This window comes from Peromyscus californicus, unplaced genomic scaffold, assembly GCF_007827085.1.
Source record: "Peromyscus californicus insignis strain IS unplaced genomic scaffold, ASM782708v3 Scaffold_8__1_contigs__length_139910024, whole genome shotgun sequence".
In the NCBI taxonomy this organism is placed as follows: domain Eukaryota; kingdom Metazoa; phylum Chordata; class Mammalia; order Rodentia; family Cricetidae; genus Peromyscus; species Peromyscus californicus.
Genome location: NW_026294606.1, coordinates 79,772,732 through 79,916,910, shown reverse-complemented (window position 1 = coordinate 79,916,910; position 144,179 = coordinate 79,772,732). Strand labels below are relative to the sequence as shown.

Below are 144,179 nucleotides of genomic sequence, written 5' to 3'. Positions count from 1 at the left end.
ACCGGGGTCTTGGGGTGCGGGGTGGTTGTCTAGGAGCCTGCAGGGTTTGTTGCGCTAGAAAGAAGAGCAGTGTGGAGAAAAGGAAAGCAACAGACTGAGGAATGCAAAGGAACGCCACAGTGGGATAATGAGCGGGAGAAAGAGGAGAAACAAGCCACAGCTGCAGAGAAAGCGCAGCTTCAGACTGGGACAGTGCGGGAAGGGAAACTCAGCCTGCTCTGGAGCACACAGCTGAGCTTAGGCTGGGTGGGAGAGGCCTGGCTCCCTCCCTTCACTGCCTTCCTCCCCTTCTCCTTGAGAAATCTCTGTCACACGAATTCTAATTGTTCTTAATAATAAAAACCTGGAGTCAGATACCAGGGTAAATGCTGAAAGATCAGAGAAGTAAAGGAGCAGCCACCGTCACCTCTTACCTCTCTGAATCCTCCTGCCAAAAAAGGGGCCAAGCTCCTGTCTCTGCCCGACTTATATTTCTCTCTCTGCCCAGTCATATCACTTCCTGTCTCTTGTCTGTACAGACCTCCAGACCTCTATGGTTAACTAATGGCTGGCTCCACCCTCTGGTCTTCAGGCAAGTTTGATTTGTTAGAGCACAAAGAAAATATCACCACGGGTCTCACCCAAACACCACCAAGCTCTCCCAGAACAGTTTCTCCTAGCAGCTCTTAGCACTTTTTGTAACAGTTGCGAAGTTCCAGGGAGAGGAGTTTGGGGGTGGAATGAGGAAATGTGTGTGTGTGTGTGTGTGTGTGTGTGTGTGTGTGTGTGTGCAGGAAGCAATCCTGTAGAAGTCACTTCTCTTATAGGGTACTGCTTTCCTAATCTACCTACATTCCAGGATCCACCTTCACTTAGACCACTAATAATGTAACAATTCAGTACTGGTAAGGCGGGTCACCACCCCACCTGAATCTCATCTCTGGAATGATGGGTCCTCCACCCCCAACTTCACTGACTTGGCCCTCCTCCTCCTCCTCACAGGTTCACTGTTTTGCTTCCTCTCAGAGCACAGCTTGAGACCTCCTTCCTGTCTTCTACCCTGAGGGAGTTCCTATGTACATCCTATGTATATCCCTGCCAGTTGCTTCTCTTAGGAAAATGGAAGAGCTTGCTGCTGAGGAGAGAGAGAGAGAGAGAGAGAGAGAGAGAGAGAGAGAGAGAGAGAGAGAGAGAGAGAGAGAGAGAGAGAGAGAGAGAGAGCATTCACAGACTAAAATGGAAAGTCCTGGACCAGAGATGTTTCTCAGGGCTGCCTCATTGGCTTTCCCTCCACAACAGACATCTTGTTGCAAGAACACTCCAGATCCTGGCTTTGACCAACTGTGGTCCTGAGGTAAATGAGACCCCTGTGAGATATCCCTTGTCTCAGTGTTGCCTCACATGCTCTCCACAGCTCATGGCTTCCTAACAACTCGTCAATCCAAGGATCAAAGGCTTGTTGAGGTATGGCTGCTCCTGAACCTGAAAATTCTACAAAGTTGAATAACAAAGTGTTGTTGTGCCGACAGTCATGTTTGCAAACTTCCTTAAAGTGGAAAATCTGAGTGAGTTTTCACTCGGGGGTTCCCAGCTTCTGGATTCTATTCAGGTGGTCCATAGTCCCAAGTCTATAATCTGGCCATCTGCACATAGAACAATCCCTCAGTTGATGGTGAAGATGCAGCCTCCTGATCCATATGCCCAACACCCAGATGGTAGTAACTGAATCTGCAAGATAAATAGCTGAATTTTAATGTCCCAGAAGATTCTGCTACTAACTAAACTTTGAAAATCACTATACAATGTAAACTGACTTTTTCATACTACAAATAACATCTGCAGTTTGGATTTTGGTAATGAAACACAATTATTTAAACACAGGACAGTGACAGAGGTAGATGTTTCCTTACATTTGAAATTTCTTCATAGCCATTTGCTTTTGGTCTCTCCCTGAGCCTTGACCTTAATCATGAATGTACACTGTCAACACAAAATTTTTCTAAGGAGTATTAGGAAAATCTATTAGAGTAAAATAAGAAAATACATTCATGAATACAGAACAGAGTAGACAGCTGAAGTCATCCTCTAATTTGACCAGGAGCAACTCCACCTAGCAGTTCGATCATACCAGGAAGCAGGAAGCAGGGAGAAGGGGCTTGTGACCCTTCTCTCTTTCCTTTTAAGAGGTCACATACAATAGAAAGAAGCACCAAATCCCTCGGGGCCTATAGCCCAAGGTCATGGGTGGAGCAAATACCAATACATTTCCTCTTTTTGTCTAAATAAGAAGGTTCCAAACCTAATGCAAACTATATACAATAAGAATGATTATAAGTATTGTCTAGGAAAAACAAAGGGTAATAACATAAACAAAAATGGAACTACAACCAACAAGAACAACATCAAACAAAAAACACATGCTCAATGTCCAGAAATATCCAGATCATAGGTAAATGGCAAATTACTGAGATTATTCTAATAGCTGTCCTATCCTGAAGAATCTAACTCTAGTTTCTAAAATATTCTTAGCTAAGATATGAGAGGATTTTAACTGTATCTAGTCTTCAACTCCATCAAAGACCTGAGAAGGAACATATTAATACCTGAGAAAACAGAAAATGCAAGCAAGCAATTTCTGAAATTCTTGCAAGAGTAGACAGAGACAGCTGGCAGCATGGACAGTCACCTAAAGTTTCCCAGCATCATTGGGGCACTCAATTTGGCTACAGGCCTAGAGAATCTGATGGACCATTTTCAGAAGCAGGAATTTTGAAAGACCATCTTACCCTGTCTTGGCAAAGTTCAGTAGTCACTTTTCCTTGCATCCTGCTCATCCAGAAAGGACAGCATTCATACTTTCAGCAGTCAAGATATGGGCAGTTCTTTCTCCAGTAGTCCATTTTGTGCCAAAAAGAAGACAAATTTCCAAACAGAAATGTCTAAGAAGCCCAGCATTCTCTCGGGATCAGATCAGTGCTGGCAGGAGCAATCGTCAACACAAATTTTTAATTTGCACAAATATGATCACACTGTCTGCAGCCTTCCTATTGGTTTCTTTGTTTAGCAGTTTTGAGGCCTCCCCTACAGTGATGCATGTGTAGTAAACAGTTTGCTTCTTTTTGCAGCTGTTACTTCACTCGGGAGATGAGAACTAATTCAGAGTCCCATAGTTGGAAAAGTGCTGAAAGCGGGGGACATTGGAATACTAGCTTTAGATGGAATGCCTTCATCAAAACTCTCCCTTCAGGGCTCAGGGAGCTATGTGAAGAGGAGGCAGAATGATTGTAAGAGCCAGTGGGAACGGAAGACACCAAGTAACCAGGCCCTTCTAGATGAACAGAACTGACACATATATGAAGTCACATGCACAGAACTTACACAAGTCCAAGCTGCATAGGGTCCTAGCACTGAGAGGCGAAGTGACACAAGCTGCCATCCCTAATCCAGAAGCTGTCTCCAAATGAACTGCTCTTAAAGGAAACATGAGTTTTCTCTGATGAAGGTTCATTAGATATACAAACCACTCTTAAGGACAAGCCTCCGGCCCAGTATTCGATGGCCAACACAAAATGAACTCATTGATACTTTTAGAGGGTTTTGTCTCATAATGCTTTGTTTGGTTTTTTGTTTGTTTGATTTTGGTTTTTGCTTTTCCTTTTTAACCTTGAAGATCTCTTGCTTATATATTATGGTTTCCCAATTTTGTATTTTTATTGGTTTATGTGTGTGCATGTGTGCATCTCTCTGTGTGTATGTGTTTCTTATGCTTTTTCTTTGTTGTTGTTCATTTTTTTCTATTTGTTTACTTGTTTTTTCTTTACTCTGGTTTGCTTTTACTTGCTTGTTTGTTTTCTAAAGAGAGAGAAAAGGCATGGAGTGGGGAGGATTGGGAAGGACATTGCGGGGGGGGGGGGGGGGGATGTGATGAGAATATATTGTATAAAAATTACTTTCAATAAAAAAAAAGGTAAGTTGAGAACGGTTCCCTTATTGTCTGATCTTTAAATACCAGAGGTAGTGCTGCCATTATTTATTTCTGTAAGCACTGATCTTCTTAATGCAATGTTTTGAAAATTTGTCATCCTCCAAAACTCACACTAAAATGTAATTGCCAAGGCAGTGATGTTGGGAGGTGAGGTCTGTAAAGATGAAGGTACATTGTGGAGGAAGCTTCATCAGACAAGCTGGATGCTCTTCTGAAAAGGCTTTCAGGAGTAGGAGGCCTCTTGGTCTTCTTCATTCCCCCAGACATGGCAGCAGCTGAGCCTATTGTGGAAATAGACAGAGCCTTTCACCACCAGGCTGCCTGCACCTGGACAGGAACCCCCCAGTGGCCAGAACTGTAAGAAGTACATATCTACTCCTTTCATCTTGCTACATAAAACATATTTCCTTTCTTTCAAATCACACTGTAATCTTATGGAAGATGATAAGTGATAAGAATATTTTAAATTTTAAAGAACACTGTGTAGCCAAAGATGTATTTGGAGCCCCTCAAATCTGTATAACATTCGAGTTACTGTTTGTTATAATATGGCTACCTAGTGTCCCAGATAAGAGAAGGAGTGTAATGATGGAAACACCCCCAGAGTCTTTGTGTTGGGGATGTAATTCTCAATGCAGCGGTGCTGGGGGGTAGGCTATTCCAAGGAACTCATTCCTGAGGGCTATGTTCTCCTATGTGGATTAACATAGTTACAGCTAGGGGATGTTCACTGTTGTGGAAGTGAGTTTGTTATGAAGGGGAGCTCAGTTATTTGCAGCTCTCATGCTCTCTTGGGTCTCTCATTGTGTGGTGCTTTCTGCCATGGTATGAAACAGGAAGACGGTCCTCAGCAGATGCAGGCTTTCCAGCCTCCAGGACAGTTGAGGCAAATTAATCCTTTTGCATTGTGAATTAACCAGCTGACTACAGCCTATAATAGCAGTACAAACAGAGTAAGACAAGAGGGAAATGACATCAAATATCTATTTACTGTAACTACTTTGTAGAGCTGGTGTAATCTGTGTCATTATTAAAAAGAGGTGGCCTTTGAGACCCCAGCCATTTAATTACTCTGTTTTCTATTCTTCCTTGTGATCTTCGGATTTGTTAGATTTTTCTACATAAAATGCCTTTAAACTTAGTGTCTCTTAGCAACAATTGTTTACTCAGTTCAGAATTCTACAGAGGAGCAGTTTCAAATTGTTTCTTCTGGGCTGTTTCTCTAGTCTCATCTGGCATGGGAAGATGTTGGTTGAGACATGATGTTTCTGCTTTGTGTGATTTCATCCCCCCCCTAAACTAGACTTTGTATGGTGTATGGGCAAGAAGAAGTATTCCAGACTTTTCTAGCCTTAGTTCCAATGGATCCACCATCATTTCTGCTCAGGTCTGCACATCCACTGAAATGAATCATACGTCTGACACAGATTCAGGAGGTGAAGAAACCGATTGCTCTTTTGATGGGAAGATCTGCAGTTTCAATTGCCAGCATTTGACTCTAGGGAGAAGGGAGGGTCGTGGCTGTTCACTTTATACTGCCCCGTCTTCAGTTGCCTTTCCCTAAGAGTCTGAAGGACTTTCCTTGTAGTTTTGAGTCACATCATTTCTGAGACCATCATTAACTCGGATCCTTCTTTGGGCTTAGGAGTCCTTCAAACCCCTCAACTTCGGGGCTTTTCAGTTGTCACCAGAGCCCTTCTTTTGGGGACCCTATTGGTACTTGCTGCTTCACCATTCCCTGGACTCCGTCCACCACCTTGAGCACTGACCTAGGAAGCAGGAGACACAGACATTCCGTAGTTCTCCCTAATCTCAATAATCTTGCTCTCATCACCTCATTATTAGGGGCTCTTGTTTTCAGTGTCATTGATGCTTCTGGTCCATTGGTCCTGCTTCTTATTCATAGTCTTCTGCTTCTTTCCAACCTGTATCACTTAGAGATGCAGTTAGGTGGGTCATTCTCCTGATTCTATCCCCAACACTTTTCAAAATGAAATATCTAGAATTTTGTAGTTCAGGTCCTATTCCTTAAAGAGATGTGTCCCTCATCCCCCTCAAAGACTAGCCTAGACTGATTCTCATGGTGGCTGGGATGGAAAGATTCAAGACTTTTACTGCCAAGATTCCAAACTGAGTCATGGCCATTCCCAAGCCCAGTGCCTAGCAGAACACTAGAGATGAACTGAGGCCTGCTTCCATTGAGCTTCCATTGAGGTGGGCTGCACAGGTGGAACCCTGGCCTGCTGTCCTCTTGCCATGGCTACCTCTGCCATGGAGGTTGCTGTTGTCTAAGGAATATGGAACCCTTACAAGCGCCCTTTACTTATTGTGATGTTTTAGCTCAGGCCAGGACCTTAGTAGCAAAGTTAGGAAAGGCTAAACATACTTACAAAGGGAATGTTTTTAAAAGGAACTTTCAAAATTAGTTTTGACAAATCAACTTAAACTATTCTAAGAAAATTTGAGAGTTACAACTTCACCCCCCTAAGCCTCCTGCCGTGTTGGTGGCTCTTCACCATCTAGAATGAGCTAGACAATCAAAGTAAATCCTTACATCCCTCCTTTGCCAACAGCCACCTTTAGCTTCTTAGAGACATGAACAATATCCTAACAACCTATAAGAAGCTATGAGCATGAATGCATTTCCATTCACTGAGGCTTCCATTCACTGAGGCCAGGTGGTAAAATGTATCAATTGTCTAGAGGGACAAAATGAGTATCCGTGCTAGTTCAGTCATAAATGGGTGTGTCAACATCTTCTGACTGACAAAACTTTCTAATTTTACATGTGTAAAACCCTGTAGAGAACTGTGGTGGTTTGAAAGAAAATGTCCCCCAAAGGGAATGGCACTATTAGCAGCTGTGGCCTTGTTGAAGAAAGTATGGTCTTGTTGGAGGAAATATGTCACCGTGGAGGCGGGCTTTGAGATCTTTTTCTCAAGCGTCACTCAGTGTTATTACAGTTGACTTCCTGTTGCCTAGAAGATGCAGCACTCTCAACTCCAGCACCCCGTCTACCTGCACGCTGCCATGCTCCCCTTCACGATCTTAATGGACTGAACCTCTGAAACTGTAAGCAAGCCACCCGCAATTAACCGTTTCCCTTAAAAGAGTTGCCATGGTCATGGTGTCTTTTCACAGCAATGGAAAACCCTAACTAAGAAGGGAATGCTCTTCCTTTGCATTCTTTCTCATCATAACTGCCACAGAGAGTTCTTTTCTCTTTGGAAAAGAAGTCTGCTGTGTCCTTTATCTCAGAGTTCATAATTTTAGTATTGCTATGAACAAATAAATCTATGATACAGGAGAACAGTAGGCTGGCAAACATGAGTCCTGTGTGGGTCCCAGACCTAATAAACTCTGCGCACAGTCTCAACTCACAGCTTCCAGCTCCTTCTTCTTCTTTATTGTCTTCTCTTCCTCTACCACAGTGACAGATCCAGGACAGCCATGCATCACCTTTTCTTTTTGTTTTTTAAGATTTTTTTTAAATTTTTACTTAGATTTTAAATATGTTTTTAATTGAAGTAGAATTATATCATCTCCCTTTCCTCCCCCCACCCCCTCTCAGCTACCTAATCAAAGAAAAGAAGGCTATCAGCTTAAGAATGTCATGGGGGTACACGGGAGGCGTGCTTCATTTCTTAAAACACACGCTTTTCTTGCTTTGGGCTGCCTGTATTAGCTGTACCCCTACATATTAAATTCCAAAACAGAATTTAAAAAAAAAGGGGGGCTCAGTTGGCATCTACCATGCAAGCATTAGGTACTGAGTTAGGATTTTCAACACCCATGCAACAGCTAAACATGGCAGCACACCTTTAAACCCAGGACAGGGTAGGAAAGGGATGATGGCAAGTAGGTCTCTGGAGATCACTGGCCACTCAGCCTATCCAATCATTGAGCTCCAAGTTAAGTGAGAGGCCATCTTAACAACTGAGCTAGAAAACACCCACTAGAGAACCCTTAGAAGGTGGAGGAAGCACATTACCAGGGGTGAGTTGGAGAGTTTATAGGCTGCCCCGCTTCCAGTCACTCCCTGCCCCCTTTGTGTGATTGAGAAGTGACCTCTCAGCTTTCTGCTTAGGCTGCCTGCGGCCAGGCTTCTTCCCCAGCCACGGTGGAATTTCCTGGAGCCTGAAGTGCCATTCTAATTAGTCTTAACAATAAAACCCAGAGTCAGATATTAGGATAAAAGCTGAAAGATCAGAGAATCAGAGCAGCCACTAGAAACTTCTTACCTCTATGAATCCTCAGACTGAAAGTGGGGAGGTGGGCAAGATCCTATTTCCACCCGCCTTATATTCCTGTTTCTACCTCCCTAGTGCTGGGATTAAAGACATGCACCACCACTGCCTGGCCTCTGTGATTAATTAGTGGCTAGCTCTACCCTCTGATCTCTAGGCAAGCTTATTTCTCAGAACACAAACTATCATACAATTGGAGCCCAAAGAAACTCACTGTTCCTTAAGTTGACTTTGTGTTATGGTATTTATCCCAGCAAAAAAAAAAAAAAGTAGCTAATACAATCTCTCTTTTTGTCATGCTAGTTAAGAGTGCAAGTCAACCATTGTATCAAACTAGTTGTGTGCTCCTGATTAGCATAAATACTGTCTCTTTGTTTTGTCTCACCTGGCAAGTGGGAAAACTAATGACAGCTGTCTGCTATGTTTGTGTATGAGAGGTCCCCAAAAAATTCAAATATTGAAAGCTTGGCCCCTCCCAATCAGGTGGATCAAATACTGAGAGGTGACAGGATTATGAGGTCTCAGACCTAATCAACGCATTACTCTATTGATGGTTTCCTCACTTCAAGGTTATTGTGATGTGGTGGGAGTTGGGGCCTTGTTGTCAGATGACTATTGAATAGATGGATTTGCTATCATATCATTGCTCCTCCCCTTCATCTAAGAGAAAGAGACGAGAGAAACATTCAGAAAAATAAAATGGGAATGCCTAGAGTAACAGCTTTGCTTTATTGCCCATTCTTCTTTCCTTGATTTCACCACTGAGGATTGAGTTATGATTTATCATAGGGTGGATCCCAAGAGAGAAACCCAGTGTTGGAAATGGAAGGAGGGTGGAGGGAGAGCTCAAGGTCCAAGTCTCAAATAAGGGTGATGGAAGGCAGGAAGGTGAGAGGCTGACAGTGTCCCAGTTACAAAGACCTCCAAACTGGTAGGTGACATACTGTAACAGTCCAGCTTCGAGAAATTACTGGAAAGGTTGGAAACTTTACAGGGTAGATCAATGATTGGCATGTTTGCAATGACAATATTATACTGCTTTTCAAGATTTAATGATATTGAAATTGCTGTTCCATGTCATTTAAAACGTGCCAAAGCCAATATTCTCATTCTCTCTCTCTCTCTCTCTCTCTCTCTCTCTCTCTCTCTCTCTATATATATATATATATATATATATATATATATATATATAATATATATATATATATATATATATATATATATATATATATATATATATATATATATATATATATATCAACCTCTCTCTCTCCCTTCCCTCTCTCTTTCTCTTTCTGTCCTTCTCTACCTCTTCCCTTCCTTACTCTATTCTTATGTTCTTAAATTTAAAAGTCTTGAAGTGGACTACAGTTGATCGTAGTTGGCTTGCGTCATCACCTGGCTTCTACTGCCACCAAGTGTCCAGAAGTAATCATGCCTTTAAGGGAAACAAACGACCACCAGTGAAGCTCATACTTATTGAAGAGTTGTTTGTGATGAGTTTTTATATTTTGTGACTAAAGAGGCTTCACACCAAACACCATTCATTCATTTCATACTCTTTGTAGAACTAAGTACTCTTACAAGTATTGTATACCTCTAGTATTAGAGAGACTGTTTAAGGTCAGCCATCTTTTTCATGTGTAATACTCTGATTGTGAACAGTATTTCAGGAGGGCTGAAGGGACACCAACCACATCGTCCTTTGCCAATACCCTGATTTCCACTGTTGGAACTGCCAGTGATCAGCATGTTGAATTAAGCAGGGTTTACCCAAAAAGTTCCAGATTTGGAACCCAGATGACATTTATGTGGTGCTAGCATTTGTAGGTTCTTGAATTCTAAAATATCTTGAGGAAATGTTTCCTTCCTGTAACACAAATACCATGACACCTCTACCAGAATTCTTTCTTCAGTTCCCCACACAGAACAGTGCCTCCCTTCTTTGACAATTGTGCCCCTGCTTCAATGCCAGGTTCAAAAATTCCCTCACACCACTTTTTTAAGCATGTATTTATACATCTACACTTAGATTATCTTTTGTGCTTTTGCCACACAATGTATTTTCTACTTGACAACATGTGTCAACTTGATCATGTCCACAAAGTTCTTACTGTGTAGATGACAGTTTTCTTCTTTTTCTGTCACGTTCTCTCAAATTATATTGACTGGGAATAATCTGAAAAATTAGTTAAACCTGAACTAAAAGTATAGTTTTGGAAACATTTTTGGCAATCTGACATTACTAAATATTCTTACTACATTTTACAAAAGTGAATAATCATTCATTATGACTAGTATGAAAAGCACTAAATTATCTAAGCCAGGTTTGTTGGTACCTATCTATCTCTAATCCCAGCACTGGGTAAACTGAGAAAGGAACATGGATTCAAGCCAGCCCAAGCTCCGTATAAGATCATATCCCCAGCCACCCCCAGATCTTTAGGTTATACTGAAGATAATAAGTAAATTTGAAGATGGGAGTGGAAATATTTGTGGTAGAGAAAACATGTTCTGTGAAATAATAGTAGAAATATCCCAAGATTCAAGGAAATATATGGGCAGGCTGGTAGAAAAGACATTTAGAATTACAACAGTCATGTCTGGAAAAGAACCTCACTACATCACATTATAATCAAAAAAATCCCCCCCTTTTTTTTCTTGAAGCAGGGTTTTCACATGGAGCTGTGGCTGAACTGGTCCTCACTATGTAAACCAAACTGGCCTTGAACTCACAGAGATCCATGTATTTGTGCCTCCTGCCCAGTAGAGGGATTAGAGGTGTATGCCACCACACCTGACCACACAGTAAATATAACTTTAATGCCTGTCACTAAAGTGAAAATGCCAAGAATCCAGAACCAGAAGTACCTTAGAGAGAAGGTTCAAGAGAGAAGTACCAGCTCTCATGCCCTCATCCCCATTCCTGCAGCAGATCACTTGCAGGGCCTGTCTTCACCATCTGCCTTCATTCCCTGGGGACTCTACAGATATTCTTAGCAGACCTAGGCTTCCTCCCTCACCCTATCCCCTGACATCAGCCAACAATACCCAGAGGCCCTCTCTACCTGGGAACACACTGGCCACACCAACCTGAAAATCAGATAAGTACATTTCACTCTCCTTGTCCTCCATTTCCAATTCTCCAATCTCATCCCCAGCCCTGTAGCAGACCATCTGCAGAAGCCTGTCTTCTCTTGATACTTCCACTCCCTGGGGACTCCATAGAACCTCATGGTAGACCTAGTGTTCCTCCCTCCTGTGGACCCTCTCACCTCCCCCAGCTTATCCTCATTCTTTTTTATCATCTCCCAATACCTAGAAAGGCATTCTACACAGGAACCCAGACACAATCTCTATTATACAACCCACACCCACACATTTTTCCAAGGTCCAAAGAGAGCAACAGAAACCAAGGAATGGGACACCCACACAACAAAGTAAAGACCAGATAATATAATCACCTAGAATTACAACAATCCCCAAAACAGATGCTTGGATACCAGTTTAAAAACACAATCAAATATAGACAGAACAATATTTCTCCACCAGAACACACCAACTCTACTACAGTAGCCCCTGAGAAATGCAATGTCACTGAAGCACAAGACAAAGACTTGAAAATAGCTAGTATGAATAAGTTCAAGGACCTTAAAAAGGATATAAGAAAACAAACAAACAGTGGAATGAAATGAAGAAAAATGTTCAAGACATGAAAGTAGAAATAGAATCACTAAAGAAAACCCAAAATGAAATAAAACTGGAAATGAAAATTTCAGAAAGTTCAATAAAATCCTCAGCAGTAAGCCTCACCAACAGAGTACAAATGAGGGAAGAGAGTCTCAGGCATTGAAGACAAGATTGAACAAATGGATACCCTAATCAAAGAAAATATTGAGTCTAAAAAAGCACCCAGGCATAAAACATCAAGGAAATCTGGGATACTGTGAAAAGATCAAATCTAAGAAGAGTGGGACTAGAGGAAGGAGAAGAAACCAAGGACAAACTCACAAAAAATACTTTCAACAAAACCATAGACGAAAAATTCCATAACCTAAATAAGAAGGTACCAATCAAGATGCAATAAGTATACAGAACACCAAATAGACTGGACTAGAAAAGAAATTCCCCACAACATATAATAATCAAAGCACTAAATCTACCAAGCACAGAAAGTACATTAAAGTCTGCAAAGAAAAAAGACCAAAAAACATGGAAAGGCAGACCCGTTAGAATAACACTTAACTCTCAGTGGAGACATGTTGAGATAATCTTTTTTTACACTGTGAAGATGTGTCTCTGTTTTACTTCATCTGCCTAAGGTACCTCTTAATTGTTTTAATAAAAGCTGAACAGCCAATAGCTAGGCAGAAGAGGGTAGATGGGACTTCTGGGCAGAGACAGGAACTCTGTAAAAGAATCTGAGGTATGGGAGATTCACCAGCCAGACTCAGGGAATGTCAGACATATAGTACTGAGGAGAGGTACTGAGCCACATGGCAGAATATAGAATACTATAAACAGGTTAATTTAAGTTTTAAGAGCTAGTTGAGAATAAGGCCAAGCTTTCATAATTTATAAAAAGTCTCCATGTCATTATTGGGGAGCTAGAAGTCCAAAGAAAGACCTCTTATATTTGGCACCCAACATGGGGCATGTAGATCCAAACATCATAGGGCCCCAGAAAGCTAAGAAAAGTTCCGAAAAAGGAGCTGGATGTGGTTTCCTAGAAACTGCAGTCTCTTAGGCTCCAGGCTGGTGCTCACAGGTGTGAGGCTTAACTCTAACAGACATGGGGGCATGGAGCCTGTCACCAGTGCTAAGCAGAGCCACAGGAGGAGCCTACACACACACAGGGGTGGCCTGGCCCTTTAAGGCTTGGCTCACATAGTCAGAAAAGGATTGCAGGTATTCAGAAAGTCAGATCCAGATGGAGAAAACCTCTGAACAGGTACAGTATGCTTGGAAATGTGCATAGGTGCTGAAGAAAGAAAAGAAAATGGCTATAGACAGGTACAGAGAAAAATAATTCGAAAATAATAAAGTTAAGTCTTTAATTAAATAGTAAAATAATATAAAAAGAACAAGCCACTTAAGGATGGGAAATATCATAACACAGGATGTTTGGACCCTATGTGGTATTTTATTAACTTTAAATTTTTTAAATGCTAATAAGTAAAAAACAACAGCTGCTGAGAGACACTGGAAAAAACTGCTGAATTAAACCAGTCTATATATTTTAAGGATGTCTTAACTTCAGAATGGAAGTCAGGAATGGGTTGTGTTGAAAGAAAGGTTATGCCTTTCTTTCCACAGGAAATGAAAAGCTGGATTCTTTCAAAATTAATAAATATCAGACTTGACTGGGGAAAACCTCCTGAAAAATCTTGGCTGCAAACATGAAGGAACAAACCAAGAAAAACTACAAAACAGGTGACATATATGTTGATCCTTCTACATGGGAACAGCTCTGAGACTGGATGAGACATGATAAATCTTGTTGGCTATAGAGTCCTCATGACTTATTATTACATGCCATCCTTTCATATGGCATGGGTAGAGATTTATATTACACTTTGGCTCTGCAGTCCAAATGGACTTATAAAGTTGACAGATGACCTTCACCTGCTCAAACATAAAACAACAACAAAAATCATCTTTAACTGACTTGAGCACACTGTACATTCCATACTTGTGTTAATGCAGATATGTATGTTTTCAGTTTATATTTTCAGAACAAGGGGACCAGACACCGATAAAAATGAGTGGCCCAGATTTTCCAGCCTCTCAGAGTGCCTCTGTTGCAGTTTCCTCAGAGTTCTGCATCCAGGACAACTTTAAAGCAGTTAAATAAAGTGGTCCAGCCTCACAGACTACTCTAGCCAGGACTTCACTTAAGCCCTGCACTTTTCTGTCACACAGAGCCTGGACAACACATGATACAGCTAGCTCTCCCAGCACTTGACCATTACCCCATTTCTCAGGATCCCCTAGAGATGCTGTGGCCCCCAACTACTAGCTCCTTAGGGGTAAGGCCTCATAAGCCCTTCCCAGATCCCAGCTGGAATGTTGACTCCTTTCATCTTGTACAAACAACCAGCTCCCCTGGGAGTTCCCGAGTACAGCCACCATTCTTCTCCAGGAGACAGCTTTCACAGCAATCCTGTCCAGCCTTCAGCTTTTGCATTCCTTCCAACTCCATCTTCTCTGATGTTCCATGAGTTTGGGGTGGGAGATTGATATGGATGTCCTATATAATAAATGACAGACCAACTAGTAACCAGACTTAGCCCTTAACACTTGCTGAAAGCTACACCATTTGAATATTAGTTCCTATGAAGAAACACACATTGGACTTCTTTTATTATGATTATTATTCACTTTTTATTATTTTAAATACATTTTTATTAAAATATGATTATATCACTTCCTTTTCCCCTTTCCTTCCTTCTACCCTCCCATATCACACATCTTTTTCTTTATTATTGTTTACACATATATGTGTGTATGTGTACAGATATATAAATGCAACCTGCCCAGTCTGTTTTGTTGTTTGTGTGGATTCAGTTTTAGGGTATCCAATTAGGGTGCTTTTCCCTGGGAGAGGCAATTCCAAACTGTAATCTAAATAGCTATCTTTATATCCATAAACAAACACTATTCCCATCATTAATCAGAGAAGTGTCTCTTTACAGTGAACAGCAAGGGACACAGAGATGAATAATTACTCAAGATATTTAGAATAAACTATAGTTTAATGCTCAGCTGTAAACATTTATACCATCACCTCTTGGTTTCAGAAAACATTACAAGGGGGTGAAAGGACTAGAAAACTGGAACACAGAGGGAAGGGATGAAAACTGCTAGGAGTAACCAAGTTTACCTGAAATAGACATTGCACACATGATCTCAAAGCAGCTGTGGTTATTTGTATATCTTGAATAAGACCTCCTGGGTCTCACTGGGACTTGTGAGGATTCCAGATGATGCCACACATGATCAGACATCTAGGTCTATATGACACTATCCACCTGCACACCTCCAGGCTCATACTGGGAACCACAGAGGCTCTGATCCCATGTGAGATCACAGCCCCACAACATGCAACACCAATGCTCATGCCCAGTCTACACATACAGAAACCTGATGAAAGATTAGAGCTACTCAGATCAGAAGCAACACAAAACTGTGCTCCCAGCACCTAAATACCCCATGGGTCCCTTTCCTGGGGTCAGAAGCTGTGTTCCCCCTTGGAAAATGAGGATCACCTCAGCTATTTTACTTATGAGTTAACCAAACTATAAACATCATGTAGCTAGGCCAAGAACAGCTATGCTAAGAAAACATCAATCATTTATCCTGTCATTCAGGTGTACCCAGAAGGACACAACTTCAAAATAATTCTAGTGTGCAAGTCCCAGTGCAGACCACAAGGAATAAAAAGAAGCAAGCTAGTTTGTCTTCTCCAAACTTACCAGTCTCTAGTAATGACCACTAATAGGACCCACTTAGACAAATAATCCAAAAGTGCATTTATAAATATGTTCAAAGCATTCAAAGAGGGGACAGTGATATGACTCAATGGGTAAAAACATTTGCCATACATGCTAATGTGTTGTAGAATATTTTGTAAGGTGTGTTGCTTTCGTTTATGTTGCATTTGTTTAACTCTGTGCAACTGTGTTACTGTGCCTGTCTACAACACCTGATGGTCTAATTAAAAAACTGAACAGCCAATAGCAAGGCAGGAGAAAGGATAGGTGGGGCTGGCAGGCAGAGAGACTATATAGAAGAAGAAATCTGGGAAAGAAAAGAAATGGCCAGTGAAGGAGGAGGATTCCAGGGGTCAGCCACCCAGCTGCAGAGCAAGCCACAGAATAAGAAATAATGAAAGGCATACAGAAATAGAGAAAGATAAAAGCCCAGAGGCAAAAGATAAATGGGATAATTTAAGTTAAGGAAAGCTGGCTAGCAACAAGCCAAGCAAAGGCCAGGGGTTTATAATTAAGAATAAGCCCCCATGTGTGTTTTATTTGGGAGCTGGGTGGCAGGCCCTCCAAAAGAACAAAAACACACAACAACACTCATGACCTGAGTTCTATCCTCAGAACCATGCTAGAAGAAGAGAACTGACTCCCCAGTGTCCTCTGATACCCACATGACCACACATGCACATATGGAAACAGGGAGACATACCATATACAAACATACAAATACACCATATTTAAAATAACAACAGCAAAAGGGATTTAAAGAGGACATGGATAAACTCTTGAATGAACTTAAAAAGGATAGGAATAAACTTCTGAATGAATTCTTAGAGAACATACACAAAACAGCTTAAGGAAATAAGGAAATTAAGATACAAAAATAGAATTAGATAAAGAGATAAAAAACTGAAGAAAAACCAAACTGAAACAGAACTAGAAATGAAAATTTCAATACATCAAATAAAGAGCTCTGTGTTACATGAGGACCACGTATCAGATCTTAAAGATAAGGTAGAACAATATTGGATTCATAGAGCACAGAAGAAGAACTTCATGACAAAGGCATAGAAAATATTTTCAATAAAATAAAAGGTGCAAGTCTAGGGAAGAAGATGCCTATCCAGGTACAAGAGACACAGAGAACACCAAATAGACATGACAGCAAATTCCCCACGTCGTATGACAGTCAGAACATTGACTATATAGAACAAAGACAGCATGGTGAAAGCTGTGAGGGAGAAGGGCTGAGCCCCACACAGAGCTGGGCCTGCCAAAATAGCAGCCGTTTCATGGAAACTCAAAAACCCAGAAGGATTTAGAAAGATGCATTACAAGTTCTGAAAGTCTATAGCTGCCAGCCCAGACTATGATACACTGCAAAACTATCTACCATAACCCAAGGAAACAGCAAAACCTTTAGTGACAAAAACCCCTAAAGGGATTTCTGACTAATAAGCTAGTTCTACAAAGGGTGCTGAAAGGAATACATGGGATTGAAGAGGAAAAACCACACCCAAAAGTCTACAAGAGAAAAAACACCACCAGGACAACTGTTAAGCTAAAACTTACTAAGGCCAAACACTGCAAAATCAGCAAATGACAGGAAATACTAGATATCTTTAAACAGTAACTCTAAGTATTAATGATCTCAAATCACCATTTGAAAACACAAACTACCAGATTGGACAAACCAACCAAACAACCAACCAAAGATCCCTTTGGGCCAGTATTGCAATGAATAACACATCGAGGGGTGGATCAGAAAACAGAACCCCCTTTGTCGTTGCTCCCAAGAAACACATCTCTCCATCAAAAACAGACAGTATCTTAGGGTCAAAGTATAGACAAACGTATTCCAAGAAAATGGAGCCAGAAAACAAGTGGGGGGGGCACTACCCTAATATCTGGCAAAACGGACTTCAAACTAAAGCTTGTCAAAACAGATGAAAGTGGCCAGTTCGTGCTAATAAAGGGAACAATTCATCAAGAGAGCCTTACAATTCTAAACATATGTGATCCCAACTGAATAAAAGCTAGAAGTCAACAACAAGAGAAACCACACAAAATATACTGACTCATGAAGGTTAAACAATATATTACTAAATGATGAATAGGTTATTGAAAGAAATCAAGAAGGAAATAAAATGAGTTTAGAATTGAGTGAAAATAAAAACACAACATACCAAACTATGGGATACAATGAAGGCAATTCCAAGTGGGACACTTAAAGGTCTAAATGTGAACAATAAAAAAAAAGAGAGATCTCAAATAACTTAAGGATGCATCTCATGGTTTTATAAAAAAAAAAAAAAATAAGAACAACAACAGAAAACAGAAAACAAACAAAAAAAAACCAAACAGTAGACAGTAATAATTGAGTTTAGGACATAAATCAATAAAATAGAAATGAAGAAAACCCAAAGAATGAATGAAGAGTGGGGTCTTTAGGGAAAAAAAAGATAACCAAGACTGCAAACCCCTAGTCAAATTAACCAAGAGACAGAAAGCCCAAATTAATTAGAGATAAAAGGAAGACAACAGATAACAATGAAACCCAAAAAATCATAACAACCCTTAAAAATAATAGTTCTACCTAAATGGAAAATCTGAGAGAAACTGATATATTTCTATATGCATATGATATACCAAGCTTAAATCAAAATGAGAAAAATGATTTAAACAGACCTACAGCAGGCAATAAAGCTGACACAGGAATATTCTCCCAACTAAAACAGCCCAGTACAGACTGGTTCATTGCAGAATTCTACCAAACATTTAAAGAACTAAAATAAAGGCTTCTTGGGCTGGAGAGGTGGCTCAGAAGTTAAGAGCACTGGCTGCTCTTCCAGAGATCCTGAGTTCAATTTCCAGCAGCCACATGGTGGCTCACAATGATCTAAAATGAGATCTGGTGCCCTCTTCTGGTGTATAGGCATACATGCAGGGAGAACACTATATACATAACAAATAAACAAATCTTTTTTTTAAAAAAAAAAAAGAATGCTTCTTTAATTATCCTGTATTTCAGAAAAGGAAGGAGCGCCTCTAGTCTTTCTCTGAAAAGACAGCATTAAACTGACATCAAAACCAGATAAAAATAAATAAAATGAGGACGCTTATAACCAATCCCACTGATAAACACAGATGCAAAAATTGTCAATGAAGTACTTGGAAACTAAATTCACAAACACATGAAAAAGATCACTCACCATGATCATGCTGGTTTTATCCTAATGATGCTGAGATGGATCATCAGACACAAATCAATGAATGAAATAAATCATAGAAATGGACTTAAAGTCAGAAATCACACGATTATCTCAAAAGATCCCAAAAAAAGCCTCTGGGAAATCCAACAACATTCCTCCCTTCATAATGTTGTGTTGTTTGAATCCACTGAAAAAGACCAAAGACTTAGACTCCATCCAAATTTAAATTAAATGCATTTATTCTTACTGCTAGCAAAGGGACAGCAGCCTCAGAGCCAAATAGCATGCCCTGCCAGAGGGGCTAAAGGAAGGACTTGTGAAGGTGATAGCAAAGGTGGACAATACAATTATCTGTAGAATCCACAGCTGGACAAGAAACTTGTTCGACTCCCCTCACTTGTTTCTCTTTTCCATGACATAATAATAACAAGATCACTCTATCCAAGTCCCTCAACAAAAAGTGAGTTTGCAAAAGCAAAAGGCCAGTGGTCAAATACCTCACAGCAGGATCACCATTATCCTATTCTTATCTGTCTTGAGGCACTAGGATCTCACTGGCATTCCAGGGCAAAAGTCAACAGCCCTTAAGGGATGCCTGGTCCCATATCAAGTTTCTTTAGCCATCGCAGGGGAGTTATATGTAAATAACTCAGGTTATTATTATTACACAGGTCTGAGCACTCTGGGGGAAGTGTCTCTAATGACTGGGGTAGAGCAGGCAGTAACACAGTGCCATCAGGTTAGAGCACAATAATAAAAACCCAAAGAGACTGGAGATGGAGAAAGCATACCACAACGTAATAAAAGCTGTGTGTGTGTGTGCACATGCACGTAGGTGTGTGTCTGTGTGAAACACACAGCCAATGCCACATTAAATGGATTAAAATTAAATGCAATTCCACTAAAATGAAACAAATATGTCCACCTTCTGCACTCTAAATGGAGAAGGGAATACAAGGGGTGCAAATAGGACAGAGTCAAAATATCTCTATTTGCAAATGATGATTCTATACAAGAGACTATGAACACTCTAGCAAAAAAACTCCCTAGAACTAACAAGCACATTCAGCAAAGTGGGAAAATAAGAATTAACATTTAAAAATCAGTAGAGATCCTGCACACCAACGACAAACGTGAGGCAGAGGTTGTGGGAAAGGTACACAGAACTAAGGATGTATAGAAAGACATGGGACAGTATAAACAAAAAATGTAATTTAAAAAATAGTTTGAGCAGAGGTTCACAATGGGTTCATAATGCTGATCCCAGAAAGCATGTCTTTAAGTGAAAACTCCAGTACAAGGTAATGCATAACTGCCTATGTGTTGCTAGTGAGCTCAGAGAAGATTCTAACATAATACAGGGTATTGTTATTGCTCTTGGCACCTCCTGGAAGAGTAAGATCCTACTGCTGGAGACAGCACACACTTCGGTTGTAGGCTGTGGGGAAATCCAGGCGGAACTGAGAGGGAAGCTTCCTCCCTGATGGCTGGCATACCTCATCCCTGGAAGGTGCTCTGCAGGCTGCTGATGGAGAAGTCATCAAAGCACTTCCCTAGCAGCAGACCCTGTTAGAGCACTGATCTCCCACGTCACTGGTGCAGTAGTGGGAACACTGTTTAGTGGAGAACCAACAACTTTCTGGTTGGATTGGAGGCCTGCTCCGTGGGAGGGAATACACTCCTCACACTGTCAACTTGTCAAAAGCCTAGAGGGAGGGAGGTCATGGAAGCTGTAGGGATGCTGTTACCAATGTTTAGCTGACTGGACACGTAAACTGATTTTTACATGCTTACGTTTATACCCACAGACCGGTGTGCCTCTCAGACGGAGGCAGAGAACCCTCTTACAGCAGAAGTGAAAGGTCAAAGCAGAGAATCCTAAGCTAAATAAGTTCTTAGAAAAAGGAACTGCTGAGTGCTCAGCCTTAAATAGGCCATCTTCAATCATCTGGAGGCTCAGGAAACATGATGGAACTGGGAAGCAGAAGGAGCAAACACCATTGGACAAAGAGGAGCACTATAAGATGTTGCCCAAGACTGGGACACACACTGGTCAGGAAAGAGCTGGACTAACTGGGAGAAAGAAAGGGGTCCATAGGTGTGACAGGGGCCATACGAGAAGGCAAGAGGGGGAGGAATGTGATCACAACATATTGTATACAAATAAGAAACGGTCCACAAGAAAACGGCAAGAGAGGAGGCCTCCAGACGGCTCAGCAGGTAAAGGTGCTTGCTGCCAAACCTGACAACCTGAGCTGGATCGCTAGGACTCACAGAGTAGGAAAGAACACACTCCCCTAATGTGTCCTCCAACCTCCACATACAAGCACACATAAATCAGAGCAATAAAAAAATTAGAAAAAGATAAAAAAAATTAATGCTACTGAATTTAACCAGCACTAAATTTTTAAAAGAATAAAAATAAATATGTTTCAAATTAGGCATGTTTTTTCCTCTCTTCTGGTAGAGGTCAGGGTTTGAACTGCAAGTTATTTGCCTGTTTGGCTTAAAAAATGGAGGGTGGAAGAATATGACCCAAAGGGTAAAGGTGCTTGTGACACAAGCCTGATGACCTGAATTCAAATCATGGAACCCACATAAAGGTAGGGGAGAATGGGCACCAAAATGGTGTCCTCCATATATGTGCCATGGCACTGCATACCCAGATACAACTTAGTAAACACAAATTGAAAGAGGGGGCAGTAATTAGGGTTGGAGAGATGGCTTAGCCATTAAAGGCTAGGCTCATAAGCAAACCTAATAATAGGGGTAATAATGAGGGAAGGGAGTGGTCTCTGTGTATATGGAGGAGGGAGAGAGTTGTGAAATACATAAGCAGAAAGGGGCACTATCTGGGGTAAAATGAAAAAAAAATGAGTGAGCAATTGCTGATTTTTGTCAGCAGCACAATGGCTGCACCTGATCCCATAGCTGCCTCAGCTGCTGATGGCGCCTCTGCAGCCTCTGCCAACTAACTCACTGCTGATGCTGCAGCCTGGGGGAGCCTTCATGTCCTGCCACAGCTGCCTCAGCTGCCTCCATGTGGGGAAGCAAATGTTGTTTTAACTAAGTATCTTTTTTTTTTTTTTTTAACCAATAAAGAACCAGGAGGCAGATGCTGGGGTGAAAACCTGCTAGCTCAGAGAGCCAGCTGACCTTCATGCTCTGCTGTTGTCTCAGATAGAGGGTTTTCTCCTATGCTGTCTGAAACAAAACTCCTCCAAACAGATGTCCCACCATTCTACTTCCCGTGCTACTCTCTCTCTCTCTCTCTCTCTCTCTCTCTCTCTCTCTCTCTCTCTCTCACCTCTCAACCTCCCCTCTGTTGTTTTTATCTGAATTTATATCTTACAATTTTACCAGTAAAGGCTTGGAAGTCAGAGGCTGGGGTGAAAACCTGCTAGTTCAGAGAGGTTGAGGAGCAACTACCTGACTTTCCTCCTTTGCTGGTGTCTCAGAAAAAAGAGCATCACGTCCTTCCACCACCTCAAATAAAAAAAGACTGCCACACTCAAAGTCCCTCCCTGCTACTTCCTGTGCATCTGTCTATCCATTTTCTGGACTCCTCTGACTCTCTATGACTACTTTCTGTCAACTAGTTGTTGGCTCCACTTCCTAACCTAAGGCAGATCTCTGTAAGTTTGAGGCCAGCTTGGGCTACAGAGTGAGTTCCAGGACAGGCTCCAAAGCTACACAGAGAAACCCTGTCTTGAAAAAACAAAAACAAAAATAAACAAACAAAAAAAGAACAATTATCAGGTAAGAATTACATTCACAATGTTTAGTTCATTTGTATTTGGCAACTTTGGAGAAAGTAACTTTGGTGAGTCCAAAATTTTGTACCTAAATCACTTTCTACCATAACTTGTATTACCAACACAAAAATATCTTTTAAGAACTTAAAATATTTTCTTAGATAAACAACTTAAGCTTTTATGTCTCTCAACCTTTATAAACATTACATCTCTATTGTGAGTTTCTTTTTTTAATTAGGTAATGAAAAAAATGGTAAAACTATAGCTATCTACTCTTCAAATCCATCAGAGACCTGAGAAGGATATAATATTACCTGAGTAAACAGGAAGTGCAGAACAAGCAACTTCCAAAACTATAGAAATGACAGAGACTGCTGGATGCCTGGACAGCCACCCAAGTTTCCTCTGTAATGTTAGAGCATCCACCTTCAGTCTACAGGCCTAGAATATCTGACAGAATTGTCTGTGAGGCAGGAATTTTGAAAGACTGGTCTACCTTGCCTTGGCAAAATTTGGTAGTCAGCCCCCTTTGTGTCCTGCTTGTCCAATTTGTACAGCATACTGTCAGCAGTCGAGGCAAGGGCAGGGTTTTGCCCAGTGGTTAGCTTTGCCACATTTGAAGCAAACTCCATATCAAGGTTCTTAATTCCCATTATCTTTTTTGATGTAGATTGATGCTGTGTGGAGCAGACATGTCTCAATGTCATAAAAAGCCTTACATTATTAAAAACATCTTATAGTGGGTAGCCATTCCAGCTTTGATCTGGAAGTTCCAGCCCCCCATTGAGGCTTCGGTAACTGTCACGCCTACAAGGCAGGGCCAAGAGAGGACCCTGAAGACCCGAGATCCGGAAGCGCTGGCTCTCTTGGTTCCTGGACTCTGGACGCTGGAGATAGACTGAGCAGAGTTCTCCAGAGAACACCATCGGACTGTGCTATTCCTTTCCTGGACCCTGTTACCTATCCCTTCACTTGTGAGTTACCCCACAAAATAAACCTCCCTTTTAACTACATGGAGTTGCCTTAATAATTTCACCAGTAACATCTTAAATGCCATTTAATTAATAAATAAAGTTTATTTCTGTCTACATGTAAACCCTTACTACAAGCTTGATTGTTATCTTAATTATCCCAAACACTTTGTAGTAATAACTTTCAAGGATTAGAACTTTACATTACAATTTTAAATGACTTGCATAGGTACAATATCTTATAGTATGATGTAACAAAATAACCTTAAATTTGTATCAATAAATATCCATACCAATGTAAAATATTTGAGACTAGTAGTTGTTTTTTCATCTAAGAGTAGATTCAATAATTTACCTTTTTATCCTACCATTCCTGTATCTCCCCCTTTTTCTTTTCAGAAAGAGATCCCTGAATGTAACCTCCTTTGTTTAGTTTCCTTCCTGACTATGACCAGTAACAACTGGCAACTAACCTCCCTGAATGATGACAAACATTCATAACCCACCAAATGACCAAAAACTACCCACCCCACCTCTCGGGAAAGTAGGGATTACAGTTTTAAAATTACTTGCTGTTGTCTGGGGGGTGACAGTATCTTTAGTGGACCCTGAGAAAATTGGGATAATGGTCAAGTCCTGGGAGAGCTAGTTATATCATTTGTTGTCCATTCTGTGTGTGATGGGAAAGTGCAGGGTTCATCAGTCCTGGCTGGAATTGTCTGTGAGGCTGGACCCTTGAAAGTTGTTCTAAGCAGTTTATGGTCCAAACCTGATCTTCGGGTGGTGTTTGTCAGTTTAGTGGCATTACAACGATCCAGGTGGATTTTTCATTGCAGGGCCCCATCATCTCTTGGAGAATCTCAAAGGTCACTGCTAGGAATGGTCTCAGTTCACTGTAGAAAACATAAACGTTTTAAATGCCATATGCAGCAGTTCTCCAAGAGGTTAAAGGACCACAATCTTTTAAATACATCTGAGTCACACAAACTTAGTTCCTAGTTACCTCATTCAGACTCAAACCTGAAAACATGTACAGGAAACTAGATGAAGCTTATTTCTAGAATTAGTTAGTACTCTATATGACCACTAATATCATGTCAGAAAGTTTATATGTACATAATAATCTTATAGATTATTGAGATAATATTTCTACCTTAAGAAAAATTTTAAAAAATCAAACAAAAACCAAAGGATGATGAGATTAGTAGCAATAGAATAGTTCCTTCATTTTTATTTTTCTTCTGTCCCATATCAGGTGGCTCTTCTAACATGAGACAGAGACTATGGATTTTCCTTTAACAAGCATGCATGAGTTTAGAGGAGAAAACCACACCCCACCACCAAAGCTAGCTTTAATTTTTAATTGAATTGGGACCACAATAAGACCATTTGCCTTTTATGTTTACACCAAGCAGCAAAAAACAAGCATTTGGGAAGATTTATGAAATTCTACTGTTGGAGGTGAGATATACCATTAGGCCAATTTGTTTATTTTCTTGGGACATTTTCTCTTGATGACTCATACTTCTTAAGATGTCTCATTTGTCAAGTAGTCTCTAGGTGTCTTGGTTGGATGCTTTTATTCTCCTGGAAAGACAAAAACAAAATTCTGACCCAACCCTAACTATGGCAAGTTTTTTGTTTTGTTTTGTTTTGTTTTTTTGGTTTTTGGTTTTTGGTTTTTTTTTGTTTTTTTTTTTTGCAGGTAATATTTTTGTTAAGGCAAAGTGGTTTTTGGCAACAGAAAAACTACTGTCTTTTAATTAAATTTTTTTCATTTCTGATCAAATGAAAAGCATTTATTAGTCTTATAAGTTAATTTGGATTGAATGGCCAGGCTGTTTAATGAACTAGCACCTATCCTTAATCAAGAGGTCTCTCCTGTTTGAATCTAATCTTTATCAATCTTGATATCCGTGGCTTATCTTTTCCTGTGGAAACAAAAGCAAAACCTCTTCCCTAACATAGCACATATCCTGGTTTCCATTCTGAGGTCAACATATTTTTTAAAATATACAGGCTGATTTAATTCAGCAGTCCCCTCCAACCTCCCCATTATCCAATGTCTTTCTGCAGCTATCCTTTCATCAGCATTTAAAAAATTTAAAGTTAATAAAGCACTGTGTAATCTGTCTTGGGGGGGTGTCTTTATTACCTCTTTCAGTCTATTAAGCATATCTTTTAAAGTGAGATTAGATTTTTCTAAAACTGTATATCCAGTAAGATTGTGTGGTATACCTGTAATATGCAAAAAAAATGTTTCATTTTACTAGAGACATATGGTGGAGCATTGTTAGCCTTAAATTGTACTGATATCCCCATAATGGCCATAACTTCTAAAAATTGTATAATTACAGAATTATCCTTTTCAGAACTTAAAGCAGTTGCCCATTGAAATCCTGAATATATATATCTACGGTATGGTGCACAGACTTTATTTTCCAAACTGCAAAATGAAGCACATCCATTTGCCAATATTCATTTCCTTTTATTATCATTATTTTTTTATTATTTTATAATTTAATTTAATTTTACATATCAGCCACAGATTCCCCTGTCCTCCCCCCTCCCGCCACCCCCCCACCTTCCCCCAGCCCACCCCCCATCCCCATCTCCTCCAGGGCAAAGACTCCCCTGGGGATTGAGTTCAACCTGGTAGATTCAGTCCAGGCAGGTCCAGTCCTCTCCTCCCAGGCTGAGCGAAGTGTCCCTGCATAAGCCCCAGGTTCCAAACAGCAAGCTCATGCACTAAGGACAGGTCCTGGTCCCACTGCCTGGGTGTCTCCTAAACAGATCAAGCTATTCAACTGTCTCACTTATCCAGAGGGCCTGATCCAGTTGGGGGCTCCTCAGCTATTTGTTCATAGTTCATGTGTTTCCATTAATGTGGCTATTTGTCCCTGTGCTTTTTCCAATTTTGGTCTCAACAATTCTTGCTCATACAATCCCTCCTCTTTCTCGCCAATTGGAATCCTGCAGCTCCACCTGGGGCCTGGCCGTGGATCTTTGCATCGCTTCCCTCAGTCATTGGATAAGATTTCTAGCATGACAGTTAGGGTGTTTGGCCATCCCATCACCAGAGTAGGTCAGTTCGGGCACTCTCTCAACCATTGCCAGTAGTCTATTGTGGAGATATCTTTGTGGATTTCTGGGGGCCTCTCTAGCACTATGCTTCTTCCCATTCCCATGTGGTCTTCATTTATCATGGTATCCTATTCCTTGTTCTCCCTCTCTGTTCTTGATTCAGCTGGGATCTCCTGCTCCCCTAAGCTCTCTTTCCCTCGACCCTTGCCCTTCATTACCCCCCCCACACACACATCCAGGTTGTTCATGTAGATCTCATCCATTTCTCTATCAATGGGCGATCCCTGTGTCTTTCTTAGGGTCCTGTTTTCTAGGTAGCCTCCCTGGACTTGTGAGTAGCAGTCTAGTCATCTTTGTTTTACATCTAGTATCCTCCTATGAGTGAGTACATACCATGTTTGTCTTTCTGAGTCTGGGTTACCTCATTCAGGATGATTTTTTCTAGATCCATTCATTTGCCTGCAAACCTCATGATGTCATTGTTTTTTCTCTGTTGAGTAGTACTCCATTTTGTATATGTACCACATTTTATTTATCCATTTTTCAGTTGAAGGGCATCTAGGTTGTTTCCAGGTTCTGGCTATTACAAAACAATGCTGCTATGAACATAGCTGAGCAAGTGCTCTTGTGGTATGATTGAGCATTCCTTGGGTATATGCCCAAGAGTGGTATAGCTGGATCTTGGGGGAGATTGATTCCCAATTTTCTAAGAAAGCACCATATTGATTTCCAAAGTGGCTGTACAAGCTTGCATTCCCACCAGCAGTGGAGGAGAGTTCCCCTTGCTCCACATCCTCTCCAGCATAAGCTGTCTTCAGTGTTTTTGATCTTAGCCATTCTGACGGGTGAAAGGTGGTATCTCAGAGTCGTTTTGATTTGCATTTCCCTGATGATTAGGGATGTTGAGCAATTCCTTAAATGTCTTTCAGCCATTTGAGCTTCCTCTGTTGAGAATTCTCTGTTTAGTTCTATAGCCCATTTCTTAATTGGACTGTTTGGCATTTTGATGTCTAATTTTTTGAGTTCTTTATATATTCTGGATATCAGCCCTCTGTCAGATGTGGGGTTGGTGAAGATGTTTTCCCATTCTGTAGGCTATCACTTTGTCTTGTTGACCGTGTCCTTTGCTCTACAAAAGCTTCTCAGTTTCAAGAGGTCAAAATTGATTGATTGTTTCTCTCAGTGTCTGTGCTCTGGTGTTATTTTTAGGAAGTGATCTCCTATGCCAATGCATTCAAGGCTACTTCCTACTTTCTCTTCTATCAGGTTCAGAATAACTGGATTTATGTTGAGGTCTTTGATCCACTTGGACTTAAGTTTTGTGCACAGTGACAGATATGGATCTATTTGCAGCCTTCTACATGTTGACATCCAGTTATGCCAACACCATTTGTTGAAGATGCTTTCTTTTTACCATTGTACAGTTTTGGCTTCTTTGTCAAAAATTATATGTTCATAGGTGTGTGGATTAATGTCAGGGTCTTCAATTTGATTCCATTGGTCCACATATTGGTTTTTATGCCAGTACCAAGCTGTTTTTATTACTGTAGCTCTATAGTAAAGCTTGAGGTCAGGGATTGTGATGCCTCTAGAGGTTGTTTTATTGTACAGGATTCTTTTGGCTATCCTGGGCTTTTAGTTTTTCCATATGAAGTTGAACATTATTCTTTCCAGGTCTGTGAAGAATTGTGTTGGTATTTTGATGGGGATTGCATTGAATCTGTAGATTGCTTTTGGTAAGATTGCCATTTTTACTATATTAATCCTGCCTATCCATGAGCATGGGAGATCTTTCCATTTTCTGACATCTTCTTCAAATTCTTTTTTCAGGGACTTAAAGTTCTTGTCATATAGGTCCTTCACTTGCTTAGTTAGAGTTACTTCAAGGTATTGTATATCATTTGTGGCTATTGTAAAGGGTGATGTGTTTCTGATTTCCTTCTCAGCCTGTTTGTCAATTGTATATAGGAGGGCTACTGATTTTTTGAGTTGATCTCGTATCCTGCTATGTTGCTGAAGGTGTTTATAAGCCGTATCAGTTCCTTGGTTGAATTTTTGGGGTCACTCATGTATACTATCATGTCATCTGCAAATAGGGAAAGCTTGAATTCTTTCTTTCCAACTTGTATCTCCTTAATGTCCTTATGTTGTCTTATTGCTCTGGCTAGAACTTCAAGTACTATATTGAATAAGTATGGGGAGAGCGGACAGCCTTGCCTTGTTCCTGATTTTAGTGGAATCGCTTTGAGTTTCTCTCCATTTAATTTGATGTTGGCTGTTGGCTTGCTGTAAATTGCCTTTATTGTGGTTAGGTGTGTTCCCTGTATTCCTGATCACTCCAAGACCTTTATCATGAAGGGGTGTTGGATTTTGTCAAGTGCCTTTTCTGCATCTAGTGAGATGATCATGTGGGTTTTTTTTTTTTTTTTTAGTTTGTTTATATGGTGTATTACATTGACGGACTTTCATATGTTGAACCACCCTTGCATCCCTGGGATGAAGCCTACTTGATAATGGTGGATAATTGTTTTGATGTGTTCTTGGAGTCTGTTTGCCAGTATTTTATTGAGTATTTTTGCATCAATGTTCATGAGGGAGATTGGTCTGTAGTTCTCTTTCTTTGTTGCATCTTTGTTTGGTTTAGGAATCAGGGTAATTGTAGCCTCATAGAAGGAGTTTGGTAATGTTCCTTCTGCTTCTATTGTGTGGAACAATTTAAAGAGTATTGGTATTAACTCTTCTTTGAAGATCTGGTAGAATTATGCACTGAAACCATCTGGTCCTGGGCTTTTTTTGGTTGGGAGAATTTTAATGACTGATTCTATTTCCTTAGGGGTTATTGGACTATTTAAATAGTTTCTCTGGTCTTGATTTAACTTAGGTATGTGGTACCTATCCAGATAATTATCCATTTCTTTGGATACTTTCCAGTTTTGTGGAGTAGAGGTTTTTGAAGTATGACCTGATAATTCTCTGGATTTCCTCATTGTCTGTTGTTATGTCCCCCTTTTCATTTCTGATTTTGTTAATTTGGATGCTCTCTCTCTCTCTGCTTTTTGGTTAGTTTGGATAAGGGCTTGCCTATCTTGTTGATTCTCAAAGAACCAACTCTTTGTTTCATTAATTTTTTGTATTGTTCTCTTTGTTTCTATTTTATTGATTTCAGCTCTCAATTTGATAATTTCCTGGTGTCTATTCTTCCTGGAAGACTTTGCTTCTTCTTGTTCTAGAGCTTTCAGGTGTTCTGTTAAGTCACTAGTGTGAGATTTCTCCAACTTCTTTATGTGTGCATTCAGTGCTATGAATTTCCCTCTTAGCACTGCTTTCATAGTCTCACATAAGTTTGGGTATGTGGTGTAATCATTTTCATTGATCTCTAGGAAGTCTTTAATTTATTTATTTCTTCCTTAACCCATTGTTGATTCAGTTGAGCATTATTCAGTTTCCATGAGATTGTAGGTTTTCTGTAGTTTTTGTTGTTGTTGAAATCTAACTTTAAACCATGGTGGTCTGATAGAATGCAGGAGGTTATTCCAATTGTTTTGTATCTGTTGAGATTTGCTTTGTGGCCAAGTATGTGGTCGATTTTAGAGAAGGTTCCATGGGGTGCCGAGAAAAAGGTATATTCTTTTTTGATAGGATGGAATGTTCTGTAGATATCGATTAAGTCCATTTGAGTCATAACATCAGTTAAGTCCTTTATTTCTCTGTTAAGTTTCAATTTGGGAGATCTGTCCAGTGGTGAAAGTGGGGTGTTGAAGTCTCCCACTATTAATGTGTGGGGTTTTATATGTGATTTAAGCTTTAGTAATCTCCACACCCTGCCCCCACACCCATCTGCCTGAGACCCCCCACCACTTCCTGAGACTCAGAGACCAGCCCCCAGCTCCCATCCTGCCCAGGAACTCCCACCTGGACCAGAGCTTCCATCCTGTCTGGAGTCCCCATCTGGACCAGAGCCCTGAACTTCCATCTGGACCAGAGAGACCCCAGCCACTTCCTGAGACCTAGAGACCAGCCTCCAGCTCCCATCCCGCCCTGAGCTCCCATCTGGACCAGAGGTGAGTGCCTAGGGTCATACCCAGGGAGGCCTGTCCCTAGGTCCCATCCCTGGGCACCAGCCATTCCTGGGAAGACCTGCCCAACTTGGCCCCAGGTTCTAGCCATTGGGCAGGACCCCCCCCCAAGGTCCCCCTTCTCCAAGACCCCCCCAGCAGACCCTGCAATCTCCATGCCCTGCCCCCACACCCATCCACCAGAGACCCTAGCCACTGCCTCAGACTCAGAGACCAGCCCCCAGCTCCCATCGGGCCCAGAGCTTCCATCTGGACCAGAGAGAGGCTTCCTGAATCTGTCAGCTCTGTCTGGACCAAGAGCACTGATAAGACCAAGAACAAATCCACGAGGAGATGGGCACACGTCAAGGCAGAAGTACATACAACAAAATAAAGAGCAATACAGCATCACTAGAACCTAGCCCTCCTCCAACAGCTAGACCTGAACATCACAAAATGGAAGAAGCAGAAGAAAGCAACCTTATGAATAACATCATGAAGAAGCTAAAGGCTTATAAAGAAGAAATCAAAAATGAAATTGAGGAACAAACAAAAAATGGGAAGAACGCTATAAAAAACTAGAGGAAAGGACAGAAAAGCAGAAGAAAACAAAAAAACCCTGAAAGAAAATCATGAAAAAGCAATGAAACAGATGAGGGAAACAGTCCAAGACCTGAAAAGGGAAATAGAAAAAATGAAGAAGACACAAACAGAAGGAATGCTGGAAATAGAAAATCTGAGTAAATGAACAGGAACTTCAGATGCAAGTATAACCAACAGAATGCAAGAGATGGAAGAGAGGATCTCTGGCGTTGAAGATACGGTAGAAGAAATAGATTCATCAGTCAAAGAAAACATTAAAGCCAACAAAGTAATGACCCAAAATGTCCAAGAAATTTGGGACACCATGAAAAGACCAAACCTACGAATAATAGGGATAGAGGAAGGAGAATACCAACTCAAAGGCACAGAAAATATATTCAACAAGATCATAGAAGAAAACTTTCCTAACTTAAAGAAGGAAATGCCTATGAAGATACAAGAAGCCTATAGAACACCAAACAGACTAGACCCCCCAAAAAGTCCCCTCACCACATAATTAAATGGACTAACCATACAGAATAAAGAAAGAATATTAAGAGCAGCAAAGGAAAAAGGCCAAGTGACTTATAAAGGCAAACCCATCAGAATAACACCCGATTTCTCAATGGAGACTTTGAAAGCCAGAAGGACCTGGACAGATGTAATGCAGACACTAAGAGACCATGGATGCCAGCCTAGACTAATATACCCAGCAAAACTTTCAATCATCATAGATGGAGTGAACAAGACATTACAAGACAAAGCCAGATTTAAACAATACTTAACCACAAACCCAGCCCTACAGAAAGCACTAGAAGGAAAATTCCAACCTAAGGAAGTCAGATACACCCTCAAAAACACAGGCAATAGATAACACCACAGCAGTAAACCCCAAAGAAGAGAAATACACACACACTACTACCAAAAAAATAACAGGAATGAACAATCACTGGTCATTAATATCCCTTAATATCAATGGACTGAATTCACCTGTAAAAATACACAGGCTAACAGAATGGATACAAAAGCAGGACCCATCTTTCTGCTGCATACAAGAAACACACCTCAAATTCTAAGATAGACACTACCTACGAATAAAAGGCTGGGAAAAGACTTTCCAATCAAATGGTCTTAAGAAGCAAGCGGGTGTAGCTATCCTAATATCCAGCAAAATAGACTTTAAACTAAAATCAATCAAAAGAGATCAAGAAGGGCATTACATACTCATCACAGGAAAGATCCACCAAGAAGAAGTTTCAATTCTGAACATTTACGCCCCAAACACAAGGGCACCCACATATGTAAAAGAAACAATTTTCATATCTTTGAGTATATTTTGGGTTACTTCCTAGAAGTAATAGAGTTATACCAAATACAAATAGGACATTTTCTTATAATTTCCTTGGTTTGTTGCCAAGTGATAGAAAAATCTTTCTTCAAACCTTTGCTATTAACATCATATTTCTTATGAAATTCGGAGGCTTCTAGCACATTTTCTACCAATAGCTGATTAATTTCATTATTATCTTGTGCTAGTGGGCCTGGACGACCTGTATAGGATCTGATATGTGTTGTATATAAGGGATGTGTTCTATTTTGGATTATTTGTTGTAACTGAATAAACAACAAAGTTAATTCTGAATCATCTGGATTAAGTTCAGTGTTTTCAACATGTAAAACAACTTTCTGCATATTGAGCATCGGTAACTATAGTAAGAGGTTCTGGAAAAATCTAATACCATGAGAATAGCACATAGTTCTGATTTTTTAACTGAATCATAAGGGCTTTGTGCCATTTTACTTAGTTTTCCTGACTTATAATCTATCTTTCATGATTTATTTGCATCAGTATAAAATGTAGGGGCTCCAGAAATTGGTGCTCCTTTCACAACATGAGGGAGAATCCAATTAGTTCTTTTTATAAACTGAATTCTCTTGCTTTTAGGATATTTGTTGCTAATTTCTCCCAAAAAATTACTGCAAGCTTTGCTAATGTTCATTTTCTGTTCATCATGAGGCAATTTTAGCATTAGTAAATGGTGCTACAATTTCTGCTGATTGATGAAGTCTCAATTGTCCTTTCAGAATCAATTCACAAACCTTTTCTAAGTAGGTCTTTAGTTTCTTCCTCTGTTTGTGTGGTTAAAAAAATATCCATTCTAAGATATTATCTTCTCTCTGCATAATTTCTGTGGGAGAATGAGTAGAAGGTAGCATGGATAGGATACAATCAAGGTCTGTATCTAACCGATATACATGTGCATAATGTAATTTCTTTTCTACCAGACTCAATTCTCTCTCAGCCTCAATTAATAATTTCTTGAGATATTTAAGTCCTTAACACCTTGTATAGTTTGAAATGAATTACATAGCTCTTGAGTAGTTAATCCAATTTGGGGCCATAGCCAGTTAATATCTCCCAGCAATTTTTGAAAATCATTGAGTCTGCAATTGATTTCTCCTGATTTGTACTTTCTGTGGCTGAACTTTATGTAAATATATCTTATATCTTGGGTAATTAATAGAATCTCCTCTTTGTATTTCTTCAGGAACAATTTTTAACCCCCAAGAAGGCAAAATTCCCTTTATTTCATCAAATATTTTTCCTAAGGTATCTGCATCTGAATCAGCTAGTAAGATATCATCCATATAATTGTAAATTATAGATTAAGAAAACTGTTTACAAAGCCGGGCGGTGGTGGCGCACGCCTTTAATCCCAGCACTCGGGAGGCAGAGGCAGGCGGATCTCTGTGAGTTCGAGGCCAGCCTGGTCTACAGCGCGAGATCCAGGAAAGGCGCAAGGCGCAAAGCTACACAGAGAAACCCTGTCTCGAAAAACCAAAAAAAAAAAAAAAAAAAAAAAAAAAAAGAAAACTGTTTACAAATTATTTCCAATGGCTATTGTACAAAATATTGGAGCTGTTTAACATTCCTTGTGGAAGAACTTTCCACTGATACCTTTTAACTGGGAATTATAAGTAGGCACTCTGAAAGCAAATTTTTCTCTATCCTGTTCTTCTAAAGGCATAGTAAAAAAAAAAAGCAATCTTTTTAATCAATCACTTTAACAGACAATACTTTAGGTAATAACAAAGCAAAGGAATTCCAGGCTGCAAAGAGCCTACAGGCTAAATCACCTTATTTATACCTCTCAGATCTGTTATCATTCTCCATTTCCCAGATTTACTTTTAATAACAAATATAGGAGAATTCCAAGGACTGGTCAATTCTTCAATATGTTGAGTATATTGAAGTGCCTGTAACTTTTCTGATGTCAAAGGCTGTTGTTCCACCCACACAGGCTTGTCACTTAACCATTTTAAAAGTAGGACTTTTGAAAATCCAACAGCTCTTGTGGCCTGCTTATATACAACTTCAATGGTTGGTGACTATTCTTAATAATACTTTTAGTATTTCTCTCAAAGCATTTTTTTTTTTTTTTTGGTTTTTCAAGAAAGGGTTTCTCTACGTAGCTTTGTGCCTTTCCTGGAACTCACTCTGTAGTGCTGGCAGGCCTCAAACTCACAGAGATCCACCTGGCTCTGCCTCCCAAGTGCTGGGATTAAAGGCATGCGCTACCACTGCCCAACCAAAGCATTCTTTATGGTTTGGTTCCCAGATTGGAGGAATTTCAGTGCTTTCCATTGCTGCAACAAACCACATCCCTATAAACTCATTGCTATATTATCAACATATGGCTTTAATTTTCCTATCTGTCCTTCTGGCCCTATCCACACAACCCATCTTGTACTTTGTTTGACCTGAGACAATGCTGTAATCCCTAGAAGCTGAACATTTACTTTCTGAAGAAACAAATTTTCTGAAGAAACAAGATTTTGGTGAAATTATTGTTACATTAGCACCTGTGTCTAAGAATCCTACAATTTCAATGCCATTTATTATTAGTATTTTTAACTTTGGTCTTTGATCATTTATAGCAGTTTGCCAAAATACTTGTTTTGGCCTCTCCTGAATGTTTTACCTACTGAAGCTGTTCTGTCATTGATCACATCCAGAGCTGTATGGTTTTTAACAACAGGCTTTAAGTCTTTTAATTTCTCTGTGGAGCAGATGAGTTTCTCTGATGTTGGTAGGTCGTGCCTCACATTGGGGTGACAATCGTTGATCTTTACCTGTGACACAGCAGCTGCACCTGATCTCATCACTGCCTTAGCTGTTGACCACACCTCTGCAGTCTTGCTGCTGCTGCCTCAACTGCCTCCATGTAGGGAGGCAAATATTTTAACTAAGTATCTTCTTGTTTTGCCAATACTCAGGAGCCAGATGCTGGGGTGAAAACTTGCTAGCTCAGAGAGGCAGAGAAAGCAGCTGGCTGACCTTCTTCTATCATTGTCTTAGAAAGAGGGTTTTCTCCTATGCTCTCTGAAACAAAACTCCTCCAACCACATGTCCCTCCCTTCTATTTCCTGTGCTTCTCCCCCCAACTCCCTTACCTCTTGATTTCTCCTCACTCTATTTTCAGCCAACTGGTTACTTGCTCCACCTCTTTACCTATATGTTTGATTTTATTTAAATAACACAATCTTGGGGGTCACAGTGTGATTAAATATCCTGTTAACAAGCAGGGAAATAGAAAGATGAATAACCAAGCAGGTATAATGGCATGTATGAAGATGTCATGAAATCCTCCTTTACACTAACATAAAGAAAAGCAAAATATACTTTAAAAACAAATCTCTCCAATTCTGGTGTTGCAGGAAATGCCTCAGAGCTTCCACCTAAGTTCTGCAAAGGTACTAACGAGGAAAGGAGGAAGACAGAATTTTGTCAGCTTCAGCTGGCACCCTGGCTAATGACTTTCATCCTCATGTGTTACCTACCCACAGGCCCAGCTGTCATTTCCTTCATATTTCCCCACTTAAAACCACAGGACTGACTCAGTGATTAGGAAATATGCTCCATGCAGTCACATGCTCTACATTCCTTTCACTGTGGCTATCACTTCTTGGATCAGAGGGGGGCTGGGTGCTTCTCATTGTGTGTGGAGGGATGTTCTCCCTTTTTAAAATCTGAGGCCATCTTTTGCAATTTCATTAATTATCAATTACTTTAGGTAGGACCTTTGGAAACCCACTTCTGAATCTAATTCACAGAAACTCAGCTGGAAACAGCATTAGCAGTGAGTGCTCTGCAGCTGTATTTTCCGTTCCTGACTTAAATCTAAAAGGTCCAAGACCAAAGGTGGAATTGAGGTTTGAATATGTTTATGATGCTGTTTAAGAATTTTAAATATTTTCCAAAACATTGAGCAAATACAGGGCAAATATTTCAAAGACAGACTTCACTCTCAAGACACTTGATTAGCATCCACCACATTCCTCCAGAGAATGGAAACAATGCACAGATAAAAACCACTGTGCTTACATCCTGCCATGATTGTCCAGAAGTTTCTGATCAGTAAGACTCAGTTGCTTATAAGCACCTATAGAGAATGCTAACCAGTCAGACCTACTTCAAAGGCAGGCAATTCTCACATTGCAATCATTTGCTAGTTAATGTATGGCTGGGTATTCTGTTCTTGTGCTAAAATGTCATTAGCATCTGGTTAGGTGAATGAGAAATCACCTAAGCAAAGGTGTATGTCCATTAGAGACCACTAGGCAAACCACTGCCTCCTCCCATGCCTCACAGAAGTCTACCTCAGGGACAGGGACAGGTTGTCCTGGGTCATGCCCCCAGGACAGTCCCAGCAGTGTCTTAATTCTCATCAGCTAACTTACTCCTGTTAAAGGATTCTGCTCTTTTCTGTTGACTGTTTCTGCCTTATGAGGAAACATTTCACCATGCTAATCACTAATGCTCTTTGGGAGTTAAGAATGTGTTTTCTTTCATTAGACTCAATTATTATCAAACACCACCTTTTTTGTTGTTCCTTTCCTGCCTCACTAGGAGTGCACAAAATGAAAGCATAAAGAAAACAATTTCCGTAACCTTTGTAATTCTCAATTCTGGTTCTGTTCAAAGCCTTGTGACGGCTGTAATTCATTCAGCAGTAAGGAAATATTATGTACTCAAGACAAATTGTATGGGGTACTATGTGGTGCTGTTTTGAAGATAATCAGTGCAGAGAAGTGGAATACTATGAATAGACACAGCAAGATTCCCTTTTTTTTTTTTTTTTTTTTTTGTTTTTTTTTTTGTTTTTGGTTTTTCGAGACAGGGTTTCTCTGTGTAGCTTTGCGCCTTTCCTGGGACTCACTTGGTAGCCCAGGCTGGCCTCGAACTCACAGAGATCCACCTGGCTCTGCCTCCCGAGTGCTGGGATTAAAGGCGTGCGCCACCACCGCCCGGCCCTACTTTTATTTAGTAGGTATGGCCTGCAATGTGCAGGAGAGGAACTGAGTTTTTCCAAGGCTTGAAGTGAAATCCAGACAGTGCTTCAGACTTAACTGAGCAGTAGGTCTGGCATATTCTCTACAGAAACAGGGTACAGATTAATGGGCAGTGTGATGTATAGGGGCATAGGATAAGAGGTAGGAGCCTATGCTTAACTGAGCAGTAGGTCTGGCATATTCTCTACGGAAACAGGGTACAGATTAATGGGCAGTGTGATGTATAGGGGCATAGGATGAGAGGTAGGAGCCTATGAGAACCTAAAGCAGAGCAGAAAAGTTTGGATGTGCCTGCATCTTGACTGCAGAGTAGACTGCTGTGGTCAGTACCGGGTGGAACTGAATGCATTTTGAAAGGCAAAGCTGGAGGGTGGGCTATGCATGGCAAGGAACAAAACAACTGGACTTGAGTCTTGAACAACCACAGAGAACCAATTCTAAAGAACAAGTCTATTGCAGGTACTCAACTCATCAAGGCAAATGTATACACTGAGTGTTGTCAGGAACTCACAGACCAGTTCAGAGGAAATCTCAATGTAACTGAATCTCTCCATTCAGAGACCATCTAGGCAAGCTGCATGCAGGACCTCCTCAACGCTCAGGGATCAAGAGCAAACAGTATGTACAATAGGGCCTAAATCCCAAAATCAACCTGGATTTACACATTTGGGAGAGTGAAGTGTGCCAGACATGCATGCCTAGAGCTCTTAGAATTTTCACTTAGATCACTGAAACCCAACCACTAACATTTTAAGTGGCTATCTAGTACAAGTATTTTAAATTTTAAAAACACAATTTTGCCCTTAAGATTGTTTTCACACATTTCTGAAATAATTGCACAATAGAGTCAAAACATTTTTTTATTACTTTTATCATTTTGTACACTTCTGTACAAATACAAGAATATAGGCATATTTACAGGTGTTGAAAAGAATTCTGGATATTTAAACCCAGCACCTAATTACAGTAGCTTGAAGAAGGAACTTCAAGACTCTGGTAGGCAGAATAAATGGTCTTTCCTGCATGTTCCTCTTTAAAGGATTCCCTTAGAGTTAAGGTGTTTATAGACAGAACATGAAATAGGAAAAGCAAACTCACTTCCAAGTTTTTAAGCCCCCCCTCCCTAAGATTATTTTACAAACAAGAATGAAACAAACATAAAGCTGCCCATTTAGGGGCCCCTCCTCCTCCAAAAAAAAAAAAATCTTAAAAAAAAAAAAAAACTTGAGTATGGAGTATTCTGTGTGCTTACTTTTTTTTTTTTTTTTAATTTACAGCCCCAAGATTTGAAACCAAGATAAGACTAAACAGAGATGGCCAGTTCTCTTTAGGGGATGATTTTCTAATAGATGTATCACCACACACGTGGTAACAGTAGTTACAAAGTTCAAATATCTACTTTTTAAATGGGAGGGAGGGGGATTAACGTTTTCTAGAGTTATCCACAATTTCTGTTTTTCAAATTCTTTAAATTAGGTTACACGTTCAAATTCATGGCAACTAAGGATAACCCAGGATACCGCACCTGCTCTAACAGATGTGCCTTAGTCACCTCAGGTTAGGAGCTAGACACAGCATGTGTATTAAAGTGCAAAAACCATAAAAATGCAATTGGATCAATTACAAAGTATTTCCACAAGGAAATTTCAAATTAAGCATTTTTCTAATATATTTAACTAATCTACTTAAGGCTATAAATATTAAAACCAACAGGAACAGAGTGACAACAGATAAATGGAGTACTGACCACGAAAATTATGCAACACACAAGTCAAGCTGCACCTGACCACAAAATGGTCATCTCTTCCACTACAAATCTGTAGCCATTTGCTGAAAAAGGCACAGCCTGGGTTTTAGCTTGACCCAGTCTTCAGGACTCCATTTACACACAGGAGCACAGTGCAGCAGTTGGTAAAAACTCCACAGGTATGAACATTTCATCATAACTCCTGACATGTCTCTTTTCTTGACGTTTAAAAAGTACTTGTAAATAACCGGAGGAAGTCAGCTTCCAGGGTAAGGCTGTCCCTCCTCTCTATCACACCATAAAATCTGTTTCAGAAAACACCAATACTATGATTTAAGACTGGTTGATTAAAGTCAGAGAAAGTTTCAGTGTTACCTTCTGTAGCTTAAATATAATTAAATAAATATAGTTAAAGCAAAAATTACAAAAGTAATTTTTAGAATTCAGTATTTCAGAAAGTTAACAATGATTCTGGAGCAAAACTCAGCCCTTGGTGATGGTAAACTGGAAGCACACATCTGCCCCAACAATGGCAAAACCAAACCAAACCAAACCACCCAAATCGAACCAAAAAACCCTCTTAAGCCAGAAGTTACAATTTTAAGGTTAAAAGACTTTTCTGCATACAAAAACTGTGATTTGGTACAACACTGGCAGTGTCATGCTAAGGCCATGTGACTAATATTTTTAAGCAAAGAGGGGAAAAAAAGGCAAGGTAGTTTTATAGTAGCAATAGTTTCTTTTTTTATTTTAATATACTTTAGGAAACAATATACAAAGCTGAGCTTTCCCACCATTTCTGTGTAACAGCAGGAAACTCTGATTACACAAACTGAGCGTTTTGTGATGGCTAAGAAAAAGCAGTCAGCACCAGACTTGAACAGTTAGCTACAACACAAACATCCTTCAAAATGAAGTGTCATAATAGCAAGACAGGAAAACCAGGTTGAACAAATGATACCACTTGGGAAGTGACTTCATCATTCTTGTTGAATTTCACATTCATTAAATATCTTTTGCACAATTTGTTAATATGCTTTAAACAAAACCTCCCTTTAAGGAATTACTGTAGTAAGATATAAATATTCAACAAGAATAGTTTTGATAAAGAATCCCCATGTAGTTCAATTTCTAATATGCACTGACCGAAGGAAAAGAAAGTAACAAAATGTATTTGTTTAAACATGTTTATTACAACAGATACAATTCACATCTGACTAGCTCTGTTTCCTCTTCCCCTCCCACAACCATGTTCATTGGGCCACTTCCTTATACTTGAGCAGTCAATGTACTTTCAGCACACTTGCCCAGCAGTACTTTTAAGTCCATTCTTACAGGGTGCAAATGGATTTCAATAATTTATACAAACATGTGGGTTATGCTCGATCACTGCAACTTCCAGCTACTGTACACAGGAATGAGAAGGTTATAGAAAAGTGCCACAGCAACAGTGCCCTAGAAAGGAGAAGGGGCACCTTAAAAAATGGATAAAATCAGGCCAAGGACTTCCGAGGGAATGGAACATACAGGAAATGAAAACATTTCTTTGCAAAACAAATGGAGCAGCACTGCTCTTGATCAGGTGCAAGTGCGGAACAGTTGTCTCATGATATCTGTACACTGCTCAAAATTGTATCCTTAGACACAAATCGCCTGGCGCTTGCACTGGATTTTGGAAAATGCAAGATTTCTGAATGATAAATTAACCCCCCAAATTTTTTTCTTTTTTTTAAAAAAGCTAATTTTGCAGACAGGTTTCCATGTAAAAGGCTAGGTATTTAGCCACCTCAGCATTGATTAGTTTCGGATGTCTAAGCTCTGTTAACACATGGCTTCCCATGGCTTCACTCTACAAAACATATTTACAACGTGAAGATACATCTACAAGAAATCTACATTTCAAGGGTTTTACAAATCAATCTTGTATCTTTCCCCTGAATTGACTCTCACAGACCCCCGTCCCCTCGTCATTTCATTTGCCCAGCTTAACGGTCCACAGTCTACTTAAATGCAGCTCAAAATGTTATGACTGGGCAATAGATTTACAGTTCCTGTAGGATTCCATGTGTCATTATTCACATCTTCAAACCATAAAGGAATTCTGATTTTTTAGCTTTTCGAGTTCCTTAATTTGTTGTCTCAAAAACAGTATCCTGAAAAATAAGAGCAAATATTAAGATCTGTATGTTACAAAAAAACTATGAAAATATAAAATGAATACTAATACTGAATGGTTAAAGTCTTAGCTTATAGTTAAGAACACTTAACACATCATACATTAAAATATTGGAAAAGCTGGCAAATTTCTTAATTTCCTAGCAATTTTCAACATTTCTTTCAAATATACAGAATGATTTAATATTTACATGTAGTATAAGCATTAAAAAGGTAGGTAATAACTATGAGATACAGCTATATTGCATTTCTTGCTCATAATATTGTTCAGATTAGAATTAAGCAGACAAGAAGCCAATAATTACTACAGACGTAGATAAAACTTATGCAAAATAAAATCTGTCATTTCAAAGTTGCACGTGTATCAAATATACCTATGTTACCCAATCTTATCTATGTGAAATGTCAGATAAACAGAATAAGCACAGGGGAAAATCCTAAGATTTCAGAAACACCACAACTTGGCTAGACAATATAACATTGTCTTTAGCTCCAAAGGATCTAAAAATATAAACATCAATCTAAGATTTTAACTGAGCCAACATAACCATAAATCAAGAGGGGCATATCTAATTAGCTGCCATCAACATTTCATTTTTAAAGTAATGGATCCTTGTGAAGCACAGTTATAAACCAAGGAGTACAGAGTTACAAACCTAAGAGGAAAGCCCCAAATAAAGAGACTATGAGTTAATGGGAAGCCAAGGCACCACAGCACTCAGCAGGCAGACTAAATTATAAAAATACTTCTAGAATATGATACAATTACAGATCATGACGATCTCAATTTGACTCATGGAATTCCAATGTCCTGCTTGCATCTTATCTCATCTGAGTTCCTTCTACACTTATGCGCTGTTCTTTCTTTAGGGTTAGAGACTGACACCAACAAGGACACCTTTGCCTTAGTCAAGCAACTCTCAGTCAGTCACTCAGGCCTTCTACGTTCATCTGAAATTGGAAAGGCTCACAAAATGAACAATTCCCCAGTTTAAACTGTACTGTTCTTAGCTAAATGAGTCTGTCTTTCTTGACCTGCCCTGCCCTAGGGTGTGAAGCATCATCTTGTACATACAGTATAAAGAAGCTGAACGTGGTCCCCCCAACTATTAATCACTTAGTCCTTTTCTTATCAGACTGACCTTTATGGTATTGCAATGGTTGTATTCAACAAACCATTATTTACTAAGTAATACCCCAACACAGGCTGTGATGTTGGTCGTCCCATTACAAATAGAGATGCTGAAACCTCCAGCATGACACTGACAAGTCACAAAGTGCTTCCTTAAATAAGTAAAAAGGTGAAGCTTAACAAATTAAAAAAATCAGAAACTCAAGTTGCTAAGGTTTAGAAAGAATGATTTTTCTTTCTAGGAAATTGAGTAGCAGGAAAATGAAAAGCCATGCTAACTCTCCTTTTGTAACTTAAACTGGAAAAGCTATGAACAAAATTAATACTGCCCAGGTACCACTGCAGGCATTACATTTAGGGGTTTGCTACTAACCAGCTGTAGGCATCTAATGGTGGTCTTAAAATATACTTCCAGCAGATACAGGGAGAAAACCACCATACATAATTCTTGCAAGGACAATTATTTTAGGGGCTGGAAAAATGGTTCAGTCAAGAAAGCACTTGCTGACTCCGAGCCTGTATTCCCTGAGTGAATGTTAAAAGCCAGGTGTGACAGACAGCATGTCTCTGTGATCCCAGTATTGCAGATGCATAGACGGAGGATCTCTGGGTTTGCTGGCCAGCTAGACCCTGTCTCAAAAATACAAGGTGCCAAGCAACTGAGAAGACACCAGAAGTCGGCCTCCGGTACATGTACACGTACACGTACACGTACACGTACACGTACACACACGTACACGTACACGTACACACACACACACACACACACACACACACACACACACACGGGGGTGGGGGGTGGGACGACAAGTTTATTTCAAGTGTCTGAGTCTTCCCTTTCATGAGGCAGGCCAATTCGCAATCCCGTGACCAAGAAAAAGGAAACCAGTTAAAAGAACAGCTAGTAGGTAGTCATTCCGAATGCAGGTGACTTATTGTTTTTTCCACAGGGGCGAAATGTCTGTGGAGGAATGGAAGGCAGAAGCTTATCCAGGGTCTGAACAGTGCTTTGCCTGAAAAAATATGTCAACCAGGAACTCATCACCTGATTTGCTCTTTTCTTATCGATGTTATCTGCTGCTTTCTTCTTTTACTTTTGTTTGCTATATGCATATTAAGCTCCCTCATTCAAAACCAAAGTACAACTGTTGCAGGGGATTCCTCATAAGGAAAAGCACAAACACAAACGCACATACACTAGTGAGTAACTTACCTCTGCTCTCGCAAGGTTGCTTGAATTTCACATACTCGAACTAGAGATCTCAAATTTTTTAATTCAGTACATATTTCTGACATATGAACACTTCCCATATTATGGGCTTCTTCACGCAATCTCGATGCCTATAGTTAAAGAAATGAAGCTCACATAAAATATGAACTTAAACAAAAGAATATAAGAACTTACACTAAAAGTACAGAATGAAACTTTGCATACAGAAGCACAAAAGTTTCTTTAACGGTCCAAAGTGTTTTCGCTTTTCCTACGGAGTTCTTAAAAACACATCGTTTTAGTCAGATTAGGTATGGTTTCAGTCCAGACCTATCCTCCTGGCACTCTACCTGAGGAAGTGATAAGACATTATGTTCCAAGCCAGCTTTGCATTTACACAGCAAACTTCCGACCAGCATCACACAGAAGAAAAAAGGAGAAGTGAAAAGACAGAAAAGAAGGGAGAGAAAGGAAGACAGGAAAGGGACAGACATACCTGTTTCTCTGCATGGTCTGCAGGCCACCCTTGAACGTGTTTTATGAGATTATCATTGAAGTGTGCTGCTAGCGTAGGTGTTAATGAACACGCAGGCCGAGCAGATGGATTCTGTGGTACAATTGTTGCATTTGATGCATTACTACTGGAAGTATGATTTGGACCAGGTGATGGACTTCTCTGGCTGCTGCAAAGGAAAACAAATGAATGCCTAGCAGGTCTCAAAGTAATTTCTAGATAATACCAGGAAACAGTGTGTATTCATTTTTAAAAATATCCAAATTCTTACAATTTTTTAAAAATTATCAAATAGAATTGCTGATTCAAAATATATTAAGAGAATAGTCTTTGGAACATTAATTATTGTTTATATCAAATTAAAATTGAAACTGCAGAACGTCAACAAAACAGTTGACTTCAGATACAACGAACATAGAGCAAGGGTCAAACTTTTAACAGTCACAAATGTAAGGCACATGTGAATACTTGATTTCAGAAACATCTAATTAAAGAGAGGTATGTGTATGTTCAATATCAAAATATTCTTGAATCAGAGTGTGAAATAACATCAGGCAAAACACAGGTATTTCAATAGAGAACTCTGAGTGAGCACACTGATAAAATGAGACCAAAAAGTGACACACTAAGATTAGTTGTCTTCCTTTAGAACTGAATGGTTGGGGCCAGGGGTGGAGACACATGGTGGTGAAAACCAAAACTTCAGTTGCCCAAGTTCAGTTCCTAAGAGCTGCAACAGACTTGGTGCTTGCTGAATGAATTTCAGTTATTTCCAAAAAGTAAATTTCCCAAAGGATGAAGAGTTTTCATCACTGAGGATTTATTTAATAATATCGCATCTTCTAAAGATATTTAAAAGAAGAGTTTCCCAAAACTCTCTGAACAATGGAAAGATTGCTGAAGTAGCCATCTTCCAAAGGTGATTACGTTGAAGGGAACAGGTCTCATATGGATGTGTAAATTCTTAAATGCTTGTTTTGAAAAGAATACAAAAACAGTTGAAGCTGGGCAGTGGTGGTGTACACCTTTCCTCCCAGCACTTAGGAGGCAGAGGTGGGCAGATCTCTGTGAGTTCAAGGACAGCCTGGTCTACAAAGAGAGTTCCAGGACAGCCAAGACTGTTACATAGAGAAACTGTCTCAAAAAACCAAAACCAAAAAAAGTGGCCTTTGAAACTGTATTATAATCAACACAGAAAAGAGCAAATACAATACAACCCTACATAATAATATTAAAGGTGATCTGTATAAGAAAGGTCAGATCTGAAGATATTAGGAAAGTGCAACACACAACTTCAGAGGTGAGGGCTTTTGTTTTTACCTCAAAACCTGAGTAGGTTAAAAAGCAAATATAGCGCCAAACATGAAGCCATGTGCTTTCCTAGTGTAAGCATTACATATTTCAGTTCCGTCTAGTTCAATTTTAAAGGAGCCACTTTCTACAAATAATCCAGTCATAACTGTTGTATAGTTTTTGTAAACTGTGACTGGTTCTGTAAAGCCACCCATGGATCTGTTAATAACTTCTTCTGTGATGACGTTCTATCATGCACATCCTACTCAAACAACACAAGATGCCATATTAAAAGAAAAAAAAAAATCTCAACACACCAACTAACCTTAAGCGCTGAAGACTTCGAGGAGAGACAGGCTCGTGACCCTGCTGCTTGTCAGCAGTTACAGGCTGCTGTGTGGCCGACTGTGACACTGGCCCTTGCTTAACTACTGGAGTACTAACCTAAAATGTCAAAATCTGGTAAGACAAGCTTTTATCACAGGCAAATAGCAAGAAAATTAGATAAGCAAAAAAATTCTAATACCAATGAAATTCTATAATAGTTAACAAAGTTGTCACAATTTTGTTTCAATTACACTAATATTGGTGGTGATGTTTGTCTGGCTTTTAGTTATATATTTACCCACACATCTAGTTAATAAGCTTAAAACTAGCTGTTTTCACAAAGTCAAATTAAAGGTGCTTTATTTTGTGTGCGTGCTTGCCCATGTAGGTGAGAAATGGGTACTAGATTCCTTGGAGCTAGTTCTAGATACCTGTGAGCCACTCATACCGAGTAGTGGGATCCAAACTCCCATCTCTTCAGTAACAACTCTTTAACAACTTAGTGATCAGTCAGTCCCAAAAATTAAAATTTGAGCTGTTTTATAAAATGCCCTATAGTAAAAATTACCAAAGCACATTATTAACACCATCAGGAAAAACTATTATTCAACAGTTTTCTAATATACTATAGCATTTCTCTTTTTAGATTACTATAAAAATGCACATTATATTACTGGAACACAGATACTCTGATTTCAACAACTGATCAATGTGTGTTTGCAAATATATATTCATGTCATAGCCAAAGAAAATCAAGTTTTAATAATTCTCTGAAAATGTCTTCCCTTTGTTATTAAAAACAAAGAACAACAAAAACACAAGCCCACAACTTTTCCACTCAGCAAGCTCTAACCCTCACTACCTCACAGGACACCAAACAAAGCAGAGAGATGACTCAGTGGAGAAAGCCCATGCGATACAAACAAAAGACAGGACTGAGAGCCCTTATGTAAATGAGAGAACTTATGTAAATGCCAGGCAGCCTAGAAAACCAGCACTCAAAAGGCAGGGACAGGATCCCAGATCAAAACTGCTAGCCTTGAGCAACTTGTTTGTGTATGTATCTAGCTGCACTATACAAGTAGTTGGTTTGTATGAGATGGTCAAAAAGGCCAAAGATAGAAAGTTTCTTTTGTCTTCTTCCTTTGTCTATGAAATTACTGTTTATTTATTTCTTTGGTCTGGTTGATGTATGTGTGAAACAATGTCAGAACAATAAACTGGAATTTCATTTTATTTTGCTGAATTGTTCTTTAAAAAAAAAAGAGGCTAGCCTTACTCATAATCTAAGTTCAACTGAAAGACAGAAAGCAGGTGGAGAAAAATTGTGTGTGTACACAATCCTATATACGTAAATATATATAGACAGAGTCAGAACAACTGGCATTGACTTATGAATTGTGGTCAAGATGCAAATATTGATAGGTGCTGAAATTAGTCTACACTCCAGCTATATTTTACAACTGTGGTTTTTGTACCTAAACACAGTGAGTGGTGCTTAGAAAAATGCTCTCTGTATTCAGAAGGACCCATTTTTAATTATAACTCTACTACAAAAACTAGATTTACACAAAAATTTAATTTTACTAAGTGAAGCAAACAGCATGTTATTCTTAGGCAAAAACTAAAAAACATCAAATTCTTATGAGAAGGTGGTTCACATTTAAAAGGAAATTTTAAGAGAAAAACAACAAAAACTCAACAACAGAGTAGAGAAATCTGATAAATATTAAGATTCTCCCATAGATCCTGCTTATCCAGAATTCCATGTCACAATCACCAAAATAATCAGGCAAAATCACACAGTATACAGAAGAAGTTGAGACTCAAGTCTGCTCAACCACGCTGACCCATCTAATGTCACCCACTAGTCACTCACTGCACCGCTACCTTGTTCTCAAAGGACACTTCCTGAAACCTATTTTCTAAAATACTACCATTTCTACGAGTCAGCCATTCCCGCAATCCTACAAAGGTGACATACCTTTGGCTGTGATGAAACAGGTGGAGTACTAATCAAAGGTTTGATAGGGACTGTGTTAGTTTGAGGTGTGCTTATTCTTGGAGACACATAGGATCTTGGGGATGAAGCATCAGACGTTAGAGACATCGGAGACTGATTAGATGGCTGGGCTGTGAAAGAATGAAGCAATTAATTTTAAATCACCCCCAAACAACTTTTTTTGTATTATGTAGTGAGGTTCGCTGTAGTTTTCTTTCTTTTTTTGGTTTTTCGAGACAGGGTTTCTCGCTCTGTAGACCAGGTTGGCTTTGAACTCACAGAGATCTGCCTGCCTCTGCCTCCCCAGTGCTGGGATTAAAGACGCGCACCACCACCGCCCGGCTCACTGTGTTTTTCTACACACTGCAAAGATACACAGGTGAATCTTATCAGAATTTGGTATCTTCACTAAAGGAACAAGGCCTACAGTGAGATCAAATTTCCTTCCTGATACTGCAAAGCTAAGTGGGAACTTAATTCTCACACAGTAGCCGCCGCATCATCCTTAGTTCTTATTTATTCTCCACTTAGGCTCAGGATTTGTCTATAGTCCCTTGCCTCATGCGGTTAGCCAAATGGACTTCTACCATTAAACTTCTGTTGCTTAACATGCTGTGTCTGTTTTCTTTGTGGACTTTCTGACAGACTTAGTGCTGCTGCATCTCCTCTTCTGCATACGTTTGAGGAAAAGAGACACAAACCAACTCAAAGGCCAAAGTTATTTCTGCATCCTCTAGTCAAAAACTGTTATCAACAACCCAAGGCAAACTTCCAAGTCCTCAAGTGTGTGAAATATTTTAGAAATGACTGAGAGTATAGTATAGTTTGCTTTTGGCATTAAATAAAAGACCTTATCAATAATATATATTTTGATTAAAATATATGATGTATTACAAATACAGTGATCCAGTCAGATGAATATCAAAGTATAAAATGAAGGAAATGAACATATCCAAGAGCATACCAATACTAAAAGTCAAACAAAATCACTATATAGGTAATATTTTCTCAAACTAAAACCTTTCCCTTAATTTCAGAACAATACAAGACAATCTTATAAATAACTTAAGAGAAAGAATACCTTGTGTAGAGAGCTGGGCAGCTTGAGAAATCAGAGAGGTGATGTTGAAAGCAGATGGTCCAGCAGTAAGAAACTTGTGGATGATAGACTGCAGGGAAGCTTGTGTTACAGCTGCTGTAAGAACTTAAAACATTCAAAATCCAATCAAAATAAAGAAGTTTATTTGGCATTATTAGTAACAACGTGAAACTTATAGACAACAAAGAGCAATAGTAAAAAGGACAAATTGGTTTCATAAAATTTTCAAAATGAAAGCTTGGCACACACAGTAACATAATGGGCATAAAGACTTGAAATGATCGAAAGAAGAGAACAGGTTCACAATAAAGGTAAGCCAATAACATCCTCAATTCTAGTAATGCTGTCAAGAACAGTAAGAGCCAACGCAAGTTAGTGCTTAGTACATTATTGGCAATCAATTGAAGAGATAGTTGCTATTTCACATGACTGCTTTTTTTCAACAAGCTGACCAACCAAGCCCTGTATAATAATACTCACTATGTTTTAAATACCAAAACAACCAGTCCTTAGGAATACAGTGTACTTTTAATGCCCAAGAATGCCTTTTACAGACTGTTTTACATGATTTCACATTGTTTATATAAAATATTTATCTGAAAAACTGAAGAGTTACAGTTATCTTGCAGAATAAAATAAAAACACCAAGAAGTTGAGAGTAACAAGAAAACTAACCAATTTGAGACTGCTCTACCATTTCGGTGAATATAAATCATTTAACACTACTGTTAAGAGAAAATGCACAGAGACTAAATTTATTTGCATTTTTATGATTAAACATCTGATTTTTTTTTTTTTTTTTCGTTTTTCGAGACAGGGTTTCTCTGTGTAGCTTTGCGCCTTTCCTGGGACTCGCGTGGTAGCCCAGGCTGGCATCGAACTCACAGAGATACACCTGGCTCTGCCTCCCGAGTGCTGGGATTAAAGGCGTGTGCCACCACCGCCCGGCCAACATCTGAATTTTAATAGCTTCAAATTTAAACTAGTTCCATTTTTGCTCAGACTTCTATGAGGAGATGGTCCAAATACTTTAGAAAATGAAAAATCAGATTAAAATGAACGTGATTAAACAAAACAGAAACACTAATAAAGACAAACACTAGCACTTTCACCTACATCTACCCCTCTGTTAGAATTTCTAAGATCTTCCTATTAACAGACTTGAAAGCTATACACAAACATTGCTAACTCAATTATACAACCAAGGGCATTAGAGGTATCAACCCCAAAGCAGCAAACCCGACATGAATTTGAAAAGAGAAACATCATTAATCATTGCTGAATTGAGAATTTTGTAAATAACTTTGTATAATGCGGATAACAATGTTCAAAATTGTTGTTATGACTACTAACCTTCATTTATTTTGGATATGTCCACATTAGAATTATTAAGCTGTAGCGTGGCTTGCAAAGCAGGAAGCAACTGTCTAAGAAGATTTGGGTCCTGAAGTAAAGGAGGTATTGGTGATTGTGGAACAGGAGAAACAGGTACTGTTGAAGCAGATGTTGGAGGTGCAGATGTGGGGTTCAGGCCAGAGGCTGAAGATGTGGAAGGAGTTGTGCAAGAATGTGACAATGATTTGTCTCCTGGAGCAGATTCTAAATAAAAGGGAGATAAGGCTCAAAAAACTGTCTCAACATCAGAAACTAAAGGAACAGCATCACAGTAACATCTTCCATGTGCTATACACTTAACACAAACTGCATTTGATCCTCAGGAAATAGATGTCTGACTATAATATACTGAGGTAGATAATTTTGCATCCCTATTTACCAGTGAGAAATTGGAACATGGCAGATTCTAGTTGCTTAAATTTAAAAAGCTGATCAATTATCTCTATGTGTGATTTAAAAATCACACTGCTATATGGCTATACACCAAACACATATACAAAGAGCTTGATGGAATACAACAAGACTACAGGAATTAGGTACCTTATCAAAAGAGGTCAAAAACACCTATGTGCACAGCAATAACCCACACATAATGGCCTTGATAGATAGGTATCAGGTAGGCCCATGCCAGTCATGACCAAAATGAGCTAAAAACAAAATGACAAGACTAGGGACAAGTTTTATTGTCATTAAGTTGTAAAATATTTCTCAACAGGTCCTTTAAATAGTAAACATAAAGGAGAGCCCCATTTCCTAGTATTTGAAAATAAAAAATGTATGAACGTGTATGGAAAGCTGCCACTTCTATATGTGTATATTCAATGCACCTAAACACAAAGCACCAATAGCACAATCTTTATAGTATTTAACAAATTGGAAATATTAAGACTTTATCAATTCCTGAAGAATGAGAATACAGCCGGCAAGACATACCCAGCCAGACTAATAATGACAACAACTCAATTTAACTTGTGTGACTGTGTGTGTCTTTAAAATTCTAAAAGTTGGGTGGGAACATGAAGCAGAAACATTCCAAGTTCCATGCCAGCATGGGCAACATTAATGTGACCCTTACGTTTTAAAGAATTTCTAAAAATCACTAGATTTCATTAAATAGAAAAGGGCCAACTCAGAAAAACAGACTCATCACACTTGCAAAAATTAAGCTTAACAATATACTAGATGCTTATAGAATAACAGAAGCATTTACTTAACAATTCTGAAGGAGACTAAACTCAGTCACACTAAATATATATAGTTATAATTCATGATATCTAGAAAAGGTGAAGATAAACTTCCTTCATGACCTGTGGAGGCCCACAGAGGTTTCCAAGTGAGATCTGAGCTTGCTTTACCCAGCATGGCAGCATTAGAGGATTGCTTGACCACATGTGTGGTTACCAGGTGACTGGAAGGGTCTACACTTAGCTAGGGGGAAGTCTTTTGCTCCACCCACTGGCATTCCTATAAAAGGGTCCTTCAGAAGAGACAGGAGGGGCTGGTGGATATCCAGGCCCTTCTGAGGCTATCCTCTGTTTCTGTTTCTCTCCTTCTCTATCTTTCTATCTAAATATTTCTCACTCCTCCCTCAAGAGTACCCTGGGGAAAAAGTGGGAGCGGGAATCCCACAGAAATGGTTAGGCTCCCCCACGATGACAGCAACTGTTCTTAGATATATGCCTTCACAGAAACTGTGACACACACACACACACACACACACACACACACACACACACACACACACACACGTGTATATTTATGTGTGAATGTACATGTATGTGTGTACACATACACATTCAATCATCGAACTAAGCACAATTCTTTTAGGTCAAAACTGGTAAGCAAGCAGGGCAGTGGTAGCAAACACCTTTAATCCCAGCACTTGAGAGGCAAAGGCAGGTGGATTCAAGGCCACCTGGTCTACAGAGTGAGTTCCAGGACAGCCAGGACTACACAGAGAAGAAACCCCGTCTCAAATACCAATCAATCAATCACTCAACAGACTATCAACATTTGCTAAAGCAACACTTTCTCTATATACCCACTTAAAATCATATACATATTATGATTGCTAAGGTTGCACACAGGTAGCCATGAGTCCATGTGTTTAGAGTCAAGAACCACTGCACTGTTAACTAACATGATCTTAAACATCTGTATTTAATTCTAGGAACTAAACAAGCAACTTTCACGGTCCTAGAGAAATGGAAAATTACTCTAAGCTTGCTGGGTATCAGTCTTTTCACAACCTCACTTCCATGGTCAAAGAATTAGGAATAATACCTTTCTAATGCATGGATTTCAAACTACTTTAAATATGTCTCATGGACGTGCTAACGAATTTATCAGCTCAGAAGTCCTTAAATATTTTTTCAAACCCTGAGCTCAGCAGACTGCCTATCACTTGCTTCCAGCTTTGCTGGTTTGGGTTCATAGACAAATAAAAGAAACATTATTAAAATGATAATTTTTTTAAGGAAAATATGTTGTCACCTACTCTGGTTTACTTTAAAAGTCTGTTACACCTTATACTAACTTGTATTCATTAAAATTTATTTGTACAAATTATTTGTAACTTTTTAAAAGATACTGTCCCTTAAAAGCATTCTTCTTTTACTTTCTTCAGAGAGAAACCAATGTTATTTTATTTACTGCATGAATTATTAAATCAGTACTTATATTCCTATGGCATTATCCTCTCCTTTCATTTTAGAGATTGTCACCTTGATAGGCAGGGTAATGTTGGTAAAGGTACAAAAAGTTTTCAGTTTTGTTTTGATGCTGCTGTGTCTAATCAAGAGCTCTGAAATGTTAGAACTTAAAAATTCTGAAGTGTTGCCCCTTATACCAAATAAATAAAACTCAGCAAAAAGCGGCACTAGTACTTATCGCCATAAAGAAATAAAGTGGAGACTGGAGTGTAGTACACCAGTAGAGAACATCCTTCATCCCAGGAAGCAAAGGCAGGTGGATCTCTGAGTTTCAGGGCAGGCTCATTGATAAAAGAAAAAGAAAAAAGAAGACAGAAAAGTGCAAAACAAAGCCAGGCTGTGGTGGCTCACACCTTTAACCCACCACTCAGAAAAGAGGCAAGCAAATCTGAGTTCAAGGTCAGTCTGGTTTATAAAGTGAGTTCCAGGACAGTCAAGGCTACACAGAGAAACATTGTCTTGAAAACAAACAAAAAAAGGTGCAAAACAAAAGTTTGCTTCTGAGTGTTAACGCTTAATAGACTGCTTATCATAATTGCTTAGGTTATGTAATATATACTGTAATACAAAGCAGGGCACACTCCACTTTCCATAAGAGAGGTAATAACTCCCCTTCCTTTATGCTTTTACTTGTAAATTGTTGACTTGTATTTCCAACTTTTGCCAGAAGAGGGAGGAACTTACCCACATCTAAATTGGAAAAGAAATCTATCTGTTCTACCACTAACTCTTCCAAACAACCTTTCAGAGAAAAAAACAGGTCAGAATGTATTTCTGATCTACACTTTTCTAGTCTGACAAGTAACTCCTTTCTGGCATATAAGATTTTAAGACTCAGGTAATAATAATACTAATTAATTCCCTGTGGTATTCTGACAACAGGCCGCACAGACACATGGAGATCATAGTACTATTATATCCAATAAAGAAGTGTTTGTTTCATGACCAACATACAGCAGAAAAACCAAATGGTAAGTGACAGCAGCTACTATCAACACAAACATGCACACGTGCGAGCACAAACATGTCTTTTTTCTACACATGTATAAACATACACAAATAGTTAGCAATTGTTACTTCTGTTCAACTGAGAAAATCTACGCATTACTGCACAAAGCAAGGCAAGTTAAGCATGGCTGTCAATACAGCTCAATGGCAGGGAGAGTGCTTATTACTGTGAGGTCCTCGGTTCAATCCCAAGCGCCCCTCTCCCCTAAATGGGGGAAGTTAAAGAATTTCTTAAACTGCCACACTAAAAGAACAAACTTACACATTCACAACTTTCTATCCTCACAAATACATTATTCTAGTTTGATACTTATCTCCCAATCTTGGTTTTTTCATCTGTCACAGAGTTGTATAAAATGTGTAACAGTGAAGTTTACTAATTTGTAAAGAGGTAAACAATTATTTTGGTATATTCCATGCCCACATTATGAGCAATTATTTTCTATTATTCTTTTTACAAGGTTGTTTCTGTTACACTTTTCAAAATGCCAACAAAAATGTAGGAATTAAGCATAATTTTTTTAAGTTGGGCAAATTTAAACTGATTACAAAAAGACATACTTTACAACATTGACGTGTGTGTGTGTGTGTGTGTGTGTATTCCCAACAATTATTTGTCTCTCTAAACCAATCTCTCATTTTTTTTATGAAGATAGTCAGTATCCTTAAACTTAAAACAAGGAAGAGGATGCTGAGGTTGGCCCACTTTAGCCAGTTAATGTCCATTTTATGTCAACAACAAAAGGCAATCATTACTGCCTAGACATAAAGTCTAGGGGGCTCAGTCATATTTTACTTAGTCTGGGGATACCTGAAACAGATTAAGGAACTTTAGACTAGGTAACTGACTCCCCCTGAGTATTAATGAGTGACTGCCTGCTCTACTGGTCCAGCATACTGTTAGCTATGTGATGGAGATGTGCTAAGAGCCTGCATGAGATCTTTGAGCAGCTCTGCTTCCACAGCTGCTGTGTGTTAGAGTCATGCCTTTAACTTCCTAAATGAAAAGTTTGATAATTTAAATTCACTGAACTTTTCCAATGTGGGCTTCCTTGTAAAGTTCAAGGACTCACATCTATTGCTTGTTTTGTGATTTCACGACTCTAGAAAGGACTTTACAACTGGAAGGGATATTACAGCAGTTAAAAAAAAAAGGTCATTGGGGGCTAATTGATAAAAAACACTTTTGTATTTCTGATATATCTAACATTTGTCTATTATTTGTTTATATGGTAAGACAAGCTAACCAAGAAATGTTCAGTCACCTCAACAGGTACAGATAAAACATTAGGTCACCATTTCACACTAATACCAACAGTATTTCCTACAAAACTGCTGAGGTTCATGGTCCTCCACACTTCTGTCCCTCAAGCAAACACAAACTCTCTCCATTAAATACATCTATTGTGAGATCCTTTAATTAGATGCACAACACATACAGTCTTCTCTTATTCCAAGTACATTTTAAAACATCAGCCAGTGCAGGTGTTTCTCCCACTCTGACACATTTTTTATCACTATTTCTGGTGTCCCCTCCCGTCTTGTACAACAACCACAAATGTCTTACTGTCTGTCAAAGCCCAGGGACGGAGCATCACTGAGGGACAGAGCATCACTGAGGGACAGAAAACCAAAGATGCTGCTCATCCATCATTTAATACAACACACCACCACAGACCACACTTCATCCTCATGTGAATCAGCAGTTTGTAGTACAGACGGAAGTGGGATTGTCTAGATTCCCTTCTGCTGCTCTGAGATTGAAAACCATAGCCTGAGCTGCAAGCTTGAACTATGAATGCCTTGTGCAAGGGCACTTATTATGCTGCTTATGGTGTCTACCACCCCCAAGCAGCTCTTGCCACAACTTTAACTTTTTGAGCATGCTATGAATATTACAATAAGTTGTATGATGGCAGTTTGGGTTGCAATGTGTCCCTCACAGTTCTCAGATCTGAGGTCTAATAGAAGTGAGGTCTGATTCTGTTTATTTTCTGCCTCATGCCTTAGTTTTCTAATATACCAGCTGAGGCCACTAACTGCCTCAAGTGGAAAACCATGCTTTAACATGTCTTTAAGAGGAAATGGAGATCATCTCCCAAGCTATCTAGATAATAGCCACAAAACCCAAAAAGCATTTTATCCAAACAGTAATGCACTGTGCCATCTGAATTTGACATGTTATTAAAGCCACTGACTGCTAAGTGCTACCAACTAAATACTTGGTTTCAGTGTCAAAGACAAACAAAACATTGAGTCCTGAGAATTATAAATTAAAAGAAAAACTGAATGACTTATTTTAGATCTAAGTCTACCTAATAACATTCTAAAAGACTGAAAAAGAATTTATAATTAAGTCTTATTTAAGCCAAAGGAAAGGATATTTTACAAACTATATAGTTCAACGTGCAGCATCTAGTAATAACAGCGTACCTTTTCTCTCTGTTTTCTGTGCAGGGACAGAAGCTGTGGGTGTAGGCAGTTTTGATAAAGTAGATGCTCCATTAGCATCAAATGATTTCTTTGGCTGGTGATCAGACTGAAGCGTAAATGGACTAGAAGGAACAGTGCTGGGGGTAGCGGTTGGATGAACCACTGGTTTGATGGGGTGCTGTACTGGCGCAGAGCTACTGTGAGTCTCTGCTCTTGGCAGTCTGTAGTCTTTGTCATTGTGTCTGCTTGTCTGAGACAAAATGTTCTGTGGGAGCAAACTACTGGCATCGCCGGAATGCTTGTCTTCCACTGTAGTTCACAGTTCACAGCAAAAGAGATGTTGGAATGACGGAAGGGAAGAAAAACAGATGCTGTTAGAATCCGGTGTCATGAACATCAGCTAATCGAGCAACGTAACTGTAATTATGTTCCTTTTCATAAAACTGCAAGCCCAGTTAGTATCTGCAGTTTTAACACTGGCATATAAATAGCAATATGGCAAGAGTTTTAACAACTATAAATATGAATCTATACTCAGAATCAATAGGTCAACTCGTTTAATGGATTCTTTGAAATTAAACTGTATTCCAAAAAACTTTCTAAAAATAGTTGTAACATTTTACTCAAAAACTATGTTTCCAAAAATAAAAAGGCAAACGTTTTCTTTTTCTTTTAAAATATGAATCATAGATTCAAATAATTAATGGAATTATCCAGTGGTTCAATTACAAAAAAACATTGGCTTCATCAATTTCAGTTTTTTGAATATTAAAGCTGCTAGCTAGTATGGGATCTTAAAGTGTTTTAGTCTAGGGCTTTCAATGATATAAGATGGATTAACACATACTGTATTGTGCATCACATACATAAATCAGTGAAATGTTTTGAATAACACTGACAGGGTAAAATAATCATATTTCACATTCACATGCTACTCTGAAAAGAACTCCAACATATGTAAGCATAATCAGAAAAACGAGCTTATCACCAGCAATTACATCAGAAGCATTTAAACTCACAAAGTAAATATAGGAAATAGTTCACACTCTGCCAACAATTTAAATTCTGATACTATGCTTCTACAAAGTAATACAAAGGGAGAAATCTTCAGCGAAACAATTATGTGGACTGGACAAAGGTCATTAATTTAATTTAAAAAAAAAACACCTCTAATATCCCAAAGAAACATTTAAATAATAAACACCCTAAGATTAAAAGATTGTGAAAGATCTTGACAGTTGTATAAAGGACGCCCACTGTTGAGTATGTTTTTTCCTAATCCACGGGCTCTTCTCTTAATATCAAAAACGTACAAAGGAAAGACTATCAAGCTGTAAGTCAATTTTAAGGTTGTCACACTACAACTACCACAGTACACTCAAGACACTGGTTTGCCATCAAAGCCCTCAATTATATCAAAAGAAACTCTCCAGTTATCTAAAATATAGATTCAGTATGTTACACAATGTACCAATAACAGAAACAGATTGGCTTATTACAGTGCTGTACAAAATTGTGCACAGACACATCAGTAAATTACAATCTTGTAGAAACATAAAACTATTTGAATCTTTTATCTATTTTGTTCATAAAAAGATATAACTATAACAGAAACCTTCAAATACAAGTGCATCAGGAATAACACCATGCTGAGCCCTACCATTTTAATTACCTATAACTTTTATTTCTCTTTATAAAAAAAAGCCCCTTTAGTTCTATCTGGCTAAAAGTAAAACATATAAAATAAGTTCAAAATGTTCAGATGAAAATTTAAAATGATACTTCAAATACTTGTTAGGTCAAAAAGACAGCAGAGTAGGAGCTGGGGAAAACGGAGCAGAAAATGCTTCCTACAATCACCAAACAGAAGGCATTTACTGAATTACCTCTATCTGCACCACAGACCCCCAGACTTTTCTGAATGCCATGGTGGGAGATGTGTGACTAGCATATAATCTAGCAGGTATAAAAATGATTTACAACAGGGCAGTATCTCCAACAAAGAATGGACAGATCCAAAATATTCCTTGTACAATAAGAAATCCCAATTGAGGTTTCTCTATATTTAAAGGAATCATAATATTAAGTACAGAAAGAAATAATCCAGAAGTAGTTAATAACAAAAGAAAATTCTATCCATACAATTCTGAGTATCAGATTGAGGTTAAAAACTCCACCATCTCTCTACGTGTAAGAATCTTCCTATTCCCTTTTCTTGAAAGGAACAAACTCTAAGCATTATTCTACTCAAATGCCAATAAACACAGAACAATATTTGACAATGTCAAATAATTAAGTGGAATACTGATTTTATTACTATAGTACCTTATATAACTTAGTGGAAAAATTAAAACAGGAAAAATAAAACCCAATATAGCTAAATTTCTTTCTCAATTATTACTTAAGACTGCCAGACTCATTGATTCATTATTTGCACATACAAGAATTTACTTTAAGTAAAGGGGCAGATATAAATCATAGAGCGTGAGATGGCTGAGAGACAGCAGAAGGCTTACAGTAATGGTATACTGAAGCAGGATGGTACAGCCAATCATTTAACAGCTGTAGAGTCAAACTGACATAGAAGCAGATCCCTGAAATACTACTGAACAAGAAGAGAAGTGGGCTAAAACAATAAATAACCTCATCTGGGCTCTAAATATGAACATGTCTGATTTCTATACACACAAGTATAGTAAACAAAGCATACACCTCAAAAAGTTCCTGGGTCAAGAGATTAAAAGTTTAGCATTCTAACTTTTTATACAGATCCACCTGTGTTTGCCTCCCTGGTATAGTGATTAACGGAGTGCACCCCCATATAAGGCCTTTGTAACTTTTAAAATTAGAAACATGCCTTACTCTGAAACCATGAACAAGATGCCAATATATAAAACACACACACACACACACACACACACACACACAAAAAAAAATCTTTCTATCACTGCTTCAGAATTAGATCTTGGCGTTTAATGCGGGAGACCTGCTTCGGCAAGGGGCTCAGGTCCCAAAGAGGATTTCTGGGGGATAGGAGGAGGAGGGAGAGATGGGGAGATGGACACAATCTAAGGGTAAATTAGGTTGGCTACCAGTGCATTCAATTGAAAAGACACTCTGTAATTGCACATAAGATTAAACAGAAGTCTAGGGGACTGTGAGCTGGGGTACAGCTGGATATCAGGGGCTGAGGAAGCTAGCCTTGACCTTGACAATAGGCACTAAATCATGTTAATAAAAGGGCCACAAGTTCCTCCTGCTAGAGATAAGAATGACTACTTTATTAAGCAGGAATTTTCCTCAAGTACCTAAAGAAATAAAGACCCTTATCCAAATACCTGACCATGGGAAAAGGACTTCTGGGAAGCAGACACTATACTACAGTTTCTTAGTCTTTCTTATGGGTCTGTTTCCCTCATAATGCTCCCCAAAGGGAAGGTCCTGATGTCTCACTCTTCCCATTATATTGCACCATTCTGATTTCTCTACATGAACTCTTGCCCTTAATGGCCTCAGGTTCTGCATCTGAACTGCAGGCATTTCATCCTTGGGATCAAGTGTGTCTAGTAAATCTCTAACTTTCCTATTCTTGATGTAATTAGGAGGGTACAATGGGATTCCTGGATCCATGGTGATGGTAATTTTTTTTTCCCAAAAAATTATTTTGTTTTGAGAGGCTACCAAAGCACACATAAAATTTCCCAAAGGGAAAGGCATTAATATTGAAAGTAAAAAGGTGCTGGAGAAGTGTGGTCTGCAAATGCTGAAATGCTGGAACTTTGCCAAGCAGCAATGGTCACCATGAGGGCCACACCAGTTTACTTTATAAACTCTTAAGTCTGGAGAAGAATGACTTTTAAAAATAAGTAAACAAAATATATGCACCCACGAATTCAGCTACAGACCTATGGACTATATATACAGGAATTGAGCATGAAATGGCTGAAAACCACCCATTATTCTAGAAGCCAGGAGACATAGCCTTTCCTCTTTTGAGAACTACTAGTCTAAACCTAGTTAAAATCAGCTGGTCCAATTCAGTACTGTATAATTCTAGGACCTAGTTCACAAGCACAATAGATTTTCCTTATGTTTTGATTTTAAAACTTCTTTTCTAGCCCATATGTGGCAGTCCTTCATGCTCCCCCTCCCTGTCCATCAACTGCATGAGACAACAACTATATGCTATTTAATTAATTCAAGATAAAAACCTTGGCTCCTTTGTGTTTGGTCAAAGTCAGGTAGCTACCTGACACAAAGGGCAACACAGGATTAAAACCCACATTTTTTTTTTTTTTTTGGCTTTTTTCAAGACAGGGTTTCTCTGTGTAGTTTTGGTGTCTGTCCTGGATCTCACTCTGTAGACAGGCTGGCCTGGAACTCAGAGATCCATCCGCCTAGCTCTGCCTCCCGAGTGCTGGGATTAAAGGTGTGCGCTACCGCACCCAGCCTAAAATCCACATTTTACGCCTCAAAATGAAATGTACTGTAATTCTCTAACTTAATACTAAATTATACTAAGTATAATTTTACTCATGTTTTGAAGCTATACACAAATTCACCCTAAGTAATTTTTCCCATTAAAGAATCAATACCCCTTATTGAGAATCAGTTGCACACATCAATAGATGACTCTCAAGAAAACGTTACAGTATGACCACAGTTTGTCTTATAGTTCAAGGTACCTTAAACAAGGGTTGAAGAACAGTTTCTACAAAGAATGTTAATGTTTCTGTGAAGCCTCAGTCCACAGCTTATACACATCTCTAAACATAGAATTAACTTCTAAGTACAGATAATGGGGTTAGATCCCAGCAATACGACTGTAGAGATACATTGACAACACATGACCACATGTAAGCTACAGAAATAAGAGTATAGCCTAGCCTACATATGTGAGCTCAGTATAGTCAGGCAAAATATCTCTCATGAAATTTACTTTCTAATAAAGTGTTACTACCTGATGTGATTTTCTAACATTATAGTGAAAGTGACAAAAGAGTTATTTAAATATGCTTTCACGTCACTGTAATGTCAAACAAAATCCAATTTTGGAGACTATCTACATATTAATAGCTTCTCATTAGTAATAAAATGTCAGTAGTGCTCTGGTTTCAATGTGTATGGCTAGGATTCAATTATTAGTACTTTACAAAGTGAAATCTTGCTCTTTACCAATTCTGTATTACTGACAACATGAGTAATGAGAACCACATATGCCACTATTCCACCCTGAACCCATTTCCCTTTCCAGGAAAACAATCGAGGGAGTCGATACTAGAAATCCCATACATTTTCATGTCAATTTCCACACACAGCTGGACTTTATAGACTGGTAAATTCAAACGAGCAAGAGCAACAAAGGAGCACTTACTTCCACTGGTGAACCCACTGGGGGCTGTCGCTTGCATCACCTCTCTTCTGTAATCCCTATCTTTTGGAAAACTATTAACTGCCAACTTATTTGCTTCTTTTTGTCTCTGTTCTCTAGAAGTAAAAGATCAAACATCACTTTATGAATAAAAATTACATGAAGTACTGGAGTCTGTAATAACTTTTCTTACCAAATGGTCAACAAAATAGTACAAGGAGTAAAAGAAGGGAACGTGGTTTGCAATTGAAACTGGTCTCGAAGACAGAATACAGCAAAGAGATGACGAAGAACGTTTCTCACTTACAGCAAAACTACCAGCTAGTCATACTAACTCCACAGTCTAAACTCCCAACAATAGTTCAAAAAATGGTAAAGTTTTCACATAAAGACTTCCTTTAAAAAACAAAGTCAAGAAGCGGTGTTGGCACACGCCTTTAATCCCAACACTTGGGAGGCAGAGGCAGGCAGATCTCTGTGAGTTCAAGGTCAACCTGTCTACAGAGCAAGTTCCAGGACAGCCAAGGATACACAAAGAAACTCTGTCTTGAAAAACAAGCAAACAAACAAACAAAAAAAAAGCAACAACAACAAAAAGGCAGAAGGAGGGTAGGGCAGATAAAGGCAGGAGTATTAGGAGGTCAAAGCCAGCCTTGGCTAGAGAGAGAATTCTAGGCAAGCCTGAGTATGAAACTTCATCTCTAAACAAACAAATACCTCTATTACAAAGTCAAATGACAGATTGCTAAGTATTTTATCAAATACACTGTTCACAGACCTCCATAGATGGTTGCCTACATGTGTCCAAGAAATTATTTTACATGAAGGGAAAGCACAGAAAAGGGACCATGACTAAAACTGAAAAAGAAATAAATGGTTTCACTATACAGAACCTAAAGATACTGTTTAATGCCACAGGATGCTGACCTACAGAATTAAGTAGGGAGAATTACTAGATTAAAAGCAAATACCTTTCAAGCCACTCTTTTGGTTTTTCCCACTGTGAAACTTCTGTGCGACAATTGTAGTAGTATTTTTTTCCAGAAGAGCTAATATGTTCAGACCAGTCATCTGCAGAATCATAAGGCTTAAAAATAGATTTTAAAAATTACAAAATGTCATTTAATTATTTGATACAAATATTAAAAATTTCAATGATTTTTATAACAAACGTGTGTGTGTGTAAATATATATATGAACAGGGTCTAATAAAACCCTTATGAGTAAGAATATCTAGAAAGATTATAGTATGAGTTTATTAGGCTTGGGAAGAACATGAGATTATTAATATCCTGAATTTAGAAAGCTTTATAAGAGACCCCCTTAAGTAGCATTTTAACTAGTAAAACCAGTGACATATGGGAGGGGGTCATGTTGTTCTCAACTGACATAAAGGCATAAAATCATTACTTCTACTTCTTACTTTCAGAAGGCAAAAGACAATCAACAGTGTTAAAAGGCAGTCAACCAGAATTTGCTGTTACTTAGTGAAAAAGCTGAGAATTTGGTTTGCCTTTCAAGCCTTTGTCATAGACTTTAAGTAGAATCTTGTCTCATGGAGAACACAAGGCAGCAGTATAGTTCTGCAACTAACACTGCACTTAAAATTCTCAGTTGATCCCAGGCAGGCATTAGGCAGGCCGTGTAAAATCACGATGAAATTAGAAAAGTCTGCAAAGTAGTTACATGGCACTGGTGTCTAGATTAAAAAGGGCGGTAAAAGTAAGTACTTGGTTCATCAGCCCCAAGCTGTCTGAACCATCAGTGTTTTGTTTTAGCTGTTCTCCTCTAAGTGTCTGTTCTGAGGAGAACATTTGCCAAGAAGTAGTAGAGGGTTGAGACTGGTCGAAGAAACAGACACTGAGCAGAATAGACAGATACCAGTGTCTAAACCACCAGTGCTCTTCAAACTAATAGTCTGCCAACTGTCCACTGTCTCAAGGCAAACAACATTCTGTATCAGAATATATACGCTCAGCACTTCTTTTACCATAAGTCTTGCCCTGGAAGGTGCATGGGAGTGGGGATGGGAGGCCTGGTATGCTAAACAACAATGTTCATTTTAGAGCATCAGTTTACATTTAGGCAATCTCCAAAAAAACGTGAAAGTTCACAGAACATGTAATCCCCTCATTGGCTATACAGTTTGTACAAGAGGAATCTCTTACTGTAAAAAATTGCAAGTTAGTTTCCCAATCACTAAGCAATGAGCATCATCTCAACCCCATTTCTATTAAGGAGTCAAGTATAAAGATCCTTCAAATAATGATGGAATTTAAAAAGACCAATGTGTAATGGCAGGAGCCAACATTTCTGATTTGACAAAAAAAAAAAGAGTATCTAAGGTGGGCGGTGGTGGCGCACACCTTTAATCCCAGCACTTGGGACAGGCTCCAAAGCTACACAGAGAAACCCTGTCTTTAAAAACAAACAAACAAATAAAAAAAAAAAATCTAAAATTAACCAACTGAAGTCCTGCATACATTTCACATTTTCTTTTTTCTTTTTTTTTTTTTTTTTTTTTTGGTTTTTCGAGACAGGGTTTCTCTGTGTAGCTTTGCGCCTTTCCTGGAACTCACTTGGTAGCCCAGGCTGGCCTCGAACTCACAGAGATCCGCCTGGCTCTGCCTCCCGAGTGCTGGGATTAAAGGCGTGCGCCACCACCGCCCGGCTACATTTCACATTTTCTAAAGCTTAACATGTAGCCAGTCTCAATCAGCTATCAGGGAATATTATATTACAAACACTTGAGGAAACCTGAGCTTCTTCCACATGACTCAAACTATTTCCTAAAATCACTAAAATGAGTTTCCTTTTGTCCTCTTTAATCTATCATAATCAAAGGGACATCTACGCAGAAGCCATGCAGGACTTGTGATCGCTCCCCTCCCACCCACCCCAACCCCGCCATCAAAACAAAACAAAACAAAAAAACCTTGATAGGAGACATCTATGATATTCTTTAGAAAGGTTACTTTTTTCCTAAAATGTTACACATATTAACACACAATGGGCTTGACTGGCATTTTAAATCAAGTTTTAAAACATTTTTATCTTCAATATAGTAAACATCAAGTTAAATAATTGTCTAAGAAAAGTGTATTGAGAATGCATGACTTTAAAATGGGGCCTTTAAAAGGCAGGCAGGTATCTATGCTTTGCGGCCAGCGTGGTCTACACAAGCTCCAGACCAGCCAAGATTACACGGTGAAACCCACAAAGGGGACTTCTACCAAGAGACCTATCTACTCTCTCCTTAAATTCAAACCTTTTAGATCTCTTACATGAATGTTGCTGTTTCTTAAAAAAAAAAAACTCCAATTTCTCAACTGTTTATACTACCAACTTTCCTAAAACTACAGAAATGTGATAATAAATTAACTCATGAGTTATTAATAGCTCATTAAATAACATAGATAGCCTTCCCTATTAACAAAGAATTCATGAAATCCTAATAATCCTTTGATACATCTTTCTTTTAGTAAATTAAGGAGAATGTCTCCAGGCAAAACTGGCTGCAGAAATAGGCATGGCAACACATATCTTCAATCCCAGCACTCAGGAGGAAGCAAAGTCAGATGGATCTCCGAGTTCTAGACCAGCCTGGTCTACATAATGAGTTGTAGGCCAGGTGGAGCTAAACAGTGAAACCCTGTCTCCAAAGGTTTGCAAACATATAGTATACGCAAATGAGCTCCCAAATATCAAAGGCCACTTAGTTGAATGTAAAGTTAAGTTTGAGTTTAAAGCACTTTCCAACTACTCAAATTAGGGTAGGATACTTAAGGGGCCGGCACTTAAATGGAGTGTTCTCCTTTTGTTTTTTTTACACTTACGTGCACACACACACACACACACACACACACACACACACACAAGCGTGTAAGTGATCAGGGCTTCTGGGGAGCAGTTGTCTCTTCACCTTTCCTTCTTCCCATACCAGGGATTGGACTCAGGTCTTCATCAGGCTTGCACAGCACGTGCTTGATTTCCTGAGCTTTCTCTCCAGCCCTCTATCATAGTGCTGTTTCTAAGTACAAATACATTTTTTCTGTCTTTTTGGTTCTGAGCCTGACCTTTAAAGACTGAATCATCTTTCCAGGCCAATTTTTTTTTTTCTAAATGAGCAAAGTCGGAGCCCTGGTTTTAAATAAGTCTACATACTCACGTACTAGAATCTTGGTGATAAAGTACCATGATTGACTTATTTGAAATTCTCAAAGAATATATTAAGATTCATATTTTATGTTTTGTCTGCATGTATGTATGTACAATAGGTACAGCGCAGATGCCCCACTAAGGCAAAAGGCATCGTCATATTCCCTGAACTGGAGTTACAGTTGGTTATGAGCTGTCAAAGTGGTGCTGCTGGGGCCTGAACTTGGGTAATCGGGAGGTCAGTATGTGCTTATCTTAACCTCTGAGCTCTCCAAAGGCTTTACTCTTTACTCTTTCCTGCATTTTTGACAGTCCTACTTATGATAACTTTGAAACTGCAAATCTACAGACACTTTACTAACACCTTTCACTGATTCTCCACTGCTTTTCTGTGAAATTCACTTTCTTTGCTAACACAGACACTATTTTATGATTCAGGTCTGACTTTTTAGTCTGGGGACAGTGCCTTCATTTTCCCCAAATTATCAAAAATCCTTGTTATGTTTTTTTCTTTTTAAAGACAAGTTCTTGCTAATTCCCCCAGTTCTGCTCCTGCCTCAGGCTCCCAAGTTCTGGGATTACTGTCCTGTGCCACTATGTCCATCAATTTCCACACGTCTGTCTTTTTAAGTGCAGTTGTACCTCTGAAGACTAAATAAACCTCTTAGCTTCACCGAGCTAAGTTATACACAACTTGTCGGGTGAGGTAGGAGGTCATCTTAAGGATCCCCAAACAGCTTTAACAACATTCTAAATTGTTAGCATTTCTGTTACCACCACACACTATCAAATTCCACGAAAATGAAATACACAGTCTTAGCTATGTGACAATAACTTAGCATACAACTGATTAAGGTATTCTGCTGCTAAGTCAATACATGAGAAATTTCATTTGGACCCACACTGAAATATCCAATTATTTCATTAATGGAAGCTTTCTAGAGTATTTAAAATTATGGTGGTTTTTTATTATTGGTTGTTTGTTTTATGCCTTTTAGGACCAGGATATTGTCCTCACTGTTTGGTGAAGTACCAAGTTCAGAGCAGAGAATAAATAAGCAATTTATGTATCATTCACTCATTTCTGTCTCTGTCTCTCTCTGTCTCTCTGTCTCTCTCTCTCGCACGCACCTTAAATACTTTTAGAAAAGTTGATATTACTTGTACTTTAATATATAGCAAAGACAAATTTTTCTTGCTATATGAACAATACATGCAAAAATACATTATCAACTCCAATTCAAACATTTTAAAAATTGAAAGACAACGTCTAAGAATATTTATTTGCAGTGTGCTTTTTCATTTGACAGACAGCTTTTTAACCAGTTGAACACTGTTTTAATACTTACTGCATCTGAAGTTTTGCTTGGATTATTGCTTGGATTAGAAGAATGTGAATTTGAACTATGAAGAGCACTGTGGTTGTGTGAATTTTCTTGTGGAGAGTAACTGGTCCCTTAAAGAGAAAGAATAAAGAATAACCACAGCTGTAATCTATTTTTTTAAGCCGCACCACTGTAAATACTATTTGACTATCATATCCTATGAATATCAGAAAAAACAGGTCATCCTTGTTTAGTCCATTCAGCCTAGCATCAACGTTGAAATTATAGGTATATGCTGTAACTCCAAGTTCAACTCATGCTTTTTATACTAACAGGAACTGTCTAATACTACTACAGATAGACACAGCTTACAAATAAGACTGCACAGCTGAGCATGATGGTGCATGTCTCTAATCTCAAAACTACAGGCAAAACCAGTAGGATCTCTGTGAGTTTGAGGCCATCCTTACCTATGTAGTGAGTTCCAAGATAGCCAGAGCTATTATGGAGACTTTTCCTAAAACCAAACCAATCCAAACAAAAAACAAAGGAACAAAAACAAAGAAAGGAACCACACTGTCAAATTTCTTTCAAAGAAAATGAAGAAATGTGAAAACTCAAATGATTTAGGACAAGAGACCACAGAGAACTTGCTGTTTTCATTATTTCTGAAATTATCTTGATTTTTAAAAATAATCCCTAAATGTGCTCTTTAATAGTCTTGAAAACTTTAAAACTAAAATAACATCAAGTTTTTAAGTGTTTAAAATCCAAGGAGGAACCTATTCAAGTTGGTAAAGGTGACATAAAAAGCTTGCTCCTGGCAGGGCCAACTCTACCTAAAAGTTCTAAACAATGACCCGAGTCTCACCAATACGCATCCCAAAGATCACCAAGGATAACAGTTTCTCCACTACTGTTTTAGGAAAAGTTCATGTGGAGGGCTGGGAACATAGCTCAGTACAAGATTATCTGTCACTCATACCAACACAAAAGACAAGTTTAATTTCTAGCACCAGGAAAATAAAATAAAACCCAAGGTGCATAAATCTAAATGTGTAAAAACTCATCAATAAATGGTGTAAAAAGAGCCAACACATGTCTGTTTATGTTTCCATTTCATTTCACTATTTTTCAGGCAAAAGTCAATATAACTTGCATTTCATAGTAATTATTATATGTTTGGTTTTTCAAGAGAAGATTTCTTTGTGTGGCCTGTTCTTCCTGGAACTCACTCTGTAGGCCAAGCTGGCCTTGAACTCAAACATCCTCCTGCTTTTGCCTCCCCAGTGCTGGGATTTAAGGTGAAAGTCACCACCACTTCCCGGCCGTAACTGGCATTTTAAAGGAAAGTATTGGAGACAGTATGGATGCTAACTATGATGAATAAAAACTGAAAGTGGTGTTTGAGATGTGTTAGGGTAGTGGTCCTGTGGGCCATGAATTACCAATTATAATGGCAGTAGAAAACAAGAAGGGTTAAGAATTAACAGGAAAAAAAATAAATGGATAAAAAAGAAAGATGAACTGAAAGAGATGGTGATGACTACTGAGATTCAATGGGTCCAAATGGAAACTATCAGCTGATCTATTCAAAGCTAGAACAGAAGGGAAGGGAGCAAGTGTATAAATGTAGACTGCCAACCCTCCATTACAGGTCAAAAGTAGATGAACTTGACCTGGTAATTCATACACATACATTGGTCACTAACCAACAGTAATCAGCAACAGCTATAATCAAGACTAAATTTTCATTACAGATCCTTTTATAAGTGAAGTTATGAACAGATTCAAATGTTCAAAAAAGCTACTGATGTCACAAAGGATAAAAGACAATTAACTATTAGATTGGCTAACAAAGTTAACCTAACATCAATGTGGGTAATTAGATAAAAAGAAATGCACCCAAAAGTCTGACAGTGGAGAAGCCTGATGACTTTTGCATCTACTTATTACACTTATTATCTTATATGGTATTAAATCACTTTTTCTAGATAAAGTAGGCAATAAATAAATCCAACAACACAATAAAATCAGAAACCAATCAAAACTAAGCCCAAAGCTGAACAGAGGCAGGCAGATCTCCAAGTTTCATGCCAGCTTGTCTCAACAGTTCATATTCATGAGGGAACCTACATTCCAGAAGAATTTCCTAACTCTAAGAGCTATTCACCATATCTAAGCTGTGTGCACAAAATGCAGCTTGTGTTGAACATCACTTTCCCACCGAGTGTCTGAATTTTCTATGTGCTAGGCAGAAGGTATGGGCAAAACTACTCCAAGCTAATTTTAAATCCAATTTGAGCTTGCAAGAGATAGCACTCCAGAGCTACTACCAAAACCTGATGCTAGAAGAATGAAGGGTATTTTTCACAGGCTACTAACTGGAAGACACTCGGAAGCATGGCCCTGGATTCCTCCAAACTGCACCATGTGGATCTTTCTACTCTAGGAAATCAATATCATGATAAGGACTACAAATTAGATCCTGAGGCTTCAAAACAAATAAATGACAATGAGATGATATTACGGGCCCTAAGACTGTGGTTCTCAACTTTCCTAATGCTGAGACCTTTTACTCAGTTCCTCATGTTATGATGACCCCCCAACCATAAAATTATTTGTTGCTACTTCATAACTATAAATTTACTACTGTTATGTATCTTAAGGAAAATATTAAGATGTGTTTTCCAATGGTCTTAGACCACCCTTGCACAAGGGTCTTTAAATCTCCAAGGGGATTGTGACCCATAGGCTGAGAACCACTCCACTGCCCTAAGGTTATTACAATTATCGTCAACAATTATTACACCAAATTAAAAGGCTTAGATATATGCTAAAATTCCCATCTTGCAGATGAATCATGAATCATATAACAATTAGTATGTGCCACTAGAATGTCTTTACACTATTCATCAAGTTGTTGCTTCCATGGATTTTCACACAACAATGTCTATAATGATAAGAAAAACCACTGATGCTGTCTGAAATGAACACCACCAAAAGAACCTACTAATGAAGGTTGGATGAGATGCTCTACTCTGACATTTATTTGCTCATAAGAGGCTTGCTAAAGACACACGGTTTACACTATGGACATAGTATTTTGTAGGTGGAATCTACTGATCTCTCATAAAGTTAAGACCCAAAATTCTACTTGTAGTGATTATCAATGAAACTTCAAATATTGGGAAACATTCCACTAATTGATAAGCTTCTTCCCTTAAAAACCGTAAGTATTACATGACTGACAAAAGATTATCAGTTAGCTTTTAGGTCAAGTAATATGGACCTTCAAACGGCATGTCAAAAATCCAACACCGTAAGCGTCAACACCCACTAGACTAAGGATAAGCTTTACAAAGGTAACCAATAAAGCCCTAATTTAGTAAAGAATTTGTAGAGAGCATTTTATTTGAGCTTTACCTTCTGCATATTGTCTTTTCTAAACTTAAGTGGATACAACAGGCAGAGGAGCAAATTTCCCAAGATCAGGGTAATGGCAGCAGTGATGTAAAGCTTGAGTCCTACCCCCAAATAGTGCAGGCACAACTTTTATGAAAACTAATTTGTCTTTATCTTCTATTTACTTCTGTATCAACCCTATGATCAACTTACATATTTTCAGAGTGAGAAGGAAAAAAATATTTTTTTCTCACTGTAACAAACAACTAAGGCAAACAGAAAGAATGAATGTTTGGGAAACAACATGACCAAAGAGCAGGGACCATCACAACTCAACTCAGTTATACCCAGAAACTCAGTGACCGTTCAAGTGAACAGTAACAGGTAATATATATGCACTCAGATAATCTCCACAGTGTTTCCCCCAATTCAGCAAATAAAACCAAGCTACTTATATGGTCTAGTGTCCTCTCTATGCTCTTTGGCACATTACTAATAAAACTTCAGCTTGCTTTAATGAAATATTTCCCCAATACAGCTTTAGTAAGAGAAGACTGGGTGTTCAGTGATTCAAGCTTAAACAGATTTAAAAAAAAAAAAATCTAAGTTAGAATAAGTAAAGCACCTTAAATGTCTCTTTACAGGGCAATGCTGGGGATGGGTTTTGTGACATTAATGTTTGTATTTTGAATAAATTAAAGGTTCTACTCTCTTCAACATTTATCTAAGAAGCATAAAATAGAGATATAACATGAATCTGTACTGCTTTCAGGGTAAACAATAGCCTTTGCATTTTGCTACTTAAAAGTTATACCTATACTTCTGCTATTCTGATTCTCGCTGCTTGAAAAAGAAGTTTCAATGCATGAACCAAGCTAAGCTAACTATGGGTTATACTGAAATTTACAAACTACTTACCAGCTAAGTAGTAGAGAGATGCAAAACTGACACTGCACCAGACAATGTCTCTTAAGTGAGGAGAACAAATGAATTACAAGATAAATTAACAAGGGACTGTACTTGATAGTCAGTGGTCACTTTTGGATCAATGACCATTTTAATGGTCACAACCTCTGAAACAAAGGTCATGAATTGAGCTTTTATCATATATATATAATATTTACATTGGAATCAAATGATCAGAAGAATGCAAAATATTACACTGTCATTTCTCATATTGATCATTTAAATGTATTTAACAAAACAATATATGGTAAAAAAATATTTTAATTGCACAGCATTTGAATAGTAGAAATTATAGGTGATACAGAAGATGGTCTGAAGCATCTGGAAGATGAATGTAGGCCATATGCCATTTTTATAGAAGAGACCTGGATTTAGGTTAAGAAGGATGGATATGACATCTTTTACAATTATAAACTCTCAAAAAATGACTTTGATCTGCTGTAATAACAAGAAATTTTACATCTTGGTGTAAAATAAACAAACAAACCAAACAGCCCAATTTGAAAATCAAGGGAAACAAGACCCGGAAAGCTAGCTCAGAAGTTAAGAACATTGGCTACTCTTCAGAGGACCTGGATTTGATTTCTAGCACACATATGGGAGCTCACAACCATCTGCAAATCCAGGACCAAGGATTCCAATGCCCTTTTCTGGCATCCTTTGGTTCCAGGCATGCATGTGGTATACAAACATACATGAAGACAAAACATCCATACACATTACATATTTATTTTAAAACTTTAAAGATACACAAAAAAGCACATGGCTGCTGAATGGCAGACCCAAGATATACATACCCCAAGCTAAAGGTGAAGAACTGTCTCCAAAGATTTCTTTTTTTAAGTCTAATAAGGGAAGAGCTTCCTGAACCAGAAGAAAGCCTAAGTCTTTGCCTGAGAAAGTAATTCATCAATATCAGAAACTTCAGAAAAAAACAATCTGTCCACCTGGCACTCCCCTCCAAAAAAATTTATCATACTTCTTTGTGCATTTGTATACAAGATTATAAACAATTATAAAAAACAAACTTTAGCCGGGTGGTGGCGGCGTATGCCTTTAATCCCAGCACTTGGGAGGCGGAGGCAGAGGCAGTAGGCAGGCGGATCTCTGTGAGTTCGAGTCCAGCCTGGGCTACAAAGTGAGTTCCAGGAAAGACGCAAAGCTACAGAGAAACCCTGTCTCGAAAAAATCTAAATAAATAAATAAATAAAAATCAAAGACAACCAAATTACACTATATGCAAATATTTAAATATCCAAGAGAATAGGAAGTACACATAATCTTACCAGCAAAGCAGAGACCAAAGGAGTACACAACATAAACTAGTCAAGAAAATACTTTTCAAAGAAATCTTGAGAAATACAGGGGTTTTTTTTCCTCCACAAATTAATGACTATCAAAGAAACAATACACTAGAAATAAGCAAAGAGGGCTGGAAAACGTAAGTCGGTGGTAGGGTATGTTCCTATTTTGAGTTCAAAAGACAGCATAAAAATAAAAATTGTCACTGCTTGTCAGGCACTGAGAAGGTCATGGGAAAGCAACCACTTCTAGACTCGATTGGCACCTGCTTCCACAGGACGAACTCACACTTGGTACTATAAACCAGGTCAAAAGCCCACAGCTTGGAAGGTCACAGCTCCAAGCAAACAAATCTACTTTTGTCTGTGAAAAGTCAGCCAGTGAAACAGAGGTTGTAAAACTCTCTTCCAGTACTCGTGCTTCTCCCTCAGAGTGAGTGCTTTCTCAACCCTGTCCAGGAAGCTTCTCTCGGCAGTCAGCACTTGGTAATGCACAAACACAAAGCGGGCCTGAGTGCTGAGAACAAGTGATTGTTGAGCACCTCAGGCTCGGGGAATGGCACAGAACATGAGAAGGCAAGAATGCAAGAGTAAGAGGATAGGGAGGAGTGCTGTGAACAGAACATGGCAAAGAGCAAGCAAGCCATCAAGATCAATCAACACTCCAGCAGGGAGCACTAACTGGACTTCAAGAGTCACACACACAAGTGTGTGCGTGTGTTTGTGTCTGTGTGTGTGAAGGGGACTCGTGGAGGACAGATCCACAGATAATGGGGGAGTGCCAATTGGGGACAGATACAGTCAAGAAACACTGAATACTTGTATGAAACTGTCAAAGAATTGATGGGGAAGGGAGACGGAATGAATGAAGAAATGAACACCACTCACAGCAATGTCACTCCTAAGAAACATATGATCAAGAAATCACAAAGCATATATACAGACAAATGGAAAAGGGTAGACAGACCTCTGTGTGTTCAAGGCCAGTCTGATCAACCTAGTGAGTTCCAGGTCATCTAGAGCATTGTCTCAAAAACGCAAACAGAAAACAGTATTTTAGAATGCCAGATAATGAAAGATTAAACCAATCTGTATAGCAACTGGAGGTTATAAATATAGTGTGTGCACAAGCAGGACATAAATATAAAGAATATAATTTTTAGAAATGAACCTCTATGAAATAAGTATCTGAATCTGTGAATGCAAGGGGTCATCAAATATTAAAATAAAGTAAAATTCCAATCAACAATGACACTCATCTTAGTCCAATGAACCTGCTAAATTTAAGTTTAAACATTTTAAGAGCACCTACGCAGAGGAAAGCCATATATAACTGGCAACTGAGACCTTGATCATAGCTTAATGCCAGAAGGTAGCATATCATCCACTAGGTCTTGTGCTAAGAGGAAAATATTAAGAATTTTGAAAAAATGATTGCATTTATTTGTACATATGTACAGGTGTGTGTCTGAGTGCAAGTGCACACATGCCATGGCTCAAGTGTGGAAGTCAGAGGACAACTCTGCAAGAATCAAATCTCTTCCCCCTGTGGTTCCAAAGGACAAAATTCAAATGGTCAGAGTTGAGAACAAGCACCTTGAAAAACCTGCTCAGCTACCTGGCTAGCCCCATACAATTATGTTTTAAGCTAGTGTATCACATGAGCTATAGCACTAAGGAGATAAGAATTCAAAATTGAAGCAACTATAATTTAGGCCAAAGAAAACTACAAAACAATAAAAAAATTCGGGCCTAGCCGGCATAGTGGCACACGCCTTTAATCCCAGCACAAAGGAGGCAGAGGCAGGCAGATCTCTGTGAGTTCGAGGCCAGCCTGGTCTACAAAGCGAGTTCCAGGACAGACTCCAAAGCTACACAGAGAAACCCTGTCTTGAAAAACAAAAAAAAAATTGGGCTGGAGAGATGGCTCAGCGGTTAAGAGCATTGGCTGCTCTTCCAGAGGTCCTGCGTTCAATTCCCAGCAACCACATGGTGGCTCACAACCACCTGTAATGAGATCTGGTGCCCTCTTCTGGGCTGCAGGCACACATGCAGACAGAACACTGTATACATAATAAATAAATCAATCTTTAAAAAAAAAAGAAAATTCAAAGTAAGAAATCTGCAGAACTGCCAGCTCTACTGGGGGGAGTAGCAATGTCAAAACCAGCTAAACATGTCAGCTTAGTCAGGGGGGTCAACACCCACTCTACAGTTACCAACTGCTTGTTTTGATGACTACTGCATTCTTCTATGCCAAATGACAGACATTACTGAGCCCGTATTAATTTACCCCATAATATACTCATTATACATTTTTATTGTTATTATTATTAGTCACACTTGTCTTACCCTGCATACCTCCACATGCAAGAGCAAGCACACACCTAACATGAACACTGTTCTCACGTAACAATCATTTAATCTTTGGACAGTTATTACGTGTTGAAGCTCCTATAAGAAACCAACAGAGTAAAAGACATCTCTCATTTATATAGTTTCGTCTAATTTCCAAAACACAATGGGGTGGGCATAGTTCCAATTCAGGGCTCTTGATAACCTGAGGCCTTTTGAGTCTATGTTGAACTGCTTAGCTCATTCTGACAGCCACGTTTGGGAACCATATGTCCGCTGTAACTACAAAATATACTACCACCTTTTCAAGTTCCCGAAATATACTCAAAAGCAGACTAAAATCCAGAACTTCATTTTATTCTTAGTTCTGGGAGTCTGTTTTCACAATGATGGTCTAGGTATATACTTGGCTATAAATGTCAGACACTGTATCATCACTACTTTTGTGTTTTGCTTTCAGTTTATCGTAAAAATACAGAGCAGCAACAATATGTACCTCTGAAAATAGTAGCTCAAGAACCTTAGAAGTTCAAAATTTAAAAATTGCCATTAGTATATTATATATACATATACTGTAACTGTTCTACAGTATGTGATGACCAAATATTAAAATGCACATTATTCAGGCAGAGAGGCTCAGATTTTATGAGCAAAATGAGAAGCAAATATGGTCTACTTAATGTCACTCCATACTAGAAATAAATATTGCTGCTTTTAATTAACACCAATAACTGAACTCCTTTCCTTGAAAAATGTTTATCCGCATAATGACAATGTGATTAGAGAGGACAAAAACAACAAAATTATGTCACTGGTAATAATAATGAAATAGCTTGATTCTGATAACATTGAGGATATTTTGTATGTATCTACACATGATCACCAAGACACCTGTACATGAGTATCACAGTAGTTAAATTGCTAATAGATAAAAATATTAGCAATCTATATGGTTGTGGAACTGAATGAAAGTTAGGCTGACTGCATTAAGTCCTAGGATGGTAGGCAAATCTAAAACTGCTTAATGCTCAAGGACAGACAGGACAAGACCATGAGGCAGATCCTTAGGCTCACATGCACATTATCCTGTCATTTACACCTTATCAATAAATAAATGTAATTTAAAAAAGAGGTTTTGTCAGTCAGTAAAGGCAACTGCAACCAAGGCTAAATACCTAGTTCAGGCCACAGGAACCATACGTTAGAAGGAAAGAGTACATCCCCTACACCTGTCCTCTGGCTCCACAAAAACACACGTACAAAACCAAAGCTGACTAGCTAAAAGCAGCCTGTGTGTTTACATTAACAAGACAAGTGGTGTGCTTTTGTTCTTTAATTCCCCTAATGATAGGACACTTTCTGGTACCCTATAGATGCTGTTCCTAACTACTTCTGCTCCATTTAAACTTAAGCATTCCTACTAACTAACTCTTAACTTAAATAGCTCTTCTGAATCTTATTCTTTCCCTGACACTTGAATCAGCCCATTTAAGTTCCCAAATTCAACTTGCTCTCTAGCTACAAAAATCAGTCATATGAATGAACACCAAAACATTTTCATTTTTTCACCGCTCCTAATCTTCAATTTGTATTGTGCATGTTATTCATATGGAGGTACACTCATGTGTTGGGGTACAATGTTCATGAGGGTGCCAGAGGACAACTTTGAATGTCATTCTTCAGATGTCATCTTGAAATTTGCTTTAGGAATAAAGAGCAATGTATACGATGTCTGTAGCAGGCCCTGCCACACCCAAACCTTGTTTTATACCTCTAAACAAAATCATCAAGCTTGGTTGTAAGACAAACTTCAAAAAAACCCACAAAAATACTAGAAGTTATTTATAACTAAATCTTCCAAAGTCCTAGGAAAGACAATCAAATTATTTGAAAAGAATAATGCTAAAAGATAAACTAATTGTGAAAGGGTTTGTTATTTTATTTGATTTTATTTTGAGATAGGTCTCACCTCATAGCCCAGCTAGCTCTAACTCACAGTCCTTGTCCTCGTTTTCTGTCAACATGACACAAGCTGGAGTTATTGGGAACTTCAATTTACAGTGCACTACCACCATCCCTGGGCAGGTGATGCTCTGTGCACAAGAGAGCAAACACAACTTTTAGATGTTTGTTTGCTAATAAGAAAAAGAAAAGGTTTAGACTTGGGTGGAAGGGAGAATCTGGGAGAGATAAAACCATAATCAATATACTGTACGAAAGTCTATTTTCAATTAAAAAAAACAAAAAACAAAACAAAACAAAAAAAAAAAAAAACAAGAAACAAATGAAAGAGGAAAGCAAACTGAGGACGCCAGGTAGAGCAAGCCAGTAAAGAGCGTTCCTCCAGGGTCTCTATTTCAGTCAGTTCCTGACTGACTTGCCAGAATGATGGACTGAGAACCTGACCTGTAAGCCCTTTCCTCCCCAAGCTGCTTTTGGTCATGTTCTGTCACAGCCTACAGAAGCATGACTAGACTAGCACACTTCTCCTGCCTCAACCACCTAAGTGCTGAGAATACAGGCTTAGACAACATCTCCTTTAAATAAAAACCTGGGGTCACTGAGATGACCAGCAGGTCAGAGGACTGATGGACTGATTCAATCCCCTAAGCAAACATGATGGAAAGAGACAATCACCCCCAACAAGTTATGTTTTAATCACTATACAGCATGCAGATGACTACACATCCACACATACACACAAAATAAATACATGGAAACATTTTGAATATCCCTACCTTCTATGTCTAAATCCAAACAGACTTTTCACTGAAACAAAGTATCATTAAACAGGACCAATATGACAAAGTTATCAGTTTACACACAGTTAAGAATTGCAAGACAATGACAAAAACATGTTTTTTTCTTTATATCTTAAGAGAATCTTGACAGGGACTGAAGTACTTATTTTTTTTTTTTTAGCGTGCACACACACACACACACACACACACACACACACAGGTGGGGGGGGGGCATGGGACACATAGTTTAACAAGCCCAAGGCTACTCCTACTCTCAACTGCGGCCCACGTCCTTCATTTCTCCATGTTTCCACATTTTGCAGCCTATGACATGGGCTGACCCATCCAGTTTTAGAATGCTTTCCTCACTGAACCTGCAGAAGACACTCTTGCTAGGTACTCTTCTTGTTCTGCCAATAACTCCTCAATCTCTTGTGCTAAATCTCTTCCTCACACCTTAAGTTTCATGGCAAATCCCCAGGTTCCACTTCTTCATGTACAATAGGTATTGGCAAATTCCTATTTGAATCTGGTTACATCCTTCCTACATATGGTTGCTTTAGCAGTAACAGCAAAATTCAAGTTCCCCAACACTAGCAATGGTTCCATTAATGATGTGTGAACGCAACATTCATTCAGCAGACGTTATACTTCAAATATTTATCTTTTCCCAGGGTATCAGTACACGGTAGGACTCTGATCCATCTGTAGCTCCAAGTCAGACATAGTACAACTCAGACAGATAATTTGACTTAATCATATTTTACAGCATGTTATTTGAAAGACTCAATGACTACAAAACCGTAATTTACTATCTGGCCTTTACAAAGTCTGCAAACCCCTAGTACTCATTCACTTTCTAGAGTTAAGTGGATTCCTTTAAGTTCTCTCTATACGTTAGTAAATCCATCTCAAAGCTCTGCCTTCAATTCCAAACTCTTCCTTACCAATCTACCTAAATACCTCCATTTGGTTGCTAAACCAAACACTCCAATATAAGACAAACAAACAAAACCCACCTCAATGTCTCTGTTTCTTCCAACTTCTCTGAACGCAGCAGCACACATGCTAAGGTTCAAATTCCAAGAATTATTCTTTACACGTTTTAGATGATTCCTTCAAAAATAGGGTCATCATTCAACTTCTATCAAACCATGCCCCACAGGCCAGTTTCTCATTTTGGAGTACTCAAAGTCTCTTAGAGTAACCCTACATCTCTCATTCCATCTTCCACTCTTCTGGGTAAGGGAGCAGATAGGGGAAAAAGGTGAAAAATAGGCCAAAAGAATATTTTACTGAACTCTGGACCATTTTGAAGCTATTCTTTTAGTTTTTATTTGGGCTGCTTTATCTTTCATACAGCTAATGTTGGCACTGAATGTTACTAGTTTCATAGTACTGCTACTACGCTGTCATACTGTTGGCACTGGAAACACATTCAGTTATAGCCTAAAGGTTTATCAGTCAATTATAGAATGTAGTTCCTGTTAGAAAAGACAGCAATAGGCCAGGCGGTGGTGGCGCACGCCTTTAATCCCAGCACTCGGGAGGCAGAGGCAGGCGGATCTTTGTGAGTTCGAGGCCAGCCTGGTCTACAGAGTGAGATCCAGGACAGGCAGGCAGGACTATACAGAGAAACCCTGTCCTGAAAAACCAAAAACCAAAAACCAAAAAAACAAAAAAAAAACCCAGCATAGGAACAGAGTCAGAATAGGGTGGTTAACGAAAGGGAATCCAGAAAAAACGAAAACAGGCACTGAAGGGTGAAGGCAGCAGCCTGTAAACTGTTTTGCTAGTCTCCTCAAACCTCCTGACCAACAAGTTGAAGGGAGATTTTTTCCATGCCTAGCACTGTGTGTTGTTATTTATGGCTTTTTGAGCACATCACTGTTTTACATTACCTGCCAAAGCACCTCCTATTTGGTTTAATAAAGAGCTGAATGGCCAATAGCTAGGCAGGAGAGGATAGGCAGGACTTTCCAGGCAGAGATAGGAACTCTGGAAGAATCTGAGAGGCGGGGGATTCGCCAAGGAGACCGGAAGAAGTCAGATATATAGTATGGAGGACAGGTAACAAGCCATGTAGCAGAACGTAGATTAATATAAACAGGTTAAAAGTTATAAGAGGTAGTTGGGAACAAATCTAAGCTAAGGCCAAGTTTTCATACATGTTAAACCTCCATGTCATTATTCAGAGGCTGATGTTACAAAGAAAGTCTGACTACAGACTGTAACCATTTGTTAGTTCTGAAAACCAGGCAAAGGTCTAAAGGACTGGGAGAAGGGAATGACAAATATGTGTTGACATAAAAGCCGTAATCAGAGTAGTCAAGATTAGCTATCAGCTATGTACCTGGTTTTCAGTTATTTATCATAATTGATTACATAGGCATTTTCATGTAAAAACTACCTGTGTTTATTAGACAAAGGCCATTTCATCTTGAATAATCTTTATACTCCATCAATCCTTTCACACACAAAAAAATACCCCAAAAAAACCTTTGAAAATTTGGATATATCCATAAAACATACTAAACAACCATGAGAAAGAATAAGAAAGCTCAAGTTACCACACTCTCAATTCTAAAACTATTTAACAAAGGTCTACTAATCTAACCAGTATGGCTCTGCAACTAAGACATAGACAAACAAGCACACAAAGAATCATGGACAATGCTACTAAGAATACACTATAAGGAATGGACACTAAACAGGAAAACTCAACATCCACAAGCAGAAGGAAGGAAACTGAGGCATTTTACAACATATGCAAAAAAAGATGAAATACTTAAATGAAAACTCTAAAATTGTTTGAAACTTCTAAAACAAAGTATATGGATGAATCTCATTGACATGAGTCTTGGTGATAATTAGAGCATGACATCAGAGCACAAACAACAAAATAAAAAATAAATGGATCACAGCACAAAAAGCCTCTATGTAGACGCAGCAGATGCTGTCCTACAAAATGGGAGAAAATGCTTTAAATCTGGGAACCTCGTAAGGTCCAAATATCTAAAATACATGAGGAATGTATCATACACAGAATCAAGTAATCCATACCAGAAGAATAAACACTGAATGAAACACAGGATCCCAGCCTGTAATCTTTCTGTGAGTACAGAAGCTGGGCTAACTGCAGAAACCAGGAAAGTGAAAAGATGATGGGGTGGGGGTGGCGTAGAAGGAGCTCTAGAGAGGGGGATGGTAGGACACAGGTTCTATGACGGGGAAAATAGGAAAAAACTGGGTATGACACTATTTTAACTGCACAAGCGGAAAGCAAAAAAATTCAAAGGGAGAGGGATGAGGGTAGGATAAATAACACTAAGGAAGTTTGAAAAAGACATAAGGAAACATCTTACTTAAAAACACGTTGGTATACATACTTTGAAAAAGCTACCCCACATTAGGTGGTAAGTGATGTGCTCAAAAAGCCATAAATAACAACACACAGTGCGAGGCATGGAAAATCTCCCTTCAACTTGTTGGTCAGGAGGTTTGAGGAGACTAGCAAAACAGTTTACAGGCTGCTGCCTTCACCCTTCGTTGCCTATCAGAGCCTGGAGGTAAGACAGACAGACCCCTTTGCTGAAGACAGCACACACTTGTGGCACAGCTCTTAGAGGAATCAAGCTGGAACCGACCTGGAAGCCTCCTGTCTGAGGACTAGCTCTCACAGCATCCAAAGGTGCTATCCAAGCTGTCCAGGAAGAAAAGTAAACAATAGTTCTACCAGTTGGGATGCCTATGAACCACAACAATGATCAGAAAGGGAAGATATCCCCCCAAAGTGAAATAGTAGCAAGTGTATCTTGGGGTAACAAACAGCTGTCTAATTGGATTGAAGGCTTTGTCAATAAAAGGGAGTTATGCCTGGTAATATAAATCCAGACCACTACCCTGTGGTGCCTTTACAGACTACAATAAATTTTTGTTTTTGTTTTGTTTTGTTGTTGTTGTTGTTTGTTTTTCGAGACAGGGTATAGCTTTGCACCTTTCCTGGAACTCACTCTGTAGCCCAGGCTGGGGCACAGCGCCACTTTACTAAACCAGTATAATCTCTAACTGCACTCTAAATATTTACCCATATGTCTACAGATAATTGTAGACCTCTTCACTCAACAAAGCAGCTTCTTTCTACAATAGACAGAGACCATTAGAGAGTCAATAAATAACCGGTCAAAATGCAGAGAGCTGACTGTGAGGTCCCCAAACAGACATCAGTAGCCTCTACATACTAGGACCTAAGGCTCACAGAACACTGCAGAAGAGGTAGCAGAAAAGACTTTAATAACCAGAGTTCCAGGGCACCACTACAACAATGTGTCTTCTAGACTTGCCAGGGAAGTTCCACTCATGAAATCTCAACATAGAAACCTAAACAAGACCTGTACAGCACCAAGTAACAATGCCAATATGGATGGGAAAAACCTATTTGAAGAGCTGCAATGGCTGCTGAGAGTCAGCCTTCTCCAGAGATGAGCCCCTGATAGGTTATATAGGCTACCCAGTCCTAAATGAGCAGCCCTAAACACATAACATATAAACAATACTAATGGATACGTGTGTGTGTGTGTGTGTGTGTGTGTGTGTGCGTGTGCGTGTGCGTGTGCGTGTGCGCGTGCGTGTACGTGTATGTCTAATACATGTACCAACAAAGAGGTCATGGATTTGAGAGGGAGTCAGGGATATGGGAAGTGCTGGAAAGGGAAAGGGTAGAAATGAATAGTACTCGTGTATGAAACTCTCAAAAAAAATTTTTTTTTAAAAAAGGGGGAAAGAAAAACTCTAAATAATGAGATAGAATGTTTTTGAAACCAAATACCCAGGGGATTCTACACATCTACAATATATGAACATCCATTTCTACATAAAAACAACCAAAGAAAACCAAGTCAGATTATCTATGCTTCACTTCATGTTCACTGAACCATTACTTGCAAGAGCCAAGATATGTGGACCTAAGTAGTCACTAAATAAAATATGGTGCACATATACAAAGGAACGTTATGCACCTACCTATCCCAAAAGGAGACCCTGCCATTTGTACCAACACAGATGTACTTGGAGAACATTCTGCTATGTAAAATAAGACAGAAAAATCAACACTGTATAAAATACCACTTCTATGTGGAAGCTTTAGTTGAACTCAAAGAAGACAAACTTTCATCATGAACACAGTAACAAATTCTGAGAGTTTAATGCAAGAGCACAGTGATAAATGTATTAATTTGTCAATTATACAATGTATGATTGATTTATCAAATCATCACACTGGATACTTGAAAAATACTCAATCTTGGTCAACTAAATATTTAAAATTTAAAAACGGACAGCTATTACTATATCTCTTATCTTTTGAAAAAAAAGGTAGAAACATTTCAAATCTAGGAAGCTTCCCACCCAAGCTTATATATATAAATTGAGAAGTCTTTTCAAGAATATAAACATGGAATTATCAAAATCTCTATCTAGGCTAAAAACAGTGCTGATGTAAACAGCTCATTATCACTGTGACATTTACATGAAAGTTCCTAATGCAACCACGTACTCAAAAGAGTGGAGTCTGTAACAATCTTTACAATACCACATGTACCTTTCTGTCATTTGAATCAAAGTGCACCCCAAGGTTCTCTTACGATTCAAGAGACAAAATGTCACTAAGACTTCAAAGGCAAATGAGCACTACAAACCCCATATGGGTCCGACTAGATCTCATGAGAATTGCTTACAAAAAGGAAAAAAAGGATACAGTCAGAACTAGTATCTAGGGGCTCCCTATCTGAGGATCCCACCAATCCTAGGATAAAAATATTGAGGTTACATAAGGGTAAGTAAGATGGTTCAGCAGATAAAAGTGCTTACCACGTAATCTAGATGCCCTAAATCCAAAGTGGAAGGAGAGAATTCCCCCAAACCTGTCCTGAATCCCACACGTACACATCATAGCATACTCTAATCACACACACAAACTAATGTTTTTTAAAACTTGGGAGAGTCACACTGAACACCCATGCAGACTTTTTCTTGCTACCATTTCAACAACAGGACAGCATAGCAACTACTTATAGGATACTGTACTATACTACACATCAATGTTACACAGTACTACATACCAATATTCTGCAGATGACCTGTATATGGTATCCTAAATATACTTTCTATATAGGACTTAAACATGGTAGATATGGATTTGAGAGGGATACAGAACCAAAATCCCCAGAATACCAAGATAACTATATCTCTCTGGATTTTAAGGGCCTGTGGTTTCCTTATCATCAAGGCTCAAAATTATAGTTTCAAACATATTTAAATATTTTTTTAGGCTTTAACTTATTAATGTCTATCCCAGATCTCCCACCACTAATCACAATTCTTACTTCCTGAACTCCACAATTCCTAAGCCATGTAAGAGTACTAAGTGGCTTGCAAACTTCTGTGTAAATCATCAGACTTTTGGAAGCATGATAGATAATCCTGCATACATCAAGTTCCCACCACCCACAAGTTTATACATACTTGGTCTTACTTTGTTAAACTACAAGCATTCCTATATACTTCAAGCAATCATAAACCAAATTTTGAAAACCATAGTACAATGTTACCGGACATGCCAAAAAAATGCAAAGTACAAGGCTGCCTCTGTGAAACCGAGTGAACAAAAACGCACACTTTTTGAAAAACTGACAAGACTTAAAATCACTGGCTGGATATGTTAATCCTCTGAAGAGGGGGGAATTATGTTTAAGTACTTTATAAAGAAAGATTCTAGGAAAATCAAGCACTGACCATTCTGATCCCATCATGAATACAAAACGTGATTAAAACAGTAGTCACTCTTTTGATTACTCTTTCGATTACTGCATTTCAATAAATTGTTACTACTCTCTAAAATTATTCACCATTTTCAAAACTCTGAAATGACAGGATGTATATGAAATATTCTTTAAGAATGATAAACTTAGGGCTGGAGAGATGGCTCCGAGGTTAAGAGCACTGGGCTGCTTTTCCATAGGTCCTGAGTTCAATTCCCAGAAACCACATGGTGGTTTACAACCATCTGGATTGAGATCTGGTGCCCTCTTCTGGCCTGCAGGAATACATGCAGGCAGAACACTGTGTACATAATAAATAAATAAATATTTAGGAAGGAAGGAAGGAAGGAAGGAAGGAAGGAAGGAAGGAAGGAAGGAAGAAAAACTTTAAAGTAGGAATCTGACTTATGCGCTCAAAGAATTACAAGGACAGTGTGGCTAAAACTCCAGAGACAATAGAGGGAAGACCAAATAAGCTGTCTCGAGGGTAGCCATAAGACAACCAAGAGCATATTTTACACAAGGTAAACAATCTGCTAGCCACACGTGACTAAAGAGTTGAATGAAGATGCAAAAGAGAAAACAAGTTAGTATTACAGGCCTGAAAAACAGAAGATGCCTTTCATCATTTAACAATTATCATGAATGTAACAGCAAAACAAGCAGCCAAATTTAGACATTACAATATATTCACAGTATATCCAGTACAATATATACCACAAGCCTGGCGGCAGTGGCGCACGCTTTAATGCCAGTACTCGGGAGGCAGAGCCAAGTGGATCTCTGTGAGTTCGAGGCCAGCCTGGTCTACAGAGCAAGATCCAGGACAGGTTCTAAAACTACACAGAGAAACCCTGCCTTGAAAAAACAAAAACAAATACACACACACCACAGACAAGATATATGCCACAATGGACATGCTGAATAATCCGTAGGCTGGGTGTAGCCAGTTAGAGAAAGTAGCTTGCAAATTCACTCTTAAGAAGTACAAATATGTAAATGAGGCCAGAAGAGGTAATAACATCTAATACACCAAAGAATGGACATCTACCACGAAGAACAAAGAACTCAAGCTAGGAAAGTTAGAAAGGCTGTAGCTAGCTACTCCTTGAAATGTTTGTGCTTTATTTCAAGGCCAACAGGAAGTAACTGAAAGAGTACAATTGACAAATGTGCTTTTCATAAAAAGTGACTGAACTGAGGCCAGCCTGGTCTACATAGTGATAGTGGATGAAGTGTTGAGAACAACCTGTGAGGGAAGAGAGAAGCGTATGTCAACTATCTAATTCCAGCCAAAAAATACTGTCAAACATGGAAAAGGTGCTTATAAGCTGCTTCAAACAGGTCAGGGAGACTCAGTGGATGCTATGGACAAAGAAAGAAAGATATCAAAGTCATGATCTTTTAAACTAGATGTAGTGGTGCATGGCTGGAATCCATGAACACGAGGTAGAGGGCAAATGGTTCAGGAATTGAAGGCTAACCTTAGCTATAAAGCCAGTTTGAGCCAGCTAAGAAAAAATAAGTAAAGAAAAAGCAAGATAATAAGATTCATTAAACCTCAATATTTTCACTCAATTATAGAGGCCTACAGATTATGCTAATTCTAGATATTTGCAAATTCCATTTCTAGAAATCAATAATAAAATTTAGGTTTTATTATTCACACTCCAGTTGCATTCTATTAAACCTAGAAAGTTAACACACCTCTTCATCAATCTTAAATGGCACTTTAAGATTGAATAACTGAGACAGAGAGATTCAAGTAGTCAAAGGCTGCTAAGTAAAGAACAAGTTAATGTGTGTTTTCTGGGAGGATACTGATCTTAATCCTAAGTGATCAGCCCTAAACACATCCAAGTAAAGACAACGTAACTGGACTCAATAGGGTAAAGGGTGTGTGTATGTGTGTATTGATGTGTATAAAGCAAAGACAAACAGAGTAAGTCATGAGTTCTAGGAGTGGTTGGGAAATACAGAAGGAACTGGAATGACGTAGAAATATGCCAATCCAGTCTACTCATGTATAACATCCTCAAGTAATTTTTCCTGAATTTTAACAAACTTATAAATATTGGGGCCAAAAAGATGGCTCAGAGATTAAGACCACTTGCTGTTCTTGCAGAACATGAATTCGATTACCAGCACCAATGTGGCATGCATGTGATACACATACATACATGCAGGCAAAACACTCATACATATAAAATAAAAATCTAAAAAAATATATAAAGATTGAAGGAGCTAGAGGGGGTAGCCAAGGAAATAATGCAGTACAGCATTCTCATGTGTAAAATCCTCAAATAATTTATAAAAATTGTGTAATGCCTTTTTATAATTTATTTTAATTAGAATTACTTTTTTGTGTGTACATGTGGATTCCAGAAGACAGTTTGTGAATCAGATCTCCCCTTTCACAATAAATATCCTAGAGACTGAACTCAGGTCATCAAGCTTAGGAGGCAAGTGCCTTCGCTCTCTGAAACATACGACCAGCTGAGAATTTTCAGTTTAAAATTTAAACCAATAGTAACAAAAATTAGTATTTAATTAATACCAAGAATTTATGAGGGTCAAAACTACTTTCTGATATTGAGTGTTTTTTAAATTAACATACCAAGTGTTAGAGGTTTCTTTATGGTATTTTTAAAATACAACTTGTTTTTGAAGATCCTTCCCCCACATTCCCTCTTTTACACCTTTCCATCCTCAATAGACTTTTTCTGTTTTCATGTCATAGGCATTTTTTTATGACCCTCCCCATCTCGTTCTGGAGACCTATTTTCCCTCTCTCCCTTAGATTCATGACCACAATCACTGATACAAATACACATATAAAAAGCTAAGATTTGGGGACTAAAGAGATCCATCAGTCAGTGAAGTACTTGCTGGACAAGCATTAGGACTCAAGTTCTACTCCAGAATCCATGTTAAAAAAAAAAAAGAGGACACTGCGGTCTGAGTTTGTGATCACACAGCTGGGAGGAACAAAAAGCAAATGCTGGCCACCCAAGGAAATCTACTAGAATTCCAAGGAAGTGAGAAAAATACAAAATCTAAGATACATATATAAAAGGGAACATGCAGTTATTTCATTTCCCGAGTCTGGGTTATTTCATTTAGTATTTCCACACTCATCCATTTTCTTCAAAATTTCATTTTTCTTTATGACTGAGTAAAACTGCATTACACACAGAAACCACAACTTTATCACCTTTTCATCAGCTGATGGACATCTAAGCTGATTCCATTTCCGTGCTATTCTAAACAGAACAGAAATAAACATGGATGTGCAAGAATCTGTGGTAACAGAATGTAGCGTTCATCAAAGGTATTTGCAGGGGGTAGAGGATATTACTGAAAGCCCCAACTGGCAAAAATACAGAGAACAACTGACCATAGGGTACCCAGTCACAACTGGTATGAATGTACAATATGATCCATACACTAAGATTCAAGAAATATCCAGAAAAGGGGACAGAAGAGATTGTAAGACCCCAGACCAGGAAGTCTGCTGTGAGACTGTGTTTCCTGGAAATGACAGGGAAGCCACACCCATGCCTCAGCAATATGGCTGCCTAGCAAGACCTGAGGAAGGACACCACCAATAGAAATGCTAAAAATCTCATGGGTCCCACCCTCAGAGTAGACAATCTCTGCTGCGAGAAGTTTTAGTCTTCTCCAGGTATGAGCCCCTTAATCCAACATCAAGTCCTGCAAACATACAAACAAGCAACCCTAAATGGATGCAGCAAGTCATATGTGTGTGTAGATAGATATATACACACATAACATATAAACATTACATAATTAAGGAAAGAGGACATGAATTTGAATTGAGCTCAGGGGTGGACAATGTATGAAGGATTAGAGGAAAGAGCGGGTGGGGGAAATGATGCAATCGTTTTAATTTTTTAAACGGCAAACTTAAAAACACTCCCTGGGGTAGACTAGAGTCCTTGGGATGTATGCCCAAGAGTGGAACTGCAGCTGGATCTAGCTGTTTTGGTCTTTTTCTCAGAAAACTCTGCTCTTGAAAATGAACAGTAAATTTAATAGACAACTTAAGACAAACTAGAAGCCACACTGATAGAACTAACTAAAGTAGTATCACTCACAAATACCCACTGTCTGTGCCTCTACAATGTTGGGATTAACAGAATGTGTCCCAAATCTGACTATTTTCAGTCTTTTTAGTTTACTTGGCACCTTTAGTATATACAGTTCAACTGAGTTCGGTCTACAGTATTCTTGAAATTCTTCAATTTAAACTTAAACAACAAAGGTGGCTCTTTTGCTGTCAGAAGAGACCAAGGCTCCTACACTATCCTTCTGGCTGGGAATTTCAGTTAGTGTGTGTTTGTAGGATATATAGCAGACCCCTGCAAAAGTCACCAGTTTCTTCCACACAACTTTTAAGGAGTAATAATACATTTCAATCTGGTTCTTTGTAAATAGTAACCAAGAAGTCATGTGTCTGGTACATTCAGTAGAGGCAGGTCCAAGACCCTCTGCTGACTCCCTATGGGAGGCCTTACCTTGTTGGAGGAGGGAATGGGGGGGTGGGTTGGGCAGGGGGAGAAGACTGGAGGGGGATCTGTGATTGGTATGTAAAATGAATAAAAAAGCCTTAATAAAAAGAAAAAGAGGTCATGTGTTCAGTCAAAATGCTAAAATCTAGCAAAGCTTTAACCTCCAAATTTTAACTAAGGTATGCCTAGTGTGATTTCCAGTTGATATTCTTCACCTCCACACACACTGCCAAATTCAAAAGGGACACTTCTCAGACATCTTAGAATCCCACTCAGTACTCAGAGATTTCTGGTAGTATGAGTCAATTTCCCTGCTCCCAATACTGTGAACCGAGTACCAGGCAAGGACTCTCTCACTGAAGCAGACCCTCAGCCCTTCGACATTTTCTTCTTCACTGACCATTCCTAAATGTGATATTCTGATATGTACATTACAGACCCAAAGACCATTAGAGTACTCAATATGCTTCCTTTTCTTCTTCTACTGACTCCAACAGAAATGATACTGAACAAAGAGCTAAAATATCTACTACATCAAAGATGCAGGGCTACTGATAGCCTAAATCTCATAGAATTGTGAAATGTGCTTCAATTTAACTTTCTTAACAGGACACTGGTAGTGCAGATGTTAAAACCAACAATGGACAAACAGGACCCCATGAAACTAAAAGGCTTCCATAAACAAAGGATACCATCACCTGAATGAAAAGGCAGCTTCCAAAGTGGGAGGGGGCCAACGACTCTACCAGCTATACCACTCCTGCATGTTCCCAAAGAACTACAGAGAGTTGCTAATTTATATTCACTGCTGCTCTATTCACAATAGATAGGAAATGGAAACAACCTAGATGTCTATCAACTGATGAACAATGAAAATACGGTTTACATATACAATGGAATATTATTTACCTAGAAAAGAAAACTGAAATTTCCAAGTAAATGGATAGTATAGGAAATTACCATTTTGAGGGAGGTAACCTATAGAGAAATTTCTAAACAGTCTTATTAAATAAGAAACACAGAGCCAAATACAGAGTTAATAGCCAAAGAGATCAGAGAACTAGTGAAGAGCCATGACTAAATGTTTTACATTGCTATGGATTTTAGTTTGATATAAGTTTAAACTTAATTTTGTTATACTGTGTATATATACATATATATTTCTACTCTCGTTTGAGGTATTATGTTTATGTAACTCATTTAGATTGTAATGGAAAAATACAAATTAATAATTGGTCTTCTAGGATAGTCAAACTTATAGTCATATTAAGTTTCCTAGGTATACATAGATATAATTCAATTAGGTAAGTAATCTTCAAACACTTCAAAGACCTACAAAATATGGCATTTAAAATGTTTTAAAAATTTAGACTTTCTGGACAGTGGGACATGTCTGTTCCTGGCAGCACTGATTTACTTCAGAGAGGAGGATGGACATCAAAGACACTCTATATGAAGTTTACCACCTTCTTGACAAAAATAGCCATTTGGGCAAGAAACTGTTCTTGCCTAGACTGCTTGACAAAATAATGTATCGACTGAACATACCAGGACCCATAAAAAAGTGACTACTGAACTTTGCTTGACAAAATGGTCCTTCAGGTTCTGACTTTGCAGAGGAAAACTGCCAGACATTCTACAGGACACAGAAAAAAGTGACTGAAAGACTCTAGGCCTGTGGGCTAAAGACAGATGCCCCAACTTTACAGAAAAACTTTGGATGACTGTCCAAGCTGCCAGTTGTCTCTGTCAACTCTCGCAAGACTCCCAAAAGTTGCTTGCGTCCTTCTCCAGTTTCTCAGGTAATATATCCTTCTGAGGTCTTTGATGTAGTTAAAGACTGAACAGTTATCATTTCCTTAGTTATGATAAAAGTTAGATATAAAACCTTAAACTGACAAATATAAAATAGATAGGATATCTTCTTTAATTTTGCCAAATACAAATACTAAATATTATAAATAGACTAGATATTGTAACTAGTTCTTGCTTGATAATTGTTATATGCAATTTTACTATGTTAAAGTTAAAACCTTCCTTAAAAAAAAAAAATGCTGAAAAGTAAAAGGCTAAAATCAAAAGACACTGCCAGGCGCCACCATGAAAAACAAGATGTAAAATACCAGTAAGCCACAAGCCATGTGGCAACTACAGATTAAGAAAAATGGGTTAATTTAAGACATAAAAACTAGATAACAAGAAGCCTGCCACGACCATACAGTTTATAAGTAATATAAGTCTCTGTGTGTTTACTTGGGTCTGAGCGGCTGCAAGAGCTGGGTGGACACAGGAATATATCAGCTACAGTAACCCAGTTTGAGAAAGACAAACAATGCACGTTCTCACTCACATGCAGAGGTTAACTAGCCTTGTGTGTTTAAGCTGAAGTACCAGAAGGCAGGAAAACTAGTGAGGAATCATAGGGGTAAGGGGAAATGAAGTAAAGGTGCACGGAGTAGTACACAGGGTAGTATGAAATGGGAAAGACACTAAAGACATTTGAAAAAACTTTATGGAGAAACTATAGATGCTTCCTAAAATATTTACATGAGCAGAGATATTTTATGTATACATATATTTACATACACAACGGATTATTCACCTAGAAAAGAAAAAAAAATATTTCCAAGTGGTACTAGAAATTATCATTCTGAGGGAGGTAATCCAGAACCAGAAAGACATAGACATTGCATGTTGTTCACTCTCATTTGGGGTTTAATTGGAGACACTGCCTTCCCCCAAATTACAGCCTATCAAATAAAAAAATCCAGTGACAGGTATCAGTTACCTTCTGAGTTGTTGGGTCAGTGGGATCCACAAAAAATACCCCTCTTTGCCCCCCAAACATCAATGCTAAGACCTCCTATTGATGAAGACATCACATATTTGAGTCACAGAACAAGATCAAAATAGGTTTTCTACAATGGGGACAAACACTAATGATCTGGAAGAATGGCACAGCAGTTCAGAGCACTGGCTTCCTTTCTAGGGGATCTAGGCTTGATTCCCAGCACCCACATAGCAGCTTACAACCTGTTGTGGGAATTCATTCCTTTCAGCCAATGGCTTTGAGGTAGCAAGCCCCAGGGCATGGCCTTGCCTGCTTACATGACCACTTAAGAGCAGAGAAACAGGGAGCCGTGCTCCTGTTTGGTGGATGGTTGGTTCCCATCACCTCTCGGCAGAACAGAGGACAACAACAGCTGGATAAGCAACAATGGCAGTGTCTACTTTGTTCTGTATGTGACTATATTATCCCCATTTTATACCTTAATAAATTCTTGAGATCCTTTAACAAACTCTAGTGGGTTCACTTAACAAGTGGCGCCCAACATGGGGCACGAACCCAGGACCCTGAGATTAAGAGTCTCATACTCTATCCACTGAGCTAGCTCAGCTGGAGAGATGGCTCAGTGGTTAAGAGCACTGGCTGCTCTTTCAAAGGACATAGATTCAATTCCCAGCACCAACATGGCAACTGACAACGGTCTGTACCTTCAATTCCAGGAGATCCAACACCCTCACACAGACAAATGTGCACATAAAATAAAAAGAAACCAATGAATATTGCATCAGACCCTTCATTAAAAACAAAACAAAAATCTAGGGACCACTGTTGTCACACTTCTCTTCCTCCCCATACTTAATTTTTGACTATTTAGAACCTTTCTTTAGATATATTACTATCTTAAAATTTAAACTTTCCATTATGAGATTAATAATGTTCAAGTTTTCTATAATGAATAAAATTTTTCTAAGAGCGATCTCTGAAGTCTCCAGAAGGATGACGGGGCCCCACAATAACAATTCTATCTGATTCATAATAATGCCACTGAGCCAATAAACAACATTCAAAGATCGGCATTGGACTACAAACTGCTCAGGACAATTCCAAGGTGACTAGTTGAGATGGTCCACCATTTTACACCACTCCAGCCAGAACTTCAGATAAGCTTTACCCATTACTCTCAAACTGGCTTAAAATGTTACAGACAGTCCTCATAAGACTTAACCATTGTTTTAGGTTTTTACAAAATTCCACAGAGATACCATTGTGCCCTAAACAGCAAGAAGCAATTCTAAGGAAACGACGGACCCCTCTCCCAACAGGTTTTTTCCTTTCCCTTAGAGTTATGGATAAATTGTCATCTGTTAGGGGTTGAAACAATATAGACTCAGGAATCTCATTTGGAAAAGAGGATAGATAGGATAGAGTAAGGTAGATTATTATATCTATTTGTAAATCAAAAAGTAACTATCAGTTTTAGATAATTTGCATTGGCATGGATCCTTGCATACTGATACAAATGTAAAATTATTTTCTATTCTTAAGATAATTTATATACTGATAACAAATTCAAAACTATATTTGTCATATTGTACATATGTTCCGACTTGTTTATTTTTGTACACTGATATAAATGTAAAGTTATTTTTGTCATACTGTATGTTCTACATATGTTTAGAATATTTTGTATACTGATGCAAATTAAGGATATTTTTGCCATACTGCACTGTACATTTCTACCTCTGATATTTTTGTATACTGTCACAACTTCAAGGTCATTGTCCTTAAGCTGTACATCTGTTTAGAGATAGTTTTATGCCGGGCAGTGGTGGTGCACGCCTTTAATCCCAGCACACGGGAGGCAGAGGCAGGTGGATCTTTGTGAGTTCGAGGACAGCCTGGTCTACAGAGCGAGATCCAGGAAAGGCACAAAGCTACACAGAGAAACCCTGTCTCGAAAAACAAAAAAACAAAAAAACAATTGTTTTATAATGTGAAGCTTCAGTCTTTAAGCTATATAGATCTATACGTATTACAGGTTAATAGTCACCCATGTTTGTCAAACTTATAGACATGTTAGTCAGACTTTCTAGATATGCAGATGTATTTCAGATGGATAGGTATAATCTTCAAACACTTCAAAGACCTAGAGAATATGGCATTTATTTTAATAACTTAGAATTCTGTTTACATGAGACACAATTGCTCCTGGCAGCATCAATCTACTCCCAAGAGGACGATGGGCATATGGAGTTTGTTTTCTTCTTGGCAAAACTGGCTTGTTGGTCAAAGAACTGCCTTTACCTTGACTGCTGACAGTAAGCATGCTGTCCAACCTAGACAGCAGGACACAAGGAAAGCGACTACTAAACCTTGCCAAGCCAGGGTAGGACATCTTTCAAATTTTCCTGCTTCTGAAAATCGTCCGTTAGATATTTTAGGCCTATAACCAAAAGTGGATGCCCACTGCTATAAAAAAACCTTGTGCGACTGTCCCGGTAGCCAGATGTCTGTCATCTCTCACATTGTCAGAAGCTGCTTGCATGGACTTCCTGCTCACTCAGATACTATTTTCCTTCTCAGGTCTTTGATGAGGTTGAAGATTAGATAGCTACAGTATAATCCTCTCCTATCTTAGCTAAGAGCATATCAGGTACAAGATTCAGATTCTTTACTTTGGAGTAATCTCTCTAATTTGCCAATTATCTATGGTCTGGACATTTAGTATGTGTTTCTTGCGTGGTATTTTTCTTGTTGGTTGTAGTTCCATTTTTGTTTATACTGTATGTTCTATTTCTGTTTAGAATATTTTGTATACTGATGCAAATTAAGGATATTTTTGCCATATTGCACTATACATTTCTACTGTTCAGCCAATGGCTTTGAGGTTTGCCTGCCTTCGTAACCATTTAAGAGCAGAGAAATGAGGTATGTATGCTTTCTCTTGGGTGGACGAGGCAGGACAGTTGGTTCCCACTGCCCCTGGGCAGAATGGAGGACAACAACAGCTGGATAAGCAGGGTCAGCATCTACTTTGTTCTGTATCATTGACTATATTATCCCCATTTTATCTTAATAAATTCTTGAGATCCTTTAACAGACTGCCATGGGTTCACATAACAACCGCCATCTTTAAATCCAGTTTCAGAGTATCCGACATCCTCTTCTGGCTTTCTCTTCTGTAAGACCAGTTATGCAAGTGGTACACAGACATACACACAAGCAAAGAAGGGGGGTGGGGTGGAGCCTACTATCTTTTAGTAAGAGGTTAGCCAAGAAAAAAGTGAGGCTAGAGTAGCAACACAGCAGTTTGGGCTATAAAAGAGACAACAGTATAAAGACAAATAAGGGTGACTGAGAGAAGGAATGTTTGGAAAAGGCAAAAGCAGTGGGAGTGATATCACGGCCTGACAGAACTGCTGAGGACCCTCTTGGATTTTGGCTATGATCAATCTCTTGCTGACCTCATTCTTAACCCAGGCCCCCTACATTCATAGCAAACACCAAGCTGATCCTAAAAGCCAAGCTGGCTAAGCAGGTCTAGTGCTGTGACAAAGTGAGGCACTGAGTGTCCTCACAAGGAAAGGAGCACAACCTGTTCTAAGTGGCCTAAAGGAACATAGCCTGGGATTTCAGGAAAAACAACTCTATTCCTTAATTTGTATTTGTCTAGCCCTTCCTAGCACATTGTTACTGTTGTAGAAAGTAATCATAGCTTCACTTAACATAAACACAAATAATGTCTAGAGACTTACATAGAACTAAAACTATATCCTGCATTTAAGTAATATGAACTCAAGAATCCTAACTTCTAACTGAAAAGCAGGAAACATCCATCCCAATGATTATCTACTTATAAGTAAGAACTACATTTGACAGCAGATGTCACATTGTGGCAACACACCATCGTTAATTTAGACATACATTATTAGGGGAGAAAATCACTGGCAGGTAAGTGATATTTTACGAGGCACACACCTGGAATCCCAGCTATTGGAAGGCAGCAGGATTGCCCCAAGTGTGAGACCAGCCTGGTCTACAAACATGAATTCCAGGAAAACTACCCAGCAAAACTGGCTCAAAAAGTATCAATTAATTCATTAATTTAAAATTTAAAAACAAGGTAAATGTAATTCAACCAAACCATTTTTTAGGCTTGATGGCAAAACCCTTCCTTACATGCTGTCTCACTGCTATCCACAAAAAAGCTTAAGTCTTTACTCAAAAATAGAATACATGTATCAAAATATACCTTAAAAACTGAGAAATGAAATCTAACTGCATAATTAGCACACTGTGAGGAAAACCACAGATCAAGTAAAAATTAATACAAAAGATTATTAAGCAAAGGGCTTGATCTATTTGCTGAAATCATACCAAAGAAAAACTATTTTCAAACACCAAACAATTATTTGTAAGGAAAGGAACAGCTCAGTGGTAGAGCTGCCTAGCATGAGGCCCTGCCTGGGTGTCAGTTCCAACACAAAAATTATCTAGAATAATAGGTAATCTATGATATGCAAAGAATCATAATTCCAAAAGCCAGTAAAGCTTAACAAAAAGAAAACTAAATAATAATGACGATTCAGAACTAGTTCATATAGACATGGGCCAAAAAGGACAAATAAAACACGTGGACAAGAGCCAAATAGCAAAATGAAATCACAAAGGTCTGAATTGAAAAACAAGGTAACTCTTGAACTCTGAATCAAAACCTATACAATAGGAACAAAGAGGCAACGTTTTAAATTTTTTATGTTTCAGTAATAAACAGGAAAGTGGCCTTCTGTGGGGTAAGTAGATCAAGACAAGGCCACCCTAGCCTACTAAAGACCAGGTCTCAAAAAGTAAGTCTGGCCCAAATTTCTTAGTCTACACCGTTATTCTACTTTCTCAAAGCACAATCAACATTGGTATTTAGTGGTCATTTAAGAAAAGATCTCAGCCAGGTGTGGTGACACACACCTTTAATTCCAGGGCACTGGAATCAGAGGCAACCAAGTTCTAGGCCAGCCAAGGATACATATTGAGACTTTGTCTCAAAAAATTTAAACATGGGTAGGCATAGTGGTATAAGCCTTCATTCCCAGCCAGGATCTGTAAATTCAAGGCCAGCCTGGTCTACAATGCAATTTTGAGGACAGCCAGGGCTACATAGAAAGTCTCCAAAATCAAACAAAACAAAAAGATGTCTCTTATTATTATATCCAAATACTAATTTTATTACTCAACCCTCAAGGGTCTTTACAATTCAAGCGTCTCCAACAGGCACAACAGCCTGTTATGTATTAATATTCAAAATTATCCTTATAAATCACAAATATTAAATACAAAATGTTTTATGCATCCTCTCCTCATAGCAGGCAAAAATATTCTAAGTCTCATACTTTACAAATATTGCTTTTATTGTTACCAGAATAAACTAGTTCTGAAGATAAAAAAGGTCAGAACTTTTCAGAACATGCTGTTGTCATACAAACTAAGAATTAAGGCGGCGGGGCTGGAGAGATGGCTCAGAGGTTAAGAGCAGTGGCTGCTTTTCCAGAGGACCTGAGTTCAATTCCCAGCAACCGCTCACAACCATCTGTAGTTAGATCTGGTGCCCTCTTCTGGCCTGCCTGCACACATGCAGGTAGAATATTTGTATACATAATAAATAAATCTTTAAAGAAAAAAAAAAAAAAAGAATTAAGCCGGGCGGTGGTGGTGCATGCCTTTAATCCCTGCACTCTGGAGCAGAGGCAGGCAGATCTCTGTAAGTTTGAGGCCAGGCTGGGCTACAGAGTGAGTTCCAGAAAAGGTGTAAAGCTACACAGAGAAACCCTGTCTCGAAAAATCAAAAAAGAAAAAGAAAATCTAGGCCTATGTTAATTTATCAACAATAAGGATACTTTATCATTTTAAAGTATCCTTTAAATACTGTTTCTGAAAGTGTGTGTGTGTGTGTGTGTGTGTGTGTGTGTGTGTGTGTGTGTGTGTGTGATGTTAGTCCAGGTACATGCTATACCTTAATTAAGTGTCCTGGTCAATGGACAACTTTCAGGACTTGGTTCTCTCTACCATGGGTTCCCAGGATCAAGTTCACTGTCGGGCTTGTACAGCAAAGTGCTTGGATCTGATGAGCCATCTCAATGTCTCACAAATACATGTAAATAAATTTTATAAATAAATAGGTAGCACCTGAGGTTACTATAAATATACTGACTTGTGTGACTGACTTTCAAACATACAAGAACTCAAGTTTACTACTAAACCATCCCAAGACAACTTCATGAGTTGAGAGATCTTAAAGCTTAAAATAGTTTTATCTACACAACAGTGGCTACAATTATCCAAATTCAGTATATCCAGTGGTCTATGCAGTTGCTAACACAGAGACTTCTCTAGTGCAAGACATTAGCCAAATGCCTTTGCCACAGGACATTAAGTTGTCTATTTAAGATACATACAAATTATAATAATGTCTATTAGTATAGGAAGGTGACAGGGATGTCCTTAAAGTTTAAAAATTACAGAATTTACATTCTAGCAAATAATCACTCTAATGTGAAGATTCCTCCTGATGCCAAGTTGAGAATTGGAAACTCTTTAGAGTTGTAGATTACAAATACCCACATAAAACCAGTTTTATTTAAAATTCCATTTTCTATGCTCTGATTCAGAGTAATTCAGGTGTTATAAAGTAAGCTGTTTCAAGCTCTTCTTGTCAGCAGCCAAATTTGGTTACCAATACTCCACACTTGTTGAGTTTTTATTTTTAAACACCCATATCAACTCCCCAAATTTTGGAATGGCAAAATGGATGTGAACAAATGCCCTTAGTTCCTGTTATATAGCTCTCCTTTACTAACTATCCACCTCTTTCCTTTCTACTCTAGAAGAAGCAGTAAACCTAGCTCTCCAGATATGACACTAACTATTCAGGAGTGCACGGCATTTAACCCTAGCTCAGAAGCCGACAGGAAAACTGCCATGAATCAGAGGCCAGCCTAGGCTAAAGTATAAGACCCCATCTTAAAAACAAAACAATCCATTCAGGATAGTAAGAGCAGGACTAAGAATCTGAAGTCACTAAAAAGCTCTTAAACCTCAGAGTGGCATGAGCTGTACAATACCTTACTTAATTAGGTTACTCTAGTTTTTGTATGGGAAACAACTATGTAGCAAAAAGGAAAAACCAATACTCAGGGTCTCTTATAGAATCACCACAGAAGGTGGCAGTGAGCACAAAATCCATCCTAGTCTAGGTACCAGAAGTACAATCTGAAGGCAGAAATCCAGAAGCCCTTAAAAGAGACTGGGCATATAAACCTGAAATACCAGGCTCTGGAATGATTGGGAATTAGTGTCACACCACTTGTTCCTGTGTCTCAAAGTCACCTGCTCAGTGTCATCTTCACTGTTTCATCAAACTGATACCCCAAAACCACACTGCATGCACACGCTAGCAGTTATGTTTTCAGCAAATATAATAATCATAACTTTCCTGTAACTTATAGAGAAGCCCTAGGAATGTTACACCAGATTTTTTTATCCATAGCTATTTTTTTTAAATCCAGCTAAGTAGAAATTAGGTCAATTAAGATCATCTTAAACAGTCAAAGTGGACCACCCAAATGTATTATTAAATAGAAATGCAATAACAATAACTCAACAGCAATTTCACTCAAAAGCAAACTAGAAATGTAAAAATAATGGCATGACAGAAAGCTCTAAGACAAATGACTTGTTATAATTATTAAAATTCACAAGCACACATCATTAGACCATGTGGGAGGCCTGGGTGTTTTCTAAAATTAAAGGAAAAAGTCCCAAAGTTGAATCATTGGAACATTAAGATTGAGGATTGCTGATATGCTCCAGTACTTCAAAGGTGGAGCCAGGAGGATCAGGAATTCAAGGCAAGCATGGGCCATTGTCTCAAAAAGATAAAAAAAAAAAAAAAAGGGCATTAGGCAGGGGCTGATGAGAAAGCTCAGAGTGTAGAGGAGCTTGTTGCCAAGCCTGGCCTAGTTTGATCCCCAGGAACCACATGATAGGAAAGAAAGAACTTCTGACCTCCACATATACCACATATACATAAATATGTAGTTAAAAAAAAACATCAAGCATGCTGAGGCAGGAGGATCAAGACTGGGTAAGGCTACTACAATGAAACCCTGTGTCAACAAAAACAAAACAATAAAGACAAGACTAGACTGCTTATCTTTCAACCTTACTGTTAATGACAAAATATTTCCTGTTTATACTCGCCTAAGACAATTCAATAAATAGAATTCTATTTTATTGTAAAACATGACTTTTTAAAGGAAACTTGTTTTCATTAAACCAAAATTACCCATTAATCAAATTATTAAAATTCAAATAGTAGTACATTAAATTCTGTACCAAAGAAACAACTCACTTTGTAAAAACAGAAATATAAGCCGGATGGTAGTAGCACACACCTTTAATACTAACACTAGGGAAGAAGAGATCTGTCTGGATCTCTGTGAGTTCCAAGCCACCCTGGACTACATGAGTTTGACTGGGTCTAGGAGAGAAGAACCAGACAGTGGTGGCACACACCTTTAATCCCAGCACTTAAGATCTGTGCCTTTGCTTGGGAGGCACACACACCTTTAATCCCAGGAAGTGATAGCTGGACAGAGAAAGATACATAAGGCGTGAGGAGACAGGAATTAAGAGGCTTTTTCAGGCTGAGAAGTTGGTAAGAGGTAGTGGTGACTGTGGCTTGTTCCTTTGTCTCTCTCTGATCTTCAGACAAGTTTTACTTGATACACAATATATCACAATGACTTAAAAGATGAAACATCTTCTAAAATAGAAAGCACTAGCATAGAACAACTTGGCCTAGAGCTATACATGTGTACTGTACTATACTGCCCACAGTCCTAACTTAGCTATTACAAATTAGTTTGGTATAAACTAACCACTGAGGCAAGCTGAATGAAGTTATTAAGAGGATCAAAGGCAAGTTTTTAAATAATTTATCCCCTATTAAACACTAACAAATAAGTTTTCAGTTTGTCTCACTGAGTTTAGAACTTCTCAGCATAGAGAGAATTTCCAGACTCACCCATCACTAGTTTTCCATTTTATTTCCCTCTTTGTAAAATTGTGAAAATACAGATACTATTTGTGCTATTTTCCAGTGTCAACATGAGGGTAAAGTGTATCTCAGTGGTTCCTACTATTAATTCAAAACCCTGTTTAAGATGTACTTCTATGAGCACAAGGCCATACTAAATATTATCTATTATTAAAAAAAGACATTAAATTATATCTAGAAAATTTAAATTATTTCTAATGATCAGTACTGAGTAATTCTTCAATATGTTAAGTGTGTTACACAAAAATGTTCAGTATCTCTTGAGATTTGGGGTATCTCTTTAGACTTTACCAGTTAAACATGTACTCAGCCAAAAGGCTTTTCAACATTTTGACAAGATTTCAGATTTTCTGATGAGGCACGCTCAACATACAGAGTGAATATATTACAAGAACATTTCTAGAACTGATGGGATAATACACATCATATACCTAGAAACTTCAAATCCTCAGAAGCAACACTGACTCTCCAAAACATGCAGTTTTCCTTTCTATTAAAAACAATTTCCAACTGTAACAAAATATGTAATTTTACTAAATTCACACAAATTCAGGAACCAATACATACTCAATTGAGACCTCACTCACAAATATATATATAAATATACATATATAAATATACATATATACACACACATATGTGTGTGTGTGTGTGTGTGTACTTTTCACACAAATTCGTGGAGGATAGGAAAGAATATCCCAAGACTGAAGTTTTATGAAGTTTCATGGAATCTCTACAAAGACATAACACTCTAAATTATTTGTACCATTAAATTTCTTGTTTAAATTATTTAATACTCTAAGAATCCTCAAGGCTTGCTTTTCTCGTTTTTGAACACAATAAATATAAAATTGTTCTTTTTTCTCTCTGATCTAAAACTGTGGTTCACTCCTTTAATCCCCAAACTCAAGAGCCAGAGGCAGTAAGTAGTAAGACCCTGTCCCAAAGAAAAGAGTATACATTACATACACATGTCTAATGGACTGCAAAGATAAACTCTGAATATCAGAATGATTTTTTTATGAGAGGCAGATGGGTCTCTGTGGGTTTGGGGCCAGCCTGGTCTACAGATCAAGTTCTAACCTAGCCAGTTTTACAGTGAGACCCTTTGACCCTCTCAAAGAACCAAAATCTTAAAAGGGGGGGGGGGGGGGGGATTATTTTATGGTAAGTTTCACTCCTGGTGTAGAGAACTAAGAAAGAATGGAGTTATGGTTATCTGCTATGCTCCAGAAGATGGAACTAATGGAAGTGAATTACAAAGTGAGGTATAATTTAGCAAATGACTAGAGATTAAAATGACTAACAAAATACTTGCAAATGGAACTATTATTCAACAAGAATATAAATAAAAAAGAAACAAAAGCCAAGTACTTGTGAGTTCATTTATGAAGGTGAATGAAAATCAAAGTGAAGAAAACAAATACAGAAAAGGCAACCACTACTAGGCCTAAATACTTCCAGGCAAAGGATCACATCATAGCTTGACTTCTAAGACTATCACACAACTCTTGGCATATGATGTATGTCCAACATTTGTTGAATGAATAAGCAAGAGAATTTAGTGAGGATTATTTCAACTCTAAAGTAACTTACTGCCTCAGTATAAGTAAATAAAATCATTTATAGATGTTTTCTTGAGTGTGTAAAATTAATTTTTTACTGGATTTTGGAATGGATGCCTAATTGGGTCCAGTTGTTACAAAAACTTGAAAGTCTATCAAATCTACTACCATATACTTTTGTGTCAATTATCAAAATGGCTCAAAATAAAGCACACTAAAAGTACAATTAATTTTGCCTTCCAATAGTTAACATGTAAAACGAACACTGAAGAGTGATTGATCAATAGTATTACCCTAGGATACATGGAATACTACAGAAAATTCACCCATAAAACTGACAATCATTTTGGTACCCAAGATTTTCTAACACTTGCTAACCTGCTACTCTTACAAACATGTAGTTTATCTGCATAAGCAGAACAAAGCTATAGCTATATTCCACACAACTTCCTTCCTCCCATCCAATTACTCTACCCCAAAGTAATCTTCTGACCATTAATAATTCCAACCCAGTAATTATATAGAGGCCAAATGTTTCTCAATACATGATCACAATGAGTGCAGCTGATTCTACCCTAAGAGGCAAAAAATAAACAGAGTAAAACAGAAGATGCAAAATATTTTCTGAAAGTAATTAAAGGGATTAAGAACTATTCATAAACAAAAACAGAAAGCCCATGGTATTCTACTGTGGAGCTCCTCTAGTTTTCAATTAATACTGGTCTAAATGTTATCTACTTAAGTAATATAAGGTCTTTTTGTGAAAGAAAAATATATGGCTTTTAATTACCTTAGTGAAATTATTTTATCCCACAATGTATACTTTAGAAGCAAATAGTTACATTTATAAATTGTGAGCAAAGTCATTCTGCAAATGTACTTATTCCCAGTACCCACTACAGTTTGAGCAGGTAACAAGAAGGTATCAGCACTGTAAAAAAGAAATAAGGCTAACTTAATCATCCTCAGCTGAATAGTTCATTTGAAGTCAGCCTCACTACATGAGGCCCTGTCTCAAAAAGCAAAATAAAAATTTTAAAAAAGGACTATCTTTAAAGTTGAGTATTTCAATTAAACATTAACAGGACCCTAGGGGGGGAAAAAAAAGGACATAAAATTTTAAATGGTTACAACAAAAACTAATTTTCCAAATCACAAAAAGCCTTTTGAATAGTGATAGCTATCTTGATAAACTTCCTCTTTAAATGTATAATTCATAATTACAGTAAGAACTTGAATACCTTAGGGAAATAATTTGTAAGTACCAATGACTTCAAACTACACCAAAGTCCTTAAGAACTTTTTCTAAGAAGTTCCTTTCTTAGAAAACTGTCCAGGGACACTGCTATCATTAGTAAACATTTAGAGGACTATATTTGTAGATGAACTCTTTATCATCAAACACTGGAATCTATGCTTATGCCAACACCCATTTTCCCACAGTGACTGCTGAATTTAAAAAACGGATCCAAACTTGATAACATCAGCACATAGTAACTTCCTTAAGCTGGACATGCTAAATGTACTGTTTTGTTAACTCTCAAAGTACACATACATGACAGTTTAGGCCAGAAAGCTACTTACCACCTTCCCTTTCTCTAACTCTTTGAGTATGCACATTTTTGGCCTTATTGTGACCTGTGCTGTCATTGTATTTGTTTTCAGGACTATCAGATCTCCGCAACATTTTATTTGGTGGTGAAGGATCTGCGGCGTCTCGCATCTTTTCATGTCTGTGATCACCACTACTGGGGTGACTCTTTGACGAATACTTAAGTGCCTGTAAAACATCACCCCCCCCAAAAGAAGAGAAAAAGTTGAAACTTTAAACTCAATTACTATTTAAATTACAATTTTTGATGTGTTAACTTCACTTACATCAAAACTCATTTATTTTCATTTTCAATACTTCCCTTATTCACAGAGAAACTCTAAATGCTCAAGAGTTACAGTGCAACTCCTGATAACAAATCTAACCACAAAAAACAAAAAGGAGGGAAAAAAATCCTATTATGTAAACTTTAAAAAACAAGTCTCTTGGCACACTTTGAAACTAAAGTCACTTTTTTGAAAGCTTAAACTACAATCCATTTATACTCTTCAACTAATGCATCCAGGCACATCTATAAAGAAGCATATTTTTAAGACCATAGTTTAAAAAAAGGACAACAGTTTTTCCATTTCTTTGATTCAAATAAAGCACCAACCCTAATTTACAAGCTCTTTCAGGGATAAAACTCTTAAGCTGTAATATTTGCCAAAACAAACTGATACATGAGCAATGCTTCTAAGAAGGCATAATTCTAAATGCCCTTAAAATAATGGTTTTATTCTGCAGGTGTCTTAAGATGAACACAATGTATCAGTCCTTCAGGAGGAGTAGTCACATGGGGGAGGGGTCAATAATGTTTGACACATGCAAATAGGGAAGCGCCTGCCTATACAGTAACCCAAGTATCAGGTTAGAAACTTGCTTGCTCTCTTGCCAGGCTGGTGGCTCCCACGTGTAATCCAGCACTCAGAAGACTAAGACAGAAGTAAAACTGGAAGCCAGCCTGGCCCACAGAACCTTGAGAGATAGACCTGTTCCTATTCTTTTATCTTTTAAAAGTGATTAGAGGCATTAAGTGTTTGCTTCTGTTGTCATCAGTTACTGTCCTGAGGACACGCCTGCAGCAAATCGTTAAAACTTTACATGCAAAAGCTTCAGTAACAAAAGACACCCAGTGTCATTTCTACTAGCATGAAGTACCCAAGTGACAACAGGAGGTTTAAATTAACTCACGCAAAAACAAAACCTTTCCCTTGAAAGGGAATAATCTAAACTAAAAAATAAACAAAACAGCAAGGGTATAGTTTACAACTGTAACTCACTTAGGTACTTCTTCCTTTCATCTACGTTTAAAACCTTCACATGTTTCTTTTGGCTCCCCAATCCAAGTACGTAAAAGTGCCCCTGAAGTCACCTATCACTACACCCCAGCGAGTTCTTCTCGCTCAAAACAAACCAGGTCTTCTTGGTTGCGAATAATTCTTCCTTTGAAAAGAAAAGAAAGAAAGAAGAAAGAAACAAAACCCCTGACCCTCCTCTAGCCACCCTCTCACGATAAGTCCCTAGACGAGTTTGGAGGGTGCTAATGGAACCCAATACCAAATTTTAAGCGGGCCAGTCGTGCCACTTTCGGATTTGTTGCACCGAAGGGCCTGTAGCGACTTCTGAAGCCTGCGCTCGAGTAGCAGTCCCTCCCTTCCCCCTCCGGCCCCTTCCAATCCCTCTACCCCGGGATCGGCTGGTACCCTGGAAAGGCTGCGAGTCCCCTCTCCGGTCGTGACAGCTGAAAAACAGTAAGAAGGACCGTGGCATGAGACATCGCGGGAAAGGAAGAAAGAGGGTCGTCCCCCCCCTGACCGCCCCCTCCCCGCGGGGCCGCCGACCAAACGTACCGGAGCGGATTCGCGCCGCGGACAATCCCCGGGCTCAGAGGCCCAGGCCGGGCCCCGGTCCGCAGCCGCAGACCCGCTCGCAGCGCCCGCCAGACCCCCCAGGCTGCCCGCCCCGTGCGCCCGCCCCGGCCCGCCGCCTCCTCCGCCCGATCCCGATCGGGGTTAACAACAAAAATGGCGGCGCGGCCAGCTCCCGATAAGGACGCCCGCCCGCCTGCCCGCCCGCCCGCTCGCTCGCCCGCCCAGCCCTCCGCCGCGGCCCGGCCCGAAACGAAAAGACGATTTACCCATCACTGAGTCTCTGCTGTTTCCTCGCATACATTACCATCAATGCCCGGCTGTGTGTGTGTGTCGGGAGAGGGGGGAGAGCGGCCGCGAGGCGGGCGGGCGCGCCGCGCGCGCGGGCGGCGGGCGGGCAGCGGGCAGCCCCGGCACCAGGACTCGGCGCGCCCTCGGCGGCTCGCGGCACCTCCCCGTTTACTGGCGCCGGCGCTCCCGGGCCATGTCCCTCCGTCACCACCGCTTAGGGTCGGCCTGGGCAGCGGCGCCAACTACACGGCGGCAGCGCGAGCCGGGGGGAGGGGGGCGAGAGGCCGTGTTCGGGTCCCCGCGGAGAGCGAGCGCCTCCAGCACCTTCCCCTCCTCCTGCTCCGCCGCCGCCGCCGCCGCCCGCCTGCCCTCCTCCCCCCCCACACCGCCGCCGCCGCCGCCGCCGCCGCCGCCGGGTCCTGATCGCCGCCGCCTCCTGCCGCTGCCGCTGCCGCTGCTAACCCGCCGCCGCCGCCGCCAGCCGCCGCCGCTCCACCAACTACATCCGGGCAACTCGGACGCGGCCGCCTTCGGAAAAGCTCGGCAGTTTCCGCCACACCCCCCTCCTACCCACCGCCCCGCGCGGCTTGAGAACGCCGCCTTCGGCAAACCTCGGCTTGCCTCCCGCCCTTCCTCTTCCTCTTGAGGCCTGGGCTCGTCGCCCCGCGACCCGTCAAGCCCTTTCCGGTTGCTGCTTTCCACCACTCTCGAATCTGGCCACTCCCGTTCCACCTTAGGGGTAGTCGTGCTCGGGGGCCTGCGAGAGGCGGGCCCCGGGGCCTCCGGGCTGCGCGGGGTGGGAGCCGCCTTCGGGAGGAGAGCCGTGGGGCGCGAGGGACGCCATCGCGGACTAAATGCGGAGCGGCGGCAGCTGCGCGTGCGCCCAGAGGCGCCACGGCGGCGGGGGCGGGGTGCCCTCCGCGAGTCGGCCGCGGCCCCCCGCCCTCCGGGCTCCGCGCGGGGGTCGGAAAGCCCCTAATTGGGCGGCCCGGACGGTTGCCGCGGAGCCCTGGCGGGCCGCGGCGGAAGTCGCCCTCGGCGGGCCGGGGCAACCCGGAACCGCGGCCGGGTGCAGTCACTCAGCCGGCGCGGGGCGCACGCACGGCCAGGGCGCAGGGCCTTGGCGCTGGGGACGTAAGTGCCGGGCCGCGAGGCGGAGCGGACGGCGCCTTGCCACCGCCACTTCTCCTTCCCCTCCTCGTTCTTCCTCGCCCTGGCGGAGCACTCCCCGGAGAATGCGGGCGGAAAGAAAGCGTGCGGACTGCTAAGGGAGGTGGCTGTGAATGATTTTGGGGTACGCGGGGAGGAAAACTATCAGCGACAACACCTTTCTTGGTAAGAAGAGTCCGACTGGTTGGTTATTCGCCTGAACGTGGATTTGACAAGAAAGGATTGCGGTCGCAGAAGAGAACAAGATGCACATCAGAAAGGAAAAATAATAATAATACCCTTTAAGAAAAGGAAAAAAAGCACCGAGAAGATAATTTGAGATCCAACAAGTTACAACAGTGTCAAGCGTTATAAGTGTAACGTAGGAAGAGACCGTGAACTCACAACTGGAAAAAAAAAAATTTAAATAATGATATTGTGGGCTTGTCAGATCCACGGGGTCAAATGTTAAGATTATTATTATGAGAACCAGTAAAAGCCTGCTTAATGCCCACAGAAGCTATCAGTAACTAAGAAAAAAGGTCGGTGCCTGAAATGAAAAGGGAGAAGGAATAGGGGAGGGCTGGAGGGAGAGATCATTTCTAACATTTTTGGAGCAAAGACGAAACACAAACAATCAAATGCTCTGAGTGTTCGAAGTCAGTCCCAAAGACTAAGAAGAGGGACAAAGGTATTACATGCCCTGCACAGAAATCCTGAAGAATATCTTCAATAGGTAGGGTTTCTCAGTGTAGCCCTGGGTATCCTGGCACTCGCTCTGTAGACCAGGCTGGCCTCGAACTCAGAGATTCGACTACCTCTGCCTCCTGAGAGCTGGAATTAAAGGCGTGCACCACCACCGCCTGGCTGATATCCCTAGCCCTTGTTCCCCTTTGATGAAGTAACACAGATGGAACTATGGGAGGAAATGTTTCAGATGTACCACTGATACTCATTATTTTATATTTGCGAATTTAGTTATGCAATAAAATTCATTTGTCGCCCCCACATCTGTATCCACTCAAGGTACATAGATCTGGGCATGTTAATGTGCCTGACAGCTGTTCTCTGCTGGGATTGAACAATGCTACCTTGCCTCTCAATATGAGTTGATCTCTCATACTGTAAACAACTGTCTTTCACACTATATATGTAATGCCATGGTTTTCACAATTCTTGTGCTTTTGTCTTGGTGATTTTGTTATTTAAATGTCCCCCAGGGCTGGATGCTGCCTGGTATTTCTAAATGCAATAAGGTCTGTTAAGTCTTAGAGAAAAAAGATTCGTTTAGTTAGATTAGTTTCCTTCAGGCTTACTACTAGTGATTTTTGGCCATGAGTGTCCTGTAAATAATGTTTATAATAATTATTTTCAAGAACATCTCTTCAAAACAAACACATAAAATTACCTTATGTATTGACCAGTTAGTTGATGAAAACAGAACAAGACGCTTACAGGACTTAACCTTGTTATTCAAGGGCAGTCAGTGTTCCTGGTTACTTTAACAACTGCTACAAATAACAAAGGTCCCATGTGTTTACTAATAACCAAGTATTATATTCATTTTTTAAAATCTATTGCCTGTGGCTGAAGGTAAATAAGGCTCTGTGGTTAAGAGCACTAGCTGTTTTTCCAGAGCGCCTGAGCTCTGTTCCTAACACCTATAAAAATAAATAAGTAAATAATTGGTTGCCTAGCTTAAATGAGTGCTTAGACAGATCCTAAAATGCTCTCAGTCCTTTCCTCCTTAGCTGCCCACGGTACAGTTCTGGCTCATTCACTACAGTATCTACCTTTAACAAAACAGCTGAACTTGTCTGGAAAAAATCAGCCAGCCATGCTAAGGATGAAGTTATTTTCTTGACTTCCGAGGTGCACACGGGCAAATCCCTAGGGCTGTTAGTGCATGTATCCTGCCTCTTAACCAGCTGTGGTAACATCTTTCTTCTAAACGTACCAATACTTCTTCAAAGGCAATTATCTTGCTTCTTACCCCAACAACAGAAATTAGAAAGCAGTAACAATTTCTGCCTACTCCTAAACTACCAGCTTTTCCACATCTGAATACAACACAACACTCGGGTAACTAATCTGTCCTATGGAAAAACAAACTTGCCACTTACACATAATTGTCTGATTTACATTACCCCTGAGTTGGATCACTTAAGTCAACTTAAAATGTGCTATACTAACTACCATCTGTGGAAGGGGTGGGGTATTGATTTGCATTTCCCTCTAAAGCAGTGGTTCTCAACCTTACTAATGTTGTGACCCCTTTAATACTCTTCCTCATAGTGTGGTGACCCCCAACTATAAAATTGTTTTCATTGCTACTTCATAACTAATTTGCCACTGTTATGAATCCTAATGTAAATCCTAATGTAAAACCTGTGTTTTCCGATGGTCTTAGGCCACCCCTATGAAAAGGTCATTTGACTCCCAAAGGAGTCGAGACTCACAGGTTGAAAAAAACGATGCTCTAAAGACTATTAACTTTTGGTTTTTTGTTTGTTTGTTTGTTTTTCTGAATTCATGTATTGGACTCTTTCACATTTGTTTTCTTTTTCTCTCTTAGACCCTCACCTCTGGACACTGCTCCAAATGGTCAGTTCTCTCTCTCTCTCTCTCTCTCTCTCTCTCTCTCTCTCACTCACTCATAAATATATATATATATATATATATATATATATATATATATATATATATATATATATATAATCTGAGATAGGGTTTCTCTGTGTAACAGCTCTGGCTATCCTGGAACTTGCTTTGTAGACCGGGCTAGTCTCTAACTCACAGAGATCTGCCTTCTGAGTGCTGGGAGCAAAGGCCGCCCAGCTTAAATCTAACTTTTATGTCTGTTTTTCCCCCCTCATTTCACTGTCAGCTGCATTTGACACAGCTGATCCCTTCCCAGAGCTTCTAAGATTCTCTTCTCTCTTGCTGCTCTTCCTGCTTGAACCAGCTGTTCCTTACTTTATTTATTCTTCTTCATTTTCTTACCCCTGAAACCTGGAGCACCCCAGGATTCAAATTGTACTGGTACCTTTCTCTTCACGATCTAGGTGATACCACTCACAACTAGCTGGATGACTCACATTTTAAGTCTCCAGCCCACACTAATCTTTAAAACACTAGACTCAGATTTACTCTTCAGCGTTACCCAGATGTCTACATCACACAACTTAATAGATCCCAAACCAACCTCTCTCTGTCTCTGTCTCTGTCTGTCTGTCTCTCTCTCTCCTCTCTCTCTCTCTCTCTCTCTCTCTCTCTCTCTCTCTCTCTCTCTCTCTCTCACACACACACACACACACACACACACACACACACACACACACTCCACCAGAGAATCCAAATCTCCCATAGAATGGTAAGTCCATTCTTCTAGTTAAGGCTAAAACCTTGGAGTCATCTTTGATTCTTTCATACTTCAGTTCCATTAGCAAATTCTACCAATAGTAACATCCAAATACATTCCACATCAGATTTCTATTTGCAACCTCCATCACCTTACCACTGGACCATGAGAATGTTCTCTTACTTCCTTATTTCTTTTGCATGCCCACAGGATCTAATTCCTTCCACACAGTAGTCAAAGTGATCCCTTTAAAGATTAATATTATCCTGTAATCCCAGCACTTAGGCTATGGTAGGAGGATCACAAATATATGACTAGCCTAGGTAACATGGCAAATTCTTGGACCAACCTGAACTTCATAGTGAGACCTTGTCTCAAAAAAAAAAAAAGAAAAGAAAAGAAAAGAAAGCTTTGTACCATTCCTAGCCTAACACACACCAGTGGGTGTCTGTCTCAGAAATTAATACTTCATAATGCACAAATGCTATGTAAACTGTCCCATCTGTGGTGCCTCTGACTTGTCATCTGATGATTTGCTTTTTGTTTTTTGTTTTTTGTTTTTTTTTTTTTTTACTTGCTGATTCATTTTCCTTCACACTGTTCCCTCTACTTCTTCAATGTATCAAGTACATCTCTGCCTCGGGACATTTGCACTGGTGCCCTACCCTTTGGGTCTTATTAGCCCTCTGTGGTCTTTGTTTAAATTTCACCTTGTCAGAATGATCTTCTCTGAGAAAATCCTTACATCATTACACTCTTCACCCCTAAAGCCTGGAGTGCCCCAGGATTCAATTCCTACAACAGAAACGTTTCTCTTTTTACACCATTTGCTAGACAATGAATATTACTGTTTGACACTAAAATGAAAGCTGCCTGCTACATATTCGTTGAGTGAAAAGTGATTTGTTGTTGTTGTTGTTGTTGTTGTTTTGGTTTTTCAAGATAGGATTTCTCTGTGTAGCTTTAGAGCCTGTCCTGGAACTTGTTCTGTAAACCACCAGGCTGGCTTTGAACTCACAGAGATCCACCTGCCTCAGCCTCCTGAGTACTGGGATTAAAGGTGTGAGCCACCACTGCCCGGCTGAGTGAAAAGTGATTTTTATTAGAAAAAGAAAGTAGCAAAATGTTGGAATTCTCAAGAGCAAGTTTTCTAATGCTTTTGCATTTTTTAAAAGAACAAAAGAGAACTAGGTGTGGTGGCACACACTTGTAATCCCAGTACTAGGGAATTGGAGGTTAAGGTAATCTTAGGCTAGATAGCAAGTTGGAAGCCAGCCTATGCTGCATAACGACCCTCCCCCACCCCCCAAAACAATTACTAAGCCAGTATTGCCCTTAGAAGTAAGTCAGTGAGAAGATGGGTTATTACTAACTTAGGTAAAAATTGTATTGCAGCAGGTTACGTTAGAAAGCACACATCAGTTTTCATACATGGCACATTGTAAGTTGACGGCATCACTATCAACCTGAGATAAAAAGTTAAAGAGTAAAGCTGGTTGGCGCTGCACACGCTTTTAATCCCAACACTGAGAGGCAGAGCCAGTCAGATCTCCGAGTTTGTGGCCAGCTTGGGCTTGGGCTACATAATGAAACTCTGTCTCAAAACAAAGTTCAAAAGTGAACAAAGACCCTGTGATGATTAATCTTGTCCACTGGACGGGAGTTAGAATCACTGTGGAAACCCAGCTCTGGGTGCATCTGTGATGGTGTTTTCAGAAAAGGAAGCTCTATCCTGGCCATGGGGCATTACCACCCTATGAGCTGTAGTCCCAGACTGAATAACTGAGGAAGCAGCTAGTAATCAGCGTCTCTCTCTCTCTCTCTGCTTCCTTCCTGCAGGTGCACTGCGGTCAGTGCTCCTAGGTCCAGCTGCTGTGGCCTCCCCACCATGATAGACTGAACCCTCAAATGTGAACCAAAATAAACCCTTGGTTAAGTTGCTTCTGCTAGGTATTTTTAACAGCAGTGAGAACAGTAACTAGTATGGCCCCCTATTTCCAACGGCAGATTAACACATAACAACTCGCAGAGGGAAGAGAACAAGAGTGGCCGGTTCATGTGATGCTGTTGGTGGAGGGAGATCCAAAAGTGAAAAGAACCTTTAAAAGACTCGCTACTTTTAGACAGTCCACAACGTAAGGATGTGCTTAAAGATATGTTTATTTTTACCTCTCAGTGTTTTTGAGTATGTGTGTTTTGCCTGCATATATATATATGTGTGTGTGTACTACTTGTTTGACTGGTTCCCATGGAATCGAGAAGAGGATGTCAGACCTTCTGGAACTGGAGTTACAGATGGTTGTGAGCCATCATGTACCTTTTGGGAGTTGAACCCAGGTCCTCTGAAAGAACAAGTGCTCTTGCTAACCACTGAGCCATTGCTCCAGTCCCACCCCCACCCCACCCTGCAATTTTTAACTGTCTCTTGTCATTTACCTTCATTCTATGCTCTTGCTTCTCTCTCAGACTTACTATAGTACATTGGTTAAAAATTTGCATTTTCATATCAAATGCATAAAGCAGACTACTGTCTATATCACTGACTAGTAATGTGACCTTGGTACCTCTTCAGAGGTTATATTTTGTAAAGTGACCACACACACACACACACACACACACACACACACACACACATTGACTAGAAGCTGTACCTGTGGTAGACTGTGAGACCAAAAGACTGATTATGGAAAGTTAAAATGTTGCAGAGCACAGACATTATCTGGGCTAATTTTAGGACCTTTGAAAGTCAGTCATTGCCTAGGTCTGACCTAACATTTTTTGTGATAAGAGGTTTAAAATTATCTTCCACTAATCCGAACCCTAACAATTGCACCAGACAGCATCTGGGTGGTAGAGCTTCCCTTCCTCAACTGTACACTTTCCACTTTTGGTCCCCACCGACAATTTTGGTTAGTGCCTTGATTTATGATCTCCCTTGTTCTGTAACTAATAAACTCTCGTGTAGTTCTTTCCACAGTGAAACATGTCTTTCGGGGCCATCTACACGTGTGTTCCTGAATCATGGTCAATATTTGGCCCAAGAATAAACTACCTCTTGCACACTTGGAGGTGAGAGCTATGTGTTTGCCAGAACCTAAACATAGAGCCCCCGTGATAACTTACTTTGACCAAAGGAGTCACCTAGATCAGGTCCAGGTGCCAGCATGGGGCCCTTCTACCTTTTCAGGTGGTCATGAGTGAGTTGTTTTTTCTGGTGCTTGGTTCTCCCTTGGTTTGGCTGGCAGTGCACTGCTTTGTTCTGAATTGACTGTCAGCACATGATTCTGACCCAAAACATAGATCTCCAGCTAACAGAACAGCTCATGATTTTCAGAAGAAAATAACATGAGTATTTAATATTCCTAGTGTTTTCTCATTTTGATTTGGGTGTTTGCACTCTGAACAGGAAGTTCTGTAGTTGAACTACAGATGATGACTGAGCAGTGTGCCTCATTTGGAACGTAAATGCATCCAAGAAGAAATGATCAAAGTTTCTAACTTGCAAGAGATTAGTAAAAGAGTTTTGGAAACTACCAGAATTGAAGAAAGATATTAAAGGATAGAAAATGAAAAAAATATCTAGACTGTCAAACTAAAGATAAATGGTAAGGAACCTGAGTTTTTCTGACCTCTCCTATCCACCCTTCTCTGCCTTCGTCTCCTCCACCAGAAAACTTAAACTGCATCACTAGCTCATTTCACACTCTTCTCAGATGATGCCCAAACAGAACAGTTCTCTGTCAAAGGAGCAGATTTTATGGTATCTCTTAATAAAACCTAGAGAGGGGTCAGGAGTGGTGGCACACACCTTTAATCTCAGCATTCAGGAGACAGAGGCAGTCAGAGTTCTTAGAGTTTGAGGCCAGCCTGGTCTACATAGAGAGTTAGGTCAGCCTATCAAAAAAAAAAAAAAAAGGATTGTAAATAAGAAAAATTTATAGACTGTCAAACTAAAGATAAATTCTAAGGACCCTAAGTTTTTCACACCTAGACTGAAAAATTGAGTCACACCTGGACACAGTAGAATTTGCAAGGAACTTGGAGTCACCCAATTACTGCACAAGCCAGAGCTCTCGGACTTCATTAAACCTGCAGTTGTAAGGGCAGCCCTTCCTGCCAAGCCACTGCTGAAAATAGATTTTCATCAAAGTCCACATCACAAGCTTCATCTGGTCACCTTATGCTTTCGCAAAAGTTACATAAATTTCTACATTATTTCTTCTGTGAATGCTGGCTTAGTGTAGTTGTGTTTTCTGAGTTTATGATACCTGTATTCTGGCAGTTTTTTTAAAATCTAAAGCAGCCCTTAAAATTTCTGAAAATAACTGAGCAACAAAGCTTTGTCCACTTCAGTTTTGTACTTTCTTAAAAAAGATTCATGTGTATACTGTATGTATGTATGTATGTATGTATGTATGTATGTATGTGTTCCACAGGATGCCTGGTGTGTGCAGAGCCCAAAAGATGGCATCACGTCCCCTGGGCTGGAGTTATAGATACTTGTGAGCATCATGTGGGTACTGGCAACTGAGCCTAGGTCCTCTACAAGAGCAGCAAATGCTCTAAACTCAGCCATCTCTCCAGCCCCAGGTTTTTTGTTTGTTTTTGTTTTGTTTTCCAGACAGGGTTTCTCTGTGTATCTCTGGCTATCCTGGAACTTGCTCAGTAGACCAGGCTGGTCTTGAACTTAAGAGATCCACCTGCCTCTGGATGCTGGGATTAAAGGCATGTGGCACCACCACCCAGCTACACCCCCAGTTTTGTATTTTTATCTTGCTATGCACTAATGTTACTATACTCAGAATGCCTAGTTTTAAGATAGGAGTGTGTGTGTGTGTGTGTGTGTGTGTGTGTGTGTGTGTGTGTGTGTGTGTCTCTATAAACATTTTTAGGATTTCTGAACTTATAATCATGGCATTAATGTATACAGACTGTTTGTCACTTGTCTACCTGTATTGTCCCTCCTTCCCCTCTGCACCTGTCTCTTGGAGGAAAAAGTTATTTCAGGCCCTTAGAAAAGCCTAACTAAAATACAAACAACTAAAAGTTAACTGTAAAACCTGGGTTACGCAAAGACTTTACCGCAGTCAGAACTAACAAAAATTATAGACATTGAAATGTTAGTTTTGAGTTTCTTGATAGAATGGTTTGGATCTGGCATTTTCAAATGTTAATTCTGGAAAAACTATGAAAGAAAAAATTACTACAGGTTTACAAGAGAGATAACTAACATTTTGTACTTAAAGATTGATTAAATTATTAAAACATGCCTTTATTAAATGCTCAAGAAATTTTCAAGATGCTCTTTTCTAGGCAAACTTAAAATATAAATTTACAAATTTAAAGAGAAAGGAAAGAACCAGCCTGTATATAGAGACACTTTTACATGGTTTCTGGGCTTTGCCCCCCCATGCTTATATTTTTTTTCAGGGTTGAGATTGCTATTTTTGTTATTTGAATGATAAATTTGTCACTTGTGGTGGGTTTTTTGTTTTTTGTTTTGTTTTGGTTTTTGGTTTTTTGTTTTGTTTTGTTTTGTTTTTGTCACTTGACACAAGCTAGGGTCATCTGGGAAGAGGGAACCTTTATTGAGAAACTGCCTTTATAAGTTGCCTGTAGACAAGTCTGTGGGGCATTTTTTGCTTAATGATTGATGTGCAAGGGCCCATCTCACTGGGGGCAGTGCCTTCCCTGGGCAGGCTGTATAATAAAGCAAACTGAACAAGCCATGAGGGACAAGCGGGTAGGCAGTACCCTTTCACAGCCTCTCCTTCCGTTCTGGCCTCCAGTTTCTGCCCCGCTTCTCTCAGTGATGGATTATAAAGTACAAGGTGAAACTCGTGTGGTGGTGTAACATAATGAGTTACAGTACAGTCAGAGCTACAGAGTGAGACCTTGTCTCAAAAAAGGAAACAAACAAAAAACAAAAACAAAAACCCTATACACACACACACACACCAAAAAAAAAAAAATACAAACTGAAATAAATCCTTTGCTTCCAAATTCTTTTGTTTGTTTGTTTGTTTGTTTGCTTGCTTGGTTTTTTTTTTCTTTTTTTTTTTTTAAAGGGATGGCTGAGCCATTACGGGTGTGAACTAGTTTGTTTTTTTTTTTTTTTAAGATTTATTTATTTATTATGTATACAGAAGAGGGCACCAGATCTCATTACAGAAGGTTGTGAGCCACCATGTGGGTGCTGGGAATTGAACTCAGGACCTCTGGAAGAGCAGTGGGTGCTCTTAACCTCTGAGCCATCTCTCCAGCCCCAGCTTGCTTGTTTTTTGAGATTGTGTAGCTTTGGAGCCTTTCCTGGAACTTACTCTGTAGCCCAGGCTGGCCTCAAACTCACAGAGATCCAAGTGCTGGGATTAAAGGCATGCACCACCACCACCACCACCACCACCACCACCGGGCTCCTTCCAAGTTCTTTTGATCATGTTGTTTATCACAACAATAGTAGAAAGCCAAAGCCAACTAAAGCATTACTCAACATTAATTCATTCTTAAGGGTTAGTGCATTCTATTGTAAGTGTTATAAAATTATATATTTTAATATTTAATGTAGTGTGTATATATAATAAAGTTATCAAGATAAAACCAGTATTGTTTACAAAAGTCAGTATTGGATTTAAGACTCTCTATATTCATTAAATCATTAAACTCAATATTTATGTTAGGAATGGTGAGATAGCTGAGCAAGTAAAAGCATTTGCTGTGCAAATCTGACAGACCTGAATTCTATCCCCAGAACCCACAGTGGAAGGAGAGAGAGAAATGTCTCCCAGAAGTTGTCTTCTGACCTTCACACAGGAACAATGGCATTCTCATACCCTATTCACATACATATATTATATATACAATAATAGTAACTTTAAAGAAATTAAATATATCTTTGTTTTAGCAGAAAATGTTCTTGTGTTATATGTAATACAGTGCTATATGAATAAGCTTCTGACCTATACAACATGATAAAATGTCATAGGAAATGATATTTTTTTAAATTTTCAAATATGCCTTTTTTTAAAAACTACATAAATATGCAAATACTGTAGGTCTGGTCTGCAACCACTGTTTCCAACAGAGAGACAGACTCCTGTCTAGTTTGGAGAATAAAATTAATGATTTACTAACTCCCTTAGTTTTTCAGAGGAACAGAAAGATTTTGTATCCAAACTAATTATAGGGTTAAATTTGAAGAAATTTAGCTATGATTTTTTCCTGCCTTTTCTACTAAAATAAAATGATTGTTTAAAGTCCTCTGTTATCTCAGCTAGACCCTCCTAAAATTTAATGTTCTATAATTCTCAGGTTCTTGGCAGATCAAAAAAAAAAAAAAAAGGTTAAAGAATCTTTTATCATTTTTTTTTTTTAATCTAAGCAGGAGCTAAAGAGATGACTTAGTGGTTAAGAGCACTGATTGTTCTTCCAGAGGATCCAGGTTCAATTCCCAGCACCCACTTGGCCGCTCACAACCATCTGTAATTCCAGTCCCAGAGGATCCAGTGCCCTCTTCTGGCCTGTGTGGGCATTGCATGCATGTGGTGCATATATACACATGCAGACAAAACATCCATACAGATAGAATTAAAAAATTAAAAATATAAAAAGTAAAAAATAAAAAAACCTAGGCAGCAATAAAATTTGACTAAGTCCTACAACAAACAGTTCAACCATATGTGAATAGATTATCCTAGGTTGGTTGTTAGATTATTTCATAACTTGGATTAAGTTAGTAAATTTTCTTACTGTGTTGCTCTGTCTCATGGTATTAATATGGGGATTTTTATGGTAAAGTAAGTTTTCTTGGGTTGGGGATTTAGCTCAGTGGTAGAGCACTTGCCTAGCAAGTGCAAGGCCCTGGGTTCGATCCTCAGCTCAAAAAAAAAATTTCTTTCCTAAAATAAAGGATTTTTTAACAGAAAAGGGAAAAAAACTAGAAGGTTAATTATGTCATTAGAAGGTTTACAAAAGACTTAGATTAAAGATTATTCATAAAGGGACACATATATTAGTTTACCATTGTTAAAAATATTAAAAATCAGCCAGGCAGTGGTAGCACAGGCCTTCAATCCCAGCATTCAGGAGTAAGAGGCAGGTGGATCTCTTTAAGTTTAAGGCCAGCCTGGTCTAGAGTGAGTTCCAGGACAGACAGGGATACAAAGAGAAACCCTGTCTTGAAAAAAACAAAGCAAAACAAATATATATAGTATATTATGTATAAACTATATATTAATATATCATGTACATTTATTATATTAATATATATTAAATAATGTATATAAAATATCAGTTTAGTTGACACCATAGTTCAGTTCCCAGCACCCATGTCAGCCTGTAACAACTGCTGGTAACTCTGGCATCAGGGGACCTGACACCCTTTTCTGGTCTCCACAAGCACCTGAACTCATGTACACATCCACAGGCAGACACCCAGATACATGGTTAAAAATGTTTTCATCTTTTTTAAATCCCTTCAGCCTGGGAGGAAAGAATCCTGTTGGGTACTTCTAACCACCCCCTGTGCTATAAAACGGAAATACATGAACTCCTAGATTTATATTTCTCACTTCAAACTTACGCCAGCTTCTGAAAACATACCCACGTGGACTTGTCTGGGTGAGAGTCATCTTCCACTACATAACTAATACTCACTTTTTATATCTCTTAAATCCTTTTATATTCAGATATTTTTAAAATGAGATCATTACATTTTCCCTTGGCATATTTTCCTATTGTTAGAAATAACAGTGCTTTTGTTTTTGGTAAAACTACAAATGATAGTTAATCATGTTTTTTCTGTGGCAGCTTACCAAGATCTCTTGTTTTACTTAACTGAAGTCTTCATGTTTAAATAATTCAAATCTCTCACTATTTTCATAAAATAATTTTCTCATCACTCAGTGTAATTTGGACCTTAATAAACAGTTTTTGTTTTGTTTTGTGTGGGGTTTTTTTGCTTTGTTTTTGTTGTTTTGTTTTTTGAGACAGGATTTCTCTGTGTAGCCTTGACTGTCATGGAACTTTCTTTGTAGACCAGGCTGGCCTTGAACTCACAGAGATCTGCCTGCCTCTACCTCCTGAGTGCTGGAATTAAAGGTGTTTGATACCACGCCCAACAATGAACAGTTTTTAAATTGTCAAAAACTTTAAAGTTTCCAAAAGGAACTCCATTTTGGGTATACCTTTATTTTAAACACAAATGTATAGAGGTGGGGAAAGCCCTACTTCCTTCTAAGAAAAAAGAAATATAATAACTGGGTCCAACTAATTGGGTTACTGTGTCACCGTGGATATTAAAATGTTAGATTAAACAGATTCAAAAAGACCTAACACACTGAGACTTCTCCAGCCCAGGGTTGACCTTTTTATTCAAATTTAACAGAAAATTTCCAATGATAACAACACTAATGGTGGGTGTGGTTTTTGTTTGTTTGTTTTTTTCATAAGAGTCCATATTTCTTGATTGAGTCATTAGAGTTTCACAGTTATCCAGAATTTTTGTTTGTTTGTTTGTTTTTTGTTTTTTGAGACAGGGTTTCTCTGTGTAATAGTCCTGGCTGCCTTGGAACTCTCATTGTAGACCAGGCTGGCCTTGAACTCACAGAGATCTTCCTGCCTCTACCTCCCAAGTGCTGGGATTAAAGGGGTGTGCTACCACCACCCCACTTTTTTTTTCATAATTTATCTTTATTTTAATTTTATGTGCATTGGTGTTTTACCTGCATGTGTGTCTGTGTGAGGGTGTTGGGTCCCCTGGAACTGGAATTACAGACAGTTTTGAGCTGCCATCTGGGTGCTGGGAATTGAACCCAGGTCCTCTGGAAGAATAGTCAGTGCTCTTAACCCCTGAGCCATCTCTCTAGCCCCAGAATTTTTTTTTTAATTAAACAATACTCATATTTTGTCAGTGACAGTAAATGGCAATGTTACCAATGACCTCTGTTGTAGTTTCAGTTCCTTTCTGATTATAAAAAAAGAAATTTGATTTGGCTATGTCCACAAAATCTATGGAAAATTTGACTTCTCACCAGTTTAAGCTTTCCATCTCTGTCACTAATATTTGATATCTAGGAAAGGATAATTTTGTTTAAAAGAAATTTATAGTGGTACTAGGCTTTCTGATTTCTTCTGTAATGTGACTATTTTCCCATACTGGAACCTAATGTGGTAACAAAATAATAGCTTAATTGTGTATCACAAGAGTTACAATAATTTTTCTATAAAAAAAAGTCTCTCCTAAAAATTAGGACTAGCCATCACAGGGGAGTATAGCTCTGGAATCAAACTGGCCAAGAGAAAAGTGAGAATTAAAAGATAATAGCTTGAGTCAACTTCCTGTTGCCTTCTGCTCAAGATGTAGCCAGCACCATGTCTGCTTGAATGCCGCCATGCTCCCTGCCATGATGATAATGAACTGAACCTCTGAAACTTGCCCAGAAGCAAGCTGGCATGTTTCAGTGTGACAAAGGAACACCAGAGCATTAGGCAGAGCAGACATCCCCGAACCCCTTCCTCCACTCAGCTGCACGTAGGAATCTTACAAGCTCTCTGCAGCATGGAAGAAACACAAAGGAATATCTACTCCCCAGCTGTTTGTACCATTTTCTGGGAAATGCAGAAGTGTAGGGCCAGGAGGGAGGTCAGGCATCACCATTCCCTAGGCAGTAGCTCCTGAGCCATGTAAGAGTGGAGAACTGGAGCTGAGCGCAAGCAAGCCAGTGAACATGTCTGCATTCATTTCCCTCTGCTCTTGACTCTGGATGTGCTGGCTGTGACCAGATGTTTGAAGTTGCTGCCTTGACTTCCCTGGTATCATGGACTATATGCTGGAATTGTAAGCTGAAATAAATCTCCTTCCCCATAAAAAAATGATAATAGCTTATCTAACATCAAATAAAATATTTCACAGAGTACAAATACCTGTAGACACAAGGAGAAACATACAGTCAATCTGATTAAAGATTATGATTGGTTGGTTGGTTAAAATGCCTGTTCCCTTCAATTGCTACTTTTACTTCTTTAGGTCATACCGTATTCTTGGTTACTGTATTTTAGGCCTAATATTGCTCTTATGTCACAGGTGAATGTTAAGTCAGATACAGAGGGGAGGAAAAAGAGAAGTCAGACCCATATCATAATGGCTCATGAATTTGATTTGATCCAGGAATTTATTCCAACATGGCTTGGCCCACTGTTCCTCTCTCTTGAAGATTGATTTACTGCCTACTCAGCTCCATTTTTTATCAAACCCTAAGAATGAGCCTTCTCAGCACCATGAGACACAAAAGAATGTTGGCTCCCACATACATATAATACATATAATGTGATGATTGGTCAACAGGTGAAATTCTCAGAAAAAAGAAGTCACACCTGTGTTAGAGACTCTACAGGTCAAATGACTAAGAGAGCTAAAATGTTGTAGACCAAAGACAAATTATCTTGGCCATTTTTGGCTCCTTTGAAAGCCATTTTATACCCACACCTGTGTCTGACCTAAAATCTTTGTGGTTCTCAAAACCATTATGTTTTCTTAACAGACCACAAGCCATGAATCCAAAACCTACAAATAGCACCAGACAGCATTTGACACTTATAATAGTTTCCCTGTTTTGCTATATGTCAATATATCTGGTAAATGCCTTAATTTGAACATTCTTTGTTGTGTAACTATTGATGTTACACAATGAATTTTCATGTAACCCCTTCCATTGTGGAACATATCTTTTGGAACAACCTTAATCCATGTCTCTAGACCATCATCATTCATATTCATATTCATATGGCCTGGAAACATGGATTGTGTTTAAATCTATCTCTGTCTGGGTAGAAGGCTCAGCAGTTAAGAGCTCTGGCTGCTCTTCTAGAGGGTTCAATTTTGATTCCCAGCATCCACATGACAATTCATAACTGCCTGTAAGAGGTCTAGTGCCCTCTTCTGGCCTTTGAAAGCACTGCATACATGTGGTGCACATACATACATGCAGACAAAATACCGATATGGAAAGAGAGAGAAAATGCAAGTGAGCAAACTCTGATTCTCTTTGAACTGTGTTTTTGCTTTGACAGTTTTCTTTCCTCTAAACTCAACACAAGGACAGTATCATTTTGTTTGTGAAAAGTGGATGGGATTAGATAAATAAATTTAATGGCCCCTGTCATATAGGTCCACTCTCCTTCTTGTGGTTGTCATCTCTTCACTTTCAAAAATAAGCTTTTTGGTTACTTATTTGTTTTTTTTGAGACAACAATTCACACTCTAGCCCCAACTGGCCTTGAGCTTTTTGTCTCAGCCTGCTTAGTGCTAGGCTTACTGGTACAAGGTGCTATGCTCAGTTAAAACAAAACAAAATAAAGCAAATGACAGCCTTAAGCATTACTGGGCATTTGCATAGTACATCTTAGGAGCACACTGTTAGGCAACACTTACTTGGTCTCAACTTCTGTGGAGTTTATATTTCAACTATATAACTATGAGAAGAGGTTTTGATTTCTCAGGTGATTCAATTAACAGTAAATTCAGGATAACACCAACAAAATTACTGTTTAGTAAAGGGAAATTAAAAACCTCTAAGCTGGCCGGGCGGTGGTGGCGCACGCCTGTAATCCCAGCACTCGGGAGGCAGAGCCAGGCGGATCTCTGTGAGTTCGAGGCCAGCCTGGGCTACCAAGTGAGTCCCAGGAAAGGCGCAAAGCTACACAGAGAAACCCTGTCTCGAAAAACAAACAAACAAACAAAAAACCTCTAAGCCAGCAGTGGATCAGTATGATGATGTATCCTGCACAGGAATAAAGTAAGTAATGTAACTAAGAGGCCATGGGAGGACTACTTCATGACTCATGTATTGGCAGTAGGGATAAGTGCTGGATTTGCCAAACTGGTCATTCTTTAAAGTTATTCCACATAATAAATACTAATGGCCAGCAAGCTTCAAATTAATGCAGTGTTTCATTCTCTCAGCACATAAACAGCAGTGCTACTGCAGACTAAAATTACAGATCTGGGCTGGGAAGATGACTTCCTTGGTAGTTTCTGCCATGCCAGCATGAGGACCTGAGTTCAGATCTCAATACAACATGAAAAGCCAGGCCATGCTGGCCAATATCAAATGGATCTCCAGTGTAGCCATTTCAGTTTCCAACTTTTTTCACCCATTCCAAGGTGTTTTTTAAATTCTTATCCTCCCTACAACCATCTCCTCACTTTACTATAACTTGTCTTCACTCTCAGATGACAGTGCCACTCCCTTCATCCCAAACTGAATGAGGACACCAAGAATTTTTCCTGCTTTCACTTTGCAAATTTACTGCATGAATGACTTGTTATCACCGCAGTGACAAAATGTCTGACAAACGTAACTCAAGGAAAGGTTGGTTTCGGTTCACAAGCCGAAGGGTATATAGCCAGCCCATCGTGTTGAGGATTGGTCCATGTGGTGGCAGGACTCGGGGGTGACTGATTATTCTGCATCTGGCCCTCAAAAAGCAGAGAGAAGCTGGGTGTGGTGGCTCATGCCTTTAATCTCAGCACTTGGAAGACAAAGTCAGGCATGTCTCTGTGAGTTCGAGGTCAGCCTGGCCTACAGAGTGAGTTCCTGGACAGCCAGGGATATGTAGAGAGACCCTGTCTTAAAAGGGAGGAGCAAGGAAGGAAGGAAGGAAGGGAGGAAGGAAAGAAGGAAGGAAGGAAGGGAGGGAGGGAGGGAGGGAGGGAGGGACACAGAAAAGGAGGGAAGGAGGGAGGGAAGGAGGGAGGGAGGGAGGGAGGGAGGGACACAGAAAAGGAGGGAAGGAGGGAGGGAGGGAGGGAGGGAGGGACACAGAAAAGGAGGGAGGAAGGGAGAGAAGGAGAGAGGGAGGAAATTGCTGATACTTAGCTAGCTTCTTCATCCTTCCAGTTTTGCTCAGTCTGTGACAACTCTCCACGGGATGGTGTCACCCATATTCCCGTCACATCTTCCCTCTTCAGATGAACCTCTATGGAAACCCTCACAGATAGACCTTGGGATTATTTCTCCGAAGTGATTCCAAATCCAGTCAAGTTAGCAATGAATGTTATCATCTGTCTACACCCCTGCCCGTGTTTATGCAGCATCTCCCATATGCTGAGACTACATCAATGAGCAAGAAAAAAAGCTTTGCCCTTGTGGATTTAGACACTCTCCCCTCCCCTCCCCTCCCCTCCTCTCCCCTCCCCTCCCCTCCCCTCCCCTCCTCTCCTTCCCCTTCCTCTCCGCTCCCCTCATAGTAAATGGCATGTGTGGGATTTAGGGCTAATATTTTTTTAAGTAGAGTAATTATCAAGTGGATACCACTTGAGAAAGACATGAAAGAGAAGAAAGAGTATGGAGGTCTGAAGAGGAATATTGTGGGCAGTAAAAACAGCAAAAGTAAAGGCATGTGCCTCTTGCATTCAGTAATACTAAAGCAATGTCTGAAGGATGGAAGCTGAGGTGGAGACTGCTGGGAAGCCAGTTTAAGGTTAAAGGAGGGGCAGACAAGCACATCATAGACGTCTGACACGTCATGAGACGGTTGGCTTCTATTCTGGGGAAGATGATTCTTGAGTAGGGAGATGGCAGCTCTGTTGAGAACACATGGTGAAGGAGTGAAGAAAACCAGTTAAGGGGCTATTGACTTTCCTGGGGTCACTGTTTTCTTGTAGCAAGCTTTCTCACCAGACTTTCTTTGGACTGCCAGCCCACAAATAATGACAGAGAGACTTATTATTGATTATGAAAGCTTGGCCTTAGTTTAGGCTTTTCCCCAGCTAGCTCTTATAACTTAAATTAGCCTGCCTCTATTAATCTACATTCTGCCATGTGCCTCGGTTACTCTCCTCTGTACCATGTGTCCAACTTCTTCAGTGTCTCGCTGGCATCCCTCTTGTGCCTAGATTCATCCCAAGTTCCTCTCTCTGCCAGAAAATCCCCCCCTATTCTCTCCTACCCAGCAATTGGCCATTCAGCTCTTTATTAAGCTGTGTGACTCATCTTCACACAGTAGACCAAGCTGGCCTTGAATTCAGAGATTTGCTTGCCTCTACCTCCTGAGTGCTGATATTTTTTTAAAAGATTTATTTACTCGTATATTTTATATATACACCAGAATAAGGAATCTGATCCCATCACAGATGGTTGTGAGCCACCACGTGGTTGCTGGGAATTGATCTCAGGACCTCTGGAAGAGTAGTCAATGCTCTTAACCACTAAGCCATCTCTCCAGCCGCCCCTAAGTGCTGATATTAAAGGCATGCCACTGCCTGGCAAAAGTTCCAATTTTTAATCCATCACTTCTGCCTAATGCTCAGGCTCATGAAGTAGACTGCTTGACTGGACTGAGAAAATACCTAGAAGCAGACAAACTATCAAAGCTGACTCAGGTCTAGAGCGATGGCTCATCTGGTAAAGTGTACAAACACGAGGACCTGACTTTGGTGACAGAACCCACATTTAAGAAGCTGGGTAAATGGTAGTTGATGCCTTTACTGTCAGAGCCAGGAAGCAGAGACAGGCAAGTCTCTGGAGCGTGGTAGTCAGATAATCTAGTTGGTTAGTTCCAGACCAGTGAGAGAGCCTGTCTCAAGGAAGAGTGGATGATGCCCAGGGTTGCCCTGTGCTCTACACGTGCATGTATACACGTGCAGGTAGGTGTATCTGTACACAGACACTCACACACATCAACATGTGCACACAAAAAAAGACTCTGACTCAAAAAGAAATAGCAATAATAGTGGGGCAAGGGGTTAGCAATAAAAGATTTTCCTGGAATTACAAACTGTATAGTCTATGGCAGTCCTCTTTCTAGCTAGCTCTTATATCTTAAATTAACCCATAACTATTAATCTATGTATTACCACATGTTCCATGGCTTTACCTGTGTCCTATTACATGTTGTTCCTTGGTGGCTGGCTGGCATCTCTTCCCTTCTGCCTTTCTTCTTCCTGTCTGTCTGCTTGTATTTCCTGCCTGCCTCTAAGCTGCCTTGCCATAGGCCAATACAGCTTTATTTATCAGCCAATCAGAGCAACACATATTCACAGCATACAGAAAGACATCCCACAGCAGAAGAGTTTGTGGCTTCTCAGACTTTTAAATAGTATTGCTTGGGGCTTTGGAGATGGCCCAGCAGTTAAGAGCACATACTGCTCTTGGAGAGGAACCGAGTTTGGTTCCCAGCCTTCATATCTAGGTCTCACAACTGTTTGTAACTCCAGCTCCTATGCTTCTGGCCTCTGAGTATAGTGCACAGACCTCCCCCAACACGCACATCATTAAAAATAATAAAAATAAAATATTTAAATGGGTTTATTCAATGACCTAGAAGTTCTAAATAAGTTTCTATACAAGAAAGTTCTATATATAAGTTTCTATACAAGAAAATAGAAAAAAAAAAGATATTAAAAAAAAAAACACTTGTAAAGGCTGGGCACATACCTCAGTAAGGTTGCCTAGCATATTCAAGGCCTTATGTTCAAACACCGAATAACAAAAGAAGGAAATAAGCTTGCATGTGTTTATAGCATCATTACTCGTAATAGTTGAAAACTGTAAACCCCAATCAAAAGATAATTGTGGTATATACACATGATGGAATATTACTCAACTCTAAACAAGAATGAAGTACTTGTGTTCCAGCATGGATCAATCTTGAAAACATCCTATGTGAAAATAAGTTGGCCACCGAAAGCAAAACAGTGTGTGATCCGTTCTTGTTCCAGTATTGTCTAGAATAAACAAACCTGTAGTGACAGGACGTGGATTAGCAGTTTCTGGGGCCTAAGAAAAGACAGGAATAGACTCATTACATGGCACGAGATGAATGTTTTGAGAAAATCATTCAGACTCAAGTGGTGATGGTTGTAAACATTGCGAACGTATTCAAGTCATAGGACTGTGCACTGAAATGATGAGAATTTATTACTGCATGTTAACAGAACAAACAACTTTTGTCTATTAACCTTTTGGGGGTTTGTTTGCTGATTGTTTGGCCTCAAACTCACCACGATCTTCTTCTTTAGCCTCATTGCTGGGATGACAGCCCAGCCATCCCAGCAGGCCTAGCTTGTTGAAGCCATGGTCCAAACAAGCCCCTCCTTGGAGTTGCTTCCCTAGGACGTTTGGTCTTGGTGGCAAGGAAGTACGCAAGACAGACCCCATGGATTTGACTTCCTAAAGAACTCAATTCATCTGCTTGCTCTTCCTACACTGCTAGCCTCATCCATGTCATCGTCTTTGGTCACTGTGTGGCCTCCAATCACTGAGCTTTCCACATTTATTAAAATTCAATGAAATCAGCAGGGGAGCCGGCTCAGCAAGGAAAGGCACTTCCCACGCACGAAGCTTGACAAGCTGAGTTGATTCATGGGACCTACATGGTGGAACAAGAGAATGAAATAGCTGTTATGTCTTGTTATGTAGTCAGGGCTGGCCTCAATCTCATGATTCTCCTGCTGCAGACTTCCGAGTGTTGGGATAATATGTGTGCTGTCTTGCTGATTTTAATGTGCAAACATTGATGCCGTTTGCCGTGCCTTGACCTCCAGCATCTCAGACACAGTTAGATCTTACTCCTCATAACTGGAAAACCCTCAATTGTCTCAAGTTCATACACTGCTCTTTTTTTTTTTAAAATATTTCTTTATTTGAGATGTGTGTGCACGCAGAGGATGACTTGTAGCAATCAGTAGTTCTCTCCTTTTACTATGTGGGCTCAGGGATCAAACTCCGGTCATCAGGCTTGGCGGCAAGCACCCTTACCCACTGAGCCATCTTGCTTTTCCCCTCATAGGTGGCTCTCTCAGACCATTCCCTCCTGTATTTCTACTACCTTCCCCTAGATTCTGATCATTCCATTTCTTTGGGAATTTGATGTGTTGATCTTATCACTGTTGTACTGTCCCATAGTCAGTCAGTGATCACAGCATTAGATATTTCCTCAATTTGCTTTCCAGATTCCTCATGCATGTAGACAAACCTGTAACTCCAGTCAGGGTTTATCTACTCCACTTTGCTCTTGTGTAGCTGAACATGAGTGGAAGGGAAAAATGTACATTAAATTCAGAGGCACAAATCCCATGCACTCTTAAAATACTGCCAGCTGATCAAATTTTCTCCAGTTTATTCATTCTTCCTGTCCTAGTTAGCAAAAACTGTGTAGTTAATAACAACAGGAACTTCTCTTTTAAATTGCATTTATTTGTTTGTATGTGTCTGTGTGTGTTTCTCAGTGTATCTGTGTCTGTTGGTTGCTCTACAGGAGTAAGTTCTCTCATTCTGCCATTTGGGGATCAAACTCAGTCCATCAGTCTTGGTAGCAAGTGGATTTGTCCATTGAGTTATCTCATTGACCAAGAACTTTATTTCTTGTAGTAAGAAATCCGTGATCAAGGCACCATCTGGTGATAAGAATACATTTTTCAGACCAGGGTGTGGTGGCACACGCCTTTAATCCCAGCATTTCAGAAGTAGAGGCAAGTGGATCTCTGTGAGTTCAAGGCCGGCCTAGTCTACAAAGTGAGTTCTAAGACAGCCAGGGCTATTACACAGACAAACCCTGTCTTGAAAAACAAAACAAACAAACAAATGAAAGAATCCATTTTCCACATTCTGGTGATGAAAGCTCTCAAAACAAAAACATTTATTAGTTCATATTTGTCATAGCTAGCACTAGGTGTCATAAGTACATTTTCATATAAGATTCCAATGTACTTTGACCACGTTGCCCTCTATGCTCCTGCCTTACCTTTCTCTCCATTCCCCAGTCAGTTCAAGACTGCTCTGGGATGGCCTGTACGTTGGTGAATAAATAAAACTCTGATTGGCCAGTAGCCAGGCAGGAAGGATAGGGTAGGCAGGACAAGGAGGAGAAGAATTCTGGGAGGTGGAAGGCTGAGGCAGAGAAACACTGCCAGCCACCGCCATGACCAGCGAGATGTAAGGTACCGGTAAGCCACGAGCCACGTGGCAACTTACAGACTAATAGAAATGGGTTAATTTAAGATATAAGAACTAGATAACAAGAAGCCTGCTGTGGCCATACAGTTTGTAAGCAATATAAGTCTCTGTGTGTTTGCTTGGTCGGGTCTGAGTGGCTGCGGGACTGGCGGGTGAGAGAGATTTGGCCTGATCGTGGGCCAGGCAGGACCAGAAAAACTCTAGCTACACAAGACCTTTCTTAGCAGGCCATTCCTCATCAGAATCAGAAGGGCTGCATCCTCAGGGCCGAATCATCTCCTGAAGCCCCACTTTAGGAGTTTGGATTCCAACACACGTGTGGAGGATATAAACACTCAGACCACGGCACCACCCTGACTTGGACTATTTAATTTGCTTCTGTAGTGCTTAGTCCTTTTTTGTGTATTTGTTGGGAGATGTGGTCTCAATATATAGTTCAGACATGCTGGAACCTACCGTTATAGCCCAGGCTGACTTTGAATTCACAATATTCTCTCCTCAGATTGCTGAGGACTGGAGTTAAAATCACACTCTGGGCTGGTTAGATGGCTCAGCAGATGCAGATCTTTGCTGCCAAGCCTGGCGACTTGGGTCTGACCCTGAGAACGCTGTTGTCACTGCAGCACAGGAGCGTTCTCCAACCCAGGACAATTTTTTTAAAGACACCTATCGCCATGCCTGCTTATCTAGCCCTTTTAACTTCCAGCCTTACTCACAGTGATAACTTTTTTCCTGTTTCCTTAGAGAAAATTGAGGCCATCGAAAGAGACCTGCTGTTCTTATATAGCCTTATCAGCATCTGAACTCTCACACAGAGCTTTCCAGCCTACTGATAACACGCGTGAACTGAACTGGGCATGCTCTCCGTGAATTTATCTAAAGTCAGCGGCTTTCTTGTGTCCTGAGGTAGAAGTCTGCAAACTGTAGCCTGGGAGCCAAATCCTGTTCATTGTTTTTTTTCATGGCTAAGAATGATTTTCATAAGTTTAAATTGTTGGGTGGAAAAATATGCAACAGAGATGGGATGTGGCCCACAAATTTTAAAATACTCTCTGGCCCTTCACAGAAAAACAAAGAAAACAAACAACAATAAAATCCTTTCTGATTTCCATCCCAGATCCTGTTCCTCCTGAGAGCTCAGGACTGGTGTGCAGTTCTCCCTCCAACTCGGTTTGCCTCCAATGGAGACCACCGCCTCCACCACAAGTCAAGCATTGATATTTTTACATCCTTAAAACAAACGAAGGGCCAGCCCCGTTTCAGCAGGTAAAGACACTTGCTGCAAAGCTTGACAACTTGAGTTCACTTCCTAGGACCCATGTAGTGAAAAGAGAGAACTGACTCCCAAAAGCTGTCCTGTGACCTACATGCACACTGTAGCATGTACTCACACCACTCCTCACGTGCTGGCTAGTCTTTTGTCAACAAGACACACCAACTGGAGTTACCTGAAAGGAGAGAATGTGGCGGCATTCCTGCTGAGCTCCTGGCCTGGCTCCAGAGAGCAGCCCCTAGCCCTAATCCTTCCTTTGTTTAACCACACCTTTTGTTCCTCTTACCTTTTGTTACCCTTATCACCCTATGTGAATCTTGTTAGAGAGTCAAGGATCTGAGAGTTCCCTAAGGATCAAAGGCCTATGCAAAACTTGGTCCAGGAAACCCAGAAAACCATGGTACCTAATAAATCAAGTAATTTGCACCATGCATTTGGTCTCTGCGAGCTCCTTTTGGGTTGTTTTGAAGGTACGGATATTAACTATCTAAACTGTAAAATGGAGTAAATAAATATGCCCTAGGCGAAGGGAAGAGCACTTCAGTCCTTCGAGGCTGGACCCCCCTGTAGCCGTCAAGAGGCTAAAGACATTCTTAAGGTGCCTCTGAGTCTTTATTCCACGGATCCGTGTGAACCCACACAACCGTGTCGTGATATACAGCAACAAGAGAACCTTAATAGAGAAGATGCCTCCATAGGATCTGGCTTTAGGGCTTTTTCTTAATGGATGGGGGCAGGCCCAGCCCATTGTGGGTGATGCCATCCCTGGGTTCTATAATAAAGCAGGCTGAGAAAGCCATGGGGAGCAGGCCAGTAAGCAGCACTCACTCCTCCATTGCTTCGAATCAGCTCCTGCCTCCATGTTCCTGTCCTGCTTGAATTCCTCTCCTGACTTCCTTTGGTGATGAACTGTGAGGCAGAAGTGTAAGTCAAATAAACCCTTTCCTCCCCAACTTGCTTTTGGTTATGGTGTTTTGTTGCAGCAGTAGAAACCCTAACTAACACACTCTATATAAATAAATAAATGTAATTGTAATGAAAGTCTCTATGCCACTCCTCTTGACTCTTCTATTTCTTTGCAACCCATACTTAGAAATAATCTGTCCGTACTGTTCTGAAGTCCTGTCCTAATTTGTACCTGAACCCACTCCACTCAGGTCTTCTCCCCTGTCACTAAAGCATATGCCCTCATCATGATCACAAATCATTTCCACATGTTCATCCTAACAGACACTCTGCAAGTCTATTATTATTTGACCCTTGGCACCTGTCTTAGGGTTTATATTGCTGTGAAGAGACACCAGGACCGTGATAACTCTTATAAAGGAAAACATTTAATTGGGGCTGTGTCTCAGTTAGGGTTTACTATTGCTGTGAAGAGACACCATAACCATGGCAACTCTTATAAAGAAAACACTTAATTGAGGGGACAGCTTACAGTTCAGAGGTTCGGTCCCTCATGGCAAGGAGCATGGCAGCATGCAGGCAGGCATGGTGCTGGAAAAAGAGCCAAGTGTCCTACATCTTTCAGGCAATAGGAAGTCCACTCACACATTGGGCGGCATCCTGAGTATATGAAACCTCAAAGACCACCCCAACAGTGACACTTCCTCCAAGTCTGTACCCACTCCAACAAAGCCACAGCTCCTAATAGTGCCACTCACTATGAGATTATGGGATTATGGGATTATGGGGGTCAATTGCATTCAGACTACCACAGGCTGGCTTACAGTTTCAGAGGTTTAGTCGATTATCGGCATGGTAGCAAGCATGGCAGCATGCAGGCAGACATGGTGCTGGAGAAGGAGCTAGAATTCTACATCTTGATCCACAGGCAGCAGAAGGAGACTGCTGTCCCAAAATAGGCATAACTTGAGCATATGAGACCTCAAAGCCTGCCTCCACAGAGACATTTCCCTCAACAAAGCCACACCTCCTAATAGTGCTACTCCCTGTGGGCCAAGCATTCAAAAACATTAGTATATGGGGGTCATTTCTATTCAAACCTCCACAGCACCATTTAACAAAATGAGCCACTTTCTCCCTCTGGATATATGGCCTTCAGTTAAATTTCTCGACAAAAGAGCACACTCTATCTCACTGTGCTTTCTACTGCAGAACAGACAGTCTGTACACTCATTTGCTGATAACTCCTTAATTTATATGTAGCTTTGATTTCCCTATTTCAACTCAGACTCTTGTGTCTCCTTATTCAACATCTCCACAGGAGATGTCTGTGTCCAACTTACATCCAAAACAAACTCCTGGCCATTAGCCTTAACCTTACTGAGTTCACTTGTGTTCACTAGTCCTTCTTGTTGGTATAACTTAACAACTTCCTTTGAATCACACATCTGTTCTAACAGGACATTCTGCCCCCTCTACCTTGGATGTTTGTTCATTTCCACTTCATTGTGTGCAGACTCTACAAGCACTGTATCCTTCAGCTACATTCCTAGCCCCTACCTTTGACCACTTCTTAGTCTCTAACTGTTAGCACTCTGCTCCAGGTTAGCATCTGTCACCTAGATTATTGCTCAGTTGCCTCCTACACTGATTATTATGCTTCTGTTCTGTTAATTTCCTACAGACAGTGTTGCAGCCACTCCACATGGGTGCTGGGAGCCAGTCTTGGGTCCTCTGCAAGAGCAGTAAGTGCTCTTAACCACTAAGTGTCTCTCCAGCTTCCTCCTTCTTCTTTTAAGATTGTATTTTTATAATTTTAAAATTATGTTTATGTATCTGTGTCCTCAGCCGAAAAGGCTCTAGTTCCTGTCTTCTAACGCCTTAGATGCCTTTCTCTGCCCAACCATTTCACTTCCTATCTCAACCTTCCTAGTGCTGGGATTAATGGCGTGGGTGCTTCCCAAATACTGGGGTTAAAGGTGTGTGCCACCACTGCCTGGCTCTGTTTCTCTCCTGGACTGGATCAATCTCATGCAGCCTAGTGCGACCTTGAACACACAGAGATTCAGACAGATCTCTGCCTCCTGAGTGTTAGGATTAAAAGTGTGTGCCTCCACTGCCTGACCTATAATTAACTCTGTGGCTGACTCTGTCCTCTGATCTTCAGGCACATTTTATTAGAGTGCAACAAAGTATCACCACAATGTATGTGTGTCTGTTTATAGATAAATGCATTTCAGTGCAGATGAATGGAGAGGCCAAAAGAGGATATGGGTTCCCTTGGAGCTGGAGGTACAGGAAGTTGTGAACCACTCAATGTAGGTATTGAGTGAGAACTGAACTCTGATAATCTACGAAAATAGTATGTGCTCTTAACCACTGAGCAATCTCTCCAGTCCCTGTATTGTTGGGTGTAGATGACAGATCCTCTTAAACATTTTAAAATATTATTTGTTTTATGTGAGGTCGTGCATGGGTGATGCTGCATACATGTGGACATGTATGGTTACAGAACAATCAAGGAGAGATGGTTTTCTTCTTTGACCCTGTAGATTCTGAAGATGGAACTCAGGCTGAGCCAGCCCAGGTGGCATATTCTCTTCACAGTCTGTAAAGTAGACATAACCCTGGACTTCTCTTCTACATAATAATTTTGTTGTACCTCACACAAATATAAAACTTCCCCATCATGAAAAGCATAGCACAGACAAAGTTAAAAGATTATGGAGCCATAGTTTTAAAATTTTGCAATTTTGTACTTTAAATATTGTACTTACAGACATATAGAGGAATAACAGCAATACATAAAACAGTGATGAAGTTAATACATACACCATATAAAAAGCTCCAATAGTTAATAAAAAGACCAATAACTTTACAGAAAGTTGACAAAATACACCAATAGATAATTTAAACTAAAAAAAAAAAAAAAGAAAAAGAAATACAGATAGAGCCAGGCATGATAGCAAACACCTGTAGTCCTAGCCTTTGGAAGATGGCGAGAAGAATCAAGAGTTCAAGGCCAGCCTGGTTTATAAAAGACCTGTCTCAATAAACAGAGGCAGAAAGACAAATGACCAATGATGAATGTTCACCTTTGTATATAAAATAAGAAAAATAAGAATGAAATTCCATTTTATAATTAAACTGAGTACCTACATATGCCTTTAAGTATCTTATTTCCTTTTCCTGATTTCACAGTTACACATCCAATGTACATCACCTAATTATGTCCCTTTCATCAATAAGAAAACTAACAAAGTTAAAAGACTTAACCAAAGTCAAACAGCTCAGAAAAGCCACGGAGCTAGGAAAAGGACTTAGCAGTCCTGCTCTGGTCTGAGCTGGGATACAGACTTAGCAGCCCAGCTCTGGTCTGAGCTGGGATGATATTGGTGAAATTATTAAGGCCACTCCACGTAGTTAAAAGGAGATTTATTTAATGGCGTAACTTACAAATTAAGGGATAGGTAGGTCGCGGGGTCTGGGGAAGGTGTATCACAGTCCAGCGGTGTTCTCTGGAGCTGTGCTTGGTCCACCTCCACTATCCAGGGTTCCTGCGCCGAGAGCGGCCCGCTGATCCAGATCTCGGGTCCCCAGGCGCCTCTCTTGGCCCCGCCTTGTAGGCGTGACAGTTGTCGAAGTCTCAATGGGGGTTGGAACTTCCAGATCAAAGCTGGAATGGCTACCCACTACAGGATACAGACCTAGCAGCCCTGCTCTGGTCTGAGCTGGGATACAGACCTAGCAGCCCTGCTCTGGTCTGAGCTGGGATACAGACCTAGCAGCCCAGCTCTGGTCTGAGCTGGGATACAGACTTAGCAGTCCTGCTCTGGCCTGAGCTGGGATACAGACCTAGCAGTCCTGCTCTGGTCTGAGCTGGGATACAGACCTAGCAGCCCTGCTCTGGTCTGAGCTGGGATACAGACTTAGCAACCCAGCTCTGGTCCTCTCTCTTTGCCGATGAACTAAAGCAATGTTTTCAAGCACAGTCTGGCATGGCCTTTCAGACCCGTGACAATCTTTTCATAATGTTGCAAAAATGGTGCTTGAACTGTTGAACTGTTGCTCTCAGGCAGGTCTCAGGAGGTCACATGACATTCAATGCTGTAGAAGCAGACTAGAGCCTCCGGCTGAGTTCTAAATTAGGCTGGATACTACAAAGACTTGCGAAACGAGGAAACAAATGGCCCTTGTTTGATTTTACAGAAGTATGTTAACAGATGATTGGATTATTCTTTAATGGAGTTAAATGTTTTTCTATTTTCTAAGATTTACTTTCTGAGATGACAGATATTAATAGAATAAAACATTTAAGTTAAACTCTGAGACTTCAATAATTTTTTAAAAAATTAAGAATAATTTTTAAAAAGTACCCAAGACCACAGAGTTTGAAAGCTACCAAATTAAAGACTCATCGGCAGAGAAGAGAAAGCTGGGTCAATGGGGCCTCTGTCCCTGCTTTCAATTTCCGTCATCTAAGCAGAACATGTATTGCTATCTTGGCTTTCTCCGCTAAAATAAAGCCTCCAAAGGTATTTTGGTTGTTTGGTTTTTGTTTTTCTTTTTCTGTCAACATGACACAGAGTTATCTGAGAGGGAACCAAAGAACCACAACTGAGAAAATTCCCCCCAGATTAGCCTGTACACAAGTCTGGGAGAGCATTTTCTTGATTAATGATGGACGGGGGAGAGTCCGGCCCACGCTTGGCAAGTGGTCCTGACTTCTATAGGAAGGCAGGTCGACACATCACAGAAGCTTCCTGCTGCAGTCGATGGGAACAAATGCAGAGCCCCACAAGTAGACAGTGTGCACGATGTGAGAGACCTTGGAACACTCAGTCCTACATGGGATGTCTCCATCAAAGCCTCCCCTCAGGGCTCAGGGAACTGCATGGAAAGGGAGATGGAAAGATTGAGCCAGTGGAGGTGGAGGACACCAGGGAAACAAGGTCTCTGGACACAGTGGTTCTGACACTCACATGAGCTCACAGAGACCGTGGCCATATGCACAGGGCCTACACAGGTCTATGCTGGGTGGGGTCCCAGGACTGAGACATGAAGTGGACACAAGCCTCCATTCCTAACCCAGAAGCTATCTCCAAGTGATAACCACTTTTTTTCAAAAAACTTTTATTGATTCTTTGTGGATTTCACATCATGCATTCGGATCCCATTTATCTCTGTCTCCTCGAATCTGCCCTCTGTCCTTGCAACCTCCCCCCTCCCCAATCAAAACCAAACAAGAGGAAGAAACAAAATGGGGTGGGGGGAGAGAGAGGGAAGATAATCTTGTTGTGGAAGCTGTAGTATGGCCCGTTGAGTGACACACTTTCCCCTTTAGTCCATTCATCTTTACTTGTCACCGTCAATTGCCATCAATCATTGGTCTGCCTCAGGCCTCCAGTTTCTGCTGCACCCACCAATAATGTGCACTCACTGGGGCTCCTCTTGGAGATCCTGTTGCTGTCCTGTGTCACAGAGATCCTGCTGTTTTGGATCCGTAGGTTCATCCCCTTCACATGCTCCAACAGTTCATAGATTCAGAGGATGTTGGAGTGGGGCAACTCATAGCCCTGCTTCTGGGCCTGGGTGGTAGGTAGCTCAGTTGGTCAGCTCACTAGCTTTCTTTTATTGATACTAACCAGGCTAGCTCTCCAGCACTGCCTCAGCTAGTTCACCCAAGGCCTACAGCAAAGAATGGGGCCAGTTCTGCTCTCCGGCCCTCAGATCTGGGTCCCCCTCACTCACATCTCCAGGGCCAGTTCTATTATTTTGCCCAGGCAAGGTGCAGGACCCTCTGTCCTGACTGCTACAAGGGGCATATGGGAGTGGGGATCAGCTCTCCCGTTCGCATGACCTCAGGGTTGGCTCACTTGCACCCCAGACAACAGGGTCAGCTCTAGTGTGCTGCCCAGGTGGGGTGCAGGGCCTGCTCTCCTGTGTGCTACAGCTGGTGTGGGGCAGGGCTGGTTCTCTCAATCTCAGGGCCCCAGGACCAGCTCTCTCACCTGCCACAGGTAGCAAAGGGCAGAGGTGGAAGGACATCTTTCCCTCACCCATGCTACCACACGGCAGACGAAGGGGAGCAGGGTCAGCCCTTCTGCTCTCAAGCCACAGGGTCAGCTCTAGCCCAGGTGAGGTGCATGCCTATGGTGAGGGCTGGGGCCATCTTTCCCACGTGCCTTCGAGCTCTCTCCTGAGGGATAGGACCAGCTAGCCTGCTGCAGTATCCATCGAAAGACAGGGCCAGCCATCACAGGGCCAGTGAAGGGCGGGGCTGGCTCACCACAACGTGGTTCCAATAACCCCTGTGCTGAAATGGGTCATGGACATCACCACAGACCCAGCTGTAGCAGGACCACGGACCCAGACATGACACTTGGCAGCAGCTTGAGCCTAGATGCCACCATAGCCCAGGTGGCAGCACAGGCCACCCAGATCAGCCTGGCTACGGCAGCAGGATAGCCCCCAGGCACCAACATGATCCGAGTTACCCATCAGACCCCAGCCATCTGCATGGCCCTCGGTGACAACCAGAGCCCTGGTCATCGACTCAGACCCTGGCAGCAATAGGGCCACAGACTCAGATATGGCCCTTTGCCACAGCCCTGGTCCGGATAATAGCACAGCCCTAATTGACAGTCCTGGCCACCCAAATCAGCCTGGCCCTGGACAACCACTTTAAAGGGAAAAATTAGTTTTATCCAAAGGAGTCTCACAGACTATGCTGACCACCTGTTAAGGGCAGGCCTCATGCCCAGCAGTAGATGGACAATACAAACAACTCAATGGTGTTTTGGGAGTTTGTTTGTTTGTTTCGCACAGAATTCTGAGAATTCTTTTTTTTTTAACCTCACTGATCTTTTGCTTATATATTATGGTTTTTTAATTTGTTTATTTTATAGGTTTTCTGTGTGTGTGTGTGTGTGTGAACGTGTGTCTCAACATTTGTGTGCATTTCTTAAGCTTTTTCTTCAGCTCTTTTTTGTTTATTTTGTCATATTCTGGCTTTTTTATTTTATTATCATCATCATTATTAATATATTGATGCTTGTCTATATTCCAATGAGAGAGAGAAAGGTTGTGGATTTGGGTGGACAGGGAAGTGGGGAGGATCTGGGAGGATCTGGGAGGATCTGGGGAGGGAAAACTACAATCAGAGTATACTGTATGAAAAGAAATCTATTTTCAATTAAAAAAAAAGTAGGCTGATCAAAGCAGAAGGAGCAAGCCAGTAAGCAGCATTCCTACGTGGCTTCTGCTTCAGTTCCTCTTTCCAGGTCCTGCCTCTAGGTTTCTGTACTTCTCTTCATGCTGGACTACAAGCTGTGAGCTGAAATAAACCCTTTCCTCCCCAAGTTGCTTTTAGTCACTGTGTTTTACCATAGCAACAGAAAGCTGACTGAGACAAGCATTTTCTAGGCTGCAGTAGTGCTTCCTAAAATATACTTAGAACATCTGAGATGATATGAATGTTTGGTTTGGAAGAACAGTAGACAATAACTCACTTTTAAAACAAACTTACGCACAAGTACACACTATACATTCAACCCAGCTCAAGCAGCAAATGGTGCCTTTTGTAAGTGCCAACTTAACCTGTGAGCCCCACTTGCCCAAGGACAGATAACTTCCTCAAATGCTGGAGGCTATTGTTTATGGGAGATAACAAGTCATGTATTTTCAATCCCTTTAAGCAAATTAGTTTGACGCAACTGCACTGTATATGCTTGATCACTTGTAGGTAGGAGATACATAGGCAGGAAATATGTCTAGATGTATACTGGCCCCTGATTGGATGAAGGTGGGACATATGCAGGCAGCCAGTATATTCTTGCCTTTGATTGGACCTGATGGGAAATACAGTGGTTTTATGGGGTTGCCTTTTTAAGCGTTTGTGAAATGTGACCTGTGGTCATTTTCTGGGAACCCAGGAGTAGACCTGGCCAGAGTTCACTATCCTGGCCAGTATTTAATTAAAGCTTGCTTCAAATTTGACTCAAAATTGTGGTAGTGGTCTTATCCTCATCCGGCAGGATTAACACTGTTCACCTCACAGTAACCAGACTTGCAATTAGGCAGTGGACAGGCTTATCTGGTGCTACCAGTGAAAGGTCTAGATGTGAAGAGTAACTCCCATTTATAATCACCTATGGCTGGAAGGACACCTGATTCTGGCTTTCTGTTTACAATACTCATTTTAAAGTCTTGCTTTAAAATAAATGTAATTATTAAACTTGGAGTGATTTAACAAAGAGTGTGAGAAAAATCCTTAGATATTTGAATAAATTTGTAAAGATTGTTCAGTGAGGGAAGTCTGAGAAACACTAACATGTCTAAGTTTGGTCTTTGATGGAACTGTTGGGGCTAAGAAAAATAAGTCAAGACTTCAGGTAGTTCCAGACCCCACACTAAGGATAAGAGCTGCTCTGCCTGAAAGTGTGAGGTCAAATCCCTTGGCCTTGGCCTTGGGAAGGACACTGGATTCATTCTGTGGGTCTTCACTGTCTTCTCAGCCATCATTGCACACTGAATTCCCCCGGAAAACACAATCAGTGTTGATGATGTTGTAAGTCCAAAAGAGATTGGTACCCAGAATATGTAAAGAATCCTCTACGACACATCAACAAGAGAGAAGCTAACAAAAAAATTAAGCAGAAGACTTGAACACACATTTTGCAAAAAATGTATAAATGCCCAGTGAACATATGAAAAGACACCCGACATCCCTGATCAATAGAAAGGTTTAAATCAAAGCCACAGGATATACCACTTCACACATGTTAAGAGGGTTGTTATATTATTTAGGATTTCTGTTGTTGTGATAAAGACATCATGATCAAAAGATACTTGAGAAGCAAAGGATTTATTTCACCCACCTTATCTTCATCTGACCTCATTTCTTATTTATCACCAACAAGAACAAAATTCTCCATCACAGGAAAAGGTTGTTTTATGACAATCCAGGACCATCTTCCCAGGTATGACACTGTCCACAATGAGCTGGGTTTTCTTAAATGAATCATCAATCAAGAAAACATCCTATAGGCCAAAAATGGGAATATTTCCTCAACTAAGGTTTCTCCTTAGTATAGTGATGGCAAAAAAAAAAAAAAAACACACACACAAAAAAACAATTAGTATAAAACAAAACAAAATAAGCAAGTATAGGAGGTTTATGGAGAGCTTGGAACCTTGAACACTGTGAACAGATGTCTGAAAAGATGTGGTGACAGTGAACAGCTGTTTGGCAGTTCTTCCAGAAATAAAAAATAAGGACTGGGGAGGTAGTTCCAGGGTAGAATGCTTGCCTAGCATGCTGCATTCAATTTCTAGCAATGCAAAAACAATTAATTCAAAATAGAATTGCCATCTGATCCAGCAGTATATTTCCAAATATCTGCCCCCCAAAGAGAAGGAACTTAAAGAGAGATCTGTACACCAATCTCCATAGCAGTGATGGTCACAAGAGCAATGGAAACATCTACTGATGGATAAATGAATGATCAGTGTGGTATTTGCATATGTAGGAATAGTCAGCCTTAAGGGAGGGGCGGAGCATTCGGACTTTACTGGATTGTGCAGGGTGGAAGAACCTTGATGACACTATAAGTGAAATAATCTACTAACAAAAAGGCAGCTTTGGGGCTGGAGAGATGCTCAGTGGTTAAGGGTGCTTGCTGTTCAACCATGAAAACGGGAGTTTAGATGCAAGCACCTATAGTGGGCACCTCACAAATGCCTGTAATTTTAGCTCCAAGGAACCTGATGCCCTCTTCTGGGCTCCACAGGCACCCACACACATATGTGCACATGCACAGGCATACATACAGACACATGGACACACACAAATAAGTAAATCTTTTTAAAAAATGTAGAAGAGAGTTGTATGCATGCACTTATATGAAGTACTTAGAGTCATCAGATTTATAGACAAAGAAAAATTGTGGTTGCCAAGAATTGGAAGAAGGGGGCTGAAGGGTGTTTATTTAATAAACACAGAATTTTAGCTTGGTATGATGAGGAAAGCTATGGATCTGGATAGTAAAGATGATATATAGCCATGAGAATGCACAGTGATGCTACTATACTGGACAGTTAAATGGGTTTTATGGTGCATTTTAGGGGACACACACACACACACACAATGTATATTTGGTTTTTCAAGACAAGGTTTCTCTGTGTAGCCCTGGCTGTACTGGAACTTGCTCTGTAGACCAGGCTGGCCCCGAATTCACAGAGATCCATCTGCCTTTGCCTCCTCAGTGCTGTGAGTGCCATCACCTACCCCAGGTTTTATATATTTTATCACAATTAAAATGTTTGGTGAGAAATTATCTACATGACTTAAAATGATGTCTTGCCATATCACAATAAAAATGGATAATCCGATACACAGCACAGATTCTCAAGATAACTGGTTTCTGCTCATAAAACCACAGTATTCTACGTAATTTGCATATTGTGGTTGTTATTACTTACACATTAAGAAAGACTGGCTGGACAAGGCAGTGAATACCAGTAATCCTAGCACTTGGGAGGCAGAGGCAGGAAGGCTCATGAGTTCCAGATCAGCCAGGACTACATCCAAACCTGTCTCAAACACACAGGGGAAGAACTCCATCTCCTCTGTGTCCCCATATTAGGCTGGGCTTTCACAACTCTAGAAATTAGTACGAAAGCGTGTTGGAACAGAAAGGGAAGCCCCGAGGCCTGTTGTGCCAGTGGCTTACCGCCAACAGTAGCACCAGTCATCCACCTAATGAATCACACAATTGCACGTGGCCAGAGTCACAGCAATGTCCTAGCAGCGGCTGCGTACTTCCTAGACAGATCCTTTCACCTCATTTTGCAATTCAGACTTTTTTCTGCAAACTTCTTTTTGCAAAGCAATAGTTGGTGCAATACAAAACTTTAAGTCAATGGACAGGAACTCGGTTTTTTGTTTTAGGGTGTTTTGTTTGTTTGTTTGTTTGTTTATTGTTGTCATTTTGGTCTCCTGTAGTGTTGGCTGGCCTCACATTAGCTATGTAACCCAGGCTTGCCTTGAACTCCTCATCCCCCCACCCCCTTGCTTCTATCTCCCAAGTGCTGGGATTATGGGTTTGTACTACAATGCCTGACAAGCAACACTTTTTTTTTTTTTTTAATAGGAGGGAATTTTGTTGGTCTTTACTATTCTTTTCGGGTTTTGTCCTTTTCCTCTCCCCCTGCCCTTCCTCCTCCCCCTCCTTCCTCCTTCCTCCTCCTCTTCCTTCTCCTCCTCCTTTGCTGTTGTTATTAGGGGCTAACGATTGAGTCAAAGGCAATGTGCATGCTATGCAATATGCAAACACTCTAGCCCAGACTATACCCTAGCCAGGAAGGCTGGATGGTGTGTGTGTGTGTGTGTGTGTGTGTGTGTGTGTGTGTGTGTGTGTGTCTGAAACAGGGCCTCATGTTTCCCAGGTGGGTCTAGAACTCACTCCTTTAACTCTTTATCATCCTTCCTCCACCCCCAAGTGCTAAGATTAAGGAATCCCCCACCTGCCTGGTTTATTCGATGCTGGGGATTGAACCCAGGGCTTTGTGCTTGTTAGGAAAGCAGTGC

The 144,179-nt window shown here is 39.8% G+C and overlaps 1 protein-coding gene across 7 annotated transcripts; it reads right to left on the bottom strand.

The window, feature by feature from the left end:
* Positions 1–38,553: 38,553 nt before the first annotated feature.
* Positions 38,554–107,544, bottom strand: Wac (WW domain containing adaptor with coiled-coil). 7 transcript variants are annotated; one of them, XM_052727243.1, is made up of 14 exons: positions 107,525–107,544; positions 106,496–106,529; positions 104,779–104,977; positions 67,636–67,742; positions 63,100–63,215; positions 62,132–62,244; positions 56,758–57,066; positions 50,564–50,809; positions 49,193–49,315; positions 48,094–48,242; positions 46,108–46,226; positions 44,472–44,658; positions 43,979–44,106; positions 38,554–41,611 (listed from the first exon to the last, which is right to left on the bottom strand). In XM_052727243.1, exons 3-14 carry the CDS (start codon positions 104,915–104,917, stop codon positions 41,542–41,544), a joined length of 1,806 nt encoding a protein of 601 aa, XP_052583203.1. In that variant the 5' UTR covers positions 104,918–104,977; positions 106,496–106,529; positions 107,525–107,544; the 3' UTR covers positions 38,554–41,541. The 7 variants fall into 7 exon arrangements, with proteins under 7 accessions (XP_052583203.1, XP_052583200.1, XP_052583201.1 ...); XM_052727240.1 differs by lacking the exon at positions 107,525–107,544 and adding an exon at positions 106,926–107,335 and having other exon boundaries at positions 44,472–44,655; positions 104,779–104,993; positions 106,494–106,529; XM_052727241.1 differs by lacking the exon at positions 107,525–107,544 and adding an exon at positions 106,926–107,335.
* Between the last annotated feature and the right edge of the window lie 36,635 nt (positions 107,545–144,179).

Bases quoted from the DNA above. Each gene is read 5' to 3' on its own strand.
- Wac (XM_052727239.1), bottom strand. From the start codon at position 106,966: ATGGTAATGTATGCGAGGAAACAGCAGAGACTCAGTGATGG. The intron at 50,810-56,757 runs GTACGCTGTTAT...CCTTTTATTTAG, and splicing joins ACAGAAAACAGAGAGAAAAG to AATCTGCTCCAGGAGACAAA. The intron at 48,243-49,192 runs GTATTCTTTCTC...ATTCTTTCACAG, and splicing joins TGCCCAGCTCTCTACACAAG to CCCAGCCATCTAATCAGTCT.